The 144,179-nt window shown below is 38.9% G+C and overlaps 1 protein-coding gene across 1 annotated transcript; it reads right to left on the bottom strand.

Annotated features, from left to right (window-relative positions):
- Positions 1–35,350: 35,350 nt before the first annotated feature.
- On the bottom strand, positions 35,351–135,989 carry Pcdh19 (protocadherin 19). Its single transcript, XM_021153647.2, has 6 exons — positions 132,163–135,989; positions 129,173–129,313; positions 128,162–128,489; positions 80,095–80,153; positions 72,480–72,652; positions 35,351–36,345 (listed from the first exon to the last, which is right to left on the bottom strand). Exons 1-6 carry the CDS (start codon positions 134,307–134,309, stop codon positions 35,756–35,758), a joined length of 3,438 nt encoding a protein of 1,145 aa, XP_021009306.1. The 5' UTR covers positions 134,310–135,989; the 3' UTR covers positions 35,351–35,755.
- Between the last annotated feature and the right edge of the window lie 8,190 nt (positions 135,990–144,179).

The following is a 144,179-nucleotide window of genomic DNA, read 5'->3' as shown; positions in this document are numbered from 1 at the left end:
GAGGGTATGGCGGACTTTTGGGATAGCATTGGAAATGTAAATGAGGAAAATACCTAATAAAAATATTTTAAAAAAAGTCATGTGGGGCTGAAGATGTAGTTCAGTTGGTAGATTATTTGTCTAAAATTAATGAAACAAACCTTTGGCCTTAATCCTGAGCATTTGATAAACTGGGAATGGTGGTGCATCCTATAATCCCAGGACTGAGTAGTTGGAGGCAGAAGAACCAGAAACTCAAGGTACAGAGTGAGTTTGAGTCTGAGATAACTGAGGTTCTTTCTCAGAAAAAAAAAAAAAAAAGATACCAATCCATATACAGTGTAAAAACTATGTGGAAAGGGCGATCCATATACAGTGTAAAAAGTAGGTGGAAAAGGCCACCAAAAAATGTAGTTAATGCTATCATCTAAATCCAACCAATGAATCCACAGAATCACTCTTCTTTCCTTCAATCATTTTTACTTTTTATGTATATTTCAATTTAATTGTGTTCACCCCATATATAAGACTTGTGCTATTTATTTTCTCCATTTAAAGTTGCAGCATACGTGTTTTCCTATATTATTAAAAGCTCCTTGTAAACACATTTCTAATGACTGCCTTGTAGCAAATAATGTGTATAAACCATAATGTACTTAAATGTTAAATATTTAACCCACACTAATGCATTTTGGTTTTGCTTGATATTTAACTAAAGTAAGTCCCAATGAGTATATATGCTCTGAAAACTTTATGTAGTTAACATGATTCCCTGAGGATATGAAGAAGTTAAATTATTACATCAAAAGTCATGAATACTGCCATTTTTTCAACTTATAGTCCCACCCACAGCATGTGAACTTGCCTGTTTTATCTTGCCTTTGTCAGCTCTCCTTTTTTTTTTTTTTTTTTTTTTTTTTTCGAGACAGGGTTTCTCTGTATAGCCCTGGCTGTCCTAGAACTCACTTTGTAGACCAGGATGGTCTCGAACTCAGAAATTCACCTGCCTCTGCCTCCCGAGTGCTGAGATTAAAGGCATGCGCCACCACTGCCCGGCTAGCTCTCCATATTTTTATTTTCTCTTCTCTATTGCTTTGGTTTGGGTGGACCTAATTTTCAATCCTTTGATTATCAAAGAGGCTAATTTTTTCCCATGTGGTCTTACTGAATCTTTTGACCAGAGACACTGATGTGTTGTAGATCTTGAGGATTCATGCTCCTCTTACTCCCATTCAGAATAAGGAAGCCAAAAGAGTACCCAAGAAATGCTTCAGAGGTCTAAGTAATTTCGCTATGCAAATATTTGGCCAGAGGTTCTTCTTCCCACAGTGTTCCCTGCTTCCAAGTCTGTACTCCATAAACATTTCAGTTACTGATAGTACTACATCTGGGAGAGAAGGGAGTGAGGTACTTTCCCACTGCCTCTGGGTTTCATAAACATAACCTGTAAGGGACTGATTAAAGAACCACCAAGGAATGCCTGCTTTGGAAACCTCAACTTAGAAGACCTTGTTTAATAGGCACTTAAATCAGTCATCGTGGTTGCTTTTAACTTTCCCTACCACTAAGAAGCCTCTTGATTTACAAGGAGTGCAAGACATACTATAAGTCTTTGTGCATCAAGTTGACATTTCCCACACCTGTCTCTCACCTCACCTCCCTCACACCCACAGAGTTGTCAGTGGCATGTCCAGAAGTGTGATTTAGACTGACCTCTCTCACTTACCTCTCTCTGCTGCAATTGTTGTAAGGGAGATGTGTAGTTTTTCCTGAGTGAATTTCTATGCTTTAAAAGCAAGGAAAGAGACCTGGGTAACCACTCTATTCGTTTCCACCTGTAGGGCCTGAACCATACCTGGCCACTCCCTAGAAAGTTTTAAATGCCAACTAGCAAAGTCTGTCACAGTAGCCACAGGTCAGGGCTATCCACACCTTCATGAATGAAAGAGGTAACTTTGCCTCAATTATTGCTGGCTTTGAGGGTGTGTGACTTCTGAAAATTATCCAGGCATAGGGAGGTTGGAAGCTTTTGGCATATGATGTGGAGATTCATTTGTTCAATATAGATTCATCTTGCTTACTTTTCAAAGTATAATTGGATCCAAGAGCCAGCTCGCATCATTTTCGAAAGCAAGGCTACTGTTGTGTTAGCCAGGCAATACAATAGATCAACATGACAGGAAAAACCACGGAAGGTGTTTTAAGATTCTAGCCCATTTGCACTTACCCAGCTTGACATAAAGTCGGCACAAGCTTGCAACCCTTTTGAAAACATGATGAGCATTCTGTTATACAGCTCACTAAAACCAAGAGAATGAGGCTTGTAATGGAGGCATCAACTCACAGCCTTCCTCAGGAATAAACCTCTCTAATAGATGCTTACTCTGAGGCTGAAGGCACAATTATCATACTATCTTAGTCTATCGTGTCTCAACCCACTCCTTCTCTCAGCAGCCCTCTGATCCACTGCTGACATGTCAGACAAGTAACAGGGTGGAAATTATGGTCTTGCCCTCAAGGGAACATGTAAAAGTTTGACACAAAAAGATGTGTTTCACTCAGAAATCTTCTTTTTTGTCCTCATTTGATCATTTTCCTGCCTTTTGTCTTTATTTTTAAGACATGATTTCCTAGCCTGGTATGAACAGAGTGAATAACTCGGAAGCCAGTGCCATGTCATAGAAGTGATTCTGTTCTGTCTTAAAACAAACACTTAGCACCAGAGCTCAGAGCCTAGCATTTGCTTACCTTACAATAACTGGTGGACTAAATTGATCTGAATTGAACTAAGCCACACATAATAGAATGGATTTGAATAGAATTCGGTTCTTTTGGATTTATTAAAATGGGGTCTTTCCTCTTGTATATATGGCATCTTTCTAAGTGTCCTTTTTCAAACTTCCTGAGACAAATTGAGAATATTATCAATACAATACAGCATACATGAAAAACAGTGAGCTGGTAGTTTGTTTTTATAAAGATAATCATGTAAGGAAAAGAAAAGGAAACTTACATCATTGCTACAAAACATCACTAGCAACAACAACAAAAAGAGAGACTAAAGTGAAGTTTGCACTAGAAAACCCTACAAACAAAACAAAGGTTTTTTCCAATAACACTGACGTCTCCATTCTAAGCCATCCCCTGACCCTCTCGAGCTTACAGTACACTGTATCATCATGAGATTTCTTTTATTCCTCTCCTTATCATCATCATCATAATAACCTCTACAATTGATAAACTACACATATTCAAAAATACAAACAATAAAAGTATCTTGAAATTATTAGCCCTCTCAGAAATGCCTACATAGTATAAGGATTTAAGCAATTTACATAAGGTTAGTGATTGGGAGAAACACTAAGGACCATACTGACCTTTTTGTACTCCCTAAATTATGCTATACCAACAAGAAGTACTAGTTCCTTTGGTTTTCACTAGACCCTATTAAAAAGGTAAAAGTATCATTATGAGGGAGATGCAGTTCTACATTTTTTAATTAGGCTAATGGATTAACCCCTGTTGTCTTCAGTTTTCACTTGATGAATTTTAAAATAGGCAACAAAATCTTCTTGGAGATTCTTCTCCACAGGGACCATTCAAACTGGATATTTTTGATTTGTTAAATTGTCTGTGGCTCTAGACTGAGGTGTTTGGGGTATATTCTGAAGAGGTAGGAATTAAACAATCCAAATCCACCTTCCATTTGTCTCCTTCTCTCCCCCAAGGAAAACTTAAGCAGTTTTTTGGTAATTCCCAACATTAAATCATCACCTCTCTCCACTCTCAGAAACTATCCTTTTTATTCATGGGGTATGAAATGAACTGTCAGCCAGAGCCAGACTACCAGTAAGAAAATTTCTGATGAATGTATTCTTGATTGGAACAACAACAACAAAAAAAAAGAGTGAAAAAATGAATTTTTTCTTCAAAAAATATTGAAAGGGAAAAAAAAACGCTCACCCTGCTGTTAAGACTTACCACAACAATAAAGTAATCAAGACAAGGAGGAATTCACAGAAGGATATGAAAATTCTAGAAATAAACCCCTCAAACATGCTCAACTGATTTACCACAAAAAATGCAAAAGTAAGCCAATAGAGGAAAGACTGTCTTCTTAACAAATAATGTAAGAATAATAGGACAGTTAGACAAGCATGTGGAAAGTAACAAAAAACAAAGAAATACTATCTTTTGGACATGATGTAGTTAGGGCATGTAATAATTGCCTGTAGTGGTAGTTGTCTGCACAAGATGAAGCAATTCAAAATTCTAGCATGAAACAAGTAGTGTCTACGGAGGCTATACGGCTAGCAGAGTACATAGAAGTACTTGATGTCTGATGGAAGAGGAAAGGTCAGTTTTCTTTTGGGGCATAGACACTAGTATATTGTCCATGCCCCAGTAGGTAGTTGCAAACACATGAGCATATGGGCAACACTAATTGGACTGAGTAGATTTTTTTAAGCATAAGAGGTTGAGAGGGGATGCTGAAGAGATGTTTCAAAAGTTAAGAGCACTCTCTATTCTTACAGAAAACTTCATTTGATTCCTAGCACTCACAATAATGTCTCTCAACTGTCTTTAAGTCCAGTCCAGCGGAATCCTGCACCCTCTTCTGGCCTTTTCAAGTACTGCATGCATGAATTGCACATACATGCAGGCAGGCAAGATAGATAGATAGATAGATAGATAGATAGATAGATAGATAGATAGAGAGATAGATAGAGAGATAGAGAGATAGATAAACAGCACTTACCACCATTTGTGCAGCAATTTTATATGAACCTTATTTATAATGGGCAAAAACTGAAACAATAAAGATACCCTTCAAAATGGTTAAATATGCTGTGGTAAATCCATGTTGTGTAATATAATGAGCAATAAAAAGGAAGAAATTATTGATACATGAAGTATCTTAGATGAATCTCAAGTAAACTGTGCAAATAAAAATGGTTTATGTACTCTTTAGTCCATTTATATAATGTTAGAGAAACAGTGCTATGTAAGCAGTGATTAATAGAGATCATAGCGCCAGGTGAGGGCAATCAACAAAAGGCAGCATGTGGTTAGTCTATGGTAAGAAAATAGCTCTCTGTCTTGACTGTGATGATTGTTCATGAAGCTACATGTGTGATAGAGTTTCATAGCACTATACACATGCTTTTAAATAGTATCCCATAGCATGCAAGATGATAATATTGTGGAAGTGGGGGTGAACATTGAATGTACATTTTAAACAACTTCTTGTGAATCTATGACAAATATACAAAAATATAGTTGATGTGAAAGTCCATTTCTCACATGGTGTGCTGATGTGTTTTTACCATGGCATCTAGCTCAAGAGGCTACAGGAAGAAAGGTGCCCATGGCAGGCTTAAGCTTGCAAGTTCCTTTGTAGGGACCTAACCTTAGACTCACCCTAGGAACAGGTACTAACAGGAGTCAGTACGCAGGCCCTTAGACTTCATTCTTGTTTCCACTAATGCTTTAGAACAGGGCCAGATGCAATCAAATATAAGGACTGAAGTCCTTGAAGCAGGAAGCCTGGCAAAGAGTGAGAAATAACAAATCTCTCTGGATACAGTGAGGACTAAGAGAGTGGAATAGAAATGGGTCTTAAGGGCAGACATGAGGGCAACTCACTGAAGTAAACCTTCAAATGACCATTGCCTTCTTACTGAAACCAACCAAAATAAGAAAAGGGACAGAAGCAACCAGTCTTACCAAGTTACTTTCAAACTATAAAATGTTATGCTTGACTGTTCTGCTTGCTGGCTTCTTCTGTGATACGAAGGAATGAGTTTTTGCTTCACTGAAGATTCTACTTCTAAGTTGTGTCCTTAAGGTATTACATGTTAACAAAATGTTGACAGATCAGACAGCATTTTTAAATGCTGCTTCTTTTTTTTTTATTTTGACTGTTTTTTTTTTTTTTCTTAAGCAGAAGTACTGCTAGCAGCACCTTCAGTGTTCATTTCATCAAAGGACTCTCTAAACTTACTGTATATTTATTGCATCTTTGGGAGTGATAATTTTCTTCCCAGCTTTCAAATTACTACATATTTGTTACTGCACCGCTGAGGGAGGAGATCATTTGTTATTAGTTCCTTGTCTGACGTGAAACATTTAATTTGAACTGAAACCACTGCACAAGAAAATAAACAGTGCATTTCATACTCAAAGTGTCTGCTTCCCTCACTGGGAGGCAGTGGGAATCATTTTGACCATATGGTGGGTGTTTATCATCAGACGCCTCATGAGTATCACTGCTGTCTGCTTCCCTTTTCTCCTTAGACCTGTGTGCTGGCTCTTTTTCAAAGAATCCAGGTCAGCCTGCTTTCAGATGGAGCATGTGACCTCCAGAAGCTCATCAGAGTTGTCCCCTGCCCCCACCCTAGACTAGGAGATGAGTTTCTTTCTTTCTTTCTTTCTTTCTTTCTTTCTTTCTTTCTTTCTTTCTTTCTTTCTTTCTTTTTTTTTTTTTTTTTACAATGTCTATGAAGAAGGTCACAATCCTCCAGAGGGGGAACAGTTGAAGCAAGGGGTTACTGTATTGGATCCCCAAGCCAGAAAGACTATTTGGGCTATCCACACAGTTTTGCCACTTAAGACCATAGGTTCATAGGCAAGTTATTTAGTATATTTGGTCCCCAGCTGTTTTAAATGCAGACTACAGGAAATAATATTACCTAAAGCCTCAGAGGTACTGAGAGGAACATATGAGCACACTCCAGTAAATCAATCAAAGCAAAGCTTGGAAGTAGTAAATACATAATATTCTCAACTGTTATTTTTTTCAAATGAACTCATCCATTCGTGACTTCTAGTTTAAAAAAAAAACTATATCAGTGGCATACTGCTACTTATGGGATTGTAATGACACAAAACAGATTAAAAAAACATTAAATATCATGTTTAGGCAACAATGGCTATGGGTTTTCATGGTTGTAGCTTCTCAGACATTTCTAGGAGGAGGCAGTCTCATAGAAAACTTCCTGGTCCTCTGGCTATTACAATCTTTCTACCCCTTCTTCCATAATACTCGCTGAATCTATCTTAGGTGAGGGAGTTATGCTGTAGATATACCAATATGTACAGAACATTTTTTTTTATTTCTGTATTTAGCAAGATAGATAGATAGATGTGTGTGTGTGTGTATGTATGCACTCACACAAACACACAAATGTGTATGTATAGTTACATGTGTAACAATAGTTGAGAAGCAGAGATTACAGACTTGAGAGAGAGCAAAGAGGTACATGGGGTTGGGAAAGAGAAAAGGAAGGAGTAAAATGGTGTGATTAGATTTTAATTTCAAGAAATAAAAATAAATTGTGAAAGAATTAAATCTCAGCATTTCCTTTTGCAAACTATTTTTACCGTATTGAGGCTCCCTTAGCTAATGCTAACTGAATCCCAAACATTTTCTAAGGAAAAAAGTTCTGTAAGGTGGAACAGAAAGCTGGAAAGCCAGTTCCAAAGTAAGCTTTATCAAATAAAGCTGCCTGGATTTTTGGTGTCTTTTTGTTTGTTTGTTTTTTTACTTAAAAACAGAACATCAACCGTGAGTAAAAGCAACCTATTGGAGAATGATTTTTTTTAATTCACATACATGCATATGTACAATGCGAAAATATTACAATATTATAACCATTATCCCTGTTATTTTGATCATCAACATATGACTAAAATATAATGTGCAAAAAATAAACAATCTATCATCCAAATGATTAAAGCACTAATAATATGTGACTATAGCTATGAAACAAATACCACAGAAATTATCATATTTATCCTTATACCCAAATTCACATCTGATGCCCCCAGTTTTTATACTTCTGTGAACACAAACATTGCACTTCAGATTTCTGTTCCTGACCCTGGCTGGACGAGTTAATTCATAAGAGTACTATTATCATGAAACAAGTTTTGTTTTTTATAAAACTTGCACTCTTGCTTGGCTCTTTAGGCTGAAATCTTTTTGCTATGAAGCATCCCTTTTAGTCTTCCTTAGAATTTCAGATTTGCACAAGTTGATGAACTTTGAAGAGTATAATATATAAAAGGTATCAGGAGACTCACACTGTGCAAGGCTCTGACCTATCCCCTCGACCCCTTCTTTTTTTAGGCAATACTTCCAAAACCGATCTCCTTGTTTGTTTTTATAAGGGCACCTACCATAGTTCTTTCCTCATGGTATGTAAATAATGAAGACTTTGTGATTATCAAGTAATATAATGTCTCTGTATCTCCAGAATAGTTCATATATGCCTGTGGTGAGGGATATTTAGTACTGGAGCCTTTGTTGTACGTTTTATTGCTTAAAAAGAAAGTAAACATAAAAACTTCTCATCTGCAGAGACACTAAGGGAACATAAATGAAAAGTCTTTTACTTACAGTAATTTTTGGAACTCTTCTAGTTATTTCTTTTTTTTAACCACTCATTCATCTTTTTTATTGATGCTCTACTACAAATCATAACTGTGTATACTATGGCATCTTCATAACTCTGAATGAAACATTATTTGATAAGTGGGCATGAATCACTAGCCTCTCTTATCTAAATCTATCACACTACATATTTCTAGTGTCCATTAGCCCATCAGCCATACATATTAAGCCAAATGTATTCAATATATCATCTTTTCCAAGTAGAGATAAGAATATCACTTAAGCACAAAGTTTAAGAGGACCCAAATCAAATTTTGATTGTCTTTCAAAACATGAATAAACTGTGTTATATCTAACCCACAAAATAAACTTTTAGCAAAGCACTTCAAGAAACTAGCTTGATTATTTAAATGCTTTATATTTTCTAAAATTATTACCACAACAGTAACTTAATACAATGGAAACTTACCAACACTTAAAGTTATTTCAAGCAAGTCACTATCATATTGTAATAAGACTTTACATTTAAATCCATTAACAATTTAACACAATAGGGATTTCATTAAGTATGGGAGAAGACCTCCCCATCTTGCAATGTTTGTCACTTGCCTATATTGCTTTTCCTCAAGTGAGCTATGCACGCTCTGCATCACCTGTTTCCCCTTCTTTGTCCAAGCTGGAATGTCTTTGTTCAGCTCATGTTTGGGAAGATATATTAGTAAGATGTATGGACATAGCTTCTTATGTTATTATCAGATTCAATCTCACTGATGCTCTGGCTCTTAAGATCTTTTTGCCTTCTCTTCCATGATGTTCCCTGAGCTTTTGGCATAGGATTATTTTGTAAGAAGGATGAAGGATGTGCTACAGTTAGGAGGATAATGATGTTATGTGAAAGACAAATTTATAAATACCTTTCCTTTAAAAAAATAAATTGGCTTGACTAGAACTAGAATAAATCATCCTGAGTGAAAAGGGGACCCAGACCCAGAGGGAAAAAATATGGTATGTGTTCACTTACAGGTGGATATTATCTTTTAATGATAATTGAGATACAATTTACTACTCCAGAGAGGTTAGGTAAAGAGAGAGGCTCTAGGGGATACATGGATCTTCCTCGAAAGGGGAAATAGAATAGACTTTAGGGTGGACTAGGGGAAGACAGGTGGGGATGAAAGTGGAAGGGATTGGGCATAATGGGAGATGAGATGGAGGGAGAGATTGCAGGGAGAAATATGTGGAATTGGGGCACTTTGGTGATGGTGTAGAAATCTAGTACAGTGGAAACTTCCTAGAATCTATGAATATGATCCTAATGAGGACTCCTAATAATGGGGGATACAGAGTCTCAACTGGCCATCTCTTGTAGCCAGGCAAGGTTTCCTTATAGTGGTTGGTATAGGTTGTATTAAAGTGAGATTTGGCCGATGGAGCCCCATAGAAATCCACAAACAACTCAGGCAGATGCTAAGACATGAACATTTGCAAACTGACAGCAGGACCCCACTCTTACACAATTCAGTGAACATGAAGAAGTCGAACTGGTACTACATGGAGCCTGTACTCTTATAGTCTACTCTATTTGGTGTGAGAAAGTACTTTGCAGGCTATAGAAACAGAAACACGGACACTAAACAAGCCACAATACCTTTGACCTACAATCTGTGCTGACATCGAAATATGCTAGTGCAATGGTAACATAGGATGTGTCGGAGTAGCCAACAAATTTCTGCTGTGACAAAGGCCCATTCCATGAGAAAGAATCCACACCCAACACTGCTTGGGTAACTAGAAATAAGACACTAAATAGACAAAGACATGGGGTAAAACCAAACTCGGCTTTTAATCTTTTTTTTTTTTTTACAGTCCATTCATTATCCACCTCCTGGTCCACCCTCTGACTGTTCCTCATTACATACCTCCTCCCCTGCCCCCAAGAAGATGTCCCTACCCTCCCACCTCCCCCAACAGACTTTCCCACTCCTTGGGGCCTCAAATCTCTTGAGGGTTAGGGTGTCTTTTCTCACTGGGGCAGGGCCAGGCATTCCTCTGCTGTATGTGTGTCAGGAGTCTCATTAGCTAGTGTATATTGTCTGGTTGATGGCTCAGTGTCTGAGAGATCTTATGGTTGCCCTCCTCCTAAGCTTCTTCCAGCTTTTTCCTAATTCAACCATAGGGGTCCTGAGCTTCTGTCCAGTGGTTGGGTATAAGTATCACCTTCTGTTTCAGTCAGCTGCTTGTTAGACCTCTCAGAGGGCAGCCATGCTAGGCTCCTGTCTGTAAGTACATCATAACGTCAGTAATAGTGTCAGGCCTTGGAGCCTCCCCTTGAGCTGGATCCCAATTTGGGCCTGTCACTGGATCTCCTTTGCCTCAGGCTCTTCTCCATTTTTGTCCTTGTAGTTCTTTCAGACAGGAACAATTCTGGGTCAAAGTTTTTGACTGTTGGATGGCAACTCCATCCCTCACTTGATGTCCGGTGTTTCAACTGGAGGTGGGCTCTACAAGTCCCCTCTCCCTACTGTAGGATATTTCATCTAAGGTCCCTCCCTTTGGGTCCTGGGAGTCTCTCACCTCCAAGGTCTCTGGTACATTCTATAGGGTCCCCCTGACTCCACTACCTGAGGTTACATGTTTCCACTATTTCTGCTGGCCCTCATTGCTTTAGTCCTTTTCCTCCCACCCTCAATACCTGATTATGTTCCCCTTTTCCCCTCCCTGTCCCCTCTCCCACCCATGTCCCTCTTTAATATGGAGATGCCTCAGAAAATTGGAAATAGATCTACCTGAAGACTCAGCTATACAACTCTTGGGCATATAGCTAAAAGATGCTACACCATGCCACAGGGGCACGAGTTCCACTATATTCATAGTAGCCCTATTTGTGATAGGCTAGAAGCTTGAAACAACCCATATGTCCCATGACAGAAGAATGGATACAGAAAATGTGGTTCATTTACACAATGGAATACTATTCAGCTATTAAGAACCAGGACAACCTGAGTTTTGCAGTTAAATGGATAGAACTAGAAAATATCATCCTTCGTGAGGTAACTCAGACCCAAAAAAATATCCATGGTATGTACTCACTGATAAGAGGACATTAATCAAAAGCATACAGAATCCCCAGGATGCAATCCACAGAATTCAAGAAGATTATCAAGTAGAAGGGCCCAATTGAGGATGCCTCAATCCCAGTTGTGAGGGAGAAGAAAGTAATTATTTTCATATTTTTAAAAAGGAAGTTGACAAATGCCAGACTGATTGGTAAAAGGTAAATGCTGCAAAGGTTAAGAGAAAGTGGGTTAATAGACCTGATGGGTTCTTTCCTGCGCCTATAGCCCTAACTTTGCCATTCAATTCATACTAATGGATCCAGACAAATTGACTCTGATATCTCCATGCATACAGTACAGGAAAACATGTAGATATCTGAGTCCCAGGTCTTTTGTGAACAGATTAATGTTGAAATTGACACATGGGTGGGTCCTTTTACTCAGATGACGATGTGTATTCACTCTACATTAGCAGGTTTGAAGCTGCCAGACAAGAAATTATCCAGGAAGCAATCTGGTGAGGTGACAAACTTGAGTCGCTAACATTCTGTGAATTTCTAGTCCACACCACTTCCATCTGCTGAAACTAGCAGCCCCAGCTATAGCCCCACACTCTCCATTGGGAGCAGATGTTCTCTCTGGAAATAAGTTTCCCTTTTAAACATGAACCATCAGACTCCATTTTAATCTGCTTTCCTGTCATTTGCTTTGTTACACTTTCTGGGCCAACAGATTGTGAGGCACCAAACATTTTAAGTAAGGCTCTGTAAAATTGCAACATCTAGCAATAAATATTAATGTTCAATTGTCATATGTCAGCTAGAGGTGAATGTAAAGTTGGCTAACATTTGACAATAAATAGCAAATTATTTCCACAATTAACAGTTGATTTAATCCTAACAAATGTGGTCAAAAGTGAACTGTTATTACTGGAGAGATATGAAGCACAGTCTTGTATGGAATTCTATTACATGACACTTTCTGAAGAGAAAATTGGAAGGCATGAATGGCAAGGGTACTTTCTAATATTGTAGGCAATTTGTATGACAATACCAGAAACAGTGAGATTGAGTCTACTTTTTCACATCCACAGAAGCATGTACACATATAAATAGACACAGTCATACATAAATGGACAAATAATCAAAATAATACATAAATAAATGTAGCATATGTAAATAAACACATACAAATGTATTTAATGTATGTATCTAAATGTAAATAAAATACAAACATAATCAAAAGTAAACAGTCCTAATCTTTTTTCAATTCAAAATTTCGTATTAGACCCTCTAGGATGTGTGTGTGTGTGTGTATATGTGTGTGTGTGTATGTGTGTGTGTATGTGCGTGTGTGTGTGTGTGTGTGTGTGCACATGGTTGCTAAGAAATTAAGTTCAATAAAGGCTAAGAAACTATTCCACCAGCACTCAGTTAGGAGGAAGGAGTAAGCTGGATTTGAATTCTGGGCTACATAAGTAAAAGATAAAGCATTTATCCACTAAGCCAGCTTCCTCAAAACATTACAAAAGCAGCCTGTACCATCAGCAGAGTGCTTCTGGAAACAAGTGGCTCATAATATTTCAGAAACTATGCAGCCTGATTAGACTTTCAAAACCTTCCCATCAAAGCACATAGCTCCTATTGTGTGGACATAGTACCACAGATCAAGAAATTATATTAGTGTCTTTAAAGTAAGGGGAAACAATGGCCAGGAATAGGGACATTACAAATTGGTTTTTATCTCAGATTAATTATGCATTTGTGTGGTTGGGTATATATTTCAAATACTTATTTAGTAAGTATAACATTATAATGGTGAAGGGCATGGGACTCAGCTCAGATGTAAAATGGAGACCACAACGTGACCAATCCCTTTGGGTTGATAGGACGAGGAAATGAGTGACTGAAAGCATGTCAAACTCTTTATTTTGTATTACTTTTTATCCACTTATTTTGTGAGCTCGTTGGATGTTCATGTGAAGGTCATGAGATAACTTCAGGAGTTTGGTCTTTCTGCTTCCACTATTGTATGTGTCAAGAGGATCAAAATTAGGCTGTCAGACTTGGCATCGGGCAACTTTACCCATTGTGGCATCTAGTCTGCTCAAGATCAAACTCCTAACACAAGGACTAGAACACATTAGACACTCAGAAAGTGTCAGCTCCTGCTATTTTTATTTTCCATAATGCTTAATTTTCTTGTCTATCCCTTCAAATAGCCTGTGTGTCCCTTAAGCCCAAGGACTTGTACTACCAGTGTGTGTTTGAAGATGAAGCTCAAAGTTGTGTGTGTGTGCTATGCAAATGTTCTACCACAGTTACATCCAGAACCGTCTTATGGTCTTCAAAAGGGCATAAAGTACAATAACTAAAAACACTCTCTGTAACTATATTACAGAGCTAGAAATTTGGCTCTGCTCTTTAGGTTCAGTGAGATATTTATCTCTCTTCTTCATTTCCTGATTTATACAATGGTGCTAATAATGTAATCAAATCCATAAATGTATTCATAAAAATTTGGAGGATACATTCTTGAAGAGATTATTTTCTCTGCTTTGTTCAACAATGCAATCCCAGTGCTCAGAACACAGTAAGTGCTCAATACAAATGTGCTGAATGGCCATACATAAAGGACGAACACCAGGCCCTGGAAATTCAAATTAGCTCATTTGAAAAAAAATGAGCTATTATTATTATTTGTTCCGTCAGAGGATACAGTGCTTAGCAGAGCTTATGTGCTCATGAAATATTTGTACATAGACTGCATAACAATTGTCCCCCTAGTCTAAGCCAGCCCTCCCTCATGATACACTGTTAGTAAAGTTTGATCATGCATGACACCTTCAGTTTTAAAATTATTTATTTATTTATTTGCATCCCAAACACTGCCCCATCCCTATCCCCCCCCTCACACAGTCCCTCCTCCCATCCACCCACCCCTTCTCCTCTGAGAAGACAGGCCCTGCCCCTGGGTATCTCTCCACCCTGGCACATCAAGTCTCTGCAGGATTAGGTGCATCTTCTCCCACTGAGGCCAGACAAGACAGCCATGGAGACTGAGCTTCACATCTGCTACATAGGTGCCGGGGGCCTCAGTCAATCCCATGTATGTTCTTTGGTTGGTGGCTCAGTCTCTGAGATCCCAAAATGACATCCTCACTTATGTCACATAGTATATAAATGTAAAAATCCTCAGCAGACATAAGAAATCTCATAGAATCATAATCAAAGTCCCTTACTTTACTGTAATATTATATATTTAAGTCAACAATTTTTAGTGTCTACCATAGGTTTAACCCTGTGGTAATAATTGAGTCCACAATGATAAAGAAAATAGCTGTGATCCCTGCCCTCATCGAGATATGGGTCATTTCCCTTCTGTTCAGTTCATTTTTCTCATTTGAAAAATTAACGCATTGAATACCTTTAACGTATCTTCTATTTGGAAGATAAAATATAATAGGCTGATTAAAAATCATGCAGTTTGAACTTAGGCTAATGGTATGAGAACCCCATTTGTAATACTTGCCAGATATTGAAACCTAATCAATTCAGTCTCTATACCGGCGTTTCCTCTATAACAAAAGAACAATGACTGTGTAGGGATGTTTGTGTATAAAAATGTATGTATGTGTGTATATATATTATATGTGTGTGTGTATATATGTATATGTATACTTCAAAGGTGCTAAGTACATATTAAATGCTCAACAAATAGTTAATAATATTCTAATACTGTTACTCTGTCCTGCATAATTTATAGAGCCTAACATGAAAGTTTATTCCTTGTAAGTCCAAGTCTTGTTTATGGATTTCAAGCAAAGGTTCTCTGCATATCAACCTTATTTTTTCATATACTTGGATTTTGTCTCCTTTTAGTTATGTCAGATTTTTCAGATGAAATGTGAAATCCCTTGGTCTTCAAAAGGAACAGTTTTTCTTACCTATGGCATAGTTTTAGAAATCCTCAGCACCCCCCAACCACCACTAATAGCACCCCGGGAATGTGTATATGATTTCCACATGGTCTTTAAATTTCTTCTGCTCACCTGGAAAGTTCGATTTTCCAATGTTCACTAACTTCTAGCCAAGGCACAGACTTTTTTTTTTTTTTTCAATCTCATTGCTCCTTAGTCTGTCAAAGCCAGGTAGACATCATTTACAGCATGTGTGAAAGATTTAAAGTATCATCATCAGCTGCTATTAGACACCTCTGGAAGGATTGGTCCAGGTCAAATATTCACATAATAATTTGGAAATAAATAAATAAATAAATAACTACCATATGTTCAATTCAAGGTCAACCCAGGTACAGGTTCTATATCCTTCTACATCCCAAGGACCAAAACTGCAGGACCACTCTTGAGGTAGCCTCACTAGATTTTTTGAGCCAAATCAATTATTTCCAATGCAAAATTATACCAGCATTTATCAGTAGGGCCACTAATTAATAATTACTACCCAAATTTTTAAAAGTTAATATTTGTTCATATTACTTCTTATCTACACTATCTCAAAATATTCTAAACAGGGTCTAAACACAGACACAAACCATATAAACAAATGTGTTTGAATACCTCTTTGATTCCAACACAATTAATATCCAGGGTTAAGAATAATGAATATGGCACAAAGTTAACTGTGACATTTATTTTATGAGAAAATACCATAGACAATTTCAAAAACCTTACATCATTTGAAAATAATAGAACTTGAACTTTGAAAAGTCAATGAATTGAAAAATAGAGAGTAAAAGTAACTACTGGCAAAGTAGATGACTTTCCCCGTGGATTCTAATGATGAAGTATGATAACTAGTGTTGTTTTATCAGGTAGAAAGAATAAAATCTCCTGAGTAGAATGAGTAAACTAAACTAAAATATTTAAAGGAAAAGTAATTAACTATATTGTGCCAACCCCATAATCTTAGGATGAAAGAGTACCAGGAGCCAAGTACTTTGTAGTTTAGTGGGTGAAATATTTTTTTAATTCTAAAATTTATCATTCTCCTTTTCTTTATTCTCAAGTGTTATTGATTAACACACAGAAAAGGGGGAAAAGGACTCTTTGTGAAAGATGGCCTTCTGGGTTTCTGACGTTTTGATCACCCTGTATCCAAACTTGGATTTGTTTTCTATTTCTACCCTGGGTCTTCTGACTAGAGTGTCCTCAGTTTTCTCTCTCTCTCTCGCTGTGAGCATGATGGCCAAAAGCAATTTGGGGAAGAAAGAGGTTATGTCACCTTACATCTTACAGTCCATCATGAAGGGAATCCAGGACAGGAACTGAAGACAGGGACCTGGAGACAAGAACTGAATCAAAGTCCATGGAAGAACAGTGCTTAGTGGATTGCCTGCCCTTCATGACTCACTTTCTCAACTTGCATTTAAAAAAAAAAAACACATATACACAACCCTAGAATGTCTCTCCAGGGGTAGCAACACCCACAGTAAACTTGACTCTACCACATCAATCATTAATCATAAAAAACTTACAAGCTTTTCCTACAGACCAATCTTGTGGGACAGTGGACCATACAAATCTGATGGAGGTATTTTCTCAAGTGAGGTTTCCTTCACCCAGATGGATCTATCCTGAGTCACACTGATAAATTAGTAACCAGAACAGTTGGAGTGGGTGGGTTGGGGAGTCGGGCAAAGGGGGTGGGTATGGGGGACTTTCAGGATAGCATTTGAAATGTAAATGAAGAAAATATCGAATAAAATATGTCATAAACACAAAAGGCCATATTACCCAAAGAGTCCTCTTCCCCCCATTCCTCTGTGACAGTCAAGATTCCTAAGTACCATGAAAATTAGTAAATCTATGTGTGGATGCATCATATGCATTGTACAATTCTTTAAAAATATTTTATTCTTTGCACAGATGTTTTCAAAATAAACTCTAAAAGCTTAAGGCCCAGTTTTCAGAAACTACTTGACTGTTGCTAGCCTTCTAATAAAGGAAAGACATTCTAGTCTGCCATCTACCAGTAGATACTTTAGCATCACAGGTGGGTATTACACCCTTGGTAATCAGAAAACAGACCAGAAATGAGACTTGCCCATGTTCCACTCATGTGAATAGTGCTATTCCAAATGTGGACAGGACTGTGCTAACCAATTAATAATTTTCCTAGAACCAATTAGAATTTCCTTTTGCCTCATTAAGCTTTGAGAAGAACAAGCATCATTCTACTCCATAATTATAAAAGAGAACAAGTTCATTTTTCAAAATACTGCAAATCAAGTTATCTTACATGACTTCAGGTAAAGAGAAAGGCACAGTGATGGTCTGATCTATGTTATTGGAAAGACTTGACACTGAAAAATAGATTTAAAACACTCTGCAATTCACAGCTTTTATCTACATATAGGCCTCTTACCATTCCTTACAGTATCTTTCTTCACCTCCTAATTACCTACTTTTGCTTTACACACTAGGACAGTGAGCCTCCATACCAGTTTACTACTATGCCTCTCTGTCTCTCCCTTCCTTTCTCCCTCTCTTCTTGTCTCTCTAGAGCTGCCTATCACCCTACCTACCCTCAAACTCCTCGCTTCAAGAGATTCTCCTGCTACAGGGCCTGGTAAGTTATACAATAAGGGCAAGTCATAATAAAACATCCTATCTGGATATCTACAGATAGCAGATACCAATATCAGTATCTGTGATTACAAAGAGATTGTGAAAATATAGCTACCTTGGACCCCTTCCTATCCCCCCACAAGTACCACCTTGGTTCAGCTTCCCATCATATCTGCCTAGATAATTGTAATGCTCCCTGATTTGTCTTCCCACTTGTACTTTGTGTTAGAGAGACACAGGCAAAAATCTGCATCATGCCACTGCCAGGCTGAAAACAGGAAGGTTCCTCCTTTTTCTTGACCTCATACTCACCTTAGGTTCTTACACAGAAATTATATTGTCAAGATATAGCATCTGGTTTAGTGATGATAATGACATTTATGGGAATAAGCAATAGCTTTCTGATGGGGTTTGAAGTTTACTCCTCAAGAGAGAATAAATGCCTGATACTGTAATCTGAGTTAAGAGCCCATGGTTGGAGAGGTCATGGGCCCATGAGGAAACACGCTATCATTTTGCTAAGTGAGCTTGTTGTCAAACTGACTTTTAAATATCTATGTTTATATCCAAAGCTCTCATCTGAGAAGCTTCATATTGCAGGGCACAAAAGTCAATGCAGACATTCAAAACTAGTAAAATAGCCAAATGTAAGTGAGAGTGGATGACTTGGCCCCAAGTGAGGCATTAGTCTCATGGCCTCCAAGGCATAGGGAATAACATGAAAGAAGGGGCAAAAAGAATGTAAGAGCCAAAGAAAACAGCAAAGATGTCTCTTCTGGATATAACAGCCTTTTAACTCATGAATTTGCTACAGCCGTGGTTATTTGTACAAGTCTTGTTTGTATAAAATGGGCCCATCAACATTTTCTCTTGAATGGAGGAGAGGCAAATGGAAACTCTACCCCTTTCTGAGGGATCTTAGCAACTGATTGCTTCTGGAGGGGGGGTGTCATTTTGATCAGTGGTGTAGCCATTGCTCAGGTGTTAATGCTTCAATAAACAACCCATTCTTAGACAAAACTCTAATGTCACTGTCTCATGTGTCAAAAGAAGACATGAAAGTAGACAAGGAATTTATGGGTGAAAGGGTTCATGGAGGAACAGAGGGGTATGAGAGAGAGAGAGAGTAATGGGGCATGGAAAGGGATTACAATTCATTATTAATGTGTGAACTTGCTACAAAAAATTAATTAAATTAAGAAAAGAAATTATCTTGTCAGTCAGGCCTTCTTTGGAACCCTAGCTAAAGTTTCAGCAACCCTTCAGACATTTAATATTCCTATTTTCTGCTTGTTTATTCTCCTTTTCTTAACATATATCACAACATAACGTAATGTATTCTATTCACTTATTTATTCTCTGCTTTTTCCACCACTAAAGTATACACACTATGAGGACAAAGAATGGTGTCTCTTATTATATTTCTAGTGCTTCTCACAGTTACTATCTACTAGCAAGGAACTAAATATTTGCTCAATATTTGTTGAATGAATGAATGAATGAATGAATGAATTAGAAACTACAATAAGTATGAATATTGGGTATGTTTTCAGGAGTTTACCTTTGTGTGTGTGTGTGTGTGTATGCTCACACCCGTACGTGAGCGCATGTGCACACAAGCACGTGTGTTGGTATAGTAAAACTGTAAGTAGAGAAGGTTGCTGGAAATTGAACTCAGGACCTATAGAAGAGCAGTCAGTGCTCTTTACCACTGAGGCATTTCTCCAGCCCCTGGGAAGGAAACTAGATTATATCATTAATTCTAACCATGAATTCCCCTACTCAAAAACCCTTTTCTCATACTTTTCCAACCTATCTTCAAATCAAGTAACAAAATCTGTGAGTTTAAGTTTTTTTATATTTATAAATGGTTTACCTGCACTCATGTATATGCATGGCATGTGTGTATGATGCTGGAACAGGCCAGAAATGGTGTCAGATCCCCTGTGTGAGACATCATGTGGGTGCTGGGAACAGAACCCAGGTCCTCTGCAAGAGCAGCAAGTGCTCTTATCCACTGACCATACTCTCCAGTTTGGGTTTGGATTTTTTAATATCAGTATTACTGTCCTACTTCAAGACCTCACTTTTTATACATGGGATAGATAGATAGATAGATAGATACCCTCATGTACACCCTATATCCATTCTTCACTAAACCTGTCATGGAGAAATACCACTTTCCTCCACATCCTCAATGTTTGCAATACTTGCAATAAGTTCATGACTAAGGAGGTCAAATTAGGGCATATAAGATCAGAGAAGAATGAGGCTGGGCACAGCTATATTGCTTGTGAAGGACAAAGAGAGACTCGCACTTACAGATCGAAGAAATGTCAAGTGAAGAGGAAAATAATTGGCTTGACATCCCAGATGTAATGCTAAATATCAGTGTGAAAAGATTCATGAAAGAAAATGGTTTTTTTTAAAGAGAGAGAGAGAAAGATTCAAACTACAACATTTTCTTCCAAGAAGTATAAGGTAAGGATAATATGATCTAAAAATGTCACGCTAATGTGCTATGAAATATGAGTATTTTCTCCTTCTGGGTTGTGTTATTAGAAAAGGTTAGTCTTGTGATAGAGATTGCATTTTGTGTTAAATTGTTCTCTAACTGATATACATATTTATATGGATTCATGTAAATGTTATCTATATTAAGAAAGAAAAAGAGAGACACACAATTTGTTTGGTGACTCATTGATTTTCTTCCATTTTTAGTGACTGGAAACATTCTTTCATAGCTCATGGCTCTCTAATTCATGTAAAATGCTTCATTTGTATTTCAAGGCCAAACCATTAAAATAAGAGTGTATCAATATAAAATGGATGTTGATGTGAAAGTGCCCACTATCTGGACCTTAGAATAAAGCACTGACTGCCCTGACATGTCTCTGAAGCATTCACTACCCAGGGTGGCAGATAGGGTGCTCTCTGCTGTGAGAGACAGTGTTTCTTGGAGAGGCAATGCTTCTTTGGAGGGTTTGCAAAGTCCTTGGAATTATAAGCAACAATATGATGAAGCATACTCTCAGCAACAGAGATTAGATACCCTGAAAGTCTAATAGATTTACTATCTGGCCCTTTACAGGAAAAGCTGACCCTTGGTGTTCAGAGTTGAAGAGAAAATCTGAGAGTGCATTTCAGGTAAAGGAGATATGTATTGTTTGTGAAAAGTTCATTTTAGTTACAAATATATGGTGCAAAATGAATTTCTTTCTATAGGATACAGACAAAATAATTGAGACTCACTCTTGTAATTCATGTTAAGGAAATTAGATTTCATCTTAGCGAAACCATTGACAGATCTTCGGCACTGGGGTGATTTAACGGGTGCCATATTTTGGCAAAATCCCTCTTGCTGCAGTGTGAACAAGTGACAGAGAGAGAGAGAGAAGGAGAATAAGAAGAGACAAGTTAGGAAATTATTTCTGTTACCCAGATGAGGAACACTGATGCCTGGACCAAAGTAATGGTTACAGTGGGAATGAAGAAAGTTGATCAGATACTTTGGAGGAAGGTTCCTGGGTGTGGATTTGGAGGCATAACTTACCTGCATCTTAGTTTCTGACATTATCCACATTTTTCTGCTATATATAAAAAAGGAAGAGGAAAGAAAGAAAGAAAGAAAGAAAGAAAGAAAGAAAGAAAGAAAGAAAGGAAGGAAGGAAGGAAGGAAGGAAGGAAGGAAGGAAGGAAGGAAGGAAGGAAGGAAGGAAGGGAATACCATGTACAAAGCATCTCAGTGCTTAGTGTTTTGTGTCACTCAGCTGGGAAAGGCCACATTCTTAGGGCTATATTCAATACTGAGGAAGTGATGGAGCGCCTAGGCATGCTGGATATGGGCACATCAATAACAGGAACTATTAAATGAGTTTGTTTTTTACTCTTTCCATGGAAGCTCCTTTAAGGAAGCTGCTCTAGTCATTCCCAAAAGCTTGTAAAGTTCTCTTTCCTTCCCACTTACTTTTCTCTGAGTTCATTTCCTAGTTTAGATCCATATCAGGACCATGGCTGACTTGCAAGAACCAGACAAAAGAACCTTGGAGTCCAGGAGAGGTATTGCTGGATCCTCCGGTAGTACTATGTCCAATTTCCTGAGGAACCGCCAGACTGATTTCCAGAGTGGTTGTACAAGCTTGCAATCCCACCAACAATGGAGGAGTGTTCCTCTTTCTCCACATCCTCGCCAGCATCTGCTGTCACCTGAATTTTTGATCTTAGCCATTCTGACTGGTGTGAGGTGGAATCTCAGGGTTGTTTTGATTTGCATTTCCCTGATGATTAAGGATGTTGAACATTTTTTCAGGTGCTTCTCTGCCATTCTTCTAAACGCTGACACCATTGCATACACTAGCAAGATTTTGCTGAAAGGACCCAAATATAGCTGTCTCTTGTGAGACGATGCCGGGGCCTAGCAAACACAGGAGTGGATGTTCACAGTCAGCTATTGGATGTATCACAGGGCTCCCAATGAAGAAGCTAGAGAAAGTACCCAAGGAGCTAAAGGGATCTGCAACCCTATTGTCGGAACAACATGATGTACTAACCAGAACCCCGGAGCTCTTGTCTCTAGCTGCATATGTATCGAAAGATGGCCTAGTCGGCCATCACTGGAAAGAGAGGCCCATTGGACTTGCAAACTCTATATGCCCCAATATAGGGGAATGCCAGGGCCAAAAGAATGGGAATGGGTGGGTAGGGAAGTGGGGGGCGCTATGGGGGACTTTTGGGATAGCATTGGAAATGTAACTGAGGAAAATATGTAATAAAAATGTTAAAAATTAAAAAAAAATTGAAAAAAAAATAAAAATAAATAAAAAAAGAAAAAGAAAAAGAAAGAAAGAAAGAAAAAGGCATGTTACTTTTACCCTTCCCTTTCTCTGGCAGCAAAATAGAAAACAATTTTGGAAGTGTCATTGGTCAGAAATTAAGTTTATCTGATCTCCTCAGAAAGACTTCTGCTCTCCTGATCTGGCAGATGGAGGTAAAAAGTACTTAAGTGCAGAGTGGGATGGGATGAAAGGGAAGTGAAGTTAGTAGATCAGTTACTGTGGTTAGAGGCAGAGAACAAGAAGAAAGGGCTAGGTGAAGGGTGATTTGGTCATGTGGTATATTTAGATAATGGTTAGAATTTTGTTCAAATAAAAGTGATCAAATATTTATATAATTAATTATGAAAAGTATTCATAGAAAGAAAAATATCTACAGTGAAATAAAAATATTAATATCCAAGTTACCACAAAAAAAAAAAAAAAGAACCTTGGAGTCGCGTAAATAGCTCTTCCATTCCACATGAACTGCAAAGCATGTATGGAAACGAACTCATGTTTCTGATGACCCAGTGCTCACAACTGAATTATCCAGCTTTTCCAATTAATTTTTTTCTATTTTATTATGCCATTCCCTTATAATAGCCGTTGGTTTCAATTCCTTATTCAAGTATGCCTTCTGTCTCAATTACTGTTAGTACCCTGCTTTAGCATTTAACTTCTCTCATCTTCTGCCAACTTTCTGCATCTAAAAAACTAATCCAGGCATGTTGTGAACATATATTGGGATTGACTCCAGCTGTGCTGACCTGTAACACACATGAATACATCTTTGACAGATTGCTTGAAATCCAGAGGGACAGAAGAATATAGGGTTACCAGACCTTCATTTCAAGGGCTGTTGACTAGCTAGAGTGCACAGACTCTAAAAAGAGCCACAGTCCTGTCATGCATGACTAATGTAACTTGAAAGGGAGGAACTGAGTAGCAAAGAAGTAGGGAGATGCCTGGGAGGCTGATCAAAAGCACCCTGGCCTGAAATTCCCACTGTGACAATCACTTCTTAAAGCCATGACATCGGCTTCCCAAAGATTTGTTAAAATTTTCTTTATTTTTTTATCTAGGCTGAATAAATAAATGCCTTAAGACATCAGCACCCACTATTAAAAACTCTAACCAGGAAGAACTTAACAGGATGCTTGTTGGGTCTCGAAAAAGTAGTTAAAGAGAATAATACGTTCATAGTAGACAGACATGGCTTTGAATCTTAGCACTGCTATTTAGTATTCATGTCACCTTCAACAACCTCCCATAAGTACTCTGAGCCACAATTTGGTTGTATATAGAATAGAGATATCATCATCTCCCCTACAAGGTTGCATTGAGGACAAGATGTTCTACTGAGGATGGGAAAATGGCTCAGTAGATAAAGGTGTTTTTACCACCAAGTATGAGGACCTAAGCTCAAGCCCCAAGACACACACAATGGAAGGAAAAAAATGAATCCCACAATTTTCCTCTGAACTTTACATGTCAGATGCAGAATGTGCTCCTGCACCTACATACACACACACACACACACAAATATATATATATACATCCTTTCAACCAAAATAAACAAGCAAACAAATGCTGTGAAGATGATGCTTGTAAAGTGTCTGGCACACAGTAGTTCTGTGCTAGTCCTTGGAGCACACCCAGACACAGCTAAACTTTAGAAAGTAGAAGTGGAGACAATGGAAACACACATAAGAAAGGGAAAGCCCTGGTTTGGAACAAAAATCCATACTAGAGAACATGGAAAAGGCAAGGCTTTGTGTATCTGGAGGAAGTTAAGATTCTAAAAGGCAAGATAATCCAGTACATCAAGAACTGTGTTTACTGAGAGAATCATATCTCACCACTACCCATACATCTTTCTTCTCCACATTAAAAGTAGTCCAGTCACTATGGAAACCAGCATTGAGTTTACTCAGAAAAAAATATTTTAAAGAACAGTCACAACTCTCTCTCTCTCTCTCTCTCTCTCTCTCTCTCTCTCTCTCTCTCTCTCTCTCTCTCTGTGTGTGTGTGTGTGTGTGTGTGTGTGTGTGCATTCATACATGAATGAACATTTGGATACCATAAGGAATCAAACAAAGTCAACATAAGAAGAAATACCTGCTAATGATGACTAATCATCAACTTGGTGGGATTTAGAATGAACATAGAAACAAAGCTCTGGGCATAGCTATGTTTCTTTAAATCAGGATAATTAACATAGCAAAACTTAGCCTAAATGTGCATCAACATCCTACGGTCTAGAGTCTTAGAATGAATTAAAAAAGGGAAAGTGTGCAGAGACCAAGTGTTCATCACTCTCTGTTCCCTGACAGAAAGTGAAATGGGACCAGGAGACATCTGCTTCTGCTGCCATGCCATGGTTTCCTTGCCATGGAGAATTGTATCCCCTTTGCATTATAAGCCAAAACACACCTGTTTTTCCTTAATTTTCTTCTTGTTGGGTATTTTGTCACATCAATGATCAAAGGATGGGCATCTGTATTCCCATATTTATCATGGCTCTATTTACAATAGAAAAGTATGGCTCGGCAAGCAATGAATGGATAAACAAAATGTATACATAGTAATATACATAGTAAGAGTTTTACTCATCCATAAAGAAGAAAACAATCTATAATCATTAAGGGAAATAAGTGTACCCAGATATATTGAATGAAATAAACCACTCCCATGAAAACAAGTATTGCATGTTTGCAGTCACATGTAGAAGGTGTGAAGAGAGAAACCAAAGAACTGAAACTAAAAAGGGATCCAGAAGGGATGTGGAAGGGAAAGGGGGCAAAGTTGAGAGAAGAAAGAATATTATATTAACTGAGTATGATCAAAGTAACTTTTATACATATATAGAAAAGTTATAATAAAGTGTGTTGTTTTGCATAATTAATATGTAGATAAAATACAAAGAAAAAATAGGGAATTAAAGTGTTAGGCAGGTTTAAGAGCCATTGCCAATATACAGGAAGATATACAAAAAAACCTCAAGTTAGACTCCAGAGAATCTATTAAAAAATAGGATACAGAGCTAAACAAATTCTCAACTGAGGAATCTCAAATGGCCAAGAGGCACCTAAAGAAATGTCCATGTGGTCTATGGATTGTATCTTAGGTATTCTGAGCTTTTAGGATAATATCCACTTATCAGTGAGTGCATACCATGTGTGTTCTTTGGGGACTGGTTTACCTCACTCAGGATGATATCTTCTAGTTCCATCCATTTGCCTAAGAATTTCATGAAGTCATTGTTTTTTATACCTGAGTAGTACTCCATTGTGTAAATGAACCACATTTTCTGTATCCCTTCCTCTGTTGAAGGCCATCTGGGTTCTTTCCAGCTTCTGGCTGTTATAAATAAGGCTGCTATGAACGTTGTAGAGCATGTCTCTTTGTTATATGTTGGAGCATCTTTTGGGTATATACCCAGGAGTAGTATAGCTGGGTTGTCAGGTAGTACTATGCCCAATTTTCTGAGGGACTACCAGACTGATTTCCAGAGTGGCTGTACCAGCTTGCAATCCCACCAACAATGGAGGAGTATTTCTCTTTCTCCACATCCTCGCCAACATCTGCTGTCACCTGAACTTTTGATCTTAGCCATTCTGACTGGAGTGAGGTGGAATCTCAGGGTTGTTTTGATTTGCATTTCCTTGATGAGTAAGGATGTTGAATATTTCTTTAGGTGCTTCTCAGCCATTTGCAATTCCTCAGTTGAGAACTCTTTGTTTAATTCTGTACCCCATTTTTAATAAGGTTATTTGGTTCTCTGGAGTCTAACTTCTTGAAATTCTTTGTATATATTGGATATTAACCCTCTATCAGATGTAGGGTTGGTAAAGATCTTTTCCCAATAAATTGGTTGTCATTTTGTCCTATTGACAGTATCCTCTGCCTTACTAAAGGATTGCAATTTTATGAGGTCCCATTTGTCAATTCTTGATACTTCAGTCCTTCTTAGAAAGGGGAACAAAATACCCATGGGAGGAGTTACAAAGACAAAGCATGGAGCAGAGACTGAAGGAAAGGCCATCCAGAGACTGCTCCACCTGGGGTTCCATCCCATATACAGTCAACAAACCCAGAAACCATTGTGGTTGCCAAGAAGTGCTTGTTGTCAGGAGCCAGATATAGCTGTCCCCTGAGAGGCTCTGCCAGAGCCTGACAAATACAGAGGCAAATGCTCACAGCCAACCATTGGACTGAGCATGGGATCCCCAATGGAGAAGTTAGAGAAGAAAGGTCTGAAGGAGATGAAGGGATTTGCAGCCCCATAGGAGGAAAAATATCAACCAACCAGTACCCCCTGAGTTCACAGGCACTAAACACCAACCAAAGTGTATACATGGAGGGACCCATGGCTCCAGTCACATATGTAGCAGTTTGCCTTGTCAGACATCAGTGAGAGTAGAGGTCCTTGGTCCTTTGAAGGCTTGATGCTCCAGTTTAGGGGAATGCCAGGCCAGGGAAGTGAGAGTGGTTAGGTGGGTGGGGGAACGCCTTCATAGAAGCAGGGGAAGGGGGTTGGGAAAGAAGATGGGAAACCAGGAAAGAGGACAACAAATGAAATGTAAATTAAAAAGCAAAAAGCCAAAACACAAGAAATGTAAATAAAGAAAATATCTAATTAAAAAATAAGAACTTTAAGCCAGGCGTGGTGGAACACGCCTTTAATCCCAGCACTAGGGAGGCAGAGGCAGGCGGATTTCTGAGTTCGAGGCCAGCCTGGTCTACAAAGTGAGTTCCAGGACAGCCAGGGCTACACAGAGAAACCCTGTTTCGAAAAACAAACAAAAACAACAACAACAAAAAAAAAACAAACAAACAAAAAAGAACCTTAAAAAGATAATAAGGTAAGTGGGAAAAAAAGAAAGAAATGTTCAACATCCTTAGAAGTCAGGGATATGCAAGTCAAAACAACCCTGAGATTCCACCTCACACCAGTCAAAATGGCTAAGATCAAAAACTCATATGGAGAAAGAGGAACACTCCTCCATTGTTGGTGGGACTGCAAGCTTGTACAACCACTCCAGAAATCAGTCTGGCTGTTCCTCAGAAAACTGGCCATAGTACTATCTGAGGACCCAGATATACCACTCCTGAGCATATACCCAAAAGATGCTCCAACATATAACAAGGACACATGCTCCACTATGTTCATAGCAGCCTTATTTATAATAGCCAGACGCTAGAAACAAACCAGGTGTCCTTCAACAGAGGAAAGGATACAGAAAATATGGTACATTTACACAACAGAATACTACCCTGCTATTAAAAACAATGACTTTGTGAAATTCTTAGACAATGGACAGAACTAGAAAATATCATCCTGAGAGAGATAACCCAGTCAGAAAAGAACACACATGGTATTTACTCACTGATAAGTGGATACTAGGCAAAAGAAGCTTGGCATACCCACAATACAACTCACAGACCATATGAAACCCAAGAAGAAGGAAAACCAAAGTGTGAATTCTTCAGTCCTACTCAGAAGGTGGAAGAAAATAAAATAGGGTGGGAGGGACTTGGGAGGAAGAGAAGAGTGGAAGGGGAAAGAAGGGGGGGAAGGATCAGGGATAGGAGAAGACACAGAAGGGGTATGATATACAGAAAGTCAGGAAACTAAATGGAGGTGTGTATCCATGGGGGATGGGGAACTGGGGGTAGCCACTAGAAAGGCCCAGATGCCAGGAGTCCAAGAGATTTCCAGGACCCAACAGGAGGACATTAGCTGAAATACCCAACAAAGGGGAGAGAGAACTTATAGATACCATACCCAGTGGATAGGCATGGTCCTCTATTGAGGGATAGGGCCACCCACCCATCTCAAAAATATTAATCCAGAATTGCTCCTGTCAAAAGGAATTGCAGGGACAAAGAGTGGAGCAGAGACTGAAGGAAAGGCCATCCAGAGACTGCCCCACCTGGGGATCCATCCCATATACAAACACCAAACCAAGACACTATTGAGGATGCCAACAAGTGCTTGCTGACAGGAGCCTGGTATAGCTGTCTCCTGAGAGGCTCTGCCAGTGCCTGACAAATACAGAAGTGGATGCTCTCAGTCAACCATTGGACTGAGCACAGGGTCCCCATTGGAGGAGTTAAGAGAAAGGACTGAAGAAACTGAAGAGGTTTGTAACCCCATAGGAAGTACAATACCAACCAACCAGAACCCCAAGAGCTCCCAAGGACTAAACCACCAACCAAAGAGTACACATGGAGGGACCCATGGCTCCAGCTACATATGTAGCAGAGGATGGCCTTATTGACATCAATGGGAGGGGATCCCCTTGGTCCTGTGGAGGCTCAATGACCTAGTGTAGGGGAATTCCAGGGCACTGAGGCAGGAAGGGGGATGGAGGAGCACCCTTATAGAAGCAATAGTTTGTTTTGTTTTGGTTTACAAACTTGAATGTATTTGAGTTTATGCTTGTATAATACTGCCAGTTTCCCATAGATAGGCGATGGATATGGTTATGACCTTGGGTGTGCGTTTCTTATACATGTGAAGGCTCTTCATATGAGAATTTTCTCTTCTTTGTTCCTAAAATGGGGTTGGCTTTTTTGCTCTGTCCCTCTTCCCTGACTCTATATCTATCTATCTATCTATCTATCTATCTATCTATCTATCTATCTATCTATCTATCTTGATGGAAAATACTCCAAGAAACATATTCTCTTTGTGCTTTTGGTGAAGGCTAACCCAGAAGCATCCCCTTGACCCCCTGTGTCTTAATAGTTTCCAGGCCAGTGACAGAGCAGCCTCTTTTCAATATGTCTGTCCATCTGTGAGGACATGTGAACATCTGTACATATACCAGTGTACGGAATCCCAGTGCCCCAGCATGTCTGTTTGCATTCTGATAAAACACCTATTAAAATGCAGTACCAAATCTCTTGCTATTGCTTTGACTCAAGGGCTAATTCTGGGGAATAAGATACAATCTCAATTTAATACAGGTGAGCAGAGATAATAGGAAGATGGAGATCCAGGAAGACAGTGGATTTCCTTGAGATCACTTTTAATTGTCTGGAAAGAATAGGTCATGCTGAAGCAATTTAGCCTTTAACCACTAAAGGCACTATTTGTAATAGTCTGATGTGCACCCCCTTCCTATCTCTACCCCCTCCAGCTGCAGCCAGAATGAATACTCTCAGCCCAAGTGTTAAATTCCACAGAATAATTGTTTGAATAAAGAGTGCTTGTCGGGGCTTTCTCTGCAGTCTTGTTATGTACAAAGTCAAAACCTCTCTTGATGCTTCATTTTTAAACCTGAAGGCATCGAGGGGCAGCCAGGTCATCTTTGTTTTACACTCTCTTTTTCCCTACTGACAGCCTCAGTTATAGCTTGCCCTTTAAAAAAAATTAATTCTACAGAGAAGTCCCACTGTGCAGTTGCTCCTGAAATGATTTATTTTAAAGAATAATTTTAGTGTGCTTGTTTAAAGTGGCACATGGGAAAATCTTCTGCATCGCCGATGTAAACTGGGTCTCCTTCCTTCTGTAATGGTATTGATGGGGCTGGTAGTAGGAGGGGTTGCAATGTAATTAACTGGATTTACTGGATCGGGAAGAAGCCCCTCTGTTAGGAAGTTGAATGTTGTATGAAATAGGAAAGGCAAATGAGAATCTTTGCCCCAACATCAGTAACTCCATCATGAACTGGTTAATTCCAAGTTCTGAGAAGCTTCCACTCCCAGTCAATGAAAACAAAAAACAAAACAAAACAAAACAAAACAAAAAAAAACCACTCCAAGACACATTTCACCAAAACTTCATTACTTTTTCCATAATAGCCTTTAATACTAAAATGCATTAAACTTTTGAAGCAGAGAAAACACATTTAAGAGGAAAACAGGGAACCACCAGATAAAAGGAAACAATGTGGCAGGTAACACCATTTAAAACAGAACTGTAATAATTTAATAAAGCTGCTTTATCATCTTCATAAAATAGACAGAGTGGTGATTCTTTTTTGTCTTTTTTTGTTTATACAATGATTCAATCACTGTGAAAATGTACATAACATACAGATCAGCATATACAACCATTTCATCTTCATATAATCAGCAACAGAGACTGCTTAATGAGACATACTGTACTTGCATCCTTCTAAATCGCCACCCTGGTTTGACAGGTAAACAGTAATAGTGTCATCAGGCTCATTCCCCTCACTAGAGGAGCGAAGGCGTAAGCCTTTTGCAACTAATACCTTAGCATTCAAATAGCACAAGGAGGTATTTGTTGCTGAATTTCTAGCTAGACCTAGTCTGGCTCTTGGTCCTTAGTCTGTATCTTAGCCTTCCTCAGCTGAATACCAACCAGTGCCAGTAAACATCTACTTAACTGGTGCTGTAAAGGCGTTAGCTGGTTTGTTTGCTAAAGTTGACAGCAACATTCAGTTAGTAGCAAGGTCATCTTTAATTGCCAACACAGCTGGAACACCAGTCAGCATCATCAGATTTCCCTAATGACCTACAATGCTTTCCAATCAAGGTCAGGTGTTTCTGGGTTGTTCCTTACCAAGAGAGCCTTACAACTTCTACTTCAGACAAGGTGGTTGATTTTCTTTGTTTTACAAAAGCAATGTGATTCCTATTTGAAATTAATTCACTTTTGCACAACAAGTGGCCCACAGGCCAATTCCAGCTTCACAAGAAAACAAAGAGAGCTGTAACAACTTCATTAGGACAATGTGTTTTGCTCTGGAATATTTCAATATCAATATAAAGCCACCCAGTCCCAGTCCCACCCCCATAACATCCCCTTTGAATATTACTTTGATACATACTTAAACTAAAGAACAACATCTCAATACACTTTAGTGTCAGCAGATACAATTTGACTCATGAAATGACATCCTTAAAATGTAATTTTACCAAGAAGGCAAACACTAGGACTGTATACAATGGACTTCTTCAGCTCATTTATGCCAGTTTGTCAAAGTCAGAAGGGTTTTATTACCCTGTGAAAAGAGCCAAGTGGACCAGACTTGCTGAGAGTGTCTTGGGGGAACATTTGACATCAAAATGATCCCCATAAAATGGATTATGTACAGTAATAATCCTTTCTCCACCTTGAATGCCCAAAAAAGCTATTCCTTCCATCCCTGCCTCTCCCCAACCTGCTCCTTGTCTTTGCCACTTCAAGTGGACCATTTGTGTTTCCTTTTGAGTGAAATGGGAGATGTAGAGGAAAAGTCATCTGAATTCCCCTCTACCCGCCATATGCTGAGATGACAGGATCTGGAAGGCACTCTGAGTACTTGCCAGTTTCAGAGTTCAGAATTACATCGTTCATTCGTGATCAGCTTGTCACCACATCAATAAATCTGTATAAATGGCCACTTTAGATGCAGTTAGTCCTATGAGGCAAGTTTCCTCTGGAGCATTGTCTCCTCAGTATCTCCTAGGCATCTATAGATAGGAAAAGAGTTCCTACCTCAAAACAACTGAATAATAAACTCTAAGGATTAGGCTCTACAAACCTGTGCTTTGACAAGCCCTCAAACTTGAATGGGCCTTTGATTCATATGGGTTTCTGGGCCAGCTCCTCAGTATTTCTTATACAATCATTCTAGGCAGGGATAGAGAATTATCATTTCTAACAAGTTCCTAAGTGATGTTGCTCTGAGACAGTATTTTGAGAACCACTGTTCTGCAGGAAGTACTGAATTCCAAAGCCCACTATCTATTCAGTACCAAGATAAACCTTCACTTTTTCTCCTGGCTTCAGAGGATCAATGGAACACTAAGTTTCATTCTGAACAGTTTCATTTACTAGTCTGCGTAGGGAAAAGAAAACTTTCCACAGGGCATTGTGGATCACTTCTCCCTATCTCTTACTGAATAGCATGTTCCTATGTTTGTGAGAAAGCAATCAATCAATGCAAACTAGATTCCCTATACTGAATAAAGACGTTTACCTGGCCAGAAAAATTTTAAGCATGTTACACTTCATGACCAAGGGACATCAGAATAAGTAGAGTAGAATTCCCTAGGACTTGAGAACTAAAATCGTTCCCACTTGCGTGTAACATGTTTGCAGAAAAAAAAAATAAAGAGGAAAAGATAATTGCCCCATTGGCCTAGGTAGCCTTTCATCACATGTATTAAAAGGAGAGGGGAAGAATCCCAATTTGATGGGAAATTTAAGACCCTTGTGCAAAAGTCCTATTTTGCAAGCACAGCCTGCCCTTAGAACCTGCCCTCCTAGGATGCACTTGCACTTCCATCAGACAATTGGAGGATTGGAGGGGGCAGGGGGAATTTCCTTAATGAGAAAAATTCTCTGAACATAATAGTTTAGAAACAGAAAAAAAATCTGACTGCCCACTGAGAACAATGTTTTAGATAGGGTAAAAGGATGAATCTAAAGCTTGAAAGTAAATTCTGGGGGTAAAATTTAAGAAATTTAGTTGCTTTTAAAAATAAGGTAAAAAGCAAAAAAATCAATGCCACCGCTACTGTTTTTAAGTGGCTGGTAAGACTATTGCAGGCAGTGGCTGCTCTACATTCCAACCTTCCATTTCCATCTCCCACAATCTTTCAAACTCTCTAGTAAGAAATACACCTGTAGAAAACTGTACAGTCTCACTACAAAGTGACCTTGAGGCGCTAGCTAACAAGATACTATCCGATGGATCATGGTGAAGAGCAGTGGAAATTCTATAGGCAGTCTTCCTAACTCAAAGGACACTTGTAAAAAGCTGAATGTGTTCATTAAATAGTCATCTGGAAGAACAAAAATAAATACCTAATTCATAATCTACTACACTAAAATAAAGTAAATCAGAATAGGACAAAATATATGAAAGAAAATCAACTAAGGCATGAAGAAGATGGCAGGACAACTGATCTCTGTCAGGGTCAGGGGGAAATTTGCAGCCACGCCAATATTTTGCATGAGGTAGTATTCAGTACAGAATAGGAAATGAGGATGAATTTGTAGCTTCATTATAGGTGTCTTTTTTTCCAGAAATCTTCTCCCCTACCTAACCCCATCCCCAGTGCCTTACCCACCCACCCCCTCCCTTAACACCCTCCCACCTCCCACAAAAGAAAGTATTCCTAGTAATGTATAAAGCTAGGAACTCAGATAAAAATAATGAAAACATTTCAAAGAGCTGACTGCATCTACTAAACTTAAGAAAATAAATTCTCTTTTGAATTCTAGTGTCTAACTTCTAGCCTTTCTTTTTAAGTATTCTTGAATTACAAAAGAGAGAAGAACCCAAAAAAAAAAAAAAAACTTGTTTCTTTAGAAACAATTCTTTTAAGACAAAGGCAGAGGAAAAGTGACATGTTTGTTTAGTTTATTTTAAATAATGAACTCTTAGGCTGCAAGAATACTATGTTGGCTAGTGAATATTAATAGACATGATAAAATAGGGGCATTTGTGCAGTGTTAAAACAATAACAACAAAAAGAATGTCCGGTTTGTTAGTGTTAAAAGGCATATTCCTAGCCTACAGAAAATAAAAAGAGTTAGCTAAATCTTAAAGAAGTTTTGTCTTAATAATTTCTTGTTCACATTTTTAATCAAAAAAGTATTAGTCATAAAAAGATGAGTTCAAGTGTCTGAGTGTCTCCATTTAGAAGGCACAGTAATTAGATTAGTGATGTTATCACCTGTCTTTACGTATGTGTACACTTCATACTGCTTACTCTATCATTATTTATAAGTAAGATAAAGAGCAATATGGAGCCCTTGATTCCAGCCCATGATGCACTTTACCATCTAAGTCCAATCATGATTGGGAAAACACTGAATCAGGAAGTGTGTATCTAAAAAGATGGTAATTTAGATCTCAAAAATAGACTCAGTCATGTTGCATGAGTTTTAGATGATTGGAGACAGGGAATTTCTCAGCCTGAAAACTGATAACTTTGGGAGTAACTTTCCTGTGCAGGGCCTGAAAATTAGAAAAAAAATGTATCTCATAAAATTTTCAACACAGTATTTCTGACAACTGCAAATTAGATAGCAGCAAATCCAAAAATGACTTTCTACAATGATCTAGCGACAGACCGAGGCAGAAGACTGAAAGGCAGGAGAAATCCTCCTTGAGGTGGTGAGCAATCCTTCCATGGAGTAAACCATGTGTGCAGCCACCAAGTCCTCGACCTCTAGGCATGGTGTCGCTAAACTCATTTGCTGCCTCCATTGTTCGCATTTTGTTTGTTTGATATTTTTTTTATCTGTATTTTTATTAGTTTTTTTTAAGAAAAGAAAACATCAACCTTTAAAAGCCTTTTGCCATCACCACACACATAGCAATTTGCAATATCAAATACAACAACAGCACAGCTAGCAAAAGGGTTCTTAAAGCAGGGGCATCCACAGCAAAGTAGCGGCATTGGAAAGTACTCGAGCTTCAGAAACAACCTTTTGGGGGCTCGATTTCACATCACTGAAACAATGAATTGTACACAATAAATGACCAGTAACTTGTCTACACTACAAAAAAACAGTGGCGAGCTTCTTAAAGGTGTCCAGAGCTTTGTTTTTTTTTTTTTCTTTTTTTCTTTTTGCTTTTTTTAAATGTAATTCTTCACAAACAATGGTAATTTATATTATCATTTTGACATATAAAAATATATAAATTCAAACACTTAATACATAATACTTTTTCACAACTGAATTTGCCTCTGTTTCCCCAACATCAAGGCCTCATGTACAACTCAAGCCAAAGCTAATTTGCTCCAACTGAACACCCCTACTGCCTGTTGAAACGAGAGGGATTGTCACAGAATGATAGTCACTTATACACAATACATTTAGGGAAAGCTCTGCAATGCAGCCACTCAAGAACCAACCATTGGTGAGCAATTAAAATGAGCAGCTGCTACATCTTCACTAGCCAGTGTGGTTTCTGTTCTCTCTCTTCCTCGAACCCAGATGGGTTTAGAGAACGATATCCTTCAGACGCTTCACGCCAGGAGATTCCTTGTCACGACCATCCTTGCGAATAGGGTTGACCTCATGCATCACTTTCTCGTTGTCGGCTCCACGGGGCTCAGCCTCAGAAGGACGAGAGGCGCCACTGTTGGCATGGTGCTCCAGATCATGAGCTGGAGGAGCCAGGGCGACGGTGTAAGACACGGAAGGCTTGGTGGGCAGAGGGCTCTTCAGGTGAAGTGGGGAGGTGACAGGGCTAATAGCTTCACACCCATTGCCTGCCTCCCGGATAGCGCTGTTGACTTTGGGGCTGCAGATGGTCACATCGACAGTCCGCTTGCCTTTCAGGATGGGACGCTCCTCAGCCCGGTGGCTACTGACATCTTTTCCAAAGGTCGCGAAAGTCCGTTTGGTGGGGCCGCAGTCGTCATAAGCCTCAACATCAGCAGCAGTAGCTTCAATGGACAGAGCGATGATGTTCCTCACGTGCTCAGGTGACTTGGAGCGGGTGGGCATGGGATTCCGAGGCATCCAGCATCTATCAGAGTGGCCAAGAATCCGGCATTCTTCCCTGCAATGAAATCCTTCATTCTGGTCTGTAAGAAGAAAAGGAAGATGTCAATTTCATCAGCTTTTCCCAGGAATCACAGAAAAACCCAGTTCTGGTTTCTCAAAATCCATAGGTCCTTTTGGGAAACAGCACTTTCGATAGTCTTACATTATCTTTGGGGACAATTGTGGGAAAAAAATAGATTTTTAGATAACTATAGGTCCTCCTTTTTTTTTTTCCTTTCTTGCTGTTCTTACTGGTGACAAAACAAAAATCCTAAAGAGAAACAAGTTATGAAGAAAAAATATTTTTAAATGTCCTAAGTGCTAAGGTGTGGAGAGTCAGCAATTTTATTAACACCTACTGCTAAAACTGACCCATGTTTGAAAGTGCATTCAGCACAAGACTGGAAGCAGTGGAGGAAGCCCAGTGCTCGATTAATCAAAGAAACTTGCCCATTGTTCCTAATAACACTATCAACCACTTTCCACCTTATCAAGTGATACACGGCCTATCCATTTAGATTACTATGCATTCTCTTTGAAAACCTAATACATAATTTCTCTCTCACCAGCAGTTATCTCAGTCACTTCATTATGACATCTCTATGACTAGATTTCCCAACAGAAGCACTATGACTCCTTCATTTCCAGAGAACTCACGAGCCTCAATTACAAGCACACACACACACACACACACATGACTTATATGTTGGGGATCATTTAATTAGCCACAAATAAGCTATTTCTCCCTATTTGCTTTAATCTTCACTTTTCTTAAGGACCTACTTCCTAATGAAATATATATATATATATATATATATATATAGTAGGAATGCAAATTATAACAGCTATTAGAGAGAACAAAATAGAATGTTCCTAAGAAATAAATTAAAAACAGAAAAAAAGAAAAAAGAAAACCTCTGTCCTCTCACTTCTGGACATATATTCAGAGAAAATAAAATAATAAGGTTCCCTGCAAAACCAAGTGTATTTTTTTAGTGTGACATTAGCCAAGTTACAGAATCACCTTAGTTACCATCAACAGATGAATGGATAAAGAAAGCGTGATATGTCTGCTTACTGGAATACTGGAATTACATAGTCATTAACAAAAATGAAATTCTATCATTTGAGACAAAGTAAATGAAATTGAAGTGCTACACTGAGCAAAAGAGCTACATGGAGATGAAACTGGAAAACCAAGTGCCACATGCTGTCCTTCAGATATGGAAACTACAAAAGGAGAAAAGTAGCCATTAGAAACCAGGAAAGGCAAGGATAAGGAGTGAGAGGAGTAGGCAAAGAAGCATGACAAGTGGAACTACAATGTGCAACAACATATTGGATATTTGAGAGGATCTAGAAGAGACAGAGGAATTGAAGACTCTAAGGAATGAGTAGGTCAAAGTGCTTATTATATTGATTTAAATAATACATGTTACATACAGATATTAAAATGTCACAGTTCACACTCAAAAATATGTATAGTCCATCTCATGCTACCAAAAATAAAGATTTTGTTGACTGCTTTAATCCTACCATAGAAGATCTCAATAGTTCGAATTCACAATTATTACAATAACATATTTTTATCTTTTCAGCTCAGGTATATTGAGGGCTAAGTCTTTTATTTGGCTCTCAGAGGAGTTTTCTATAAAGACTGCTTTGGCAAAGCATGGGGTTAACATCTGCCTGACCACTGAACAACCATGTACTATTTAAAATCTGACTAAAGAAAAACACCTGTATAAAAACATTACCAACATCTTTAATATGGGTATTTTATGAATCATTTCAGTGCTTAAGAATGAAGCACTCAGAATTTTGCATATTTGAAAGCCAATAACAAAAGAGCACCATCACCAACAAGAAAAGTGCCTGCCCCAGAGAAAGGACAAGTCTTCAAATGCAAGCCCAATTTTCTATCCCAACTGCATGAATAGCCATGCATGTGAAAACCTGAAGACTTTGTCAAACCCTTTTCTCTGCCTCTTCCTTGTAAATTCCAAAGGATGACATCTAATACCCTATCACAATGCAACATGCATATGTTCATGGGGAGGCATAAAATATAAAAAGTAATGAAAATAGGCTTGTACATGCAAAGAAGGAACTTTATGTAAACCTCAAATACAGGAATGAAAGAATGGCTCTACCTCATGTCAGTTTCATTTAAATCCTGTGCTTTCTATTGGAGTCCCCAGGATTGTAATAGTACTTACTACCAGATTTATAGATTCGAAGTTTTCCTAATAATAAAACTTTATCTCATAACTCTTCAGGTAATACCTATAAAAATGACTGTCAGAGTTTGGGGTAAAGAAGTGAAAACACAGTTTTGTTAATAATTGACTTTGATTTGTATAAATCAAACCAAGACTCTCCAGAAGCCATCAGGACAAGAATTCCAGAATGCAATGGAAATTGTATTATTTTTGTTCCTAAATCAATATTATTAAATGTGTCAATATTACTAAAATAAAGTCTAACATAGCTTAAAATATTTATATCTATTTTCTATATAAGATCATGATCTATACTGACAGGTTAAATGTACTATAAATCATACTTTAAGTTTAGCAAAGAAATTCACTGTAATATCAAACATGAGAACAACACAACAGAAAGGCCTCTCATTGATATCAACAAAGAGAGATTGCATAAGAAAAAGAAGAAAACAAATAAAAGAAAAGAAAAAAGGCTAATATTGGAAAAGTTATAACAACTGGGTGTTAGACAGAGGTATGAAACTAGAGAGGAGCCATTTTGCATCACCCATCCACAAATAGGCAGAACACTGACTCTTGTTTAAACACCCTAATGACTTAACAATTCCCTCTTAGGGTTGCCCTAAAAAGCATATATGTGACTTGGTATTTTCTTTCTTTTTCTGAAAGTATTGGCCTAAAAGTAGGCAAAAGTGTAAAATTCTAAAATCTACACCTATTTGTGATCCTTCAAACACATTGCCATGTACAAATTAGTGAAAGTAGGTGGTGGTTTTTAAAAGATGTATTTCTGTTTATGTGCTTGAATATTTTGCTTCTCTGTATGTAAGTGAATTGGTGCATGCTTGAAACCTGAGGAGGCCAAAAGAGGGATGGCTATCCTGTGCAACTTGCATTACAGATAACTTGAAGGTACCATGTGGGTGCTTCAAGTTAAACATGGAGCAACTGCTCTTAACCACTGAGCTCTCTCTCTAGCCCTAAGGCAAGTGGTTTTAATTCAGACATACACATGACTACAGTTGACTGTTGAGTTTTTCAGCTAGTCTCCCCTACTCCTGAAGTTATCCCTGGGCCTTACGAATCACACACACACACACACACACACACACACACACACACACACACACACAGAATCAAAGTGGATGAATAAATTTGGAAGAGGGACACAAATCATGATGTTAGAGACGTCTTCACTTGAAAACATAGTTGTTTTAAGCAAAGGAGGAGGGAGAGGAAAGTAGGAGATAAAGCTCCTGATATTTAGATATTAATCAATAATTGTTCTATTATTTTTGTCAGGACTTTGATGAGAGAATTTCCAAGCAGCTGGCAACAAATAAATAAACAATAAATAAATCTCCAAACATCAGTCTTGCAAAGCTGCAGGAGGCATAACAGACAACAGTAATTATATTGTGATGTGTAAGTAAGTAATTCAAATAGAAAAAGACCAGAATATGTTGTTTTATGCAAACAGTAAAAGTTTGTACAGCAATAGCTATTGTCTTTGAGAAATAAAACAGCTGTCCTTTTAGATAAAGGCAAACAATGTGCTTCAAAAATAGAGTCTATGCATGGTCTCATCCAAAGTAATAAAAGCCAACTCAGGCTTTGCTAAACGTTTCAGAATCCTGGAAGACTAGAGGAGCTGAGAGGCTCTGTTGGATTTCTCTATGTGTCTAGTCACAATGAATGTGGTCAAGAACACCATTAGTTCTTTATTATGATTCAAAGTTTGAGTGCATTATCTCAAATATATTAATGATCAAAGACTCCAACACTAAAGTAGTTTAAGGCTATAGTTGCAAGAGCATTGTGTTACCTCTTTAGAAGTGATTTTCAAATAGGAAAACATAAGTGAGTTCCACCTACTGCAAGGTCTAAGTAGCAACATTAATTCAACATACTAGCAAGTGATCTATTAATCAGAAAAGCTTCCTGGATTATAACATTACACACCTACATAACTTACTCTTCATCAGCCCATGAGCAAGATAATTTATAAGTAAAACAGGGTCAGTTTCTAGAAAAGATAATGGAAGAAGGGAAATGTCATTCAAATTAGTCACATTTGCCTAATTGAGAATGCACAATTTGGAGTGAGCTGAAGAGATGAACCACTGATAAAAAGTATTCACTGATCTTCCAGAGGACTGGAGTTTGGCTCCTAGCACCCATGTCAGGTGTTTAGAAGTGACTGTAACTTCAGCACATGGTAATCTGATGCCCTCTTCTGTCTCTAAAAGACCCTGGCACATGTGACATATATTCCTTCACAGACACCCAAATAAAAAGTAGCTTTAAATAAAACACAATTTTTGATTACTATCCCCACTTAAGTAACTTCTACTCATCTGGTGCAGAGATTTTAAAAAGCTGCTTACAAATAACTTTACTGATTTTTTTATCATTAGAAACAGAGCCCCACTTACATTAGGAATAAGGTACTTCATTAAAAAATGATTGCACTTCCTTCTAGACAGGCATGATCATATACCTAAGATCAAACCAACCTTATAAAGGCAGAATGTTATGAAAACTTAAAAGAGAACTTGGTTTATCTGTGAGACTATGTGTCCTTATTTTTTCCTTCTTTGTCCTATCTGGAACAGAATCATAGTGACTACAGCTCTAATATCTATCTTAGTAACAATGCAGTAACTCTAAGGATGAAAATAATGAGCCTATGGGTTGCAAAACAGAAAGATATAAGGACCTTAGTATATAGCTAAAAGTATATAGCCACCGTATCAGAGCTGAACTCTCCTTATGTAAGAGGCAAAATAAACTCCCGTTTAGTTAGGTCATCTATTTTCTTCGGTGGAGTCCCTATTTCCAATAGATGAACACAACTCATGGTGGATAACATTATTCCTGAAGTCCCAACTAGAACTTTACTTTCTTAAGGAATCACTCAATGATCCAGTAGACTAAGATAGGGGCCATAGAAACTCTCTGTCATAGCATTCATCCTACTTGTAATTATGTAATTCATGTGTGTTCTGCTTGCTTTTTAAAGCTCTGAATAAGCAAAAGCTATGGTAGTCTGGTTTTTCTGCTACCTACTAAAACTAGCAAAAAACACCACAACAGAGCAATTGTAGATAACAGTTTAACTTAATGGAATGATTAAAACATACAGAAAGAACAAAGAAATCTAGATTGATCCTCAAGACAGCAGGCCACTGACACAACTCCTGAAATTGGAAATACATGTCCTAGCTAATAGAAACATTGGAGAAACCTATGAAGGATTCTGTGTCACTTTATCAAAGGCAATAAAAAATGGAACTTGAGAAGCATTAGTCAAGTTACAAGTGCTTTGGGGTAGTTTTAAAGCGATCTAATATGCATTTGACATCCAATTGAAAATATAATTGCTTCAACATGGAAGCTTCCTATCCTGAAAATAGTTAGCAGGGACCAGACCTGTGATAAATTAAAATTTTTAACTTAGTTTAAAAGTGCTATCTCTAAACTGAATGTGTTGTTTAAATATCAAACACTGTTTCCTCACTCACAGTCAACCATTGAACTGAGCCTGGGAACCCCAATGGAAGAGATAGATATGGACTGAAGGAGCTGAAGAGGATTGTAACCCCATAGGAAAAACCAACAAATATCATCCAACCAGAACCCGCAGAGCTGCCAGGGACTAAACCACCAACCAAAGAGTACACATGGAGGAACCCATGGCTCCAGCTGCATATGTAGCCTTGTCTGGCATCAATGGGAGGAAAGGCCCTTGGTCCTGTGGAGGCTTGATGACCCAGAGAAGGGGGATGCTAAATGGATGAGGCAGGAGTGGGTGGGTGGGTGGAGGAGCACCCTCTTAGAGGCAAAGGATAGGGGAATGGGGTGGGGAGTTCATGGAGGAGAGATGGGGAAGGAAGATAACATTTGAATTGTAAACAAATAAAATGATTAATTAAAAGGCAAAAGAGAAAATGTCATTGATTCCCATAAAATAGAGACAAATATGACCTAAGATAAGCCTTTCATATCTATAGGAGAAACTGATTCACTCTGGCAAAACTAATTTAGATGTTACTGAAAAAATATTACAAGATTTCATAACAAAGTTATTTTACCAATCTATTCTGTGGGGGAACTATCAAAAGGAAGATTTATTCAAAAAAGAATTCCTAAAGCACTTTCAAGGCCTTCAGAATCCAAAGAAAGGACATCTATTCTGTGTCTATAACTTGACAAAGCACTCAGAGTACTAATGAGCTCCATGGAAAAAGAAGCCAGGACAGGGATGGTGAAAAGGGGATAAGAGCAGGAACTACTGTGTGGGGCTCAAATACTCGGTGCTTGATATTTTGAGAACTGGCTTTCCTTGGATATCAAGATACAAGGAGAAAAGTACCTTTCTAATTATCTAGAAAAAAAAAATTCAGTGAAGACTTAAGGACAACTCAAAGCCATAGGGGAGTGGAATTACAAACACTTCATAAAGTGGAAAATTAGTCACACGAAACGGTATTCCTTCTGAACAACATGCGTGGGATATGTATGAAGGCTAAGACAGTTTTCCAGACTTAGGAGCCAGTAGTACTAAGCCATCCTGCAGCCAGTCTAATTCTGATGATGCTAACAGCTATTTGTATCTTACTCCCTTCTGCCTTTATTCCTTCCTTAAATCATTCATTTTTGTTGTCCTCTTCCCTAGCCTCCTACTTCCAATCACTCCTTACTATACTCAGATACACATCAGACAGAATCACTAGGGTGGCAGAACTCTGACATTTGAAAATGCTGGTGTGTTGTTATTTAATAGATATCAAAATGTGCTCCCCACAAACCAGTTCTTATGACATTGAGACCATTCCCTACTATTTTTCATTTATCTAAGGATATACATTAAGAAATGCCAGGGTGATAAGAGGCTCTTCTGTCAAGCCGAGACAAATCTTTTCCTTTTGTAATTTAGCAGAGCATGCAGTAAAGGGGACCCAAATTTTATGGAGTAAGGAAGAATAGACACAGCTTCTGGTGGAGAAGGGTCAGGGTAGGAATAGGGTATTAAAACAAAATTATTGAGCATGGCAAAGTGATACTGCCCCAAATGAACAAAATGAGAAAAAAGCCAGTCCTAACTATCCTAGCTTTTTCAGGATGGTTAATAAACACTGGGCATTCTATAAAGATTAGTTTTGGCTTGACACAGGGAAGGCAGCTGAAAAGAGGAATGAATCCCAACCTTGCCCCAGACAATTTGACAGATCAGCATTAGTTATCAAGTACCACCCAACAGACAACTTCTGGTGCCAAATGGTACATAAACTCTCTCTCCTCATTCATGGTCTGTTCACCTGGAATTCACGTCCCACCAATAGAACATGGAAATGGATTTAAAAGATGAACCTTTTAAAATGCAAAGCAATTGAATCATCTTCAATGGAATCTTTAGTACTGAGCTGGTTGAAGAGACAGAGTTAAAACATATTGAAGGATAAGTGCTTGAGAATTTAATATTTATGATAGATGACAGTGTGGCATGCACAGTTCATACAAACTAAGTTGCAATTTTGGCAGTCACAATAGTTCCTGGCATTTTCATTTTTGTACTGGTGCTCAATTCAATTCCGTCCATAAAGAACAGATATTGAGATGTGTATAAGTATAAATCATTTGTGCTGATTCATGGGGAGCAAGAAACTGGAGTAAAAGGCTACCCAGAAAACAGAGCCAGAGAAATAAGAAGTGGTGACAGTGACTGAGATAAGCAGAGACGAAGTAGACTGGGATCTTTGTGTTTGTCTTCTGCGATGGAAAAAAAATTATGTGACAAAGTGCTGGCCATCATCTAAGTGCCTAGACACCATTTTAAAAGGCATCTTTGCAGATAAAATATGAGATGACACAGAAGGTCGCTGAATGATCCCCTACAATGTGAAGCACTGAGATGCTGCAACTCTGAATGACATGAGGCCGTTTTCAAGGGTTTTGCTGTAAGATTCTCACAGAATTAAGCCCCTTAGCCCTTGCCAGTGAGAATCTTACACCTAGTCAGGTCTCTGAAGAATTCAATCCATTTGTTTGATTTTGTGTAGATTAAACACAGCCAGATCATTTCACACATTCAGAAAGTGGTTATGCTCTTGGCAAAGTGGAATCTTTACATCATGCTCACCAGGAGCTCTGAACCTAAACTTGGCTGTAATTTGGTTTTATTCATTTCCAAAAAGTAGAAAAAACATAGAAAAACTACTAGCATATTATGAAGTTGGGCAAAAGCTGCATTGTGATAGATCTGAGGCTTTAGATGCTTGAGACAAAAAGCACATAGTAATAATAGCATAAGTAGTGTTGGCAGCTAAAGCAAGAAAAAAAAAAAAAACAGGGTTGTTAACCAGGAGGAAAAAAAATCCTCATTGCACAGTTTGGGATAAAGCTTAATGATGAGAGTGCTTGCCTGGCATAGGGAAGATGTTGAGTTTTACTTCCAGCGCTTAAAAAAACAAAAACAAAAACAAAAAAAAACCTTCCATTTTTAAATGAAAATGTAATGTTGGACGTTGGGGGGAATATCCAACAACAGTGTTCCCCTTAACAGGAACTGACACTTCCTTCAGTTAAGTCCCAGGACACCAAGTTTTGTGGAAAGTACAATACTGGCCATGAGTCAATAAACATTGCAATTTTAACTTCAGATTCCTTAGAGTTTTTTGTAATACCAAACAGTTCTCGGGACTGGTGGGGGAAGTAAAAAGACTGCATTAGTAATTTTCCAATCACTCCTTCGAGTTTGAAAATAAAATGTTCAGTAAGCCAATCAATGTTTCTTGCAATGATTAAAAGGACTAGTGTGCCACGTCACTGGAAATAGTCAGTGAAAGGAAGCAGAAATGGTGGGATATTGGTGTCTGTTAGCTACCAAGGGTGGACTATCTGTTACCAACAGAAGTCTTATAGAAAATGTTCGCATTATCTTGATGGTTTAATGTGACTTTAGCTACCATCTGGAATGCTATAGTATGATGACACTGCTTCTGGGTACAGAAAACAGCAAAATCATTTAAAAATTCATTTCAGATATCTTCCTGCAAGCTAATAAATTTTATAGCAGTTTCAATCCTTCTTTCTTGCAACAAAGAAAAGCTTAGTTCCAGACAAATTAAAAGTAAATTGATTGCCTTAGGGAAATATATTCAAATATCACTTTTCTGTGTTGGAAATCATTTTGGGGGGGATCTTGGGTAGAATAGTGAAATAGATGGTAGAGATGATAATGTAAAAGGTACAGAAGCAGGTATGTGGAAATGATAAGCAACAAAGAAAGAGCACCCAACTCATGAAATCCTTGTTTGCACAACTATGTAGAAGTCAACTTTAAATAAAATGCAAATGTGTCACTGGGGTGCAGACCTAACATTTGTGCTGGAATTTATGAATAATAACTATGAATAATGAATAGTAAAATTGAAGGGATCAAACGTCACCTTCTGTTTACTTGCCATTACCCATCTCTTATGGGCAATGCTCAATTTTGTTCTTTTGCACTTTTCTTTAAAACTACATAGAATTATTCTTTTGAGGTTGTTCACTTAATCACTCAAGTTAGAGGAAAGCAGACTGTATGTTATTAGGTGCTGTCTCGAAAGCAATTATACAAATTCAGAAGACATTTGAAAATGTGAGGGTGTCTTAAATCTGTCCTATGATCTTATCTGGAAGGAAATGGTCCTTATACCTTTAACATATACATGCTTCACTGTGACCTCATCACCTTTGCCAACTCCTCACTGATGCAGAAAATGGAGGTTCCATAGAGCATTAGAGAAGCCTTGCTATCTATTTGAGCCACCGTTAATGGGAGTCTTTCTGGAGTTAACTCACACCTGTACCCACACTAACACAGTACTAGAAAGATGTAGGTAGTAACTGATGCATAGTAAGCCTAGATTATAGAAACAAAATCTACCCCTCTGTTTCTCTTCCCTGGCACTCGCTCCACATCATCACCTGTATCCCTACTAGTCCTTAACAATTACTTGTATACACAAATTAAAACAATAGAACAAATCAAAAGATTACTGGGGAAAAAAATAAAACAGAACCATAAATTTAAATCCTGTGCCCAATTGCAGATACCCTTGGAATAATCTCATTTTTCTGACACACTGCAACTCCTAAACTCCAATCTTACTGTATTTCCCGCTTGTTTGTTAAATCTGTATCTTTCATGACTGGATCTGTGAGACACAGGGCTAATGAGGAAATACCATGCAGTGGTAAGAGAAGCCCTAAGCAATCTGTGCAGAAAACAAGATAGCAATGGGAGTAGAGAATTGGAAGATTCACTGAAACCCGTGTGAATTCCATTCTCTGATATTCCAATTTGGCAGCTGGAAGATGGGAGGCACAGAAGTATTTAACATGAAATGTTGAACTTTAGCATATAAATACTCTAAGAGTAAATTGAAATTATTAATTACAGAAAAAGCTTCTTTGGCCCTAGAGCTTCCTTATCCCTTAATTCGACTTTGAATTTTTTTTATTTATTTCTGTCAATTGACAGAACATACTCTGCCTTATTATTAAAAATGCAGATGAAATAATCAGCTTTGAAAAATGCAAATGGTAGTGAGTTAAAGGGCTAAAGACCATCACTTGCTCATATATATTAAGGCATGTCCCAAGTCTTCTATCTATCTCTCTATCTACCCACCAACCCATCATCCATCCACCCATGTATTAATCCATCTATCTATCTATCTATCTATCTCTATCCTAATGGCCATGAATTAATCCATTGGGCTGGAGAACTGAGAAACAAAGAGAATAGGGCAGGAAAACTGATACTCAGAAGGCTTCAAGAGGCATTAAAAATACTTTGAATATGTGTGCATGTGCACGCACACGCACACACACACACACACACACACACATTATAGGTAGGTTATACACAGTGTTGTAATGCTGGCATAACTTTATGTATAAGATGCTTATAGAACACTAACAAAGTAACAGTTGCTAACAAGTAATTTTCTTCTCTTGGGAATCTTTGTACTCTTCAGAGCATAAAGTTTTGAACAGAGTTTATACAAACTGAAAAGTTTGCATTTTTAACATGCTATTGTCCATTCTGATCTAGGAGATCTATGGTAGTTGAACAAATGAGTAATCATTTTACCAAGACAAAAATGGACAAACAAATGAACCTCATTCCTTATGTAATGGCTGTTTAAAAAGACACCCGTGAACCCAGTGCTTGTGAAGTATTTTTGTGCTGTTGTTCAACAGACTGAAATGAAGATTGTTTTCTGGTCTGCATGACAATTAAAAACAACCTCTCCTTCTGGGCATGTCTGTTTACAAGAGGAATGAAGACAGAGCTGGCCTTCCTTCTGTACCAACCAACTAGACAAAGGAGATCCAGAAAAAAAAAAAAAACGTTAACACTGACTAATATTTAAAATTAAAAATAATCACAGCATCTAAATGCTTCAGTGGTTTCCCAGGAGCTTTGATGAAGCCATAAAAATTTAAAGAGAGCTATCAAGCAGACTGCACAGAAAGTAGATGGGACTTGTTGTGCTGGTATACATCTATCATCCAGGATTTGAGAGGTATCGGCAGGAGGGTCAGGATTTCAAGGCCAGCCTCTATTCCAGAGAAACTAAATGTGACTGGCTGTGATAGTGCATACCTATAATGAATGATATCACCGGAGTAAGAGGATGCTGGAGGCTGACAAGTTTAAAGCTATCTAGGTTACACAGTGAGACTCTTATCAAGACAAAACAAAAACTAACAGTAGACGTTAAAAAGGATGCTCACATCTCCCCTTTGTTTAAGAAAGCTCTAGAACTTGCATGAGAGGAAATCACCCATCTGTACTGTTTACTTTCTTTTGACCACATTCCACAGATTATTCAGGGCTGTGGAATAGTAGACTGATTATGCAGTAGACAGAACAACCCTGTGAACCATACACTGCCAGCTCCTCTAGTGTATTTAAGACTGAACTGCCTTTACAAAACTTTATCATATTCATAGACATTGCATGAAAGGAGATTCTGGTGCTCAATGACCCTCTTCATCCAACCTCTAAATATTAAGTACTTTCATGGATTAATTCCCATTGCTTGTCCTCATCTACTTAGCTCTATTCAGCTCCTTTCTGCTGTGACCAAAATATCCACTCATTTTCCAGGCTCTCTTCAGATTGTACTTCTTTTCCTTCAGCTTTGTGGCTTTTCTTCATCATAGCAAGACTTTCTTCTAAAAACCTCATACCCTGGTTAGCTACAGGGATGCAATGATAGACAATAGCAATGGGTGAGTGTCTGCCAGGAAAGCCACAGATAATGGAAACAGTCCATTTTCTGAACACATTTCCTCTTTCCACTGAAGCCCCCTCAGAGTATGCCTGACATTTCTATGGGGCCCCTCCTATTATTAGAAACAGCTGTGTCTGGAATGCCTTTAGTAGGATATGTTAGCAGCAACATGTACAAGATAAAACTTTAAGGACAGGAATATTAACTATTAAATTACATAGTCTACACACCTTTTGACAAAGTTCACATTTCCCTATAAGGAAAATGAATGGTTAGTATTTGCTATACAACAAAAAATTTAAATCTAAGAAGAGTCTTCAATTTCTAAAAAGGCGCCATAAATTTTATATTTTTCCAAAAGGGGGAAAAAACAGACTATTCAGTAAACGACTCAACTATTTGCTCATTGGAGACTTGCAACTTAATGTAACACTGGCTCTCTCTTGCCCTTCACGTTAAGATCATTGGGCCATCAGCCAAAGCCTAGAGAAGTAAGTTTCATCTCAGTGAATTGGAATCTTTAGTGTCAGACACAGTCAGCCTGACTAATGGGAGCCACAGCTTGCCAAAACCCACAGCCTCCCTGTCTGTTCCACCCATCAAATATGTTTAGAGGTCCATGGCACAAACCCAGCATGCTACAGATCCCAATCAACTATCAATAGCTTAAGTGTAAGTGATTGTGGATGAAGTACAAGCCAAATGTGTTTCCCTTTGAGTTGCAGGAATTCCAATGCTGTTACGGCACCCATAATGCTCACAGTTAATGATTCAGACAGGCATCCACCAGCTAAATGTTATGGGATGCTCTGCAGATGCTACAATTACAACATGCAGCACACTGTTAATAGGTGTCCCAGTTTGAAGTTTCAGAGGCAACACATGGCTAATATTGACAAGACTTCCCCCATGCCAGTTGAATATGATGGAAGATGGAGGCATCCATACATTTCCTGCTGGATACTCTGCAGGCATGTTCCCATCTCTTTGGGATCCCACAGCTATTGAACAAAAGTGTGTGCGTGTGTACCTGTGTGTGTGTGTGTGTGTGTGTGTTGATTCTCTGATTTCCCCAAAATTCCAATATTTATCTTCAACAGTAATTTACCAAACTTTCTTCACTTTTCTACTTTTTAATACTTGTAGAATGACTCAAACTTGGTGCTCTATCAACTCAGTATTTTTTTCCTCAATTCACAGCTTCCAATCCTGTAAATATTTTGAGAGATAGTAATTTAAAGTGAATGGCTCAGGAAAATTATCACGCTTTTATCTAAATAGAAGACAAGCACATATGTGTATACAATGAATTGTGGTCACATCCATCCACATTACTGTCTTATTCCCCCTTCCCACATCTGCTGACTCTTGTCTTCCCAACCAGCTTCTTCTTGCTTTCATACATTTTGGTATGTGAAGGTCTTGTGCATGTAGTCACAGTTATTGCCTGTTCATAACTGTAATAGCCTGGTCATGTCACAAGAGAGCATGCTCCTCACCCTATGCCATTTATAATCTCTTCTCTCCCTTTTTGTTGATATTCCCTGGGGTTTGGAGGGGTGGTACAGATATCCTGTTTAGGGATGGATGTTCCACGTGACTTATTCTCAGGATTTTGACCAGTAATAAGTCTCTGTCTTAGTTATCACCCACTACAAAAAGAAGCTTCTCTGACTAAGACTGAGAGGATCAGTAATCTATGGGTATAAATAGAAAGACCTCAATGAGAATTTGTCCATTTAGCAAAGCATCAGTAGTATGTAGCACTACCAACCCTGGGCCTGTGATCTCCTCCTTCATAGGCTCTTGACCAAGTTTGTAACACCAGCCATTCGTTTCTTCTCATGGAGCAGGCTCAGATCAAATCATAAGGAAATCCTTCTAAAACCAGTTGTATCAAGAATGAAGATCACCAACTGGCTCATGCTACATGAATGTACTAAAAAAGTGATGTTTTCCTTCTTCCCGGATCACAAATGTGTCTTAAAATCCACACCCATTAGGAAGCCAGCTATCATTGCTTTACCTGGCGATTGCCTTCCCCGAAGAACAAGATGGAAAATTGAAGTCATTAAAGCTACCACATCCTCAGAAAGTTCAGGAATACGTATGCCTATGTGCCCCTCCAGTTACTAGAACTTAGACTACTGAAGTGAGCAGAGCCAACTTCCTATGCAATTGTGGAGAGAGGCCTGGATTAAGGATTGCATGCCCTATAACATCTGCATTTATTTTGAAGAAATCACATTTATTTCACAACAATAATGCCCAGATATTAGATGTCTGTAAGATTATATATTGAATCATAATTTAAACAACATAGCTGATTCCAGATACTGGGTACAACAGTATATTTCTCCTATCAACTAAATATTATCCAGCCTTCATTCCAGTCACCACAGAGAACAAATGGAGTGTAAATTCAGCTGCCATTTCAACAGGCATTTTTAGATTTTCTTGTGGTATTTAATATTTTACATTTTCTTAATTTGTCCAATGTCTGCCATTTCTTTGTTTCCTACTGTTGTAAGTGCAGCATCATAAGGATATGATTTTAAATTTTTCTAACCCTTGCCTAGTCCTCATCCCCTACTGATATAAAGCTATAAAACAGTATAATTAACTCCAGCTGCTCCATCTTCACTTCTGACTCTAGGAGCTGAGCAAGCCGACCCCGCAGGGTGTGGACTAAAGTGGGTGGAAGAATGTCTGGCTCCATCCCAGCCATGGTGTGCCTCACCCAAATTGCAGTCCTCCCCCACTAGACAATACCTAAGTTCTGCAACCATGTTTACACAGCTGGAACTGCACAGCCCTCAAAAATCATGCAAAGAAGGATAAGACTGCTCCCTGCTCCATTCGAGATTTAATCCTATTTCTTGAAAGAAGAATAAATGAATGTATTAAATTCCCAGTGTCATGATAAGGGCTACTGGGAAAGAGCCTGAATGCTCCCCTTCTGAACAGAATGTTCATGATCATGATTGCAGCAGCCCAAAGGTGTGAAGCTTTCTATCTGCTACTAAATAAACAGCAGTCAATGATAACTTCCTCCAGATGGAACAGCAGTAGTACCAGAAAACACGACCACCCACTAATGATAAAGTTCATTTTATCATTATCTTTAAAATGACAGAGTAAATGGCTTTACCAAAGCAGGGTTTCTTGCCAGCCTGACACATGAGAGTATAGATGAGCCTGTTCTCCCCTTCATAGAACCCCTACCTGAAATCTGTCATATTCTCTTCACCAATGTCAAGGAGCACCCTTCCCCAGCCCCATCCATCCCTAAGGTAAAGAAAAGAGAAGGGCTAAGTTTGATCATATCTTGACAGTATGTCTACTGAGAGCCTGAAGCCACAGAAAGTACTGAAGATTACAAACTGCTTAGGTTAAAAAAAAAAAAAAAAAAAAAAGCAAACATTTCTGCTCCAACCCTTTGTCCAAAGGCAAGTTTCTCTCAAGAAAGCAAGAACCATGAACCATATTTACTGGAGCCGCTCATGACTTAACCTGCTTCACACCTAAAGGAAGTTTACACCTCCATAGAACATCAGAAGGAAGCTTTTCTCAGTCAAAGTGACTTGAACAAAGGGAAAGATGTTTCCTCCTAAGGGCAGTCTAGCAAAGGGTCTAAGAATGTGTGCTTGGGAGCAAGCCTCTCAATCCAAGCTCTGAAACTTCATGGTACTCTCCTGAAAGTCACTTAAAATAACTATGGGTTCTTGGAATTATTTTTTCCAATCTGGAATAAAAGACTAATAAGACTGAGCTTTTGGGATGGACAGAATAATTAAAAGAAAAAACAAAAGAAGAAGAGTAACTATATAGAGAAAGCTCGACCTCTTTGGCAGCAATGGAGCCCACGCTGGCCCCATCCTTTACTATGTACACAAGTACTGGCGGAATACAAAGAAAAGTGTGCTAAGAAAGACCACGTCTAAAAACATCATCACATTAGGCTACACTGATGACCCAAATGCCTCCCAGGTTATTTGTTTGGGTTGTATTCACATTACGATGCAAGTGTTACTTGGAAAGGCAAGAGCAGTTTGTTTAACAAGTCCCTGGAAACAGAACATTAAACAATAAGTTTTTATGTGGCTAATAGGAAAGAAGCAAGTAAAGGAGATGAACACAGGGTGGGCTCTGAGTAGAAGGGCTAGTGGTAGGAGGAACTGTGAAAACTTAAACAGCACAAACAGTATTTGATGCTTGAGTTGCCAAATGAAGTCATAATGCAGGCGGACAGATACAGTTACACTGTGCACACAACTGTTTCAAATGCTGGGCCTTGCATCCCCCAGAGACCACAAGCGATGCTCTTTCGCTTGTGCTTTCTTTTCTTCCTGAGCACAGAGCTAATATCTTTGTTACAGATCTCATCATTTAAGGGAGGGAAACACATACACGAAGAATGTGCTCAAATTCAAAAACTACACTTCAGACAGGAAATATGGACAAAATGCCTAATATACTAAGTATGCAGAATTAAATTGAATGAGGCACTTGGGACAGGCAAACAAAAGAGGCTGCAGCACAAGCGCTTGGAAAGGCAGTACTAAGTTGGAAATACAGAAAGATTTCCTGTTGATTAGCCCAGAACATACTGTGAGAAGGGAGGAGGGAAGGAACGGGAAAGTTGGCGCTATATTCTGAATGCAAGAGAAAGGCATGATAAGCGGAAATCCCAATAATGAAAGTGAAATCATAAATTAAAGACCAGTAAGATAGCTAAAGTCAAAACACCTATCGAAAAAGAGCAATCACTATCCTTTTTTGTTTTTTGTTTTTTGTTTGTTTGTTTGTTTGTTTTATGTTTTTGGTTTTCGAGACAGGGTTTCTCTGTGTAGCCCTGGCTGTCCTGGAACTCACTTTGTAGACCAGGCTGGCCTCAAACTCAGAAATCCGCCTGCCGCTGCCTCCCAAGTGCTAGGATTAAAGGCATGTGCCACCAATGAAATCACTTACTTAAATAGTGATACATATAACTAAAACAAAAAGATGGATAGGCAAGAGTGCCCTTTAAAATCAAAGTAGAGAGCCTATGACAAATGAGGTCATCTTAATTCAAGGACAAAATATATTTATGATGTTTTACCCTCTATTTCTCCACTAGGATAAGTTATCCACATAGATCATTTTCTCAAAAGGCTAAACAATATAATCACTAGGAATAGTAACATAAACGCAGTTCTGAAAGATTGATAAAGCCCAGATACCATACGTATTAAGTACCCAGAAGAGTGCAAGACCCCCAAAGTAAATTGGAGCAACTCTGGCCATGGAATTTTGATAGGTCTAACATCCAGGAAATGGGCTAGGAGTCCTGAACCAATGGCCAGTTAAGAAATCAAAGGCAAAAGCTAATCATTCCATTTTGAAAAAGGCAAAGGCAGCTGCCAAAGCATCAGAGGGGAAACAGCTGCGCTCTTCACTTAGGGGAAAGACCTAATTAAGTTGAAAATTGCGAACTATTCAGAAATGGTGAAGGAAGATGAGAACATGAATTGGAATGTATAGAAGAAAGAGGACCACTTTTACAAAAATACACACATTTGACAGCTAAACACATGCAAACAAAAGCCAAAGAGGAGCAAGAATCTCACAATGTTTAACACAACTTAAACTGACCAATTTTTACGCCATGTCCCTCACAATATAATGGAAGGATTTTTATATACTAAAGCCTCAGAACTAAGAGTCAGACTTCCTGACACGTTGTCTTCTTTAGAAACAGACAAAAGCTCAGCCTTAGAGTCCTCCAATAATGTTTTAGTGCTAAATAAACTATTATATGCTAAATAGAACATTAGCAACAGTGAGCCCCTTTAAATCACTGCAGTCTGGACCCTGTAATATACATAAAGAATGGGGGCGCTCAAAGAGAGAAAGGTAGGTGCTGGAGATCATATAGGGACTTAGTGCAGATCCTGCATTACAAAATATGTGCTTGAACTGGACTTTACCACCATCTCCACAACTACAATAGCAGCAAAAAAGCAAAACAAAACAAAAAATAAAAAACAAGCAATCAAAAATCAAAAAAAAAAAAAAACCACAAATAGAAGGAGGAAGAATGCAACAATGACAATTTACAAATTCAAGATGACTGTTGTATATATTAACAATGTGAAAAAGTAATTTTACACTATCATTGAGAAATAGTCATTTTGTAGTTAACAATATATACACTATCACACACAAATAAGGCCCAGCATGGCAGCCCATGCCAGTATTCATTGCTTAAAGTAGGCTGATACAAAATCATCCTGAGCTATAGAACAAGAACCTTTATCAACAAAAGCAAATCTAGAATGACTGTTCCTCAGGAAACATGTACTCTAATAAGCCAAAAAGAAAGAGAGAGAGAGGGAGAGAAGGAGGGAAGGAAGGAAAGAAAGAAAGAAAGAAAGAAAGAAAGAAAGAAAGAAAGAAAGAAAGAAAGAAAGAAAGAAAGAAAGAAAACCCAACCAAAAAAAAAAAAAAAGAGTCCAAATCAGAGGAAACAAGGAGAAACAGGAACTAAAGACTGATTTTATCAGACATTTGGCAGGAGTCAGGGTCGGTATATAGCAAAGGGAGCAAGAAACCAGCAAAGCTAGAGTAGGAAAGCAAGAAGATACAAGCTGTGATTCAACTGGCATACTGTGGAAAATCAGATTGCCAGAGACACAGATAACACAGCAGGCCAAATCAACATAAAATATAAGAAAGTGAAAGGCCAGGAACTATACAAATGCTAAAGCTGTAGATATGCCTTGTCCTATCAATCATGCCCCTTGGGATACTTAAAGCACACCCATTCTTTCCTTCATTTCATGGCAACAGTTCTTCTGCCCTGATCTTTCTGGCATCAGTAAAGTTCTGCTGTATTTTCCTGAAGCAAAATGTCTTCCAAACTGGAGGAGGCAGTCCTTTGTACCAAAGATGAAAACTTCCTGCCAATCCAGTAGCCTTTGAGAAGCCTTTGTGACCCTGGAGTCACATATGTAGGAAGCCTTTGTGACCCTGGAGTCACATATGTAGGAAGCAGAAACTTTCTTTTAATCTGTGTTCTTTCTTCCAGTAAATCATTTCACAACTAGCATATGTAGAATAAGGGTATGAATGAGAACTTCCCTGGGGAATGAACCTTGATAGATGACTTATGTTGTTGAGTAGTGCTTAGAGAATGGATTGATGAATACTTGCTCATTTGGGAACACCTTTGACCTATGTGGGAAACTGGAAGCAGTAGTAAAGAAGCGAACTCTATCATCTGAAGAAAGCCACAAAAATGTTCAATAAAGGATAAAGTATAACTAAATCAGAAAAAAAATGAGCATAAAATTTCAATCTCATTGACTGTATCTCTGTTTCCTATCAAAGTAAAGTATATGGAGTTGTTCTTCAAAGGAAAGAACATAGAACAAAGCTAATCTATGGATAGGATGCTTGGAGGAATATCTAAACAAGAAATGTCAAGGTAAAAGTGCAAAGGAGAGGGGAGGGAAAGACTTCAGTTAAAACAGCAGTGGCCCCATAGAAGAAAAGGCTTGGAGTATTAGTGTCAGAAGAACAGATGAACTGTAAGAGGTGAGACCTGCTAGGCAAGCAGGAGTTGTCTTAATCTTTAAGGAAAACAGAAGCAGTTAACAACTAGGAAGGAGGGAATGAACTGACAATTAAGTCCATTGTACCCTTAAGACTTATTTGCTCCCTAATACCAGGGTTAAAAGCCTCCACTTTGGTAGACCTTCGGTAGTTTTTAGTTTAACTGTATTTTTTTGATAGACAAGTAGCCTGCTACTTCAGTTTGATTTTTACCCCAAGCTTTATGACATTGCCATTGAGCTGCTTCCAACAAATGAATGCCAAAGGGAGGAAATTAAGATGAAAGAACAATTACCCCTCAAAGCAAGCACACCATACCATCTGTTAACTTGAATATGGCACTCATTACAGACCCACTGGCAAATGGCTATGTGCTCAGGAATCTGAAAAGGTTGTGCCCTGAACCCAAAATCAGATAAAAGAAAGCTCAGCAGTGGAAGAGCTTTAACAATTATCAACCCCCTCTCTTTTCATGCATTAGAAAAACACAGGCAAGCCATGAATTAGCGTGGAAAAAAACTCATGCACATAGGTACTGAAAGAAAGGATCAGGTAAAGAAAAATCAGCACAGTCTGCTAGTCAAACAAAGCTACTCATAGCACTTCTATTTTGCCCATATTATAAAGTGGGAAGTAGACATGGATAAGAGGAATGACTCATTAGGATTATTTTGGCAATTCTGTTTTGGGTATCTATTAAAGAATAGGTATTGTGTTAAATGTTCACCATACACTACCATCTCATCCAATTTTCACCACCTAGCTCCCTGGCAAATTCTACCAATACCCTACATTATACAGATGTGAAATCCATGCAGACAAATAATATGTTTATAGTTACACAGCTATTAATCTGTGGGAATGTAATGAGAACCTGAACCCCTGACTCTTAGGTCGACCAGTGCCCTCCTTGGTAAATGAGATCACACTGAGATGAAAGTACTCAGGCCCACAGGACATGAAAGGGAAGGGCACAAGGGGGTGAGGGGAGACAACCTAGCAATCTGATTCACAATTATAGTGGACCAACAAGAGGTGAGATACATATAAAGGTCACCATGGTTACTGATCCTACCCATCCTGCTCATCGCCCCACCTTACCAACATATAAGCTGAAAGTTTGAGAGGCCATTTAAGGCAGCATGGTAAACAAATGCTATAGTGTTTTCAAGTCCTTGCTCCCACTGAGTCACATGCTATAAAATTATTTCAAGGACTATTTTTTAATATTGTCCATATAGCATATAGATTTAGATTTTTAAGTCTAGAGAAGTTATGGACTTTCAGCTACATTTGTTAGGGGATGTCAAATTATGAAAGGAACTTGATTTTCACAATGAATCAGCCTTTTTAAAAACCATGGTGCTGACCCCTGCATTTTAATTTTCTTTGTGCATATCCTTAATTGTACACAGTTCTCTTTTGTCCCTCCTTCCATTTGCATATTGAGAAATGAAAATACATCATAAGGTCCTTCACAGGCCAAAATACTTCATGCTGCAAAACTGCAGCCTGCTAGCTAGATTCAGTAGCTTGGAACCAGTAAGTTTGAGCCAGCTAACTGAAAGTAATACATGACAAGCAACTCTAAGAAAAGCAAAGGTAGAATTATTTTTTCATTTATCGTTTCATTGATATGAGTGGCTCTCCCCTAAGATTTTAAGAGCCTGTGGTTGAAGGTTTTCTTTTTTCAATCATTAACAAATTCACTTTTTTTTTTTTGCACTACATAAAGGGGCAAAAAAATCCAGAGAAACATAAATCCCTATCATTTCTCAGATGACAGTATCCCCATAGACCTGCTGTGAGCTCATTCATATGGCAAGAAGATATGACCTTTCAGGTAGGAGCTGGGCATTTTCAGTGCATTCGCAGAATAGAAAAAGAACAGAAGGGATTCTTTATATTCTTTATTTGTAGGGTGACTTTTTAGAGAAAAACTAGAAATGAAAAATGTATTTTCTTTTTATTTCGTTTTTTTTGTGTGTGAAAATCTGACCATGATATACGAACAGCAATAATAGCAGAATCACAGCGATATCTGCCACTTATCAGCCTTTTCTTAAAAGCAATGTGGCAAGAGTAATACAGATGATCCTAGGGATTGAGCTGTGCATTGTTTGACCTAGGGAAGGCTAAGTAGAATCACCACTACCAAAAAAATCAAAACAAAACAAAACAGAGATTTGCTTACCTCACAAGGGTTCCAGAATCTATGTATTTTTATTTTAATTTTTATTTACATTAGCCCAAACTTCACTTCATATCATTCATGGATATCTTATAATCTCTTTATATCACAAGAGGGATGACTCACAAAAATGATAGGGGATGGAGCTTTCAAACATCTACACATTTCATAGTAAGTAAATCAAATAACAACTATCAAGTGTTCTTTAGGACACTGATAGCTCTAAGCAAACTTATGAGGTTGCTTGGGCTCCCTTTTCTATGCATTTCCCATCCTCTAAGACTGTATTCAGTATCTAGAAAGTCATCCTCCCTGCATCTCTCCGTAATCTCGTTTGGAACAATATCTAATAAAATTCATTTACAACTTAATACGAATTTTAAGACATATATTCACTGTTCTCCAGTGGGGTGCCTGAAATTTGAACTATCATCATGAAATGCAATGCCTTGGCCTCCTTTCAAAGGATCACAGATAAGGAGTTTTGGATAATAGGGATGCTGAGATCAAACAGAAAGGAAAGGCTAGGTCACTGACTCAATCTCCTGTTTATGCTTTGGGTACTTACTATTTGGCAGAAAATAGACAGTGAATCATCTCATAACTACCTTGACAAGTAATTTCTGTCATTCATTTTGCAAATGAGAAAAAAATGAGTGACTAAACTGAGGTCCTCAGTCATCAATTATCAAAGGTTAACATGGGACTTAGACTTGTCCTGTTCCAAAGTCTGTGTTCTTTTTCCCTATGCTGTGTGGCAAGACTGGCAATGTTGATCTTGAGTATTACGGAGTAGTATTAAAGTATTTGTATTTCATTAGAGCCAGCTCATAATGGCTACACCCTATATTTATAAGGTACTGTGTACCTAGAAGACTCCAATGAGAAGCAGAATTCCCAGGCTTACCTATAAGGGTTACTTACATCAGGCATATGAAAGGATGTCTTGATTATATCTCATTATATCCCTGCCTATCTTAGTTTCAACCACAGATATGTGGAGCTTATGTCATTGCTCTCTCATCACCTCATTCTAATTTTCTGTACAATTCTCAGTCCACTGAGAGTCTGGCTTTATTCCTCAGTTCAAATGGCTTTCATTCTTTGGAATTTTGTTTTTAATTCTATGGATTTTTGTTTTTAATTCTATGCTTGTTTACCACTTAGAATTGCTGTAAAGGATAAATAATATAGTGTCCATTGCATATCACAAGGATTCCAAGATTCCAATGTTTCGATCCTTCTATATTAATGACAATGGAAATTTAGGATGCCAGAACAACTCAATAATGCTGCAGGTTCAGCATCTGGTTCCATAGCTGAATTTCTGGTATGAGAATTTTAAGCTCTAAAGGATCCTAGATGTTGATTAATATTGTTCCCTTCAAAAATGTTCTGCTTTTCCAAATTATGTAAGATACTCTCTAACTTTGTAAATCTCATTTAATAGACAGCTAATTTCTTACCTAGAGATTCAGTCCCACAGGAACTGTAAATCATTTATTTTAGATAATTCTTAGAATACAAAAGAAAAAAACACTACAAGTTGCTAGAGGATAAGCAAAAGGACAGGGTACAACGCACTTCAAGTGCTCACAATGATATTTCTTTAATGAGAAAGTTATTCCCAAGTGTTTGGCTTAACAAACAGAGAGTGGAATGGGGAACTAACAGGGATAAAGAATACTGTTCCTCAACAGGGTGTGGTGGCACACGTCTTTAATCCTAGCACTTGGGAGGCAGAGGCAGGCAGATTTCTGAGTTCGAGGCCATCCTGGTCTACATAGTGAGTTCCAAGACAGCCAGGGCTACACAGAGAAACCCTGTTTCGAAAAACCAAAAAAAAAAAAAAAATAATAATAATAATAATAATAATACTGTTCCCCAATCTACTTTATGGAAATGCAGCATTTTCAATAGTGGGCTGGACCACCTGACAACCTATCATTTTAAGTTAAGGAGCACTTGTTTGAAGATGTTTCCTCCTTCCAAAACTACAACACTGATCTTTGACTCATTATCACACAGGAAGCAAAACAGAATTTTAACTTTACTCAAAATTCAGTCCAAAACACTCGGTAGACAGACTCTAGCAAGCTTGCTGCAGCTACAGCATGGTGATAGGACTTGCAGACCATCAACAGATACATGTGTGGATATAAGATGCAGACATGGTGCAAACAATCGTGGTCCACTTCCATACTATCATAATCTGGAAAACATTGTAAATTATATGACTACAGAACTTTTCTGGCATTTCACTTGCCAGAAAAATACATATCAATCACTCAAATGTTACTCAACTGGCCAGTCATTATCCTTCATAATGGGAAACAGTATACTAACACAATCCTTAGAGGAAACTGTGTTTCTTTTTAAAAGTCTGGACAGACAATTTTAAGAGTTACTACTTGGCATCACAAAGGACACACCAAAAGATAAATAGGAGATGATGATTTTGAAGTGTTGGTTTCTTGGTGCCTGCTCTGGTAGTTCAGGCTGTTTCCAGACTCATTAGCTGAATAGAGTGATAAGCAGCTGAGTTCAGAAAGTGCTTACTTGCTGTGTTAGCAGACTAGTATGATTTGATGCAACTACCCTGGAGTTAACTAGGGCCCACTGGTAATGTTTTCTACAATTAAAAAAAAAATCAAGTGGAAGGTTTTCTTTCCATTAAACTTTAGGTTACGTAAATCATAAATTTGAAAGTGTTTGTTGAAACTCAAGACAGGTATGATGAAACTGTCTACACTGACAGTCCTCACAAAGGCCTGGATATAGGTCTCTGAAATCTACTTGGTGCTTAGGCATTGTATTTCTGAGTTCTCATTTTGCCACTAAGCAAAACCACACAGTATACAAAAACTCATAGATAATCACACAACTGTTTTGAAATGTACCAAGAGTTTGATGAGCATTGAGTCCAGAGAAATAATTTGTACTTTGTGCTGCACTCTGGACTTTGTCATCAATTTGTATTCTGACATTAATACAGCTGTTCAACTGTTTTGTACATCAGTTTTTCTCCCAGAAAGAAAAAATGGAACAGATATTTATATGCAGCATGTCTGTGGGATGCAATCAATGCTCGAATTAAAAGAACTAAATTTTCTGGCTAGTCATGGCAATAACAAAAGTTGCCTGAGTTTAAAATAATTTACTTTTGCATATCAGTAATAGTTCTCTTTCTATCACTAGTTCACCTTGGTTTATCACCAGGGTATGACCTGACTCTTAGAAGCTGGAGGCATTTTTTTTTGTTTCAATAAGCTCATTTTTAAATTAAATTAAAATCAAAACCATTCTTTTGGTTCATCTCCCAGATTAAAGCTAACTGACAGCCTCATTAATGATTAAAAACAGCAGGTGGTGATGGCTTGGAACAGTTTGACCAGTCTAAATATCTTGGAACCTACATCTCTCCCCTTCTCCCTCTTTCCCATGTATTAAAATGGAAAGATTCTGTTGTTCACACAGGTTGGTAATTTTACAGACTGAAGAGCAGAGAAAGCTAGTCATCCAACATCTATTGAAGGGAAGAGAAATATAGAGATTGAGAGAATGGCCACAGAGAAGTTGGAAAGTAGATTTCTGGCACAGAATTAGAATTTGCAAACTAATGCCTGGGAAGCTGCCTTGCTATAATCAATTAGGGCTACCAAGTTTTCCCAGGTAATTAGAGCAACGTATGCTTACAGATTTTCACTTAAAAGAAACAGCATTATAAATTATCTTTTCAGTCAAACCAGATTTCAATTATACTCCCGCAAGACTTGGAGACTAGATTCTAGGCCACAGTTCAGAAGGCCACTAGGGCTTATCCAGTTGGACTAAGAGCCCATAAACTATCTATGGGGCTCTAACTTCAACCAGGTGGAAATTTCTCCAGTTAAGTTGAGACAGGAATCCAAGTAGTCTCATTTGCTTTGAAGTGGGTATTACTTAGATTAAAAACAACAAAACTTACAATTAAATCATGTCTATTATATTTTTTTTTATTTAGCAGCCTGCCTATTACCAAACCTTGTGAAGGGTAACAAAATAGAAGTATTGTTTCTGATTATAGGAACCCTTAAGAGACAGTCTCTCTTAAAGCCTTTTCAATGTGGCAGTGTGAATTCAGAGTTCGATTTCTGATAAACTCCTTTAGCACCTCGTGGATCCAGTGCCTTTCAAGTCACCTCTGCTACAGGCCAGCTTGAACACACCTCTAAGCACACAGTAGATTTCTTACCTGCCTATTTCTATATGATGTCCAGAGTTCATCACAAAACCTTAAATCTCCCACAATGTCCTTTTGAATTTGTCACCTACACATAAGTGGCTATCCTCAAAAGATATGCTTGATAACTCTAGAGACCATTTCATTAGCAATCTTCTTTTTTATTTATTTAATTTCTCTCTCTTGGGGGTGTATTGCACACATGTGTGAGAACGGATGTGTGTGTACATGTGCATAAAAGCACAGAGACAAGAGAAGGATTTCAGGTGTTCTGTGCCTTGTTCCCTTGAGACGGGTCTCCAGGTAAATCTTGAGTTTGGCTGGTAGCCAGTAAGCTTCAACCATTTTCTGAGTTTCTGCAACCTTCCACCACTGACAGTGCTACAGGTTTGGGAAGTCATACTCAAATTGTTAAATAGGTTCTGATGATTTAAACTTAGGCCACCATGCTTGAACCCAGTGTTCTTGCCTGCTGAGTCATCTTCCCGGCCCCTCACTGTGAAGAACAATTTTATATTCTATTCACTTAGCAGAATAATTGTTTTTTGAGATACTATTCTTCCAAGTTACAAAAAAAAGTGTCATTTCCACCCACCTTGAGTTTTAGAAGGTCATGTATGACCAACTTCTCGACTATTTAGGACCTCTGAAAACATCTCTGTAAGAGCCTGTTGATAGTACCTTAACAAGCAACATTTCTCATTGCCCCAGAGGCCAACTTAAACATTATCTGACCTGGTATTTGGTGCTTACTTTTTTTTTCTAAGCTGGAGATTTATTGTGAAGTCTTACATGAAGAAAAAGTGAAAATATTTCCTTGTAGAAAATGTACCTTTTCAGTGTGGCTATATCAAGTAGGCTTTCCCTGGCTCGATGTGTACTAGACACATGGTGAAGACAGTGATTGAAAACACCAGGGGAAAAACTAATTCTTGATGACTGAAAAACAGGTATGGCAAAAGAAAAGCCAACTTGCAAGTGCCCACATACTAAAAGATGCTGTATAATTCTGATATTCTTTAAATTGCATCTTAAACTGTTAGCATACTTAATTCCCCATATTTATTTCATAGTAAATGTATTAAAGGAGAAAGAATCAAAAAATACAAATATTTAAACACTGTGTTTAGACTCACGCTTCTCTGTCCTGATGAGTGATAATGGTTCATAGTTTTATGACTGTAGACAGAAATAAGTTTAAATAAAAGGAGAGTTTTCAAAAGGATAATGATCATCCTATTTTAGAGCATCTTTGAAGTATGTGAAGCAGTCAATAATACAGCCTCTTAGGCTATGGGTCACAATCCCATATAGAATCATATAACTGAATGTGGTGACTGTAGAAAAAATGACACCAGTTAAATACCTCTGGACATACAGCAACCACAAATTAAGTTGAATCAGAGGCATGCCAATCTGAGGTGTTTAGGGCAATGCTAGTTCATGTTGAATCCTGCAATAGTATTGCAGCTCTGATTCTTACAACACAAGATGTGTACTTTGCATTGTGCATACCATGGCACCACACACCACCAACTAACACTACCTGAAGCCTTGGTCAGAATACTGAATGGTAGAAAATTCCATGTTTATTGTGCTGTTGTTATAGAAAACAACAGGACTTTATCACACAAAACAAATGCTTTTATTATTTTTCTCCCATAATTCCTCTGTGAATATTAAATTAGTATATTTTTAATTATATTGTCTTGGAATACCTTATTTTTAAAATGTTATGTTTGAGATTCTGAGTTAAGTTTCATTTAAAAAAATATAAAAGAATTCTGGCTTGGGATTAGAACATGATACTGAAGAATTCTGATACTTTTGCCATTTTGTGCTGTGCTTTTATACAAAGCAGTGTTCTCTTCATTGATGGTTATAAAAATCATAGTATTTGTAAACTAAATTTTTAAAAATTAAGTTTCTATGTCCAGCAGTATAAAATATCTACCCAGTATTTAACACTTTATGTAAAAATAAATAAGTAAACTCACATTATTCATATGCAAATATTCTTCAACATTTAATAAATGGTAAAAGTATGTATATACAAAGATATATTTTTAAAATAAATTTCGCTATGATTTCTTATTAGGAAATGATTTACTTATATACGTATTTGGTACACATATTTACTTCAAGTCCTTTAAACATTTTTACAGGAGAAATAAGTCAAGAGTAGAAAAAATTAAGAAGCCATCATTTTGACTTAGCTTTTACCTGCTACCCTAATGGCAGTATATCTATTAATCCTAGCCTACAGAACTTACTTTTTGCATGCAACATCTGGAAAAGATTCACCTAGCAAATCACCCAAAAAGAGCATAATTTTATCTAGCATACAATCTTGGGCTTCCTGCTATTTTTCCAATGGGATCCCATTTCACCAAAGTATCTTTTAAAATGCATTTTGCTTTCCAGTTCAAATAATCTTAATTGATTTATTCACTGATCATATGGCCATCTATTCCATACTGGACCATTTATGCTACTGGTTCATAAACTCCTACAGACTCAAACTCTAAATTGTTCATTGTGCTCCCTCCTCTCTCTTCCAGTGCTTATAAACATTGAAATTCATAGGATAATCTAATCAAGATAGTGCATGGCATTCTCTGGATGAATAAGGAATCTTTTATCTTAAGTGGTATTAATAGTAAATTTGCAAATGCAAATGACCTTGAGTATGAAACAACTAAAACTTCCAAATGGATTACAAAAACACTGTGTGTAACACACACACACACACACACACAGACACACATGGGGGGGTGTACTTCCCTTTGTGAAAAAAGATAATCAGCTGGTTTTACTCCAAATGTCTTACATGAAGAAAAACTGATGAATAACTGCAAAAAAGTGAATAACTGCTAATGTCAATGATATTTCACTAGTTACAGCAACTTTCTATGGAAATCAATAACTGTCTTAATAAAATATAAATAATGCTTCATAGAAATCTTATTATCTAATACAACAGTGTAGTTGACAAAAAGATAACCTCCAACTTTCACCTCTCTCCCTAGCTTCAAAGTTAAAAATAACTTTTTAACACAGAGAAAAATAAATATTTCTGGGCATCAGAAAAAAAGTTGAAGTAGGCATTGAATAGCCATAAACCAGCAAGGTAAGGAACCTATCATCCTATGGTGAAATATAAGATGAATAGGAAATTCAACCTCAGAACAAGTATTTTTTAAAATGTTTCTGATATTGTTGTGCAGATTACATCATGAGATATTTTTATAAAGTAATATCTTTCTTAGTATTTGTATTGGCATAATATTAATAATTTTATTATTGAGTCATCTCAGTAGACCGTAAATAAGGCAAAGTAAAATCATGATATTTTAGCAGGTCAGTAACGTCAGAGTTAACACATTCATTTTCCAGAGCCATACACATGAGCCCTCAAAAATATTGTTGAATGAGGAGTGGCAGATGGGTCAGTTAGTACAGGCTTTTACAGTTCAACCTCCAGGACCCACATGGTGGAAAAAGAGAACCAATTTTCCCCAAGTTGTCCTCTGACATAAACATGTTTGTCACTGCTTTAACTCACTCTTTCTCTCTCTCTCTCTCTCTCTCTCTCTCTCTCTCTCTCTCTCTCTCTCTCTCTCCCCCCCCTCTCACACACACATACACACACACACACACACACACAGAGAGAGAGAGAGAGAGAGAGAGGCAGATAGACACACACCCACACACGTATACACAAATTAATAAATGTATTATTTTTTAATTTTTTGAATGAAGAATTAGTGTGTTTTGTGTATGTCTTATGCCTACTTAATATCAAAATACTATACCACCTGGGACAACGTTGTAAACCTGATTCTTTGTTCAAGTAATTAAACATTTTAGTGTGTATATTTGTGATAAGATGAAGATATTTTTAAAAGTTTCTATATGAGCAAAACTAGGAAAGAAATAACCACATGAATTGCAAAACAGTATATCAAGCCTCAAAGATGCTAATTCAGGTCCAGGGGGATCTAATCAACCTCTTTGTTGAAGTAAAGATAAAACTTTTTGACAGCAAGTGCTATTCTGATAAAATGGAATTTTCAATTACTCTATGAACATCTGGTCAGAGATACAATTTCTGGAGCCCAGCAGCATACTGCTTTGCAATGTCACAAAATATCCTCCACTGGGAACTCCCTGTTTTGCCAAGAGATTAATTGAAATGAGTGTTTGGAAATTTAGTGAGGTGAAAGGTAAGTCAGGGGGATAGATAAGGAGAAAAAGAAAGATGTCCAGTCACTGAATCCTAATTTCATTAAAAGAATAGAGAAAATGAAATTCCACACTGTTGGTAGAGTGTTGAGTATAAACATCTTAATATACTTGTGGTTGACACTAGTCTATGTATAGCAGGAAGACTATGGGACATTTTCATGGCGATGGTGTAGCAGCAGTCACATTAGGTGCACACCAAGTTATTCTGATCCATATCTTACACAGAAAATACGTTAAATAATATTTAGGTGATGAGCTTTGAAAATAAGTTAAACAAAATGCAGAACTTAACACTTTGCTGTTAAAACTTCTTCCCTACAGGAATTGGGAGTGGGTGGGTTGGTAAGCAGAGGGAGGGGTAGGGGAGGGGAGTTTTCGGAGGGGAAATCAGGAAAGGGGATAACATTTGAAATGTAAATAAAGAAAATATCTAATAATAATAATACAAACCTTCTTCCCTAAATGAAGCAATGATTATCTGGTATTGGATGTTCTTAGATGAGAAAGGCAGATCAACATCACTGATAACCATCACTGTAAGTTTCTGTGTATTGTTTCTATTTGATACCAATTAGTATGGGAAGGAAACCAACTCAGTGTTGGAGTGAACTCCAAATTAGGTGCATATTAGAGCAATTACAGTCAGCTTTTCAGTAGATGAATTTATAATCAATAATTAAAATCATAAGTAAATTGAGTGTGATTTGAAACAAATTACTTGGAACTAGTGTGCAGTTCTAAGATATGATCCCCATAAACTTTAATTTCATATCTAGATTATACATTTAAGCATAATGCAATATCCACATCACCATAAATGGCTTTGCAGAAGTAAAAATAAAAAAAGTAAGAGGGAAGAAAGAGATCTACTAAGGCCAGCACTACTCGTCTCAGAGAAAAATTGGCTAAGGAGAGATTCAATCTGCTAATATCCTCAATTATGCAACAAAATCAGGAACCTCAGCCATTGCTTGCTACCCTATTGCCAATTTTAGGCATTAAAGGAGTCACTATTCTTCTCAGGAAAATGGTAAACTTACTGAATAAAATCAGATAAGGAGTGCATTGGTTAAGAGGTGTGATTGTGATGTCCAAGCTCAGCATTATATCACTCTAGGAGCCAAGTCAGAAAAGAGGCTTGCTAAATGTTGGTAACATTTGTTCTCAAGGTGCTTTGAGACCAATTGAGAGATAATATTCTAAACTGTATATAGTGTGTCAAGAGGATGCTTATGTTAAAGAACATCTTCTTTTCCAGGAAGTCACAAGATCCACAGCACTGGGGACAAGTCTAGAGAAACCATATTAATTTATGGGCATGATGGATGGCAAATAAAGCTGGAGTTCTGTGGCAACCAGGGAATTAAGCTCAACAAGTTTACCCACCTACTGACCTGGTTTCAAACTTGTTAAGAGAGATGCCATGGTTTAGAGTGATGTAGAAAGCAGAGACTGTCTTCATCCCTGGCATTCTGACCCACATCACACATATGTTTTTCTGAAGTAAGCAAAATACAATCCAAACTCTCCAGTGACTAAATATCAGGGTCTTCTCCTTTGAATTTGAAAGTCTTTTAAATAGTCTCCTTCTCTCACTGGACATAGGAATTCTAGAGTTTCTCTGCCTAGGAGGACTCTCACAGAAAAGCTACTGAAAACTAAGACATTGGGCCTTTAACTCAAGACAGAAAATCCCCTTGTCATTCACAGTGAGCATTCACATGCTACAGCAAAGTTATCAAAACAAATACTGAAGGTATCTGAGGCAATTCAGTGAAGCCTAGGGCTCCAGTGTCTCTTAAAAGGAGTGGACCAAATATAATCGCACCATCTTAAATACTGACAATACAATGAGATTATATAAGAAGCCACTTCGGCCAGCTCAAGGGAAAAAATAATGGGTACATCAATATCCTTTTCATTTTGACGTTCCTGGGATTTCCTATCAAATGCATGTTCCCACATGTACAGAGAAAGGGATAGTGCTAATGTGGAAAGTAGAAATGTCATAAATACCCACAGTTATGATATCTAAGATGAGCCAAACTCCTCCAATAGAGTGGTATAAGACTATATCCTTTGTTGGTTGTATTTGGTATGTTGTTACAATGGTTCTCACAAACAAAAAGAAGTATCAGATTCAGAGTTTTGTCTGAAGAGTTCAAGATCAGGATTATGTGGTAAATTCTCCTAGTGAGTGAGTTTCAACTAGTGAGCCTTAGCATAAAATAATATACACTTATGTGAATGGAGTTTTGAGACAATAAATACTATAAAATGTAAATGGTTGGAATCACTGATTGTTTTCTTGTTGTTGTTTTTCTTTCATTGTTTGGTTTGGGGTTTGGTTTAGGCTTTTTTTTTTCTCTCGTTATTTTGAGTACTAATAATCAATCCAAGTTAGCAGTTGACACAGTTCTTACAGAAAGCCTGAGATTGGCTTAGAATACACAGTTATGTATTATTATAAAATCATAAGTAGTTGTTGGTATCACAAGGTAAAGACTGAGATTTAAACCAGAGTACACTTTCTTTTGTCACTCAAACTCAAAAGGACCAGCTCAAGTTTGGGTTCAGAGTTTAACCATTGCTGGAACAATTAAAAAGAACTCACATGATATGTACTCACTGATAAGTGGATATTAGCCCAGAAACTTAGAATACCCAACATACAAGATACAATTTGCAAAACACATGAAACTGAAGAAGAACGAAGACCAAAGTGTGGACACTTTGCTCCTTCTTAGAATTGGGAACAAAACACCCATGGAAGGAGTTACAGAGACAAAGTTTGGAGCTGAGACGAAAGGATGGACCATCTAGAGACTAACCCACCCGGGGATCCACCCCATAATCAGCCTCCAAACGCTGACACCATTGCATACACTAGCAAGATTTTGCTGAAAGGACCCTGATATAGCTGTCTCTTGTGAGGCTATGCTGGGGCCTAGCAAACACATAAGTGGATGCTCACAGTCAGCTATTGGATGGATCACAGGGCCCCCAATGGAGGAGCTAGAGAAAGTACCCAAGGAGCTAAAGGGGTCTGCAACCCTATAGGTGGAACAACAATATGAACTAACCAGTACCCCCGGGAGCTCCTGTCTCTAGCTGCATATGTATCAGAAGATGACCTAGTCGGCCATCAGTGGAAAGAGAGGCCCATTGGTCTTACAAACTTTATATGCCTCAGTACAGGGGAATGCCAGGGCCAAGAGTGGGAGTGAGGAGAGGGCAGGGGAGTGGGGGCGAGGTTTTGGGGGACTTATGGGGTAGCATTGGAAATGTAAATGAAGAAAATACCTAATCAATAAAAAAGAGAAAAAAATGAAATTATGCCCCTAATGAAGGAGCTAGAGAAAGTACCCAAGGAGCTAAAGGGGTCTGCAACCCTATAGGAGGAACAATAATATGAACTAACCAGTAACCCCCAGAGCTGTGTCTTCTGCTGCATAGGTAGCAGAGGATGGCCTAGTTGGCTATCATTGGGAGGAGAGGCCCTTGTTCTTGCAAAGATCATATGCCCCAGTACATGGGAATGCCAGGGCCAGGAAGCAGGAGTGTGTGGGTTGGGGAGCAGGGTGGGGGAAAGTGTATAGGGGGCTTTTGGGATAGTGTTTGAAATGTAAATGAAGAAAATATCTAATAAAAATGCCTAAAAATGAAACTATCCGCTTGTAAACCAAATATACAAAAAATAAAGATGTTGCCAAAATGCTATAACAAAGGAAAATGTGACTACATGCATGGGTGTGTGTGACATCATCAATTTTGATGTAAGAGAGTCTTTGGATGCTGTCACATTCATTTTCTCATATCCTTGCCATTATTCAATCTACATTTGTAAGAAACACTCAGAACATCTAGCTGCAACCCACTGATACTGTTTTCCTAGAGAAATGTGACAAAAAATTAAAACAGATGTTGGTCTAGCCAGGCATAAAGTGAGAATCAATTACGGCGATTTTCTTTCCTGAAGTAATTTCATTTTAGAGAGCATCTAAGAGAAAACCTTTCAGATCTAAATGAAGAAAGCCTTTCTTTGAGATACACATGAGTAGAAAATGATACATATCTCTCTGCATCCTCTGAGAATTAAATTGCCTCTGTTTCAGCTATATAAATGTTTAATTTTTTTTCATCCTCAGTCATATAGTAAGGTTTCCCGGAAAGTATATTATCTCTGCAGATGTCACCACTCGCCAATTAAGGAAAGAAGCAGGGTACAATTGGAAGTGACCTCTCTATATTACAGACTTTGACACGTGAATCTCCTGAGGAGGAATGGATTAGACAATTTAATAGAATTTACATTGGCTAATTTTTCTCCATGAAAAACATTTTGTTTTGTGAATCGGGCATTTTTTGGATTCATTTAGGAAACCAAAACAAAAGAGTTTAATGATGTTTACAGTCAAATGAGACAGCTGAAAAGCAGCACGGAATCACCAGATTTTGTTTTCTCATCTTTAAGACTTTTAGCAGTAGGGCTTCCAGCTGAGCATGAGACTAGCTTTTCTCAAGACATAGCCAAGCATTCTGAAGCTTCACTCAGCCTAAACACCAAATTGAATTCATATGTCTTAATTGGAAAAGACAGGCTGGTTGCATACCATGTTTACATCAGTTAAAATATTGAAAATGACATTTTGTGCCCAAGTCGATATGAACAATCTGCCTCAGCTATACTCTGCTAGTGTTTTAATACCCTGGTTTCTGCCTAGCACAGTTTTAAAGAGCATGTCTTCCTAAAAGTACTTGTATATGGGTTCATAAAAACAGACTCTCTTCGTACATGAGGATGAGGCTCCTTACATGTGCTTTGAGACTCGTTTCACAATAATGGAAGGGTTTGCATTGAGTCAGTCACATTATCTTAGCCTCCCCTGTAAGCAGTGACATAGACTTCTGCAGTAGCTCTGTGGCTTTGGAATAGCAACCCTGTGGGCAAAATGTAAAGTCTAGCGCTTTGTTTCCTCAGAAAAGACTACATGATCTGTAAGCAGAGAACAGTCTCTGGGGTAAGTTAACCAGACTAGTAGAGAAAGAAACCCCACCTCTCTGGTCTCATTGGAGCTATGTCCTATGCAATTTAATTGATCAGCTGAATCCATGCACTATAGCATAAACAGTCATTTATTCCTGGTGAGAAAGCATCTGCTTACTTCCTATGTGTACAGTGCAGATATTATTAAAGAGAATGAGGATGCAGTCAACTTATAAAATGCCCCAACGTTATACAAGGAGGTAGATGTTGTACATCTCAAAACTCTCTAGATGCTGCTAACAGGTGAACAAACTAAAAACATATGCTAGGCAGTAAAGTAGAACAACGAATCTAGAAAGACTTGGGTTCCTTGGAACACATAGTTTCAACTTAAAATGGTCCAGCCCTTACCATGGTCAGGCATCTGAGATCCCATGGAAGTCACACTGGTGTTCAGGACATCATTCACAGCAGTATCGCAGTACAGGCTCCTCTGGACATCATGCTCACTGTCAGTCTGGTCACTCTCCTCATGCCCACTATCCTTCAGGCTGTTGCCCTCTAGGTCCTTGAAGGTGGAGCTGCTGGGTTGAAGAAAGTATGTTAATTTACAACTGTGATAGATCTGGCTTTTAAAATCTTTCCTAGACAGGATGATGTCAGCTCTGTAAGAAGGCCAGCAGTGGCTAGACTGTCCAAAAGGGTAGAAACATGAAGAAGAGACATTTCTGTTAGAAGATAATAGAATTTAACAATAAAAAGAAGTTCTCAATATTGGATGCTGATACAGCTAATATGTTCATTTGCTTATTTTTAGTGCTTCACCGCAGGCAAGGTGGCTGGAGATTGAAATCTAAAAACATTTCTAAAGAATATCACAATTTTGGCTTTTTCCCCATTCTTATACAGTTAAAGTCAAATATAAATAGTTAATGTTTTCTGAGAAATTACTGTTCATGAGTTACTGTTTTATGAAATCAACATTAACTTTCTAAGTCATATTGGCTGTATAAAGAAAAGATGCTAATAATATTCTTATTTATACATGAGACAACAGTTTTTTTTAGACGTTAAATAACTTGCACAAGGTCACACTGATGACAAAACAAAACAAAACAAAACAATTGCAGCACATCTAAGACCAAACTGGGTTTGTGAAGTGTCAGTGGTTAAAATTGTTTCTCTAGAGATATCTACTAATCATCAACTATAAAAAGCAAAAAATGGCAGAAACTGAGGTAGTGTGATTAAAATTAAAAGGATGATCAGGGTTGAAGAAAACCAGGTCAGTCTCCTGCTTCTTTGATTGCTTAGAGTCTCATTCTGTACCACAGGTTGACCAGGACCTTGATATGGAGTCAACATTGGCCTTTGAAGTTGTGGTAAGTCCCTTCTTCAGGCTTCTCCTGCATCTTGGTATTACAAGCCTAAAATATCACATCTGGCTCCCCTGTCAGTTTTGAGTAAAAATGGCGGAGGGACCAATTCAAAGAAAAGGATGACTGGCTGTAGCTGAGGAAATCATTGGTGCACAAATGGGTTTGGTCTAATTTTATGTGTCTATTTGACTGGGCAAAGGGCGATCCAGGTAGCTAGTTACCCCTTATTTCAGAATGTGTCTTTGAATGTGTTAGCTGAAGAGATTAGCATTTAGATTGAAGAACTGAGTAAAGCATGTATCTTTCCCCAATGTTGGTAGGATTCATCCAATCCATTGAAGACGTCCTGAAAAGAACAATAAGCAAAAGGTTGAATATCCTTACTCCTTGAACTGGGACATCAATATTCTCCCATATTCAGAACTCCTCATTTTCAGGCTTCCAGGCTTAGACTGGAATCTCTACAACTGGGTTTCTAATTCTCAGGCTTTCAAATTATACCATCCCCTGCTCTAGCCTTCTAGTTTATTGGTGACCAAGAACAAAATTTCTGAAAACTCCACAACTACATGAATCAATGTTTTGAACTTTGAACATTCACAGGACTGCCTCTCAGAGACATTAAAAAGTTCACTGCATATGGTGAGAGCTATGCCATGGATCAATGATACTCTGTCACTCTGCACATTTGTCCTAGAGGAAGCCTATAAAATTAGCACATGACCAACCTAAATGTTGGATGCTTGGTGACATAAACATAAAAACTGAAAGATCAAGGGAGAAGTAACTGGAAAGCCATTGTTTTAAGAAAATGAGGAATCTGGTGATGTAATGCATTGCCTTGTTACATAATTATTCCAGAAAATATATCTGAGCATCCAAGTCATTAAAATCCAAATCACTCAACAGGCCAGTTTACTCAGCTCCTCCAAATTAAGTCACAGAGATAGCTCGGTCCAATCAACCTACCAGGATGTAAGTATTTAAGAAAATCCTATAATTTTTTCATGGTCAAAAAGACCAATTGGAAATTCATAATTTAAAGATTTTTTTTAACCATTCCTAGCTTCATGGCACAGATTCTATGGTTTGCTATATATGCTAATCCAAAATTTAAATAGATTCAAAGTTTATAATTTAGAAATAAAAATTGACCCTGCCTACAGGCACTCATAATCCTGCAAGAGAGAACCAATGACCGGCCTGCATGTTATTACAGACTGTTCCATTTTTATGATAAATATTAGCTTTCAACCTATATTATCTGGTTGTGAAACATAATGAAAAGTTCTTTAAATCTTTAGCACAAAAGCTGCCATATTAAGCCAAAGAACTCAAGGCTAAATTGAATGAGTTTCAGTAGTTGCCAAAATTTGCTTGAGTTATACGATCGTGAATGAAATCGTCTAAAGGCAAATGTAATTGGCCATCCCTTAGAGTAGTGCTTCTTAATCTTGGTACTATTGAATTTTTAGGTCACATAATTCTTTGTTGTGTACATCCTGTGCATTATGAGATGTTTAATGGGTCTTTTGGCCTTTGCCCATTAGTTGTCAGTGATGACCACCACAAAGTTCAACAATTAAAAATCTCTCCAGGGAGACACTGCAAATCACCCTCAGTTGGGAACAACTGTTCTACATTCTTTCACCAGTATTCATGTAACATGGCGGACAGAAAAAAAGCCCCAAAGATGAAGTCATGAGGGCAAGTGATAACCTGTAATCTGTCACTTTGTGACACATCTAATCCTTGATTTCCTTGCCTTGATAAATGCACTTGATAAAAATCTCCCTCACAAGACTATCCTGAAGACTCAGTCAGATACTTTGCATGAAAAGCCAGACAGAAATAGATGTCCAAAGAAATTAATATTATTTAATATGACCACTATTATGTATTATAATGTTTCATTCACATTACAGTTAAATAATATAGTCATGGTATTCTATGGGATTGTTATAAGAATTATATATTTATTTAATGAATATTCCTATCTTCTGTAAACACTTGTTAGCCACTGTCCATTATGCCACTTCTCCTAAAATTGAGAAACAGAAAAATATATCTCCTGTCAAATATATATCTTTGCTTTATTGAATGATAAAAACTATATGACCTGATGCACTTCATTTTGGCTTGGCTTCTCAAAAGCTTCAAGGTAAGCATAATGTTTAATTGCACTGAGTTATCGCCCTGGAAGCTGGTGATCTCTATCTCACGTCTCCTAATTGGTTTTAAATCTGCCTTTTTAAAATTTTGTCATCCATTTTATATGCATCAGAATGCTGCAATCTACCTCCGGGCTTCTCGGGAGGGGGGCTTCCAGGTAAAAATAGAAAATATTAAGACTGGGAAAGATTAGCTACTATTATCTAAGGATCTGCTGATGTGAGCAACAGAAGAAAAATCACAAAGGTATAGCCACTACCCCTTCAAACCTCAGGATAGTTAACTCATTTAAAGATCAGTTTGCCCATCTGACAAACTAAGTACCGCTTACTGTGATCTTGTAGGGACATTTAGTGGCTTAATGAATGGATTTGTGTAAGGCAGTTTAAGAACCAGTGAGCAAGAAGCTGCAAACAGTAAAACAGCCTGGTAAATGGCTACTCACCCAAAACAAATAACAATTTATGCCCCGGCATAAAAATGCTGATTTCACTTGCTTTATTACCTGTGTACCTCTTGGGAGATGAGACACTTGTAAAACAACTTTTGTGGGACAATAAATTAGAGGCATCTGTTTTCAATGGTATTGTAAATGCAAATGTTTCTATTACTGCTCTGGTGGCCAGCAGAGGGACGAGCTCATCTTAAAACCCCTAGAGCAGAGTTCTACACACGTGGTTGATGAAAGCACATTATACTAATACTATCCTGTATGTGTCCTTTAAAATATTACTTTTGCAAAAGACAGAGGAATCTGAAAGGATACAGGTCAAGTCTCCAATAGGTGATCCCACATACCTAGAGAATGTCATGTATGACTAAGAAGAGTCAAAGAGTATTGTAACTGGCTTTAATGAAGTATGATTCAGAGAGTTTTCCAGACGACTAATGACTAATTTAACAGGTGTCACTAATCACCTGTTAAATATATGTTAATATTTGGAACTTCTCTAAAGATGGAGCAACAGACTGCCTTTACTCATACTATTGCTCAGAAATTGCTGCTTTAAAAGAAAAAATTTAATGGAAAAAAATAATGTTTCCTTCTGTTCCTTTCTCCTATTTATCTGAAAAACATGTACCAAGTACTGACCACATACATGCTGCCACGCCAGATGCTACAGAACTCCGGTTCTATTTTGGTAGTATAGAAAACCACCATGCATAGCTTAGAAGCCAGGGTTCATTTTCTTTTCTAAACTGCTTCTGATGTGTTGCTCAATTACCGTTGTGTTTTCTTTGAGCTACAGCCTCATGCTTGACTTGATATGGCTCCAAAAGCACGCCAGGAGTTGATATTAGCCAGCAGTGCGGAGAACAGGCTTGAGGAAAGAACGGTGCAGCTGTGGAGAAAAGTAGCACAGCTGGCCTGTCTTACTTTGAGGAGAAAGCAGGGATCCAAACATAGTGGTACTAAAATCCAGCCAGAAAACAAACAAACAAACAAAAAAAAAAAAACAAGCAAAAAAAAAAAACAACTCCTTTAGTTTGCTAATCTAGGTTTCCCTCAGAAACCAACTTGGGTATATCCTCAGATTACAGATAATGTTACAGAAAAACATTAAACTTCCGAGATAACATTGTAAATGCAAATGTTTCTATTACTGTTCTGGTAGCCGGCAGAGGGACAAGCTCATCTTAAAACCCCTAGAACGGGGTTTTGGAGATAAAATGTTAGAAAATTATGGGGAGTGCTCACTTCAGCAGCAGAGTCAGAAAATTATGGGGAATATGCCATAGACCTTCTTTGTCCCTTCTAACCCACTCTTCATGGCTTTTCAATGTTAAGTCATGTCCATGAAACATTTTCCTCTTTGGATTTCCATTGGGATTGCCCTCATGGATGCTAAAACAGAAATTTGGCAATGGGAGAAGATTGCTGTTAAGGTTCTAACTGTCCTATGAAATCACCCTATTTACAAAAACCCTCAACTGACCAGAAGGTATTATTACTCCTCCCATGTTTCTCCTAATGAGTCTTTTCTGTAGTATTTTCAACTCCTTTGTCCTTATACCAGAAGAATGAAATGCATCTTGCCCCATCTATTTTGTTATTTAATATAGGAACCATGACTTCTAAAAAAAAAAAAAAAAGGACCAGAGAAAGCCAGTTCTCAGCTAGCAAATGTAGACAGGAGCAAAAGAATAAAAAGGATCTATGTATAAAGAGTCTGGCCAGGAAAGCCCAAGACAACATTCCAAGAAATGTCTTTGGATAGCTAGAAAGAAAATGTAAGATGAGAAAGATGTATAGAAAAACAAATTCTAAGAACTAGGCTAAACTTGGCTTGGCATTTTAGAAATTCTGAGATTTCCTAATAAAATTAAGACTGAGGACAGGATTTGGAATTTCCTGTCCAGGAATTTTTTTCCAAACAAACATGGGACTTAAACATCTTGGTGGACAGTTAGTGACTTTTCCCATGGCTTGATTCCCTTGGGATCAGTGTTAATATTAGTCACCACTGTGGTTTCCTACCAATTTTACACTTGTAGCAGTTATTCTGCAGAAAAGGCTAGCAAGCCAACATCCTGCTTCTTTCTGGGTATTGGAATTTGTTTAAATGCAACTGACCCCATAAAAACCTTCATGGTTTCCCAAAACAATCACAGTTCTATTAAAAAGAAACTGACAAAAGTGTGTGTGTGTGTGTGTGTGTGTGTGTGTGTGTGTTTCCTAGTAATCAGGTGGTCACTGGTAAAGAAACTACTGTTTATTAGGGCTCCATCTAGAAATATTTCCTCCAGGAGCCCATTCAGCTCCAGGATGCAGTCTTAGTGCACATGTGTGTATAAAATACATGTAAAGTAATTAATCAAAATCAGAGGTTTCCAATGAGACTCAAAGCTGCTGTGGAAATCCATGTATCTCCAAAGCTAAGTGCTTTAACATAAGTCTTTATCTCATAAGTTTGCCTTGTAAGTTGGATATTTGAAGCTGATCTAAGATTTGCAGGTCCCCAGGAGTCTTAGCTTTCTAGTAGGCTATGAAAATGAGGCTTGTATTATCAGTTTAACCTGGTCAGAGAATTTCCAGGTACCCAGAATGAACTAGCTCCAGAGACCTGTAAGGATCAACCAAGCCACTGTTTTTACCAGTTCAAAAAAGAAGCTTTAAAAATAACAGTCCTGAAGCAGAAAACAAAGCAGTCTTCCTACAGAGCCCCTCTAACAAGTACATATAAAGAGGTTTTTTCGTTCTTCCTAAAAGAAACTACTTAGACAATTTTCCATGCCTTACCTTTTGTTCAGGGGATTCTTCCCAACAATGCCAAAATTTTCCAAATTATACTATGACAGGTAATACAAGTGTAACCATTTCTAAGATGCCTAATGATCATCACTGAAGGTCACAAGCTATCCCAAGCCAATACAGATAAATCTACCATAGTTTTAGGGGTTAGTGCTACATCATAAATTAAATTAGATTTGAGTTTGATTTTCTTGTACAACGAGAAAGGATTTTGTTTTCCATTTGAATCCCATTCTTACAATGATAGAAATTTATGGGATTACAGCCAGCAAAATAATAGAATTTTCCAATCTTCTCCACTGCAGCTCTAATATACTGTTTGCTTGTCTGCTTTATTGCTATTATTTTAACAAACAAACTCAGGGCTCAATTTTAGCTGCAGAATATCCACTGGACCATTCAAAGGGCTATTTACATGAAACAGCAATAAAGGCATCATCTGAATGGTCAAGTGATGTGCTACTTTTAGACATGGAATTCTCTCCTTTGCTTAGTTCTGCCTCTTTAGAGGGTTTCCTGATCTCTTTTTTTTCTCCCCATTGCAAGAATTTAGGGCACATTATATCAATGGAGTCTTCTCAGTATTCAACTCTACTCTGTACTCACAATATAGCTAAGTTGTAAGCAACCAATCATACAAATTTCAGATTTCATCTAAAACACTTCAAAGTATCTTGACAAGTATTAAATTAGAAAATTTTCTTTTCCTCTCTCATCTAAAAAGCATTATAAAAGATATTTCATCTGTCATTTAAGTATCTTTTAAATTTTCACAACTGTCAAAATAATAACAATTGCAGAGAATACTACAAACTCCACAGGAGAACAAAAGTTGAGGCCACCAATTATTTAAACTCATAGCAACAAAATTTAAATATCAGTTTGATTTTGAAAGTTTTCTAATCTTTCTTATATTAATTCCAAAATTACAAGTAAAATATCTCACATCATCCCGATTTCATTTTTAATTTTGCATATAGTTTGATGGAAATAAATATGATGCAAGGCCATCTCTTTGTGTGATGTAACTGACAGTGATCCTTGCTTTCTATCTTGTCTCTAAATTTCCCACACTTCCTAGCAAAGTACATAGGCATTTGTCACAACATCTAAAAGGACATAGGTCTTAAGAATTAATGTTTTGGGGTATATATATATATATATATATATATATATATATAATCAAGGTCTGAAGTAGGAATGTGAAAGCAAACCAACCTACCTTTTGATTAAATGGGCACGGCTATTCACGTAGTTAGAGTCAAAAGAATAGTTTTCAGTCTGCAATGAGAAAGAAAAGGGTTAAAAATGACTCATAATAAGAAGCCAAGTGTTCTTCTTAAAAGGATTGTTTTTGGTTTTTGGTTTTTGGTTTTTGTTTTTATTGTGCTAAAAACAATGAATGAACCCAAAACAAAGTCGTAGTTGGGCAGCAGTTTGATGAATGCCTTCTTTGGGGGTCCCCAAATTCCCTCCAAAAGAAGCAACCTATTCTTGGAGGCTGGGGTGGAATTGATATAAACATACTCTAGAATATGGCTGGCTACTGACCATGTAACCACTTAGAGAGAAGAGAAAGTATGACTCACAATCATTACAGAAACTAATTGCTTCCCATTCCCCAGTGGAGACCATTTTATGCCCATCAAATTGACTATAAGTTCAAAGGTATTTTTATTAGAAGTAGATAATTAACATGTTAAAATATTTATTCCAAAGATATGGAAATGCGGCAAGGTAATCCCCTACTGTGGATTTAAACTCTGAACTTCCCTTTGTTTTAAGACATTTGCTCAGCATCCCTTACACAGGATGGCTTCCCTTTTATCACAGGTATAAAGGCAAACAAGTATTATGCCCAAAACAGGGTGAAAGGCAGTCCACAGGGGGTACCAAAGCTTTTCATGTGGAACATGAAGTTTGTAAGCAAACCTCTGTCTTGGCTCCTATCATTAAAACACTACTGCCTAATCCAGTTACAGTAGCTGGCTTTATAAAAGCAAATGCAGGGCACCTGCTAGATGAAAGAGATGGGAAAACAGCTTTTGAGCACCAGGAATCCTGGTCTCCAAAAGGGGGACAGTCTGAGAATGGGTAGAAGTTAAGGAAGCATCTAAACTGAATTCAGTATCCTCGAAAACATGATCTTACACCCAATGTTAGAAACTCAGCACTTGTTGAACCTTTGTATGAACTCCAAATGCTCAAACACATTTCTTCCCTCATCCTGCCGTCTAGCCATCCCCACCATTCTTCAGAGGCCTTCTGCAATCGCTTCAAATGAAAGTGCCTGGAAATGGAAATATAATAGCTGTCTAGAGAACAAAATAGCAGATTCTTTTCAGATGACTACCTGTCAGACATTGCCTGCACTAGGCTGTTAGATGCAGTCCTTGCATTCAAAGACTCACAGTTTGATAGAGGAGAAAACGAGGCAAGTAACAGCAGAGCCAGCTACCACATGGACACTACACAGCCAAAAGTCAGGGCAAGGGCCTTAGATATCTAGAGTAGGTAGATAGTTGATACTGAATAGTTGGGAGGGGAAAAAGGGAGAGAGAATTGGAAAGGAAACAAAAACCCACCAGTGTCCTGTAGTTACTCTATGTTCCCTATACAGCTCTCACTTGAAGACAGACTGACTGTACAACATCTACTTACACCATTTTCATCTAAATATTTAGATATCCTTTAGCATGAACACAAGTTTTGATGATATTGGAAGAAATGGTTTTCAAGAATAAAAATAAAAATTGTCAGCGCATTTCTACTTTATTGATTGGTAAGTGAATGCTGAGACTGTGACAAAAGTCATTGGTAGAGGACAAGGCAAGCTTGAAACTGTGTTGGGAATATGACCTTAGTGTTTGCTACAATAAGTCATTCATCAGTCACTTAATCAAGAAACATTTGAGCAAATTCATTTTACCAACACAATGGGCAAAATGGTGTTGCTTAAGTATGTTTTATTTTGTTTTATGATAGTGAAATATACAATTTAACAAGAAGTTCTCAGCTCCTCAAAATCATGCTATCCTGTGAAAATAAGGGACTGACTGAGCTCTGTGGTTTACTTCTCTGTTTCACTGTACAACCTTGGTTAAACGACTTCATTTCTCTGTGCCTTAGTTTTCTACTATGAGAAATACACACCATGAGAGCATGAATTCCAAAGAGCAATTCAACAGCAATTATCAAAACTCATGGTGAGATTCTACAACAATCCGGGCAGTGGTGGCACATGCCTTTAATGCCAGCACTTGGGAGGCAGAGGCAGGCGGATTTCTGAGTTCAAGACCAGCCTGGTCTACAGAGTGAGTTCCAGGACAACCAGGGCTACACAGAGAAACCCTGTCTCGAGAAACAAAAAAGAAAAAAAAGATCGAAAAGAGATTTCACAACAACACTGCTTTCAATGGAGCTTGACACTGTAAGTAGAACTGGAAATTTTACTTCATTCCAGTAAAATAAATAAATAAATAAATTCTGTCCAAATTTATACAGGTAAATAGGAAATAAGTGGAAGGTGTTGATTGGCCTTGCTGAAAAATCAAGAGCAATATCCCAAACTATTATCATGTTAAGAAAAATATATTTTCCAGAAGAAATTTTTGAAAGATGAAGGCATCAAGTCTGTTTGCATTGTGATGGCCTGCATCATGCAAGAACTACATGTTTGAGAAGAGAAGAATAATTTTGTAAATGTTACTAGTACTAGTTTTAACTCCTAAGGGAATAATCTATACCACCATGAGGTATCCCTCTTGTGGTCAATGAGTTAGTAGTAGAGAAAATTCTAGAAGTCCTGGTTGTAATGACTTTGACAATTCTCACTTCTCACCAAGGCTCACAGATTGGCTAACCATTAACAGATGTAACAGATATGATATGCCACTCAAGATAGAGAAATGTCATTGAACTTTATCATCTTTCTCTGTCTTCCTTCTTCTTTACACTTAATGAGTAAACATCCCAGTCTTGTGAATCCTGAGCTCCAAATGTAAATGTTCCATTATCCAAACCAGCAGATAGACTGTGCTACATCCTAATAAAACAAATTCTAGAACCAACTTTCTCAGAATGAATGGGGCTATTCCAATTCATCCATTGTCTTTAACCTTTACAATCAGTCTCAATCCCTAAAGTAGCTGGGTTGCAATTGCAAGAACACAGCAGAATCATTCACATGAGAACAGAATCCATGATTCTGGTTTCAGAACAACTGAGTTAACAAGGCAGGAAGCCTTATTTTATTATTGGTCTATATTTATGCACCAAGAATTATAGTTCAGGATGAGGAGATGCCTTAGCAGGTAAAGCATTTACTGTACAAGCATGAAGACTGGAGTCTATATGTCCTGAGCCCACCCAAAAGCCAAGTGGGCCAAGCAGCTTATCTGTAATCCTTTGGGGGTTGGATACAGAGAATACCCAGATCATGGTAACTAGCCAGACTAGCTGAAACTATGATCTTTATGTTCAGTGAGGAGCATGCCTCTATGTGGAAGAGAATAACTGAGGAAGACAACTGACATCGAAGTCAGGTCTACACACACATGCAAACATACTATATATATATATATATATATATATATATATATACACAAAGAAATAAGTACTGGGTCCAGGTATATACTCAAATCTAATTCTTGTACACCCAGTCAAATTTTCCTCATTTGGTGGAGTATAGAGTGATACATAGAGTACCCTGAGAAAGAACCATCTTGTGGTAATGAACTGAAACACCTTGCACATCTGAAAGAGTGTTTCTCAGCTCCCAGTGCACATCAGCATTGCCTCAGGAACTTTTTTTTAAAAGTACCAACTACCAAAGATGCTGAGATAATTGGTCTGGAATTCATACTACTTTTAAAGTTTCTCCAGTAAATTGAATGCACCTCCATGGTGAAGTCCAAAGGTCATGAACAAGGAACTAGCTATAGGCTCTGGCCAAATGTCCCATGTTTTCTAATACAAGCTCAGCTGGTCATATGATAGCACTTCTGTAAGTTTATCAGTCAAAGTGATCTCAATGTAGAATAAAGAAGCCCAGAAGAAACAGATTTCAAGAAATAATAATAGAGATTTCCTTTTTGTATGAATATATTAGCTCCTGGTTAGCCTTATTTAATCAAAATTTGTTTGACATTATTCCAGCCCCATCTCTAAGTATTCTAAATGGCAAATAACATGAAACATTGGAGAGAGAAATTTTTTCTCTAAATGTCACATTAATTTAACTAGAAAATGTCCCCATCTCTAATGAGACAGCCAGGTTAACACGGAAACGTAGCAAAGAGACAAGAACAGCATTTGTTTCTGAAAATGTAATTTTGACATTAAAAATGGGTCAAGAGCAAACTTTTATCTCTGGTCTTGATGGGAAATATGTCACTTTTAAAGTCACCCAATACATTCACAAATTCTTTCTCTAACCAGAAGCCTTTTTTTCCCTTAGGAATGTATCAAAAGCAGACATCTTAGTTGGTCTTGATTTAGTAAAACCTTGGTTTTTCTACAGTATGTAAAGAATGAATATCTCTGGACAGCTAAGATGTCCAGAGGTTAGGGTTTTCCCTTTTATAACAGAAACAAGCATACTGCTTTCTTACTTATTTCTGAAATGTATCACCAAACTGCCCTCTTTGGAGTAGAAAATCATAATAATTTAACCTTTCCTTTGTTGTTTGTGGGTACCCTTCTATACATAAAACGCTGAGACATGTGAATTTAACCTGTAACTTCAGTGACCACAAAGCACTCTTTGGGGGTGGCTCACAGCTTGAACTTGAGAAGAACCCTACATGTTCCTGTCTCTCAAGACCCTTCTGCCATTTTACATCGGATGCTTTTACTTCACTGTATTCTTGGAAACTATAAAATTATATGTATGAGCATAGTCTAGAAAATGAGCTAATACATTGTGAGTAGAGAGCGTGAAGATGTGGTTCTAAAATAGAAAATATACTTTCTTCAATATATGGAGTTTGTGCAGTGTTTTGGGTTTTGTAGGTTTTTATTTTTAATTTTTTTGAATGTCGGCTGCTTAGGCACCTTCTTTGTTTGCTACTTTCTATCCTCAGCATCCTTCTGGATATATGAAATTTGGAGTGAGACTTTAGGGTGGGTGATATGTTATGTTTCTATGTTAATAAGTCTGGCACATCCGAAGTCAAATACTTCCACTTTGTCAGGCCCTCAAGGTAGCAGAGGATGCCCTACTTTAATTGTCATTTTGTATTACTTTTACAGTTCACTGAGTTGTGCCCTAGTCTCTGCAAGACTGACTGCAGCTCTCTCAGCACCGCATTTATCACTAGAAGAGACTTAAACCCTAAGGAGAAAGAAGCCCAATAAATGCAAATATCCAGGAGTAGACTCTTTGCCCAGTGGCACAAATCCCTAGGCCACTACACAAGCTATAAAAAGGTTTCAGACCTGGGATTAAAACAGAGATTTTTCAAACCTAAAGGTTTGTATTTGAAAAATGAACAATCTTTTAAATTGCACTTTAAAAATCCCACCAAACTGAAGAGCATTCCAACTGCAATTCACTCTTTTTAAATGGTTAACTCTTAACTCATCTTTGCAATACAAACTGTGAGACTGAAACCCCAAATCAGATACACAACAAAGTGATTTTAATTGCTGCTTATTTTCTTAACAGCTAACATCCAATAATAATAATAATTGAGTCCACCGATCAATGATGAAAAAATAAAACCAGAACCTTTTTCCAAAACTGAATACTGTTTTTGATATTCAAAAGGCCATCATTTCACAGGATTTTTTTTAATGAATTGACAAATGACTTTTTCCTGCTCCCTATGCCTAACACATAAAAATGAAAATGTAAGTTCTGCATAGCAGTAAAGCAAAACTGCCTCCAGCTAGAATGTATATTCAAAGACTCATCCATCCACACAGCAACAGATAAAATAGGAATTACTGGCAACGGAATAAAAGGTACCATCCCAGAGTTCCTACCAGTAGGAAAGGTAACCACCGAGCACACACTATAAATCGGATGCTTCCTGTACACTGGCACTCCAGATCTGACACACAAATGCACATGTCTTCAAGCAGGCAGGCACACATGCACACAAATACCTCAATTTTCTCCCCATGGCCGTCACTCTTTCCCAGAACACCTTGCATGATCATTTTCTTCCTAAAGAATTTTAAGTCATCCATCTTCAAAGTGAGATTAACCAAAATGATCTTAGTGCTTCCTTCCTAGCTAAAAATGTCCTTTTTCATCAAAGGTCTCCGTAACAAACCTCATAGTTTTCTACAGGAATTCTGTACATTTTTAATGCAAATTAAACTGAAAGCACAGGTTAAATATGGTACCACTTGGACCTGTCACTAAGTCTTTGATGGGACATAATATTCTCTGATACAGAATGTTCTCTGGAACCATTTAATGCCTGTTGTTTGTAAAAATACAAAATCAATAAGGCCACAGTAAAAGTGAATGCAGGTTAAGAGTAAACAAAATGAAGTCATGGAAGGCAAACTACCTCATTCCCCATAAACCAAACTCAACGCAAGGATTAAATAGCTATCAAACACACGACGTGAGCAAATCCCTGAGTCGAAGCTCCATTCCAAATATGAAGCCACAACACATTAAGGCTATTTTGCAAGCAAGGACTAGCACAACGTGCTTTCATCTCCAAATATCAAAGAACTTTACAAGCAGGTGCCAACTGTTACCCCTCATCCTCTCTGGAGCCAAGAAAACAAACACAGGAGTTAAATACTACAGCCAGGTTAAATACTAACTCAGCTGGAACAGGTCTTAACAACAAGGACCACATGAAAACCACCAGGAACACTGTTCCTGGCATTACCTACTACTGAAATGGAAAACAAATATAAGACTCATAACATCAACAGTGAAGTAATTAGACTCTTTCATGCTTGTTTTTACTCAGAGTGACATTTCTTGGCTGCTTATAATGAAGGAGTGAGTAGAGTGTAGTCTAGCAGTTAGACAAAGGAAAAAGGAAAACTTGGCACACCAACTAAAGATAGTTCCCCAGAACTAGCTGGAAGACCCAGTCCTGTGAGCTAAGGGGTCAAGGAATGAGTGACTTCCTTCCCTGGAAAGTTGGTGAGCATTTCAACTGTCATTTAGAGGCAATGGCCACCATCTTTAGTACATGAAGTAAGATAACTTGTGATAACTTAGGTTTCCATTTCAGAAGCTATGTTGTGATGAAACTGATATAACATATGAGAAATCAATTTGATCCTCAATAAAACACAAAGAAAACAAAATCCGTATGAGGCCTGACATCATCACTGACAGACAGTGACCTGCAGTATGAGTTACCTTGGCTCCATCTGATCTTCAAGCTCCTCTGGCTCAGAGAAGGCCCAGTACTCTCAGAACCTGTGGTGGTGCATTCTTTTCCATAAGTTATACTTTACCAGTTCCTCAATTCCCTGCTATTTAGCAGCTATAGAGCCCTGGCTGCCTGCAGAGTACAATTTCTATTGAGCCAGCCTTGTCAGCTGAAAAGACTTTCAAAATATTTGGAGGGTAAGTGGCAGGTGGCCCTGTGCTTGTGGGCCAAAACAACACCCCTAAATTCTGTTCCAACCCCAATCCCATTATTTAGATTATACATCACTTAAAACCCAATTCCCTCCACAAGCTTATTTAAGAGTAAAAAAAAAAAAAAAAAAAAAAAGAATAATAAGTCTTTGACATAGCACTCTAAATCCATTTCCCTTGTACCAGCTTGTTGCTCAAGCCTGCACTATGTGAACATGCTGGCAAAAGACAAAGGAGCACTCTCCTATCTTAGAAATAGAGAGTGCATTAGCTTCTAATATTGATATTTTCTAATTAGATACAATACAATAGATCATTTCCATGTCTGAGGTCAATAAGACCTCCATGGTCCTCTTTCACTGCAGATATTCTGACTTCTGTTATGGCAAATAGAGTAGGCTCTCAGTATCCTGAGATGAATGGAGAGAAGCATGTGCACGCATAGCATTCACATGTATTTTCTGTCACAAGCATATACATAGATTTTTTTTTTTTTTACCTTTTAAGGACTAGTTTCAGGTCTAATGAGGCACAATAAACATTGCTCAAAATTGGGGCTGCAGTTGCTCAACATTGGCAGCCTCCTAATTATGACTGTAGTTGAAATAAAGAGTACGTCCCTCTATATGAATTATTAGGTACTGAATGAAACCCACAGTAGTGTATCCTCCAGTTTCTAGTGACAAAAGAAAGCATTGCAGGAAATTAGTATTAGGGGGAGAAATGTTATGAGCCATACGTGAGACAAAATAAGAGCATTCAAAAGTTGTGATGAAAATCTTAATTCATTCTGTATGGTAGAGGGATGAAGAGGAGGGCATATAGAATTTGACACATATAGAAGACAGCAATTCAAAGCAAAAGGCTACTGTCTGCCGTAGAATACTGGCAGCCATGAATGAGAAGGCCATTATTGCACCTCACAAAATAGCTAATGTTATCAGCAGCTTGAAATTGTCAAAGCATTAGCAATCTGTAATGCAGTTATGGAAAGAACCAACAGTGCAACAATTACTAAAGTACCTTGTATTTATATGGAACCTTTTATCACGAGATTTCCAGAAGGTTTAATGGGCTCTTATAGAAAGGGATCATTTCCCCCCACAGCTGAGACACAATAGTCATTCTGCAACCAGTAACAGTAAATATAAAGGGTTGCTGGAGAGAGGGGAATTACTAAACCTTGCAGAAACCATGGAGGAGAGGAATTATTTTTAGACAGGCAAAAAACACATACCCAAGTTGGAAACTACGGCTGACAGTAGCTACATTTTCTACAGAGCTCGTGGCACAGAACTGAAGAATTTTGCTTATCAGTCAGCCAGCAAGACTTCTGTGAGGTGCTTAATGACAGTAATAGAGCAGGTGCCTCCTATTAATAAGAATTAGCATTTGAAAATGAACACACTGCACAAAAAGTTGCCATTCTTTTCTAGAAAGCCTTTTAGCTAACATGAACTAGCTAATCCTCCTGTTACCATTATGAACAGAATAAATATTATTAGCTCTAGTAATGGCATGACAGAGGAGGTGAAGGGATTTATCCTCTACTAGAAAGTGGCGTCAAGCATCTGCAACTAGAATTTGAGACTGTTCACACCAGGTCCCATGCTCACACCACCAAAGCCACACCTCATTAGGATCCTGGAAAACGCAATGAAATGGAAGTAATTAGGACTGGCTGACTGAGTATACTACTTGGGAGAGGAAAAAAAAAGTCCCCAGCCTGCTTAAACATGACAAGTCCAAGGGCAGTGAGCACAACGACAGCAATTTCCTCCTGAAGGAAGATTAAGAAATAATGAGGGGGAACTCCTCACACTCCTTCTACCATCAGATTCCCAGTCCAGCAGGACCCAGGACACATTCCAAACTCAACTGTCAAAAAATAAAATAAAATAAAATAAATAAAAAAATAAAACAAACCCTACTGTCAGAAACATAACACTATGCTGTGTCAGAAAGCACAGCCCTTCAACCTGGGTCAGTTGTATCTCCCTTCCTTCCCCCAATTCTACTAGCATTCCACAGCTCTTCCCTGACCTGTGTTTTAAGTAGAGTTCAATCCATTTCATGCATTCATAACTAGTACACCCACTCCTCATTCTGAACAGCTCATTATTTGTGCCTACTTGATTCTATTTTGTTTTGTTGGTTGGTTGGTTGGCTTTGTTTCTTTGTTTGTTTGAGACATGGTCTCATGTAATCAAGGCTTACCTTGGACTCATTTTCCTCCTGCCTTCCAAGTGCCTGGATAGCAAATACGCTATATTGTACCCAGGTCTTGTGTCCACTTAAAAACAGACATTTGGTCTGGGCTTAAATCAGTAAAAATAGATGTGGCGGTTATTTCTTAATTCACACACACACACACACACACACACACACACACACATTTTTCATGAAGGAAATAATAGTATATGTTTTGTTTAGATGTTTAAATTTCTTATTCTTGGTATAAACAGCTATACCTAAGGTAAAAGGTACCCTGGAGACACTTTACACAGATGGTTCTAAGCTTGCAAAAAAATCATAAAACATTTTTAACTCCAAGAAAGCTTTTAAAATAAAGGCAGACAAGGTTCTTACTAGATGTTAGGCTTGTTAGCATCATGAAACCTTCCCAGGTCTCAATTTCCTGATTTACAAATCTATAAGCTGAAAAAAAAAATGCCTTACCTCACCACCTCGAAGTTGTTACTAGGGTCAAATGGAATAATGTCTGTAGCGACGCTTTCTAAACCTGACTCCACAGACATGTGCCATGTCTTACCATCAGCTTGTAAACTTGCTTTCCCTTGCATATTTATTTCTACTTCTAACTAAATTCTCACTAAGCATCGTGAATACATTTTATTCCTACATTTTCCTGCTGATATATATATATATATATATAAGCAGGAATATATATATATATGTATTATATATATATATATATATATATATATATATAATTCTGGTACTATTTGTTTTATCAACAAAAAATAGGGTAAACGATCTTTCTTCTGTCATAGAGGATTATATGTGTATGTACTTATATGTATATACACATATACATGGAGAGAGAGAGAGAGGAAGAGAAAGAGAGAGAGAACTCTCTTAGAGAGTAAAAATGGCCTCACACTGTCAAAAATCAAGGCAAGATTTGAGATGTTTTAAAAGCCTTTATAAACTAGTTTTCTTTCGCCCCATTTCCTTCCTTTGTTATGATTGAACTGTCACAGAATATCTTTTCTTTAAAAAAAATCATCTCAGGGGTAAGTAAAGCACATTAGCATGCATAATTCAGAGCTGTCAGCTGGAAATGAGCTATCATTGCAAGGCTAGTTTAGTCTGTGAGTAGGAAAACAGGATGAAAGAACTGGACAGTGTCACCAGAGCCCACTCAGAACCAATTCTGGGCCCACTTCTTCAGAGACACATTATTCAATAGCATAGACATATGTAGCAATTTGCATTTAAATTATCAAAATCACAATTAAATTTACATTGTTTCTTCCTTTGGTCATAGTAACCAGGTTTCAAAAGCTCAATGGTCACATGCAGCCAGTGGCTACAGTTCTGTTTCTAGACCATTTATATCACCACAGAAAGTTCTAGTGGCAGCAATAATGTGGAGGAAAGCTATTGGCTCGTGACTCAGAATTCTCCAGTGTTGAAATGTGACACATTTAGTGACATATACAAACACAATGAATATACTCACTTCTCTCATATCATATGATACCTTGTATTGCTTATTTATGGACTACACATTGGGCCAGACCCTTTTCAAGGCTAGATAGAACTGTATCTTTCTGGCTTATCACTGTTACTTATACAGAGCAGGTATTCAAAGACTGGTGTCAGATGATTGAACACTATCTTGGATAGGACTCTCTCTCTCTGACCTGTCTCTTCGTAATATTGAATCAGGAATGCCAAGTGTTATATGCTCTTTCTAGACTGATTGTTTTGTTTCTGAGACTGATGTGTGTGTGTGTGTGTGTGTGTGTGTGTGTGAACATTACTCAAGAATTTTAAAACAGTAGAGAAGAATGGCTTACATCAAAGCATAAATTTTATATATCCTTATTCCTACTTTTCCATCCTTTTCATTTGTTCAAAATACCATTTATAAACCTAAAAAAAGAAAGAAAAATAGTGTTCTCCATTTATTTCTATCAACATGCCAGTACGCAAAACAAATGATTTTAAATACAAACTATTTCCTCACAGAGGGCACTTTACAACTTTACAGAATTTAAAACATCATTTGGACTATGGATCTCATTGACTGGATTAAAACTATTTTCTCAATAAACACCCTGTAATGATATGGCAATTGTTCTTACAGAATATTGCATCAAAGAGTAAGTCCTCAGTGAAGGACAAAAAGTACTGTTCTCCATTTTAAATTGCTGGGGAAAGTGGGACTCACAGAGCTTCTGAATACCTGATGATTAAGTAGCCAAGAGTCATCAAGTGAAAGAGTCTTAGGCAAGAGCCTATGCCCCCCTGCTTCCCAAATAAGGGGTGTGTATTGTAAATTTGTAAAGGATAGAGAAGAGAAGCCCATTTGGTGGATTTACTGCTCTTGTTTCCGTTCTACAGTCCCTTTTGAAACCTATCCTTCATAAATTAAAGAAATATATTCCTTAATGCAATATTAATTATTTCTTCATCTCACAATGGAGCCTTCAGTTGCTTGATTGCCAAATGTGGTCATTTGAAAAGGTTTTAAAATCATCACTGCATCCTTACAATGATATGCTGTACAGTGTGGTCTTTGAAGAATTCCCTTTTGGTCTCAGAACCACCACAAAAATCATATGTTCAAAGAGCACTAAAATTCAGTATGACTTTAGCAATTATCTTATCCCCTCCTTCCCTCTCTTTTCTCCCTCTCCATACTCCTCACTTTATCTCCCATGCTCAGCATTCTAAACACATAATAATAATAATAATAATAATAATAATAATAATAATAATGCCTATGAGGATCTTCCAACCATACCAATGCAGCACACCTAGTTATTAGAAACCTAGGCATGAGTTCAGAACTCATCTCTTCCAACACAGAAGTCATAGCTCATCTCTTTCCACTTGCCACACTATTTCTCTCATGTTAGTTCTCCAAAAGAGCCTCAGAAGAATAAAACCCAATCCTCAAAAATACTCTCAGCTAAATTTCTCGTGGGGAAAAGTAAAATGTAGTGCAAATGATATTTATAAATCACATTTTGTCAATTTTCTGTCATTTAAGAAAACTAATTGTGCCTTGGGAAACTGAAGAAAGAGAATATATGATCCACCCAAGGAAACAAACTGTCTTTAGCTTAGTGATTGGGAGATGTAGAATGATAAAGTCCTCTGAAATACAGCCTCATTCTAGCAAATGACTTGCTTGGTTGCCACTTAAATTGCTCATCTATAATTGCTAGAGATAAACTGCAATCAAAATATAGTATCTTCTATTAGTTTTGCCCACTGGGGGTTGTTTGATCAGAGGGAAATTATCCAAAAAGTAAATTTTCTCATTTTTACTGCCTCAGTGGAAATTCTCTGGCATTAGATGGCTGAAGGGTCTGGACTGGTGGTAAGGATTGCATCCAAGAAGCCCTTTTTCTTTTCAAAATAGAACTGATGGCTATCATCTATGGATGACTAACAACTACCTAGGATAGGAGTCTTTTTTGTCCACTTCCTAACAGCTTATTTGACTCACCATATTAGAGTCCCACCTTTGTGGCTGGGTCCTCACTCATTCATATTTGATGATCCTTCAGATAGAAACAGGCTGCCTTATACAATTTTTAGAAGGTTTGCTGGATAAATTGTGGTATAAACAAGATTACATGGGAAGTGTTTAAACTACTTAAGAGAATAAATTAAAGTACTTTAGAAGCAATTTACAAATAATAAATATGTTAATTGCACATCACTCTTATTTATTCATTAAAACAGGTCCAAGGACTTCTACTTGGCAAAACGTCCTGGCAAGGACTTTGCTAGTCTACTTCTTATTACTCTGAACTTGAGAGAAATAAAATTGCATTTGTTTTCTATCTATACTTCCTACTGGCCTTCCCCCAAGTTAGTCTCGATTAATCAGATTTGACTGTGCTATAGAAAACAAAGTACAATGACAAAGCCACCGGCCCAAGTCAAAAGCTATAAAAGTCATAGATGGTCCTTCACCGTGTTTAAGATCTTCATTTGTACAAACTAAAGGCATCCACTGGTACAAAAGGGGTAGATAGAAGCAATCAGAGATGGAAGGTAAACAAAAGGAGATCAATCATTCCGAGATCTCACAGCTGAAAAGCTTTGCTTCATGCTCTCTGGCTGCCCTTGACTATTGCAGAACAAATGGTAGCTAGGACAGATTGCTGGAAAATTCTATACAACTTAATAGATCCTGGTGATCTGCACCTGTAGGTGCAGGCTCCACAGTCAGTGCTAAGGAGCATCCTTTCCCACTCCTGCCCTCAGCGAGCATACTTGATGGCATATGGCTGAGAGGAAATGAAGAAGCAATGGCAGTGCAATGCTGTGGGTGCTTCTGTGGGTGGCGTCTGAGCCTGTTCGTCCTGCTATAACAAAAGGCCGAAGATCAAATAATCCACAAAGAGCAGGAATTTGTTTTCCACAGGTTTTGAGTCCAGAAAATCCAAAAGCAAAGTGCCAGAAAAGCACATCTGGTGAGAGCTAGTCTCTACTTTCCCTAATGGCACCTTGTTGTTGCATCCTCCAAAGAAGATAGCTACTGTGTCTTCCTGCCATGGAAAGCAGAAAGGCAGGAAGGAATAGCTAATCTTTTAAGTCTTCTTATAAGTGCACTAATTCCATTCATAAAAGCCATGAATCTCTCATGACTTTACCTCCTAAAAGGGCCACTTGTCAATACTATTGTATAAGGTCTTAAGTACATACATGTGGGTAGGGAGCAGAGCCACACAAATGTTTCCTCCACAGTTTACAGCATATGCAGAGAAGCAAGCACCAGAGAAGAAGCCCTTGCCCCTAGGAAGCATGTGTCATGGGAACTGTCTTCAAATATGTGCAACCTATGGGAGGACTGAACTGGGAATGACCTTTGGTTTGAAAGAAGCGTGTGCGTTGCTCTAGCTCTAATCCTTGTTTTTGCCAGTTTCATATCAGTATGGAGGAGAGAGAAAGACCATAAGCCATGCTTAACAAAATCAAGCAACCTCTCTACAGCCACAAATCCAGCTGGATTTTGGTTGGCTCTTCTCTAAAGTTTGGAGAACAAGTCAAATTTTATACTGGTGGTGGAAAAAAAAAATCAATGTCCAAAGGGATAGCTAATTAAACCACGGAGATTTATTTTTGAGCCAGTAAAGGTTTTCTCTAGTGATCAAAATCTTCATGACTTTTAAATTCTTTTTTCAGCCTTTGCATAAGGATGATTCCTGAGACAAGTAGACCCTAGCTTGAATAAGCTCTTTGAAAGCTGTCTCTAGCCTATAAATCATAGATAGAGAGGCACAGAGTCCTTTCTGTCAGTAGGTGGAGACCTTCAGCTTCCTCAGCAGGTCAGACTGGATCTTAGGTCCTACTAGTTAAGACAGCTGTGACTTTGACTCCTTTGCTGCGAAAAAGAGGCAGCAGTTTCTTTTCTCCTTATATATGGTTTAGGAATGTGAATGCTATGCTTGATTTTTTTTTTCCTATTCTTCTCTTGATTGGCTAGCTCTGTGTCTTTCCTCCCAAGGAAAGCCCAGTGTTATTGAGTCACCCTGATGCATTCCATGCAATTATGGAGCCTTAATCCTGCCCAATGAAGTGTGTATCACATCTACAAACCTCATTCTAAAGCAAAAGAAAGGCACAAGAAGCAAGAGAAATTGTGGCTCACTGACAAACAGCAATCTCTACTCAGATGGGTATCTTGTGTCTTTTCTGTATGAATGGTCTGGAAGATTCCAAAGAGACTCTTTATGACCATTACAAGCCTTAGGCCAACAATATACATACTATGTTGCTATGCAAATATGGGTTACTTTTGTTTCTTCTTTCCCCCAAGTTTTTATCCTGTGCTTACAAAGACATGAGAAGACTGAGAAGGAATAAATAAAAATATGTGTGACTGTGCATTGTTCTATGATTTCTAAAAAGAATAAGGACTCTGTGGCAATTAACTAGCTCATAAAATTTGCCATTTAAAATTTTAATTTCATAGATTAAGATGTCCTCTGTCATTCAGATTTATTAACATTACTACTACAAGTGCCTTTGGAAAGGAACTTACAACACTAAGAAATATCAAATTTCCCCCATGGAGCTACTAGGGAGGTGGTAAAAGAATGGGAAAGAGGTAGAGAAAATAAGAAATAGTATTAAAATAATCTGAACAGGATCAAATACTATCATATTCATGCATAAAATGAAAACTGCTATGTTATACAGTTAATATAACCTAATAAAAACTGGCTCCATATGTTTATGCTCTTTTTATCTCTAGAAGGAAAACAAACCAACATCTAAAGTTGTCCTAAGTCATTACATCATTCGTAGCTCCCAAAGGATACCATTCTGCCAAGGGTGCTATCTTACTTTGTTTTATATACCTGAATACCTGAGAATAGGAAATTGTATAAAGAACAAGAATTTATTTCTTTGCAACTCTGACAGCAGAAACATCTAAGAACAGAAGGACAGTATCTGCTTATGGTTTCTTGCCGTATCATAATATTATGGAAGGTATCACATGAGAACAGACAGCAAGAGGGGGCACGTTCTGTAAGGCAAATCCTTCTGTAAGAAAATAATTCTTGTGGCAACAAACCCACTTTCACAAAAAAGGCATGGATCTACTTACAAGAGCTTCACCCTTCCCTTGTGATTTAAAAACTTCTCAAATGCCCCACCTCATAGGACTACAATGAGTATCATGTTTCCAGCACATTAATTTTGAGGAATACATTCAACCAATAGCAGGTGTCAAGAAGATGGAAGATGGTATAACAACCATCAGTCCTATTCCACTGGAACTCTTCTATTCTCAGTGGAGAACGTTTGTTTTTTAATAAAGAAAGTATGACATAGAGCACTTCACAAGAGAAGAATAAATCCCCCCAATTACCCAAGGGACAGGTAACAAGATTTCCTGACCCTTTACCCATTTCTTGACCTTATTTAAAGTTCTTTCTAGTCCACCAGTGATCTACTCAAGAGGAAGCATCCAGAAATGAACATCATCCTCTAGATGCATTCTGATGGAGAAAGACTTCAAAGGGGCTGATGTCTTCCATAAACACAAGTATATATTTCATTAGTGAGACTTAAGGCTGCATTTGTCTTAGCTGCCCCTTCCCTTACGGCATATATACATTTCTAAAAAGCATTATCATCTCCACTCTAAATTGGTATCAGAGGCTAATTCCAAAGATCACCAGACAGGCAAGTGGAGACAGTGAAGTAACCAATCTCTCAAGGAAAAGAAATGCTACAAAAGGGGAAAGTGAACAGGCCAGGAAACATGTCATCAGTATGCCCAGATATAGTAGACTATTGGAGACTTCCGGATTTTCACTTATACACAATTAATTACTCCTGCTCACAAAAGTGACTCCATATCACAATACAAATAAAAATCAGCAAAACTAGTTTATTGTCTACTTTAAAATAAATTGAAAGAAAACAAAGGGCAGATGAACTATATTCCATACCCACCCATGCCGTTGGCCTTTATTGAAAGTCAAAATTCCCCATATGCATGTCCTTTGGCCATGCCTTTTGTTCTTTTATCTCGCCCACTCACCTCTCTGCACTATTAAGAATTCAGTAAATATAGTCAATTATTCTAAAGGTGCCAAAACTCTCATTTCAACTGGTTTCCCAGTTAATGTACCATAGCAGAGAATGAATTGCTATTACAAGGAACTAAAAATAAAAATGTTTCAGAGTCCATAATTGGCTTGTCTTGTTGGACTTTTTAGGGAGCCAAAGTACCAGTTCCAGACTATTAGCCCTTGGTTTGTAGGAGAATAATATATTTCCTCATTAAAATATTTTGCTCTCCACAGTTTACATTTTTTTTAAAAAAAGTTGCAATTTTGTCCTGTAATTCTTCAGTTTTAGGGGGGTTTGAAGCTTTGGAGGCACAGTGAAAGAACAAGAAAAAAACAAATAGTCACTCTTCTGTGAAAATCAGCCATTACCTTCATTAATGCTTGCCCTCCTCCCAAGTCTGTTTTCTAGCAACTCCAGCATTCACCACATCCAAAGGTCTTTTATTTGCTCAGACACAGGCTATGTGTTTGTATAGAGATGCATATGTTTAAAATTAAATGTCAATGATTAGCTAGGTTAGAGGGCTAAGGTAACTATGTGCAATTATGGGAACCAGACAACTGAAATAACAAAGTCCTAGCTCTTCCCTCACAGCCTTATCTGGCTGGGGCTTGCTGCTTTGCACTCACACCATTTGACAGTCCTCCCACTGGAGCCAGTGAACTCAAATGTCTGGTGGTCTACCTGTGGCCTTCTGCTGGCCTCCATGAATAAATGCTATATGATAGCACTGTGTGTGGCTTTGTAATCACACTTAGCATGATTGCAAGCAATTATCATCTGTGTGATCATTTTTAACGTTTCCTGACTAGGGCTCTGGATCTCTTTTGTCATTAAACAGGCTTACTGAGGTACAAGAGTATGTAGACACTAACAAGTGAGGAAACCATCAGCCTAACTGAAGGAAAGAGTCTGTGTAAAGTGATAAGTAACAAAATTAAGACTTAATAAAGACTAACCTAACCTGTCCATTTAAATTGACAAAATTTCTTCACTCCTCACTATCACTTTCTTATTTGCTGTATTTTTCTCCATAGCACTCATCTTCCAAAATGTTTCTCTTATTGATTATACTATCCTTGTGTTGCTACTACAATGCTTCTACTATGAGGATAGAAATCATTGTTGATTTATTTCTTGCACTTAGAGCCCTGAAAAGGGATCCTCACACAAATGAAGCATTCGGTAAATATTTGTCAAATGAATGAATAATCTTTATGCACTAGGCAAATTGTTGTGTTTGATTTTTAAATGTTAAATGCACGATACAGCCACCCACTTTTAATTGGATGACAATACATCATAGAAATAGGCCTAGAAATCCCTCCCCATTTTTTCTTGTTTTCAGCTTTCTAAGATCTAAGATGGACCTAATGTCAGACTTACTAGGACAGGGAAACTCAGACAGAATCTAACCACCTCCACATTCTTTATATCCTGTATAGTCTTTGAGCCCCATCAAGACACTCTTTGCAACACTTTATCTTGCCTTTTCCAACAGGGAACCTATATCTAAAATAGAAAGGAGGACTGACTTTTCCTGTTCATGAGACTTGAACATGACACCGGGAGAAAGTGCACTGGCTCATTTCTAAGGCATTAACCAGGAGTACTTGATAAAAAGCTGTTTAGTAGAATTTCCCTTAAACTTGATTTTTATGGGTCAGCCAGAACACCATTTTCTGACTTAGAAGTCCCAACTGCCAAAGTGGGGTAGGGAAAAAATGGGGAGAGGAGGCAGAAGGAGTAGAAGAGGATAAGTGAGGAGTGAGTGGGAGGGAGAGATGGAGGGATGGATGGAGGGAGAGAGAGAGAGAGAGAGAGAGAGAGAGAGAGAGAGAGAGAGAGAGAGAGAGAGAGAGAGAGAGAGTCCATTCAATGGAAGTTCTTTTCACAAGCAAGTCATCTGGAGTTTGCAAAATCTTAAAAGCTTTGGGTGAGTTGTGTTCAAGCTCGTATAGACAAAGAACTCTAGATCAAAGACTTGCACTCAAGTTCTGTTCATGGGAGGCCTCAGAAAAATTATACAATATACATATACTTTACTTTCTTTAAATATAAAACTGGGATACTAGTAGTTTCTGCGCCCTTCGGGTCGTTGTAAGGATTAATTTTGATAATACATGAGAAAAAACTTCAAACATCCACTAAGTGACACAGGCTAGGTACTAAAATAAATGTCTTAAGCTCTCTTTGCTTGTCATAGCCCTTATTATTTTAGGCAAGAAATAGGAAATAAATTTGCTATTTAAAACCATTACCAGAAGTCTCTAATTCCTTTTATGAACAATAGTATCCTCTGAAAGGATGACCTCATTAAGGGAAACTGATTTCCTTTTTAATCTTTCCCTTCCTCTAGTCTTTGCACTAACAGAAGGAAAACATCATACGGAGATCCACAGAGAAGAAACAGACTTTATAGTCTACTTGGTGTGGAGGAAACAGAAGAAGAAAGAGCTTCACAGCTACATCCTGTTTGTTTCTTAGGAGGAAAAAAAATTCACAAAACCACCATCAAGCAACAGTGGATTATCCATCCCCCAAGGCATAAGATATAAAAGGCCTCCAACAAAATTAAAACTTAAGAAAGCTTCAGAGGGGCAGAAGCCCAGGGGAGAAAAACTCACAACTTCCTTGTGAGAAAAAAAAAAAAGGAGAGAGAGAGAGAGAGAGGGAGGGAGGGAGGGAGAGAGAGAGAGAGAGAGAGAGAGAGAGAGAGAGAGAGAGAGAGAGAGAGAGAGAGAGAGAGAGAATTGATACAAAGGCGAGGCTGCAGAGCAAAGCAAGACAGTTCTAGATGAGCCCAGAACAAAATAGGGCTATGATAAAAGTGGAAGCCAGAGGGATGGTCCCTTGAGAGCCCTCACAGGTGATTGAAAGGAAAGCAGCAGCCTGGGAAACTGACAGTTGAGCTCCTCTTCTTAACTCCATCCCTTTTCAGTGTGGCTTGTGCTTGCTGACTCTGAAACATCGCAAAGTAGAAAGAGATCCAACAAAATAAGGCTTTCTCTAGGGGAGCCACTTCTGAAGGGTGAGCAGATTTCATTCATTTCAAAAGTACCTTCCATTGAACGATTCAAACTTTTGTTCAAACTTTATGTCCCCCCTTTTGATAACATTTAGGCAATACCTTGGGAAAAGGGGGCCAAATAACAGATATTAATTACCCTAATTAACCCAATTCAAAAGACATATTTGTATGGCTGTCATGACAACTGCTTTGACTAACTTGCCAAGAATAGCTTAGCTGTCCATTCAAATAAATCCCCGATAATTACCAGTCTAGTTTACTGGGCTTCTGTGATAATAATAATTAGTGCTACTGTGCAAAAGGTCGCACTAAACAATTTATGAATGATGCATTTTGCATGGTGATTATGTTAGTCACAGGCAATGTACAGAATGTTCACCATTATGCTATTAATGTGAAAGGGGTGGTTGGATTTGAAGCAGTGACTGACTCTATGGTCTTTACAGCTAAAAATGAGCAGGAGAAGAAAAGTGGTGAATTCTTCTGTTAAAGAAGGCACGTCCAAGAAACAGTGGAGGTACCTTGCAACTAAATAATTCTTTCAATCTATAGTCCATGTGTTAGGATCACAAGTCTTGGATTTAAAAGAGAATTAAATATGAAACATTTTGAGTTATGAGAGTACATGTCTTGACAGGAGTATTTGAGAGGTTAGGACGATTCAGCATTGTACAAAAGGAGCTCATGGAGATTCAGGGAAAGTATAAAGTCTATGTTGAGATGTTCATATGAAGCCTACACAATAAAGCAAGTATCAAAAAAGAAAAGCTCCCTATCTTGCTGGTGATAAATATGGTTAAATAAAAGGACATTTCATTTGAAGATAAACATGTTATTCTAATGAAACAGTGATATGGTCCAAATGCTCCAAATAGTAGCAGACCTTTGGAAAATGAGTTCTGAATATTGCTGTCATGTTTCATCCTAGCAAAGTCTCTTTACGCTAAACAAATTAGATTAGAAAATGAATCTTATACTCTGTGTTTTGGACATGGGACTCAATCAGAGTAGATATAAAAGCTGCCTATACTGAAAAGGCGATTGCTTTCTATTTTGTAGTATTTTCTGGTGCCTTTCTTTCCAAGGATTTTTTAAGATGGCACAGGAGCCTGGGGAGGAGTGCTATGGGGTACTATCTTCTGAACTTCTATAGCGATCATACTTGTGAATACACAGCAATGAACAATGAACAGACCAGCCAGAATTCTTGCATAGATGAGGGAGGTACTCCCCATGCCATGTCCATTAATGAGGAGCTATTGGCAATTTTAAAATGTTGGAAGATAGAAAGAATCGTTCTCCTTTGAGCATGTGGCCACTGGTAGGTTGCCTATATTAGAATGGATGGCTCCACACAAATACGCATATGGGCAGCACTCAGTGGACTCAGTGGGTTATCAAAAAAGAATAGGAGATGAACTTGGGAAGAGTCCTGTTGGGGATAATACAGAAGAATCATAGGAGAAAAGCAGGGAGTAGCTATGATCCTATTACATTGTATATATGTATAAAGTTCTCAAGAATAAAGAAAAACATTTTAAATCTTTCAGAAAAAAAAAACCTGGGTGGTCATGAGTGCCTTAAATCTCAACACTCAAGAGACAGAGGCAGGGAAATATCTGAGCTTGAGGCTAGTCTGGTCAACATAAGAGTTCCAGACCAATATACATATGTGTGTGTGTGTATGTGTGTGTATGTGTTTGTGTGTGTGTGTGTGTGTGTGTGTGTGTGTGTGTATATGTATGTATGTATATGCTGGAGAGGTAGCTCAGATGTTAAGAGCACTGACTGCTCTTCCAGTGGAACTAAGTTCAATTGCTACCATCCACATGGCAGCTCACAATTGTCTGTAAATCCAGATCCAGGAAATCTGACACCCTCACTCAGACATGCATGCAGGCAAAACATCAATGCACATAAAATAAAAATAAATAAATCATTATTAATAAATAAATGCAGCAAATACTCAACCAGAATCTGTGTTTTCATTTAATGCCTATGTCAAATAATTTTAATTATTGCTATGTTGCTTTATAAATGACTATTTGTTATTTCAAGCTCCAGACTAGGCTATGAGTACAGTTCACATGAAATTAGAAATTTGGCATTCAGGAAGCACTCCAGTTGAGTTGGCAGAAAGAGACACAAAACACGTCCCTTTGTTGCCAGTAAACTTGGGTGTTTTTTAGACTACGGCAAATGCAGAAAAAAGGAAGTTTCATTTATGGTAATTACCGGAATGCTACCCTAAACCACCTGGAACAAGATCTGACCCAGAGGTCAAGGAATGTGAGGCAACATGAGGAAGGAATTAGACAATCGTCACACTACTCGGAAAGGTGAGATTGTGAATTTACCCCAAAGTTGAGACTCTTGAGTGCTAAAATTACAACTGCTAATGTTTCTTCCACTTCGGGGTGCCTGTGTGAAACCATGACTCACTCTGCTTTGTATTAGTTTTGGATCCTTAACTTCCAGAGATGAATAAAACTGCACAGTATTTTATGTCAAACCATGTAGAGGCATGTTAGAGACGAGCGCATACATGAATTATTTCTCTCTGCCAGATAACTCTCTTTTAGAGTCCTTAAGGGGTATAAAGTCCTTGAGAAAGTAAGACTGTTAGGAGAGTATTTTAAAAGACCCAAGAGGTTTATCCCAACTCTGTCAGTAACTTCAGTGGACTCTCCTATAATGGTTTTTTTTTTTCACTTAACTTTTTTTTCATTACAAGACAAAGTGTTGTCATTATAATAAACAAGCTGCCTTTTCAAGGGCTTTATGCCAAATACCAAATGGGTTCTAGCAAAGGAATAAGGCCAACGCTTACCCTTCATGTAGGAGTCCTTCATCTTATGCACTGTTCTGCTCTGGACTCACTCCAGGAGACTGCACTCCTCGAGGAGTTTAGTCTGCATTCCTTTGTAAATGCTGCAGTGCTCAGCATGGACCCTGGTGCACAGATGCATGATTCATGCACAAATGCATGACTCCACACAGCTGAAGTAAACAGAATCTGGGAGCAGACAGAACTGCCCGAGGCACTGAAGTGTGAGGTCAGAGCTTGTGGAGAGCTGAACACCAGAGAATGTGCAAGAGAAGTGACTGTGCAAGTGTGTAATTAGCAACCCGGCGACTGTTGATGAGATAAAGAAGCCGATACTATGCGGCACCAAACACGACTTAACAAGCTGTAAGCCATGTAAGGGAACCTAATACTCTACACATTATGGAGAGAAAAATCCTGCTAGGCAGTGAGGTGTAAGGGAATCTAATCTACTATGAATGGAAGACAGCCTAATAGGGCTTGATGTGATTGGAAATGCAATGTACTGGAGTAGAAGCAAACCCAATACAGACTAGTAGTGAAGAAGGAAAAAGCTTTGCTGATTAACCAGACTGGCCAGTGGAAGTTTCCTTTGTTCCAAAAGCAGAAAACCAAGCCAGATAAGTATTCAGCACAGGACTGCAGACTTTTGAGAAAGGCCAAAATGACCCTGACTATACAAACACTTTCTGAAGTTGTTCATTTAGACCAAGGAGCAGACTGGGCCCAACTCCCAATGCTGCTCCCATCGTGGAGAAGCCATCCAGAAGTGAGCAAGCCAGCAGCACCACTTACTCCATCACAAACAGCTATTTGGTAAATGCCCGTTGTGTTTACAGCATTAGCGTTTTGCTGGCACACACGGTGATAGTGTTTCTGCTGGGTGCAGAATTTAACATGTGGTCTGCCCAAGTAGATCTCTGAGAAAAAGGAACAGATACCTTAAAGTCCCAAAGGGAAGAGTCCAAGCTTGGTCGCAGTAAGAAAATTTACATGAAAAAAAATGGCTTTAGATGACATGACCATTATTTAGGAGAAGCCATAACTATCCTTGATACACACACACATGCACGCGCACACACACATACACACCCCCACACACTTACCTCTTCATCATATATAACTATCATTATGAAACAGCTAGTTATTAAGCACCCTGCATTTGTATTAATGTGCTAGACAGTATAGCAACCAGGTAGCTAGGCAATTCTTTGTGGCACCAGAACCATTTGAGCAAACTTGAACAAAAGTCAGGTTAAGACATCAGAAGGAGATTGGCACTTGGGGCAGACAGATTTGAAGTGTGGGGGCTTTTGTCAGAACAGTGCACTGAGCTACATTCCTCCCTGCTCTCTGAAGCTGGGCCTGGGTGTCTTCTCTGATTATGTCATTGACACAAGTCTCCGCTTTCATCAGTACTGCTATGCCAAGACATCCTTGTACAGGCTTAAACTAGCTTTCCTCTGCTTCTCACATATCATCCATAGACTTAGCAAAGATGTATGCAGATTGTACTAGTGGCCAGGGATGTTGGGTACAGACAGACCACAGCTGGATACTCTGACCTTGGGCAGCGTGAAGAGGGCACACTGTTAAGAGGAGACAATCCTCTGTGGACTACAGCAAGGGGCAGATTCAATGAAGAAGTCATACTGGGAAGAAACTGAATCTCCCCCTGGCCACATCATCCTCATTATTAGGATATGTCAGGAAGCAGGGCAGCTGCTAGCAGGACAACAGCCGGGGGAAAGCAAAGAGGAACCCAGACTGTCTGCTTTGCTACTGGCAAAAAAAAAAAGTCCTTTCCAAACCAGTCACGTATGGTACTAGCAACTCCCAAGATATTGCTTGCTCTCTCTCTCTCTCTCTCTCTCTCTCTCTCTCTCTCTCTCTCTCTCTCTCTCTCTCTCTCTCTCTCTCTCTCTCTCCCTCCCTCCTCTCTCTCTCTCTCCCCGCCCCTCCCTGTGTGTGTGGGGGGGGGGAGCACATACACAGAGTTCATCACAGATCTCAGGAAGAGATATTTTTTTCTGATTATCTCTACAGTAACCTTTACCCACCCTTACAAAACAAGTGGAAACTACTTTTCCTTGATGAAAATATTACAAAGAGAAAGCGAGGATGGGCAGTGGATATGCATTCCTATCTCTGCGGAATGTAACGATGAGATAAAGATGATAAAATCACTGTGGCCAGCAGACTAGAGGCTGGGTTTTTGTGCATCTGTGCGCCCTCTGCTGACTTTCAGGCAGAATTTCACAGGGGGGAAAAAAAGGGAGGAAAAAAACTGAGCCTGGAAACAAGAACTAGGGAAGGAAAGACACGGTTCTTCTCCAGTCTGCTGTTGATGTTGGTGTATCTGGATGGTAGGGGATGGGTTGAAAACTAGTTTGTTGAAGTCTAGCCAAGGAAAATAAAGAATCATAAACACTTCCTTACCCCTTTCTGATTCCACATCACAAATGTGCCTTGCTAAGCCTTGCATGCATTACAAATGCCTTTCCATGGAGGTCCATACACACAGCACCCACAAACATGTTTGGGTGAGGTGAAGTGTCCAAAGCAAAGACAACTGAGCAGAGAGTGGAAGGCTTGTAGCTACAGATCAGCCATCTGAAGCTGTCTGCAGGCTGCTTCCTTGTCTTGAAATAAATTTCTTTGCATGGCTGCTTTTCAGGAATAAATTTGCTTTTTGCAGAATTCGTGGTAGACTCTGGCATTAGCACCACAACCTTCCTGCCTCAGCTCCTTTCCACTTTCATAGCCAATGTGTTAGATTCAAGATATCAGCACTCAGATTGAGATCATCTTACAGGAGGAGAGAATAGCTTCCTAAGATTGAGTTAAAGATTTCATTCCAAATCCACACCTCAGCAGCCACAACACTATTCCACCACAGCTTTCTAAGGGCGAGATTAGATATTACTTCCTTAATTCCCTAGACTTTTTCCCATTCATAAGAATTTATACTTTTCTCTCAGGATTCTGAGATGGTTTTATTGGTGATGTTTCAGTGGCCTATTCCAGGAAGTCAGAGCCATATCAGTTTTGCTTACCACTGTTTAACCAGTATCTAGATTCTAAGAGAATAGAAGTAACAATGAAACAGAGAAGCATAGGATTAGAATATGAGTATACCCATGCAAAGCAAAAATAACCCAATCAACATAAAAGATCCACTAGGGTTGATTCAACCTTTAAGAAAGCTTTGTGAAACATTTCCCCCAAAGTTTCTGCTTTCTGTGTGTTCTTCCTCTCAAAGACCCATATATACTTAGCCATTTTAAGACATGCTAGCAGAAATCTTATGCCACAGCCTGCTTTCTGCTTCAATCACCTCTAATTTTGTTTCCAAATTCCAAATCAAAACACTTTTCTCTGCAACAACTTATCACTGCAAGTGTTTATGCTATGTTTATTTAATTTCACAAACCAAGAAATTGATAAAAACATTATATTGATAACAATTCCACTGTAACCTGCAAACTGGCTATCAGCTGATAGTGAGCCAATTAATATTGAGCTCTGGGTACTCTCATTTTGTCTAATGAGCACATACAGTATTTATAAAGACTATTTTGCAGCAATAAGAAGGTTCAGAATTATATAATCTATCTATGTCTGATCTTTAGGTTTTAAGCAATCTTCTCCTCTTTGCCTGATTTGAATTCTTATCGCTAAGACAACTGCCCACACTGGGCTCTGTGTGCAATTTCTAAAGCTCAAGGCCAAAGATAAATATTACTATTTTAAAATGCATCTTCTAGGCGAGTAAACATGTGACATTACTCAGCCTGCAAATGCTTAACGACCATAAGACAGAACTAAAAGGTCTAAGCTTCATATGCCTGACTTTCTTTAAAATGGGCTACCACACTGCAGCAATGAATACATTTAAAAATCTTTTGTACAGCATGCACCTACCATCATAAAAGACAACAAAGATGGACAAACTCTGAAACATCAGGAAGACTAAAGTTCTTCTAGTCCCTAAAAATAGATTTTTTTCCCTCCAGTATTTGAGACAGCAATATTAAACTTCATTTGGGTTTGTGTTAACTTGATTTACTCTAAAAGGAGTTTTTCTCCCCCTTGGCTCTTTGCTTTCACTAAGAGAAAACATAGTCTATGGAACATTTTAGGTAGACTGTCAGTGTTACAGCCCACAATGTATACGATCCACTTCTCTCTTGGTACATCATTATCAATCACTAAATTACCTTTGTCCTGAACAAGAAAACAAGAATCAAGTGGAGTGATCTGTTTATTGTAAGGAACTGATTATAAAAGGACTTGCCAAAGGAGCTATCCACCTGGTGTGAATCATTAGATAAGCTTTGCATTGTGTACATTTCACAATAGTTAGGATGATGTAATATGGGCAATTACACACAAGCAACGAGAAAGTTGTCGTCGAAAATAGCTACAGCACAGCTGAGGTTTACTCTGGGCCTGTGGTTTAGAGCAAAGCAACAAGGTACCTAGTGAACAAAGCCAGTACAAATGCAAAAGAAACCAGGAGCTGCATTTAGATGGCTTTTTAATCATACGTGCATGGATTACAACTCTGTAAGCTAGACAAGAGGGGAAAGGGTGCCTGTACTTAAATGAACAGAAAGTAGTTGGTGGTACTCGGCAGCTGGATCTGAGCAGGAAAATATCTAGCCATCTAAAAGATGAAATTGGTGTATTAGGACTAGGAAGAACCTGATTTAAAAATGGTTGCACCAAGCTATCTAACTTTTAAGGTAGTTTAGAAACAATTTTGACTGTTTATATTTCCTTTAAAAATATACTAAAGCAAGCTAACCTAAAACTCAATTTGCCCACTACCCATGTTAGATAATTGATGTTTTATGAATCATTTTCAAATCTATAGCCTCTTTGATTCTCTTTTGGGCTAGAATATTTTAAAACAAACCAAAATATATATTTTACCTTAAAATACTTTAGTATCTCTGATACATTAAAAACCTTCCTTTTTGCCCTTCAAACACATTTAGATTTATCAAAAAATTAAGATAATACAGAGTCTCTTTGTATGTAGTGCCTAGTGTTACTAACACCTTCCATCAGTATTGTTCATGTGTTATAACTAGTGAACAATACTGACAAATTATTATTCAGCTACCTGTTATTTCATTGGCAATGATCCACTTACAGTAAGAATGTTTTTCCTTCAGGATTCACACATGTATCTAATGTAGACATTGTAGGAAACAGTCAAGATTTTCCTCGTCTCCCTTCACCAAGCCTCCTGGCCTTTCCCTAAAGTATAAATTGGTCCCCAAATGGCCTTACTAGAATTTGAGTCCGTGTTCTTGGCCACTGTCATATTTTATCCTGAAACTAAGAACATGATATAAAATACATTTCTAGTAGGAGCTCATTCCTAGGGTGAAGAAAGATGTGTCTGGGAACAGAAGCTAAAAAGTTTTTTGTTGTTGTTGTTGTTTTTCTTTGTTTATTTTTCCATGAACTAGCTATTTAAATTTCATTTGTAAGTCACTTGCATGAAAGCAAGAAGAAAAACCACTGGCCCTGAAACAGAACCTAGGTCTGCAGAAGCAGCAGGTCACAGGAGAAGAAAGGTTTAGAGGCAGTATTTATTAAAGTGCAGGTCACAACCCCAAGCCAGTGGTCCATGAAATTGCCATCTACAGAGCTTCCTAGCTAATGGAGATGCCCAACACCGAGTCACATAGGAGAAAGGTTGAAAAATGCCATATTAAGGCCTAAATTGATATCCACTGACTCTGGAAAGAAAATACAAGGGGGATAACATCAAAGAAGGGCCTTTGGTTCTCTCAGCAGCCCATCTAGCTAACTCTAATTCATGTAGAACCTTCTCCAACTGAGTTATCAAAAAGCATCACAGTAAAGAACAATGAGAAACCATCAAGGAGTCAGTGTGAGCGCCATAAATACTGTTATTTCAAAAGAAATTAATCTACCTAATACATGAAGGTATACTGGGATGGGATAAATCTACAGTATTAAAAAGGGGAAAAATGGAAGTATTTCACAAGCAGATGGTGTCACCCCACTACTCTATATTGCTAGGGGATATATGAACACATTACTTCATTTCAGACTTAGAATTACAAACCCTCTTAAGGAAAAAAGAGATGTTATAAGACCGGGTACTTATTGAAGACTTACAGAAAGTATATTGCTTCAGCACTTACACTGAATGCTCACACACACACACACAAATCTTTGAATCTGCAAGGTAGCGACTATTGTTCTTATTTTGTAAATGAGGAAGCTGAGGCAGAGAGAACATAGTTCCTGTGTTGTCACTCAGCTACTGATTTTAACTTCTAAAAACAGACATGCAATAAACTACAATAACTATTACATGAACACCTAAGGTGGCGAGCCATGTCTAAAAACAAGAACTGCTTAAGACAAAAACGTAGGTGCGTAACTCAAGACTCCTCCTATAGGCTCTACCACTTCCATCTGATGAAAACATGAAAGGGGAAAGGGGCTGCTCAACAGACAAAAGAAAACAAAAATCCTAACAAAAACACAAATAGAACCATATAAATATACCAATGCCAATAGATCTGGACATGATTAAAAAACGATCTTATGTCCCCAATTATTCATTTGTCAGACATTATTTAGTCATTAATACAATAATTTGTAAAATTTAACATTACATCAAATTCTACCTGAAATAATTAAACAGAAAAACTAAAATATATTTTAAAAGACAATGAGAATGTTTCCATATGACTTATTAAAATTCTTTATGAGGCATTAATAATTAAACAATATGGTGGCAGTACAGGGCTACATAATGGATCCATACAAAGCATATGGATAGCTTTAGAATGCCTATAGCATATATAATAGCTTAAATTGTAATGGTTTTAAGAAGCACCAGAAAACAGAGGGTAAAGTATGATAAATCAAAGTGAATCAACCCAGTGATAAGTCACAAACAGCTGTAACCTGTTAACTCTATATCTGTGAACAATAAAGTTCATAAAAGTACTCAAAGAAACACATTATTGGGAGTGAGTTTGTGGCATAAAAGCAACAGAAGAAACCACAGATTAAAAGATAAAATGTTCTCTATATATTCATTCTAAAATGGTTTAGCTCTCAGAGTGGTAGCTCCCAACTTTAATTCCAGCACTCACTGAGGTAGGGGGCAGAGGTAGGTGGATCTCTGTGAATTTGAGGCCAGCCTGGTCTACAAAGAGAGTTTCAGGACAGCTAGGGCTACATAGAAAAATCCTGTCTCAGAAAAAAACAATTTAAAATGTGTAACTATGTTGTTAATATGGTCTGTACTCTGGGTTCAACTCATAATAAAAAGTCACATAAAAGTTTTTGTATTAAACAAGACAATGGATTTACCCTAAATATATTTATATGTGTATATATGAGTTATTCCCCATTGGTGTGTTATTAGAAACAGCAAACAACAAAGCAAAAATTTTAAACAAAAAAAAAAATCCAACTTAAAACTAAAATGAGATTCATTGTTTGTTTTTACTTCTCTTATTGAAATTAGATTATTTTTTCATACACTATACCCTTGTTATAGTTTCTCCTCCCTCCATTCCTCCTAATTTCTCCCTGCCTCCTCTCCCCTCTGGATCCCTTCTGTCTCTCATCAGAAAAGAACAAGATTCTAATAGATAACAACCAAACATGACAAAACAGTATGATAAGATGAAGCAATAATTGTCATATCCAAGTTGGACACGGCAAACTAACAGGAGGAAAAAGAGTCTCAAGATCCAGAGACCCACTCATTCTCACAGTCAGGAGTCCCATAAAAATACTGAGGTAATAGCTATAATATGTACACAGAGGATCTGATGTAGACTCATGTATGCCCTGTGCTTGCTGCTTCAGTCTCTGTGAGCCTGTATGAGGTTTGCTTAGTTAATTCAGAGGGCTCTGTTCTCCTGGTGTCCTCCACTCTTACAATCTTCCTGCCTCCTCTTCCCCAGATTCCCTGAGCTTTAAAGGGAGCAATTTGATGTAGACTTCTAATTTAGACTCTCTCTCTCTCTCTCTCTCTCTCTCTCTCTCTCTCTCCCTCCCTCCCTCCCTCTCCCTCTCCCTCTCCCTCTCCCTCTCTCCCTCTCTCCCTCTCTCCCTCTCTCCCTCTCTCCCTCTCTCCCTCTCTCCCTCTCTCCCTCTCTCCCTCTCTCCCTCTCTCCCTCTCTCCCTCTCTCCCTCCCTCCCTCTCTCTCTCTCTCTCTCTCTCTCTCTCTCTCTCTCTCTCTCTCTCTCTCTCTGTCTCTCTCTCTGTATCACATGTGCACACATAATTTTTAGCTATGGGTCTCTGCCTCTGTTCTCATTCTCAGCAGGAAGGAGGAAGTCTCTCTGATGTTATTTATAGATTTTCATCTATGAATTTAATCTTTCTCCCTCCTACTCTATCTCCTATTCGCTCCATTGTTATTCTTCCAACAGGTACCTACTCTAATTAATTGCCCATTTACGATTACATATATTTTCATAGATATGCAAACAAGTAAAATATACATCTATTCCTTCCCCTCATTTTTACATAAATTTAACTACACTGTATACTTCTTAATCTTTTAGTCTTTATATTTAGAAAGCTTTGTATATCAGTATGTGATACACTGGTTTTCTTCTACTTCCAGACACAGTTTCTGTTCTTTTTATTTCAAATATATATAGTTTATATATATACATATATTATATATTATGTACATATTATGCTACACATAGTTAAGCATGTTTGTTTAAATATTTCTCTAAACATAAAGTATATAGGTTAAAGGGTATGTGTGTTTGCAATTTTGAGTGAAATTGACAAATTTCTTTCCACTGGAACTCATAGCAATTTAACTCCCACCAAGAATGTGTGAAGCTGCCTGTTTCCCATCTTCCCATACTGGCAGTATTACTTAAAATATAATGATGTGACTAGGGGAGTGTGTAGATGTGTGCTAGAATGTTTGTTTTGCATGTCCTATGCTCTGGGCTTGATCCCCCACAATGAAAAATAAAAATGGTAGTAATGCTTTATGACTATAATAAAATCAGATCATAGATATTTCTTGGGGAATAACCATAACCGTTTAAACCTTCAGACCCAAACAACTTGTCTTCTAGGGGATTTAGTCTAAGGAAACAACTACAGTGTGAAGCATGATTTAGGTATAAGGATTTTTATCATGGATTTATTTGTGGAATACAAATTTTTTAAAAGCTAAATCTCCTCAAGTTTAAATATATAAAATTTATTGACAGAGATTTTCTAATTAAATACAAAAGTGTATACAATGTACACTACAGAATTTACATTTCTGGTTTGTCCTTTGGAAAGGATGAGCAAGAATTCTTGGTTTCCATATCTTAGCAAAGTAACTTTCCCCTACTCTCATAATTTGCATTTTTAAAAACCATATGCATATTTAAAAGAATTTACAATTCTGTATAAAATGATTTTTCAAGAAATAAAACAGATGTTTAATGATTTTATGTAAAAATTCAGTAAATTAATATAATCTACTCTCCAAAAAGAGTTTATGTTCTAAGGCAATGATAAAAGGAAACAATGTCAACATTAAAACCATTGAAGTTTTCTTACTAATTAAACAAACATTTGCTGAACATTTGTTTTGTCTCTGGAAATGAACAGAATGTAAGTGTGGCTACTCTGGAATAGCAGAAGTGTAGATGACTTAACAAGGTCACCAAATATTACTGAATTTTTCTTTTTATTTCACAGTTGACATGAATTGATTTCACATTGAAGAACCAATAAAAACAATCATAAAAGACACTAGGATCTAACCCACTTTCCCCCAAGAGAACAACACATTCCTTAATAATTGTTAAGTAAAAACTAGAAACTATAATGTATTCCCTCCCTCATGATATTAACAGATGTGTCTTCAAAGATGTCAACACATTAAAAAACATCATTTGTTGAAAGAGGCTCTTGTGGATTCATAATTTCTTGCATGCTTCCATCTCCCTTATGTTAGCACTAGTGAACAAAAATCTCTCAGATAGAACATGCAATCACATCTGTTCTTGGGCAACAGTAGCCATGGAAGGTGGCAGATAGATGATGGTATGGCAAAGGTTTTGGACCTATCCAGGAGCCATAAACAAGTTTAGAAGTGAGCCTTCATCAACACTATATAGTCATTAACATGTAAGTAACATGTGTAAATAGAATCTAAATCAATAAAATCCTCTTATTTTTGTCATCACTGTCTAGAGCTTCATATTGACTTTAGTGGTAATACTAATTTACATAATATTACAGGTTTTAGCTGCTGCTTTGCTATATTAAACTCTTCCAAATACAGGCTTAAAAGCAATTAAATGTTTTAATTTCCTGGAAATTCTCTTCTTCTAATCCAAAATCTTTCATCACCTCATCACAAAGAAAAAATGTTAATCTTTTCTTTAAAAGAATCTTTAAGAATCAACTTTAAACATTCTCAATATTTCTTCCAATGAAGAATAATTTTACATTAAGAAACTTCCAAACAGGGAAGGGTTGGCCTTCAATTTATAGTTCCTTCTGTGCTATCATATATGAACCTGCAATAATAGATCACTGTTTTATAATGCATGTTGTCATAACAAGAACAAACTTAAAATTCAAATCTAGAGTCATTTACTTAAATGGATGCACATAAAAGAAATACAGCCCTAATGAAGGCTCTAGTCCCCACTTATGTAATGGGCAGTCTACAGCTTTAGGCTGCAGGTGTTTTCCAGTTTAAATTAAAAACAAAAAGGAAATACTTCATTCATAATCAGAGTGATCCCTTGCAGGCTTCTCTTCTAGCTATGATGTAATGGGTGCAGGATCTGTATGTGGTTTCTTTGTTCCAAGACAACTTTTTCACAATATCTCCACATTTTGATGTTCATCTATACAGATCCACTGAAATAAATAGTTTACATTTACATGCAGTGCTTGCCATGTGAGAAAACAAAACAAGTGTTCAAAAGAAAGCCGTGCTTTGAATTTCTGGTGTTCCAAACTGCACTGTTAGTGAGGGAAGCACTCAAATGATTTTACTTTTCTTAAAAGGGTTGAATCCATTTTACCTTACTAAAAAATAGTTGAACTCTTAATTTTCACCATCTTGAATGACAACTAATTTAATAGCCCCCTCCTTCTTATAAGAAAATGTTCAGCTACCAAGATATACCAAAGTAACGTGTTAGTCTCAGATTTAAGGAGCAGGGGCATGAAATCAAACAATACAGAATACAAAATTTGTTTTAAAATCCACAAACTGTCCACTCAGTACTAAAAGGATCGCCGACAAACTCTTTGCCTAAAGTGCAAACTCTATGGTATTAAAACCATGTACAGGTTGCAGTTAGCAGTTACTATTTTAAAGCTCCTCCTCCTGAAAATAAAACTCGAAGCTTTTAAAGCAGATATCTCACGCTGATGAGAGCAAGCTCCTTTTACAAGAATGTACAGACGAAGAACGATATTTTTCCTAACACGATTTCTCACCTTTTTAAAGGTGAACGTTAAAGGAAAGTATTAGTTTTAAATGTAATACTTGATGCTTGTTATGAATTGGAAGAAAACTCCAAGACAAAAAATATAAGAGGAAAACTGCCAAAATTTGATTGAAAAGGAAAATAAAAAATGTATTTGTTCTAGGCCTCCTCAAAATAACTTATGCAATCTGTCTATGTCATCTCTGTGGGCCTTTATACTCACTGTACAGTCTAGCAGTTATGTTTTTTAAGTAATTGGTTTTCCCCCAAAAATTGCATATTCAAATAAATGTAGAAAATCTAGAAAGTCAGAAGAGAGAGAGAGAGAGAGAGAGAGAGAGAGAGAGTGCTTGTGTGTATAAAACATGATTTTGGGTATCCTACAATATACACCTGTATATTCAGATAAATTATAGTATGTGGTAACACCCTTTGGTTTTCTCTCTCAATGTCTCTCAGCTTCAAAACAAATGGAACCAATGTGCATGTCCTGACATCTTTTTTTCTAGTTAATATACATCATGAACATTTTCCTCTATCACTAATATTCTTCAGAAAACTATTTTATATCTTCACACTATTCTAACATATGTGTATACATTTAATCATTCATGTAAGATGATACTTGGATATTTCCAATGTCTCAGTTCTATTAAGTTATACTGAGATTAACACTGTAACACCACAAATTCTAATGCAAATCTAAAATTCTCTCCTTATGATAAATTTCAAAAGTAGGAATAGACACTATAGGGCTATTAATGTGCATTGCCAAACTACCTTCAAGAAAGCCATGCATTTCACTGATTATACTCTATGTAACAGTATATCCTATCATACCCTTAGTACCCTTGCGTATTGTTTTTATACATTTTGTTAATGTAACGATTAAAATCCGAAATCTTGCTTATCAAATTACTGTCTGCAACTGTTTAAAGTGATAAGTTTGTGGAGATACAGTTGTGAAGACTTTAGCTTATATTTTATACACTTCTGTATTGTTTGACCTCTTAAGTAAGAAGCGTGCATCATTTTTGCAATTAAAAATTAAAGTGTCATTCCATTTCTATTACCTGATTAACTTAACTGAAATATTTTCATATGCCATGGCTATTATCTGATTGCTAAAATTGAAATATTTTCACATCTATTGACATCTTACAGATTCTCTATGAATTCCCTATTTGTGTCCATCTTACATTTATATCTTGATTTTGCCTTTCTATTCATTTGTAACAGTTATTTTTCTATATGGGTATTTTGCAATGTCCCTTTATCTGAGATATCTTCTCTTACCTTCCTAAAATAGTCCTGCTTCTTGGACATATGACTTATACTTTCTTATTTTTAAGCATGACCATCAAAATTTTTATTATTTGTTTGTTTGTTTGCTTGCTTCCACTCATAAAAATGCAAATTCAGTGGGAGCTGTAAGTGTCTTTTGCTCACGTTTATAGCTCCAGTGCTTTGAGTAGTGACTAGCGTGTAGTATGCATTCCACAAATATTTGAAGGGTTAATGGATTAATAAAATAGAGCATTTTAATTCATAGAAGCAAAACAGAACGGTAGTTGCTTGAGGTTGGGATTGGCAAACATAGGGAGAAATTAACCAAGAAGTACCAAGCTTTGACTATAAAAATGTTCTTGAAGTGTCTGCTATATAGAACAGTCACTATAGCTGACAATGCTGTATTGTACTCTTAACAAAATTGCCAGGAACTTGAGTGTTCTCACTATTTTTAAAGTGACAAATATATGAAATGGTGGAAATATTAATTAGATTGATTATGGAAATCATTTCACAGCATATATAGAGACCACAATACCAACTTCTGGCCCTTACATGTGTAAGATTTCCATTTACCAAATAACTCCAATAAAGCTCTAAAACAAAGTTAATAAATATATTTTATTTAATTGCTATATAAATATAAAATCTTTTCTCAACATGTGTATTTTTAAAAATATTTTTCTAATTGTCAACCAACTACATAGCACCATCTAGTAATGTCTGATCATCTAAGCTATGGGAGTAAGCACTTCCTATCCTTTCTCTCTATTTCTCCAAGATGAGTAGAAGAGTGGTAAGAAAAAACGTTTGCAAATATTTAGTGCCTGGTGAATGGATACATGCTTTCAAGACAAATTGAAAAAAATCTTAACTACTAAACAGTACTTCCACTCACTAAACTATACAAGCAAATCATCATAGCAGACCACGTTTTATCTAAAACAAGTGAATATCCTGTAAAAGTAGGGATCTTTAACCACTAAAGAGCTAAACTCATCTGGAGCAAAAGATAGTCAATAAACAGCTGACATTGTACAAAAGGAATGATATACAACTGACCTGTCTTTCAAAAGACTACTGAAAATGATTCTTTAGAGGTTTTCAGTAGAACACCACTTCCCACATTGCTATCCACTGACTTCCCTAACCCCTGAAGTAGTCACTGACTCTCTGAAATAGGTTGTCTTACTGCAAACAATGGCCCAAGTCCTGCTGAATGCAATCTACCAGCCTCCTACATGTATTGGTTTTAATAATTCTGGAATAATATCCAGTTTGAAAGAAAATCTACCTCATATTTTGGCTCTCAAGTAAACCCCAAGTGCCCCATATTGATTCTGCAAGGCTAAGTTAGCCTCCTCCTAGGGACTGAAATTAAAAATAACACCACAAAAATACATTTTTATTGAATTCTGACTCTTTGCTGATAATCTATAGCAAACAACAAAATGAGCAAAGCCAAGCTGAACTACTGATCATGTCAACAAATCCCAGGAAGAATGACAATCAGGGAGACATATTGTTAAATGCACACCACGTAGCTAAAATATTTATCTCAGCTGCAAGGTATTAAAATGAGAAAACTTCCCAAGTGGAAGCTTCAAACAATTGTATTAGAAGTTGTATAATTTAGTTAAGTTGGCTTTAGAATAGAATAAAAGCTGCTTATTTCCATACTGTTGGTTTTTGTTGGTATAAAAGGTTAGATATTTTATCAATATACAAAAAATAATGTTTTCTCAGGAATAGCTAGCTCTAAAAGAAAAGCTCGCTGGCTTTCAGCTTATGAATTTTTAGGTAGAGTGATAATCATCAACAGAATTTATAGATACAGGAATCTGCCCTTTCTGCAAAGTCCTATTTGAGCAGGCAAGAGGAGTCCATCTCTGATTCATCCTAGAACAAACAAGTACATGCTAAGTAAAAGGAGATGGGGGCACTCATTTCTGCCTTTAAGGAAAAATGGGAACTGGACTGAAAGACATACTTAAATGATGCACTCATCAATGATGATATAGAATATGCTACCTTCATTTAAATGCTACAGAGCCATGCCTACACTGTCACTGGCCATAGCTAAGCCCCTTGCCCTCAATACAACCAACAAAAGTAACATTACCATCTATAGACTCCAACCTTGGTGCAATCAGCTTTATATAGGTCTTCAAACCATTGCTGCAGAACTCCATACAATTTCCCTGAGACGAGTTAAGGGAAGAGACTGGGGATTCACCAGTCCAGTCCCTTTTCATATTAGTTCAGGTTTGGTGTAAGTTGGTATTTGTTTGGATTCTTCAAAATTCTTTTGTATCTTAGGTTCTTTTTGTTTTGGGGTTTTTTTTTTGTTTTTTGTTTTTGTTTTGTTTTTTGTTTTGGTTTTTGGTTTTTTGGTTTTTTGGGTTTTTTGAGACAGGGTTTCTGTGTAGCCCTGGCTGTCCTGGAACTCACTCTATAGACCAGGCTGGCCGTCAACTGAGAGATCCGCCTGCCTCTGCCTCCCGAGTGCTGGGATTAAAGGCGTGCGCCACCACACCCGGCTCTGTATCTTAGATTCTTAATTCCTTACTAATAACAAGTTTCCAAAAAGTAAGTTCTTTTGGTGAGGATTTGAATTTTGTTTTTACCTGTTTTACTAGAGAAACTAGTCCCTATTACAGGACTATAGATTGCTACATCATCACTGGGGATACAGTGGCTCAGGGTCAGCCACATTCTAGAAAGAACTATACTGATGGAGTTTTCCAGGCTCACAGAGTTAGGAGGGCAAAGTATTGTCAGTTTCCAATACATTTTTATCAGGTGCCTCCAACTATGAGAGTGTATAGTCACAAACCTTTGCAGTTCCAGATTTTTCTCCACTTACCACCATCTGGTCTTGAGGGTACCTGATGATCAGATCTAGATGCCAAGCAATAATTACCAACATCACATCCTTGATAGCGTGCCAGCTTCTAACAACTTTTCTCTAGCATGTCACCACACGATGCATAGTTTGTGAAAAAGCAATTTCATTTTCTTTCCACTTCGAGCATCCCCATATTGCACTGTTATTGCAATGAAGCACACCCCCCTTTTCCATTTCTGAAGAATTACCAGTAGAGGTGAAATTCAAAAGAGTGATCTAGGGGTATAAGAACACACATCCCAATAGCAAGCAAGAAAATTGATGTTTCTTCTGTAAAATTTGATATTTGTTTCAAAAAACACAGTAGCTACTTTAAATTGTTTTGGAACTTAAAAAAAAAAACAGGTAAAATCCCACTATGAAAAGGAAATATCATTATTTAATACTGATGTCAACATGTTCTCATTCCTAAGCTCTTAGGAACAAATGTGACCATCAACATACTCGGTCACTTGAAAAATCTATCCTTGAGAAAATGAAAAAGCTCTGATTGAAGACGTGATCAGTACCACAAAATTACAGTCAATGCCAGTCTTATAAGCACAGAGTGCACATGCCTTCACCTCCGTCTCTGTGGTTGGCAACACCAAGAAGGAGTCTTCCAATAAGTCATTAAGCGGTACCTGTAGCCAAATGCATCCACACTCTCCCAGGTGTCACATTTCAAATATTAATGTTATAGCACAGAGATTTTTACTTATTAAAAAAATTGCTCAAGGGTTAAACCAATCCCTCTGACTGCAGGCAGTCTCCCTATACTCACGCATCCTCATCAGAAATGGTTTTATAACAAATTACCTATGAATATTGGCAGGCTAAACCAGTCAGACTTCTTCAAATCAAACCATGGGAATTAATGAGAGAGAGGAAGGCTTTAAACAAAGATAAACTCAAAAAACGACAAAATGAACAACAGTCCTCGGGAAATAATTTCCAAAGAATTAAACACAGTCACTCTAGGATATACTTTAGCTGAGCTTCACATCTGCATGCAACAGTGATTATTTGACAGTTTCTCATTCAAAATTCTGAATTAAAAGTTATCCCAGAAAGGTCTTCCCTTGGCCTCACATTATGGCAATAGCATTGAGTTTCTCACATAGGCAACTAGCAGAGTGTAAGAGAATTATGGAGAGAGAGCTCTGATGACCTAAAAATCATATATGTGTCTCTTAGCACAGGCACACAAGCAAGCACATGCACGCACACACGTGCACACGCGTGTGCACACACACACACACAGGGTAAAGAAGGATCTAACATTTCTATTAAAATTTTCTCCCTCCCAGCTTACACAGGGATTCCATTTTGTCCAGAAGAACACAGTACAATCCGCAAAAAGGTGCCCTTCATGCTCTGGAAATCAGATTTAGGAGCAAACAATCTTAAAATGTGAGGCCGCCAAGGCCAGTTACTGGTAGTGCTGAAGGAGAGCAGCTTGCCACAGAACAACAGCCAGATGGGGCCCAGTGGGAGAAGCTGAAAACTGGCCACCCTGGCACTCAGAGGCTTAATGGAGCATCAGAAGACTATGCACATGAAGACATTGCTTAAGCATCTGACATCAAGAACCTCTGGTCTAGTCCACTAATGCCAGGCTCACGAAGCACACAGGTCTGACACCGAACTTCTTGTCTGTTTAAGTCTCAAATATGCACGAGTCTCATGGGGCTGCTCCTAACACTTGTCTGTCAGCCCGCCAGTCTCCTTTCATCTGAAAATCCATTCTTTCCCTTCCCAAATACTCAGTTTAAACAAAAATTATGAAGGAATTCTTTCATATTTCAAAGTAATTTCTAGGCTGTACTGAATGCAGGAAATCCCCATTGACCCAAGAAGCTTTTACATCCCACATCAAAAAAGGGGGGGGGGACTAACTCTAGAAGAGATACTGTCTCTTCTAGAACTAAACATTCCTGGCAGTTTTGTGCCATAGGCTTAGAAAGAGTGTAGTGGGAGGGAAAAGACAGGTCTGTATTTGGGGAAGCAGTCCATTTTTATTTCAGTGGGTTAATCCGTAGCAAATAAATATTAATATTTGTTAAATCTAAATGACATGAATATATCTGGTCTGGAATCTATATATTTTAACTTTTACACAATTGGATTTTTAATTAAGCGAAAATCAACCAGAAATTAGCCAGTGAGAATTCTAGGGTCAGTTACCTTCCAAGGGAATAAGGGATATTTACCCCAGCTTTCAATACTTATATAAACCTTACCAGGGTAATGAGCCCCACTTTGAACAAACAAAATATGTAAAATTCCAGACTTCCAAAGGAAATCATTTAAGAGTTGATGTTCATATTCTGTTAGGATCCTTTCCTTTAGAAGGAATCTACCACAGGTTTCTTTAAACACAGAGGCCACCAGGGTTAGCTAACAAAGGATCTAATTTGCAAAACAAACATTCACCTTCTATCAGCTTTTCAGGAATGCCCCTACCAACAAAGGTTTATCGGTAGGTCCTCCCAGAGAGGACTGATGGATGTTTTTCTATTCTAAAGGAGAATGCACTTGAATGCTGAAGAGCTACCTGGGGTCTACTTTGGCCACAAATATATGAATATGGGCAAATTGCTTTGGGGTGGGAGGTACTGTGCATTGAAGAGATGATCTCACGTATGCCCGTGGACTACAAACTCAGTAAAACATACTTGGTTTTACTTTTTATTTTGAGATAAGAATTCAGTTCAGTTGCTTAGGATGGTATTTAATTCACACTCTGGGCCAGAATGGCCTTAAATCTGGGACTCTTCTTCATCAGGCTCCCTGGAGCCATGATGACACAGCTGCCCACCAAGTCTAGGACATTTGCTTTGCTGTAACCACATTTTCACCACCATAGAGTCCCTTCTAAGAACTATGTCAAAAATTCTATGGTGCTTTGTGGTCACAGCCAATGTTTTAAGCAAAACACTAAATGAAAGCCAAAACAGCTTCTTTGCGGGAAGCCGGTGACCAGCCTGTTGCTCATCACTCCACTGGGAGACACAAGCAGGCATTAGTAAACTGAAAGCTGGTGACCCCACTAAGCAGCCCACACAAAAATCACTCCTCATACTCAACAGGAAATGAAACTTGAAGAGCATTTCCCTCTGCAAAAAACTGACCCTCTGGGACTTTCACTTCAAACCTCTCAATTGTTTGAAGTAAATGAAGCACACATTAAAGGCCAGCCAGTCACACATCAAGATATCCAGTCTCCTCTCAGTGGGGAGAAATGGCTGCTCCAGCACCAGCCCCCCACCTCTCAGATACAGCACTCTTAGACCAATGCCTTGATTTATCTACATCTGAGACACTCTCCAGCCAAGCTCAGTCTCCCTAAGCCACGGAAAGTAAGACTCATAAGCAGAGGTGTCAACATCTGAAAGTCCAAGCAGGTACCTGCAGGGACATAAATGAAAGACTCTAATCTCTCTCTCTCTCTCTCTCTCTCTCTCTCTCTCTCTCTCTCTCTCTCTCTCTCTCTCTCTCTCTCTCTCTCTCTCTCTCTTTCTCCCTCCCTCCCTCCTTTCTCCCTCTCCCTCTCCCTCTCTCTTCCTCTCTCTGTCCTTTTTTTTCCCCAGGAGGAAACTCCATCTTTTTTTTTTCATCTCTTTAACTCCTGGTAAGCTGTCTGCTACGTGTCAAGTTTCAACAGTTGGGCCCAGTATGTGGATTCAACAGTAGAGCAGGGCAAGTTGAGGAAAGGGGACTGCCCTTTCACTTGGTAAGTCTGACTAACAAAAGAAAAGCAGATTTGACCACAATGGTCCTGTGATAAGAGGCATTCCAAAGCCCCAGAGCTTTCTCTGGAAAATGTCCTGCCTCCAGATCCCTGAGGAGAAAAAACTCAGGATCATTAGCAAGCACTGTGGCTAAGCTCAACTTTAGTGAAGGTGTACAGGGAGAGAGATGATCTCTCAGGTAACCAGTTAATTGCCAATAAGGAATGATAATAATAAATTAGCAAATACTAATGTAAACTAACTCAGTTCTGCAGCAGTTGCGTGGAGACAACAGAGGAATAGTTTATTCTGGAACACATCTTGCTAGCTGATGCCCCCTGGGAGACGCACTACCTCAGCTAGATGTGAAACAAACGGGCAAACGGGCCCAGTAAACATACAGCAGGCAATGGGTGGCCCAAGAATACCCACTAGTAGAAGTAGAGCCCTTGAGTTTTGAAGAAAGCCAAAGGTGGTACGGGAATACATTCTTTTCTAGTACTTCATCCTGCAGCCTCAGGATTTCTTTTGACCTTTATAGATATGACTTCAATGAGTCCAAGATCCCATAATAGCAAGGAAACGTCTTTTTTTTTTAAACTAAGTTCACTGAAGGAAATGTTTATTGGTTTTAGCATTAGTGATGTAAATTTAGAATTTAGTGATCTAAAACTGCAAGTTGGCACTGGGTGGTATCCATACTGGCCAAGCAAGCAACCTTCATCATAGTTACCAGGTTTCTATCACTTTCTGGATCTGTTGTCTGTCTGATTGGCTTGTGGTTATCCATATCCAAATTTTTTCTCAAGTCATTGCAAATTCCTAACTTCTTTGCTTTAAGGAACAAAGAATGCTGAGATATTTCGTTCATTTTTTAACTTTTCTTCAAGACCTAATTGATGGTGGCTTTCTTTCTTTCTTTCTTTCTTTCTTTCTTTCTTTCTTTCTTTCTTTCTTTCCTTTATCTGCCATAACATGGCCATGAATTCAGACATTTCCTGCCACAAATACCCCTGTTCTGCAGCTTCTTCCTCTGCTACCTTACAACTTAAAAATCTGTTTCACAAACAACTGGAGTAAAACAAGCAACACACACACACACACACACACGTTTCACATCAAAGATGCTATAGTTTTCCACCAAATGGTTTCAAGTGAAAAAAGAAAAGAAAAAAGAAAACGAAAATTCAAGATTGAGGGTAAGCCAAATCAGAAAGCCCTTGCATCTCTATAGACATTATGGACATTTCCCTCATGCAGAATTGTCAGCCTCAAACCATTCAGCATCTAAAACTAAAATTTGAAAATGTCTCACAAAACATTAAATGTATTTGGACCATTCAACCATGCTGAATGTGAAAAGAGACAGACTACCCAAATCTCAATTCTTTATAGGAAAAACATGAGCTCTATTTGCTCCTTCTAATGACCAGAGCCCCTACTGAGCAATAGGGCAATACAAGAATACTAATGTACAAATGAGTAATATACTTTAGCACCCATAAGCACCCACTATTCCTGCTTCCATTTACATAATATCAGACGGAATAAAAAAATACCTGGCACATTAAGGGATTCTCAGAAAAAAATCAGAAAAATATTACCAAACTAAGAAAACCTAATATATTTCTTCTTTTCAATTTCCTTTCTTTTTTTCTTCTGTTCTCTCTGTCTCTGTGTGTATCTCTCTGTCTCTGTCTCACACACACACACACACACACACACACACACAGCTACACACACAATCTCATTTACAAATAAACTCTCTAAGCTATATAAACGAGGATGCCAAAGAATGTGAACCTCACCTTTGAAGTTAAAATATTTAAAAGGTACAAGGCATCACTAATTCTACAAAAGCCTTCTGCAAACAGTAAAGACACCTTCCACTCTACCTCCTCACATTTGTATACAAAATCTTAAAATTGCTGTGGCTGACATCCCAAGCAACAGCAGAAGACAGAAAAATATTCATTTTTCATTCTATAGGAGGCTATCTCTGCAGTACAAGAAATTCCAATTTTCTAGACCAGTGCTCCAATCCCTTTACCTAACCCCACCTAAGCACATTCAACACCACGCTTCCAGGTCCTTATACCTGACACCATTCAAAGGTAACTAGGTTTACAGACTTAAAAAAAGAAGTCACCCCCAAGAATAAGGGTAATTAGTGGTAGAGCACTTGACTAGCAAGCACATAGCTCTTGGTTTGAGCCACACCACCTAAACAAAAGCCACCTTTATTCAATTCAGCTCCAAGCCTAGATAGCTCAGCAGCAAATTTACATAAAAATGATATCAGGGTTGCCTTGGAAGGAGAAATACTAAGTAGCATGCAAAGGAACAGGTGATTAAGGCTATCTTTGTGTTGCCTCCTTAACAGTTGAATCCTTTGAATGATCTTGGCTCCCCAGCTACACTGTGAACACTCTGAAAGCAGAAGTTTCTGTCCTCTTACACGTATTTGGAATCTCCAAGCTATCTGCTACACAGCTGCGGACATTGAACATTATAAAAGTACTTAATAATTTGATTTAATACAGTGGTGATCCATTTCAAAGTGAAGTGGAGTTGGAAGGAGCAAGGGGCAAGCACAGTGGTTCTGAGTTGTACTTGTCTAATTACTATTTCAAATAAGCTTTATCACTGTTCAAATAATAAAGAGTGTGTGTCATAAAAGGTAACACAGCAGAAGAATCTAATGGTCCCAATCTGAAGAGAAAGAATGTCACACATCATATGCTTAGGAAAGGGACACCATTCAGAATTAGAATTGCATTGTCTTTTTCTTTTAAGCTTTCTGATGTCAAGGATCAAGTGTTTTATCTTTGCATCACTAACAAACAGCAGATGCAATATTTGGCATGTTCTATACATGCAATAAATGCTAGTGGGTTGAGTTAAATAACAAATAGAAATGGTTTCATGAAATAATATAAAGGATAATTTTAATGCCATAATATGACTTAAGAAAAATTTCCATAGAATCATCTACTTTCTACATCAGAGCATGTATCATTCTGTACTATAATTGCTTCATAAGTGAATTGTTTCTTGGATGGATTAGTTAATAAATGGGAAAATTATAAAGGTAGGAAATACATCAGAGCATTATTATTCTAGGAATTCCATGGCACGGAAGAGTAACATTTAACATCCCACAATGAAGACTACCTGTTTACATGTTGACCTCTTTAGACTCTGCATTCATTGTGGATTTTATTTATTTATTTTTTATTTTTATTTGTTTCTGGAGCTACAGAACATAGAGAAGTATCTTATAAGGAACACACACTCAACAAATGTCAGTTGAATAAAAGCTCAGGGGTTTCTAATAGGAAAGAAAAAGAGAAGTACTGTTTTCCCCATTTAGAACTTAATGATGGATACAGGTTAAATATCTTGGCGGATGCGTGACTATGAACTTTCTAGGATGATGGTCTGGGTAATACACATAAAACCTCAGCCTAACCTTATACACCAGATCAATGCACTTTTGTTGGACAAAGAGGATATCTGGCTTTGAATGTCAGGGAAAGCATCAAAACTAAGACCAGCTTCCTGAAATTCCGTGTTTTCCTGCCCTTAGAGAAACTCAGAAATGACACACCAAGGTATTAGGTGAACCAAGAAATCATAGTTACTGTCTCCCTTTTCTATCACATACTCAATAGATAGCATGGCTCTCTTTTCTCGGGAATTTGAATTGATTGTAAAATGATCATGAAATCTTTAGAATTCGATCCGTTTGTCCACCTCCCTGAACAATAACAAACCAGCAACGGAATACACAATGTTAGCATTTTTCAACTTCATTGTTCAAGGATTACTATAAATCAATAGTCTGGTTACAGCATTGTGTAGTTATTATCTACATAGAACCAGCCTAAATTTCTCTTTGGTCATAGAGACTGGAGAGACATACTCAAGTGAATAGTCCATTGCCAATGGTAATTCTTTAATTTTCAATTAAAACAAAATTCTACCTTTTTAGGGACAGTTGTAAATCACACACTCTTTACAATTCATAATGTTTTATTTTTCCTTGAAAAGTTCCCATAATAATTTACCCATTGTTTTAGATGAAAAAAACAGAGGATCCAACAGGTTTCCATGGTAAAAGGTGACACCTTAATTCAAAATCATGATCTATTTGAATCCACTACAAACCCTTACCTCTCCATATCCATTGCTGAACTATTAGAGGTCCACAGTATCTCTCTAAGTAGTTTATGAGGCCCTAGCAGTGATAAGGGTCATTAATAGTTAGAACTGAATTTACTTGACATAACACTAGACTTTCAATAACTCTTTGTTTATAGAGTTATGTACTCAAAATGCTGGTGCTTTGGCTGAGATGCTCAGTTAAAAAAAGAAAAGGAAAAGAAAAAAAAAACTTCATTTTCCATGCTTTTAATTCTAGTAGGAATTATTTTCAAGGAACTAAGAGATGCAATGAAACAATGTAAATGGCCCTAAGCACCTTTTGCCCTACAAAACTGATACAAACAATATGAGTTCATTTTATGTTCCCATGATTGCCTAGCTATATCAGTCTGAATCATTTCTAAAGGCAGGAAGTACTACTCAAACACTTAAGAAGTACAGAGCAAGAGGCTCTACTCCTCCCTTTCTGTGTGATCTGCTTTCTGGATCTGAGCAAGTTCCTCAGCATCTCTAAATCTTTGTTTTATCTCTCACCAGAGAGGAATCTATCAAGATAAACAATTGTCAGTTTCTAATGAGATGATACCTATACAAATACCCTGAAAAACTGTTGAAGTCCACTTGAAATCTACAGAAATAGCTTTCATAGTGACTAGAAAAAGAGCATGTCTCCCAGTTTTAACAAATTTCCAACCAAAGAGGGACTTAAGCATTTCACAGAAAATGAAACCAACTTAAGGACTTGTTTATAGCCTTCTACAAAGCCTCCTCTTCCCCCAACCTCATCACCATCACTGGCATATCACCCTATCCTCCCAGATTATTTCAATAACCAACAAACATTTGGCCATATTGTGTTTGAAAAAAAAAAAAAAAACCTCCAGGAAAACACCCAAACTGAAGGGAAACAGTTAATTCAAATGCATGGCTGCTTCATACAATATTCATGTTAGTAACAGTTTCAACCCCCTCAACTGTCAAACATTACCAGAATGGCTAAAAACCAGCAATGTGACTTTTAAAACTTTATTGCTTGTATCCTACTGACCATAGTCTCAGCAGGATAGATGGTAGAGAACAAAAGAGCCAAGTGTGAAGTGCCTTTAGGATTCAGAACCACAGAAGGAAAATGAAATGAAAAAGGGATTCATTCATTTTCAATACTGCTTGGCAAACCTAAACTGCTTTAGTCTCCAAGCTGGCAGTAGTGGCTTTTGAGCATGCGTATCTGCAACAGGTGAAGTAATCTTTTACTATGTTGGGACATTATGAAGGCACAGCAAGGCTCAAATCATTTGAGTTCAGATTCCCAACATCACTCCTTACACAAAAGCCCTCTGTGTTGAGTCACTATTCGTCCCAAAAAGGGCTACTAGCAAATGCTGAGTGTGAAAATGGACTTAGACAAGGGATGTGCCTCCAGAGTGTCCCATGGGATAGTAAGCAGCTCTAGAAGATCTGGGAAGACCCCCACCGAACCACTTAGCTGCACTCACCTCAGGCAGGGGCACACCATTGATGATCAGGTCTGGCTGCTGTGGGCCCTGGCTGTTGAAGGAGTGATGGTAGATGTGGCTGGCAGTGGTGTTGCGGGTATTCTGGTTCTCCACATTCAGGAAAGTGCTCTCAGAGCGACGACAGCCCAGGGGCAGTGTCTGCTGGTGGTAGTCGAAATAGTTGAGGGAGGAAGTAAGGGAGGAGCAACTGACAACATTCATCTTGTCTGTCTCCTCCACGTCCCGAGGTACAAGGCGGATGTCATTCTTACTAATTTTTTTCTTCTTACTTGATTTCTTTTGATGCCCATAGGAGTACTCAGCGATTCTATGTGACAGAAAAGGCAGCACGAATAGATAACACCTTCCCAGACCATGTACTGACGAATAAACATTAAGTACCCCAGAGGGTTGCACCCCATCTCTGCTCCAGCTCCTTATTCTGGCGCATTACATCATCGTGTTTCTCCCTGTGTCTTTTGCATGCGAAAACAAGCTGAGGGCCATGAAGTTTGCATATTAAACATACTAACCTCCCGCCTCCCACCAACCCTTCCCAAAGAAAATTTCATATTTCAATTTGAAATTTTTCCTTATGAGTGGCCAGTAAGCAGGGGTGAGGGTGGGGAAAGTTGAGCCTATGGGGGAGAGCATGAAAATGCTCAAATCTGATGCTACCCTGGAACCTAAAGGGAGTACTGGGTAAGGTACAAAGTAAGTGCCAATTTAACAGAAAAGGAGATGGAGGGGATTAAGAAAAACCCTTGCCAATGCCTCCAGGAATTTGCAACGTGGCAAACACCATGAATCAGCTTCCTCTGTCATTAAACTGATCACTTTTAGACTAGAGTATAGGTTCAGACCCTGTCCTCCAAGAGCACCTAACTCTGCTCACCCACACCCTCCTCCCTGCCCTAGCCCAGCTCCCTTCTACTTTCCACCCTTCCCCCTTCTCTCCTAGAGAAATCTGATAGCCAAACCCATTTGAATGAGGGGAAAATGCCTTTTTACCTCTTTCCCCTTAGGCTCACTTTCTCCTCTGCCTTTTTGTCTTGCTCCTCACTATTGGGAGAAACCGAGATGCAATGCAGACACTTGCTGTTTTGTCCTTTTATAAAACAGCCGAGGAGACAAGTGATGGTTAAACAATTACTGCAAAGGAATTTAAAGGTTAGTGCATTCAGCATCCTTCTCCATTCAGGTGTACCTACAAGCAGCTGTGCTGCAACTGGAACATAAAAAGCTCAATTTAATTAACACTGACACAGACCCAGGAACGTGCACCAAAGACACCAAGCATTAAGAGACTTGTCAAAAGAAACACATTAAAAGGTAGTCAGATTTTCAATGTCATGTATTACTTTGCACATAATGATTTCAGCTTATTGTCTGAAAATTCAATCTCTGAGTAATAATCAGCAAAACAATAAGGATAATAAATAATACAGGTTGGACTTTACAAGTGAAAGAATGTGTCTGTATTCTCTCACTTGACAAAGCTAATTTTCAAAACACAAAAAGAGGAGCCCAATACAAGCAGCAATTGCAGATTATCTCACAAGTCTCATAAATGAATGCATTTCAGAACTAGAAAACCCTGCCTAATCACATAGATGCATAGGCTTCTCCTGAACTTTGTGATTCTAAGAAGGCTGAGCAGATGGGGAGTTTGCCTATCTACCCATATCTACCAAGGCAAATTATTGCTCTGTCCCCAGGATCTACCTAGAGATAAGCAATTTATTTTGCCTCACCCTTTTACTTTCTGTCCAGTCTGCCTTGAAATGATGGCAAATTGGTGATACAGAGGCCAAGGGACAGATAAAATCCCCCAAACTTCAGGACTAGGATTACATTTCTTTTCTAATCTGTTTACTGAATCAATGGGAAGTTCTAATCATTTTGTTTACCCATGATGGGTAAGTTTGGCAATGCCCCATCCAATTATTCGGCAGAGGCATTCAATGCATGGCCCATTCTGTATTGACCAATTATTTAATTAAACTGTACTTCACTAATCGCAAGCCATCACAAGGAAGAGTGCTTTATAAAATACACATTTGGGTGAAGTTGGAGAGCACTGAGATTTGCACTTTTTTTTCTCAATTCAAATGCTCTTCCTTGTTTAATGATCTCCCTGGCAAGCTCTCAGAAAGAGTTCTTACTTTTAGTCATATATCACCAAGAAGTGGCAAAGCCTTCAATATCTTTACTTCAAGCTGATTTCTTTTTCATCCTGGTAAGGGTCTTATGCATTTACTTTATGCTGAGAAAATGGCTTAAAAAGAGTCCCCTCTGTCATTATCTCCATATAAATAAAAATTTTATTGAGCCTGCATTTTTCTCCTATAAAAATCGCCAGTGGCTGTCACAGGTTTCAAAGGTAAGAGCAATATTAATTTCCATTTCTCCCATCTGAAGTGACTTGGTACTGAAGGAAAGAAAAGTCATGGCCATTTCACTAGTAACAGGATTAAAGCATTTATGAGGCATTGCAGCTGCTCTTTTATGGCACCTGATTGATATTCATGTGTGGTTAGCATTTGTCTACTAACTTGTGTAATGCAGAGAATAGTAAAAGGGAAACAATAATTGCATGGCTGTTACATATTCAGGGAGCTCTGATTCACAGACGTGTGTATTTCAGATGGTGTCAGATACAAATCGGACCTACAGGAACATATTTTGACTGATTAACATGCAAGCACAGATGGTACGAGATACAGTATGTGTAGGTGTGTTGAAAGTACACACAAGCACACACACACCTTGGCTGGAAATAGCAGCATCATTCATTTTCAGCAAAGTAAAAAAATAAATAAAAATAACTTTTTTCAACTGTTTCGATGAGACACTGCTGGAAAAAAAATATGTGCATTATCCTAAATAGGATTCTAGAAATTCTTAGACTTATTTCTTCAATCAAATTGCAAGGAAGTCTTCAGCAAGAACCTCTAATGTGTTAATCAAGACTTTAAAAATGCTACATTACATGCTATTCAAGTTTCGACTTCTCTTCTTTTTCCTCTCCTCTTGTTTCCCCACCCCCACACACATCCTACACACACTTCAGAGAAACTGTAACACAATAGCCCATAGTGACATCCACTGGTAGGGACCAGATCTTAATGCCACAGCACAGTTCCACATTAAAGGAAAGCATAGCCAACTCCAGAAGATTGCTATTTTTACTGAAACATCTGGATGAAAAGTCTTGTTTCTCATTGGGATGTTTGGTCTTCACACACCAACCAAGCAGATATTTGAAAACATACAGATGCCTGATAGAATTTTACTTTGTATAGCCATATGTCTGGGGACTAGATACAAAACAAGCCAAGAATACACTCAAAACCACTAATGACCTGCTTCCCCTGCACACTGCTCTCTCTCTCTCTTCCTCCTCCTCTCTGTTTCCCATCATAAACTCTCAGAGCTCTCTCTCTCTGAACTATAACCCTACAGCAGGACAAGACAGCTGCCAGTACACCATCCCCTTTCAGCTCTCCTCTGCAAAACACTGGGTTCCAGGAAAGCAAGCCCTCCCAACCATGACCCCATAGAACTTTTGCTACAAATATGAAAATCTGTCTCTCTTGAGCTCTCCTTCCTCTCTCCTTCCTTCCCTCCCTCCCTCCTGCCCTCCCTCCTCTCTCACTCCTTGATTCTCCCTCCTTCCCCCTCATTTTTTTCTACCTTAACTTCACTGGAGACAGCTGTGCAAATTTTCAATGATAATTGCTTTTCTGCTCATCATCATTATGTGACAAAATCCATTCAAACAGTAAATGATTGTCTTCCAGCAAATTGTCAGATCAAAAGAATTGATCAACTTGGACTGTCACAAACTTCTCACCCTCCACAAAGAAGCATTGTGGGTATGCTGCATGCATTTAAATAGGAAACAAAAGCACTGGGGGTTTTAGACCGACCGACTGACACAAATACACATATCTTACTCACTCAAAACACAGAAGAAAAGAAAGAAAACTTGGCTCTACCTGCAATTGTAGGTCCGGATCTCTTTGTTGTCACGCTTGCATTTGATTGCCACGAAGATCATAGTGACAAAGAGAATGCCCGCAATGGAGCCCAGAGCAATAATGAAAATCAGGGATAAGTTCACAGAGCCCATTGACTCTTGGGCATCAAGAGCTGGGGACAGGTATATTAGGACAAGGGCAGAAGCAGAGAGCGATGTCTTGCCATGGTCATGGGCCACCACTATAAGCTCATAGGAAGGCTTGGAGTTCTCATTAAAGGTACGAGTGGTTCTGACTTCTCCATTGACCTGGTCTATTTCGAAGAAACCTCGGTCACCTTCTGTCATGTCATAGGTGACTCGGCCATTTTCGCCCTCATCATAATCGTCTGCCTTAACTACAGTCACCAAATAGCCTATGCCGGAGTTTCGAGGAATGTAGACCTCAGCAGTGCCATTGATCAGAGGTGGGGCAGTGATGACCGGGGTATTGTCGTTGACGTCCAGGATAATGACTCTCACCGTGGCATTGCTTTGCAGGGAGGGCAAGCCGCCATCCTTGGCCAGGACCTTGAATTCAAACGCCTTGGTCTGCTCATGGTTAAAGGAACGGAGCGCATAGATGTCACCAGAGTTGGGATTGATTGAGACATAGGTGAAGACTGGCATGTCTCGCACCTGTGATGGCACAATTTGGTAGGAGACACTGCCATTAAGACCCATGTCAGGGTCGCGGGCAGACACTGAGAGCAGATAGGCGCCAGGAGTGTTGTTCTCCTGTACAATGACTTGGTAGTAAGGCTTAGAGAAGTGTGGGTGGTTGTCATTCTCATCTGTGATTCGCACAGTGAACGACTTGGCACTCTGCAGCATAGGCACACCGCTGTCTCGAGCCTGAATAGTGAGATTGTACTGGTCATGCTGCTCTCGGTCCAGCCTCCCATCCACAAGAATAGTGGAGAAGCTCTCATACTCCTGCAGTCGAAAGGGGACATTGCCCAGCAAGCGGCACTGCACACGTCCATTGAGCCCGGAGTCGCGATCAGACACCCGAACCAGGGCAATCACATAGCCCGGGGGGGCGCTCTCGCTCACCTCCACGAGCTCGCTATTGACCGACAGGAGGTTGATAATTGGCGGGTTGTCATTAGTGTCGAGTACGCTGACTGTGACTTTGCAGTGTGCAGGGATAGAGTTGGGCCCCAGGTCTTTGGCTTGCACATCCAGTTCGTACACATGGCCCTCTTCATAGTCTAGCGCACCGGTGACGGTGACCAGGCCGCTGTGCGGGTCAATTTGGAAGAGTTCACGGGTACGGTCATTGACATAACCATAGAAGGAGTAGACCACTTGGCCGTTGGTGCCCTCATCTGGATCGCTGGCATTGAGGCGGATGACGGGTGTATTGGGAGGTGAATTTTCAGGCACGCTCACTGAGTAGGTGGACTCGCCAAACACTGGGTTGTTGTCATTCGAATCGGTCACCTTGATGCTGAGGCCAACTGTGCCCATGTGTGGTGGGTCGCCTCCGTCGAGAGCGGTAATGCGAAAGCTGTAATGTGACTGTGTCTCACGGTCCAGGCTCTTCTCCACTACCAGTTCAGCAAAGCGCGAACCGTCACCCCGCGTCTTTATTTCCAGGCCAAACAGCTCGTTGGGCGTGAGCTCGTAGGTCTGCACACCAAAGCTGCCAGAGTCCGGGTCATATGCACTGTCCAGTGGGATGCGGGTGCCGGGGCTGGCTGCCTCGGAGATCTCCAGCTCTATCTGTGCGGCCGGAAAACTGGGAGCATTGTCGTTCAGGTCTTTGATCTCCACCTTAATCACACAGATCTCCATTGAGCTGGACATGACCTCGAGCGAGATGATACACTTGGGGCTCTGGCGGCACAGCAGGTCTCGGTCAATCTTCTGCTTGGTGACCAAGAGGCCCGAGCTGGGGTTGATGTCCACCAGGTGCGGAGCCGAGTTGGACACCACGCGGAAAGCAGAAGCCTGTCGGGGGTCCAGCGCGAAGCCGGCCTCCCGCGCGTCCTTGGCCACATTAGCGATCACCGTCCCGGCGCGCTGCTCCTCTTCGACCGAGTATTTAAGGTTAATCAGGGCAGCCGCCTGCGTCCACAGTACAGCCAGCAGCAATAGCACCGGCAGCAGGAGAGACTCCATGGCTGCGCGGGGCTCTGCCTTGCCTCGCCTCTCCACACCCCTCCGAGACCGACGCCGCCGGCGCTCCAGCTTCCCGCCGGCTCGGGCCGCCTGTTGCGCGCGCCCCGTGGCCCCGGAGGCCGCGGGAGGAGTCCCGCCCAGGGCGGCCCGGAGGCGCGCGGGAGGAACCCGCGCAGGCTCCAATGCTGAGGTTGCAGTGGTCTCAGCAGAGACTGTCTGGGGGGCCGGGGGCTCCGGGGTGCCCAGGGAGCGCCGCGCAGCCCCGAGCCCCCTCCCTCCAGCCCGGCTACTCAGTTTTCCCCTTTCAAAGTTAGCCAGGCGGGACTGGCCGCAGCGGCTCAGGGCTGCGGTTCGAGCCGCGCTCGCACGCCCCAGACGGCCACAAGCAGCAGAGTCGGTAGTGGACTCGGGGCGCGGACGTGGAAGGCTGTGGGGGCGCAGCCTCTCAGGCACTGCCCGACCCGCCGCAGCGCACCGGCACTGGGGCAGGCGAGCGCGCAGTCTGTGCACCTGGCATGCGCAAGGACCTCCCCCCAGCGCGCCCAGCTCACTGCGGAGGGAGCTCCCGCCTGGTACGCACCCTCCGGGATCCGGGGGGGCCCCTCTGGCCTCTTCAAGGCCTGTTGGAGGGAAAGGGGGGATCGCAGGCAGAAGTCTGAGTTCCTGGCAAGATCCGTGGGCTCCCAGGGATTTGGCAGAGCTGGAGGGCTGTCCCGGGGCGGGCAGAGGAAGGGGGAGGGGAGAGATGCGAGAGCACTCTCCCGGGCGCTGAGGTTGGTGTCCGAGGGCGTGGGGTGGGGGGTGCGTCTGCCCAGGATCCGAGGTGGGCGCAGGGTTCCTCCCACAGAGCAGTTGCGGGTCTGCGGGCGTTTATATCTCGGAAATCAAAGTTGCCAACGCAGCCCAGGCCTCCGCCTTAAGTTTCTAAAAACGGGAAGATGGCAATTTGTCCAAGAAATCAAAGTCCTGCTCTTTCCAATTGCCCCGGGGAAGGGGGAGGGGACACGGGGAATGGGAAGGTGAAGAAAGGAAGCTACTACAGTACCGGCCAGAAGAGGCGGGGCTGCAGTCGCGGGCACCCGGGGCTTCTTTGCCTTCCTGGGTTTGGGCTGGGATGTAGCTTCAAGGACCGCAGCAGCCGCCGCTGCCGCCGCCGCCGCCGCCGCCGCCGCCGCCAAAGAAAGCCCTCCTTAGTTCAGCCGCATGTCGTTGGGGTCCGCCTGGGCAGCTGCCAGGGTCGAGGGCTTCTGTCGGCTCCAAAGTTTACTTGCGGGAGCTTCTGGATCCCATCCTCCAGGAGAAGCGCTATCAGCCCTGCTTAGGGCTTCCTCCCTCCCCGGCGCTCGCGCGCTGGGGAGGTCTGTTCGTGGATGTTCGAAAGAGAGGAAGAGTGAGTGTGTGGATGGGAAATGCGAATGTGGAGTATGAGAGAGAGAGGGAGAGCAGGAAGGAATGGGTTTGGGGTGGGAGGTTTCGGGTCTCAGATGAATCGGCTCAGCTGGAAAGCCAGGGAGGACACTGCGCCGCAGCCCGCGAGGGGCTAGGGAAGTGAATGCCAGTGCCCTCTGGGCAAGCCGGGCATGGTGAGCGGTAGCTGGTGCTGCCGTCTGCACCCGCTCGCCCGTCTCCCCTCTCAGCCAGCCGCTGCCGCTACTGCTGCTGTTGCTGCTCCTCCTCCCGATGCCGCAAACTACTGGCCACAGAGTCTGGAGAGAGCCGGAGAGAGCCCGAGCTGCCGAGCCCGGCTACGCCAGGCACTAGCCAATCAGCGCGCAGCCAAGAGGCTCCGGTCTTGGGGCGGGACCAAGGCGCGAGGTGGGGGGGGGGGGCGGGGGAGGCGGGGCCAAGAGGAAACTTACACACTGGCCCAACTGAGTAGAGTACCCTGAACTGCAGAGCCCCTGCGGGAGTGGGAGTAAGGGGGGTGGGTACCTGACTGGCCTGGGACAAGCAAAGTAGGAAAGGAGAAGTGGGCCAGATTTGAGGTGTGCTGCCACTGAAGCTCAGTCCACCTCGGAACAGAGCCCTTCTTGCTTCTCTTGTCTGCAGAGATTACAGAAAAAGATGAGGGTTTGATTTTTCTTTTCTTGCTGTTTCTCTCTCTCAGGTATCTTCATATTTTAAATGCAATATTCTCTCTCTCTTTATCTCTCCTTTGTCTTACTCTTCAGCATTTCTGTATCTGTTTTCTCTTATTCTCTGGTAGTGGAAGGAAGAGGAGTAAGCGCCCCTGCTATGGTCATTCATCAAGTTCTTGGCCTGTGTATCTTCACTTTTGCCAAGACCAAGGCCGCCACCCACCCAAACCATTATCCTTATCCTTCCTCATTGGGAAGATGATACACTCCTGGGAACACCCCAGCTCCCGCGCGCGCGCGCGCGCGTGCACACACACATACACAGAGAAAGAGAGAGAGGAAGAGAGAGAGAGAAGGGGAGAGAGAGAGAGAGAGAGAGAGAGAGAGAGAGAGAGAGAGAGAGAGAGAGAGAAGCAGCAGCTGCTGCTGCAGGGCTGCTGGTCCAGTCTGGCTCACTCAGGACTCTAGTTAATCAAAAGGGATCGGTGGCTTAAGGACTTAGCCTCTAAGGATTCTGGCTACATTTTCTCACCCCTCACCCAACCCTATCGGACAATTTAGCTTCCTATAAATAAACTATGTTTGAGAAAAGCCAGCGGAGCAGAGCGGACGCCACCGCGCCGCGCCGCTCCGCGCCGCGTCTAGAGAGCCCAGACCCGAACAGAAGCTTCGGAGTGGGCGCACCGAGGTCCCTAGCCGCTGTGAGCCCACTATGATGTGGTGGGCGCTCTCAGTGTTCCCTGGGGCGGGTTCTGTTTGGGGGGGGGGGCTTCCACTTCTCCTTGGGTGGAGGTGGCAGCTGTAGCCTTTGCCAATGCTGGGAAGCCAGAGGCCGGTGTGGCCAGGGTTGACATCAAGCTTAGTCTGACTTTTGGACCAAAGGCACCCTAGAGACAGAGGTGGACTCTTCCCCGCCCAGATCTAAGGCTCTTGGGCTCTTAATTAAGATCGCGAGCAGAAAGAATCAAATGCGCCCTCAATGAACATTTTTTCCAGTTTTTTTTTTTCTTTTAAATTACAGATTGAGGATGGGGAAGATTGAGGATGGGAAACAGCTTCTGAATTCACAGTTCTTGGATAGAGCAAACCTCCTTTCTGAGATATTAGTGTCTGTTATTTGGGAGTCTTGGTTGAAGAAACTCATAATTAGCCCAGCGGCTTTGACCTGAACCCGTAGTCTCAAAATGAGACTCGATTTTGCCCTTCAAAAATTAAATAAAAAAATGAAAAACGCATTTGAACACATAATGGGTTTTTTTCCCCAAAAACTGGCATCTTCTTGCAAAGAGCGACCCAGATGCTTAAAATAATATATCATCCAAAGGAGCTAGGTTAGCAGCCTTTACCTTGGTGGTTGGGAGTGTCAAGAGAGCCTACACACACACACACACACACACACACACACACACACACACACAAAGGAATTATTTTGCTAGTGAGGTTGAGACTGGACCGTCTGAAAGTGTAGCCAAGGCCAAGGAGAAAGTGCCTGGTCCGCCTGGCTCAAGGGGTTTGTTTCACATTAGAATGCAATTCAGCCCAAAACATCAGGGAGAAAAACCAAGGCATCTGCAGTGAGAATCATTTTATTTTGATCACTTAGAGCTGCGGGTAGACTGCTGAAAGGGTGGCTTCAGAGAGTCGGTCCTGTGGCCCGCCCAGTTTTGTTTTTGTTTTCAGGGTTTTTTTTTTTTTTTTTTTTTTTCCAGACACCGTTAGAGAAATGGGCAAGTAGTGGAAGAGCTGAACACGGCAGGCAGCGCGGGCGCACCTCACGGGGGGGGGGGGTGCTGCTAAAGAAAGGCTGCCATTTGATTTATCATAGTTATTTACCTTTGATGTCAGCGAGTGGGGGGGGTGAAGCGCGGGTTGGTCTAATTAAAAAGGTCTAAAAAGGCATTTGAAATGGCTTTGCTATCTAATCACGGGATGTGAGTTCCGTGTTTGGCAGCTTTCTAAAATATGGCTGGGACTATTTAAACACAACAATTAGCAGCATGCTAAAATGTTTGCATGCTATGCTTAGAAGCTCTTAGCTGTAAACTTTAAGGCGATCTGTTCCCCTTTAAGTTAAAAAAGGATGATGCTGCTTCCTTGTGGCGAAGGCTGTCAGGAACCCGCTGATCAATAAAAGTAAACTGGCGCCTCCATGGCTTGATTGAGCGGGAGCAGAGAGTCTGAGAAGTAGTCTCGGCCATTACCAATCCCCCAGGTAATGAGAAATGGAAGAATTACTCAGGTAAAATGATTAACATTGCCGTGGCATTTGAAAAGATGCACACAACAAGCTAAGAAGACTGCGGACCTCTTACCTTAGGGAGTGCTAATAGAATGTCTATATTCTGCTGTCTTTTTAAAGATAAATAGGAGAATTCAATTCATGTAGAATGGCATTACTTTGTAATTGCAATCGCATTGTAAAGACATGTTCTGCCTTTGCAAAGACAACCCGCTTCCCTAAAGCAATGGCACCATTTCTCAGGCTTCTTGCTCACTGCTCACATTCCAGGCACCCCTCTTATTCCAAGCAGAGCACCAAAGTACTTTCAGTTACCAAACTGCTTTAACAGAAGGCCAAATGCTGAGAGAGGCAGGGGGGCATATGTATCTGCTTCCATTCTTTCCCATCACCTCCCCCACCCTCAAGCTCACAGTGACAGTTACAACCCCCTGCACACACAATAGTTCTTCCATCCCCCAGTCTATGTCTATAGATAATCCTAACACCCTTTCCTTTCTGACTTCTTTTATTCCCTAATATGTGCCAGAGATTATTGCATTCCAACAATACTACTAACTAAAATGAAGGGCCCCAAACCACTTTCATTATCGGGAATTTATTAGCTAGCTGACTAAAAGCGTCTGCATGTAGATAATAAAAAACAAAAAGAAAGTTCTGTTCGTTTTAGCTTCCGTTTACTTCAATCCTAAGGGGAGCCCCGCCTCCTCGGCCTCTTTAGAGACACAAGAGGGCCATCTAGTGACCGTCTTTAGTATTTTTCCACCTAACAGGAAACAGGAGGCTCTGGGTACTAGCTGTACAGCTGCTGCAGCTTTCTAGGCCAAGTCAGTTCCTTAGGCAACAAAAGCCAGAATCAAAATTGTTTTTAAAAATGTGATTTTTTTTTGTCCTTTGATTTTTATGCACGCCACTAAAATAGTCCAGAATGTCAATTGAAAAAAAATGGGGAAATTCTTGCCTTTAAATCAAGCTGATACACAAGTCTAATCTTTGCAGCCCCAAGACTCAGAAGGGAAGGTTTGACTCAGAAAAGTTTAAATTTATGGTAGGGACTAAGATACCAGGGTATGAGGGACTGTAGACTTAGAAACATGTAAGGGAGGGAGGTTTCTGAGATATGTTTACAAAGTTACTTGTTTCACCCCACCCCACCCCCTTCCAAAAGAATAACATTCAAGCCACTCCAGTTTTCCTTGATCTCCACCTCCCTACCTATTTATTCCTTTCATCTCTGACCTTGCTGCAGAAAACCAGATTCTTCTAGCTTGAGTTTTGCTGCATCTCATGAGCATCCCATTCTCCAAATAATTTGACCAGTGGCCTGGCAATATTCTCTTAGAAAGAAAGGCTTGATTTAAAAGCTAGCCAGAGTCAATCTCACTTTCCTTGACTACATATCTCCTCTCCTGGCTTGAGATGCAATGTTTAGAATACACAGAATAAAGGAAGGAAAGGGGAGGGGTTAGCAGACAGAGGCAGGAAAGTGTCCTTATTAAAATCATCATCTCATTTCAGCTTTACAGTAACCATGGAAGGTAAAAAGTCTTTGCAGATGTGGATACACAGTTGCAGAGCAGCTCAATGATTTGCCAAGATGACCTCATTACACAAAACTCAACCACTTTCCTTGTGAAATCAACAAGTGCTGGCTGTGTGCCCAGCAATGTGTTAGGGAGTATGGAGTTTTCTAAAGATGGACCTTGTCCCTGTGAAGATTAAACTTCAGTTCACTAATTGAATAACAGCATGTAGTTTCTATACACTATAAACATTCCTTGAGAAAGAACTAAAGGGGGTTTATTATGTTGACAGTTTCCTGAAATTCGAATCCCTTCTACCCCAAATGATCCCATTTGGAGTGACTTCCCCTCCTCTACTCTCACTGACCCAGGCAGTTGAGGTAAAAGCAACAAGAGGAACAGTCAGGGATGTGGGCCTGTGGAGCAGGAATGAGGTGTGGTTTCCACTATGATGCCTGTTTCTGACTCTTTTGGAACACCAGGAAAACTAAAGATGAGAGGCGGGGGCAAGGAAAGATGTTGAGGTCAGTTGTACTTTTTCCTTTCTCTTCCTGCCAAGCCCCACCCACCCTTGCGTTGTTACAGAGGGAAACAGTGACAGTGGGGGTTGCAGCACATCAACAAAATACAGAAAATATACTCAAGTGCTAAAATTGCTCACTGTGGTCCCAATGCCTGCCTTTTCCAAGAAATACAGAAAAGGTCATGGACAGTGGAGACGAAAAAGGCTATTAATCACTCCAAGTCTTCCAATTTTGACAAGGCCAGCATCCCTGAAGAAGTTCAATCCAACCCTGACCCCAAACCTTACTCCCTCTCTCTTTAGGAATTCTGTTTCCCACATGACCAAACCCCTGCTGCTGCTAGACTCATAACTGTCCCTAAATAAACACACATCACGAGGGCCATTTAATTAGCAAAGGCTAAATCAGCAGATACATTTCAATAAATGACACTGTTCTCTAACACCTTCTGCACTGTCCTGCAGTGATCACCTGTGAAGTTTTGACAGCGCCATTTGGGCTCTCAGCATTACAGCCTCTGTCTTTTCATGTGAATTCTCTCCAAGTGGATCCCAAATGCCAGTTTCCTAGGTGCAACCTCATGCCAAATGTTATTCTCACCACCACCGCCACATTTGAAAACAAACAGCTTTCCCTTCAAAGGCACTATGATCAATTCCTGCCTGGATTTCTCACTGTTGCTGCTCTCATCCCTAAGAAGGAGGATAAGAATGACATTCCACAGCTTTCCAGAAGAAAGGCTTTTGGCACCTTGAAAATGGGGGGGTCCCCAAATTAGAGAGCTTCACAAAAACAATTGAAAAGGGGACAACCATGTTTACAAGGAGAGATTAAAACTAGGATGCTTTCTTTGAAGACAAACACATTTTTATTTTTATTTATCATTTTTCATTATCACAACTACCAAGTCATAACGCCACAACCTAGAGAATCCCAGGGACTTGGTACTTATTTAACTCTCTTAGATTAGAGCTTCTTGTGGGAACGGAGCTTTTGATTCTCAACCTAGAGTTCTCTACCTTTCAGCCAATTCTGCTTCTTCTAAGGTGGTTCAAGTAAAGCAGGAACTGGAGCAGAAATTCTACACAAAGGAATAGTTTTGGGTGCTGAAAGATGCCCGGTCAAAACATCAGCTCTACAAAATGTGCCCTGATGATTAGCTTTTCAAATGTAGATAGATAGATAGATAGATAGATAGATAGATAGATAGATAGAGATATTTGAAAAAACAAATATACATATGTGTTCATTCTTATAGTTCATTTTGAAAAATGCTAACATGACTGGAGAAAGCAAACCTTTTAAAGACGAGATATGGTGCAGGAGCTCAAAGAGTGTGTGGATCATATAGCACATTGTTACATTGCATTCAAATGAGTGAGAAGAGCAAAACAATTTAGAAGGAAAATAAGAAAGTCAAACTGATGAGCCAACATCCTGAGCTTCTTTATATATCTTGGGCAAAAGATGATTTCAGCAAGGCACTAAGGGTATTGTATGCTTTTTGATTCTAGATAGCTGGGTTGCCACTAGATTTTCTCAGGACTATTCCAAAGCTTCTCCTAGACCTCACAAGTGGCTTTATGTAGTTCCTCAGGAGTTCCAGCTGCTCCATTAACTGATTTTTTCCCACTAAACTAGGAAACTTAGTAGTTGACTAATGTCAATGTAAGAAGGAAAGGAAGGGGAAAAAACTCATAAACATGAAGAACTGTCAGTTTGACAGCTGCAGTTACATTACCCAGGCTAGCGCTGTAAGTACCAAAGGCATGTCACGTATGCCACTAACAGAACCATGTGCAGTATCTGTTCAGGTTGACAAGCCCTGGGGCAGTAGTAAGTAAACTGAAAGAGGGAGATCCCAGAAGGAGGCAGAGGGAGCACCATAAAGGGGACAAACAGGACAGAAGTGACAGAAAAATCATTGCAGCAATAGGGAAGTTATGCGCCTTTTTGTCGAGTTCTCAAGAAAACAATACCTTGCCATCTGGGAAAGCATTCCATTTTAGGTCCAAGCGTTTGCATACTGGTGGGCTTTGGGGAAAGGCATATTAATTTGTATCTGTTTCCTGCAGCTGAATCCAGAAACAGGCACAGAGGGGTCAAAGACCTTCCTTCTAAAAGCTGGGAGTTAGGAGGAGAAGGCAGAATGTCTTGTAACACAGAAGACAGCAGCTGTGCTTGGCTGGTCTCTTTCAGCAAAGACCAGGAAATGTAGCAACTTGACTACCAAACAATATCTACTCAGAGATGGCAACCTAGGCAGCGGTGATCATATTAAGTCTTGTGCAAAATGATGGGTTGGTAAGAGAACTAATGATCATAGAGGGAAGTGGGCTCAGCTTGAGGCCTGTGTAACTCTCTGTTCTCTGCCCTGGGAAACTGTGGAATGGAACATCAGAAATCCTTGATGTCTGGGCTGTGCAGTTTCATTTGGGGAACAGGCAATCAGTTCTGGAAGGCTGGCCGAATAGAGTGGACAGAATGATAGCTCAAAATGAGATCCATCAATGACTTCTTTGCAGCCCTAGCCAAACAATCAAAAGCAAATAGTCAGCTTCAAAAATCAATGTTTCGTGAGATGATGAGCCAACCAGTGGAGTTCTAGTGAGGTGGGATGGAAAGGAGAACTGAGAGGGAAAACAGAAACATTTTTTTTCATACTACCCACCAAAGCCAGCAGCTGCAGTTCCTTGAAGCAGCAGATTTGGTTCCTAGCAAAATCAGACCTGCAGCCTCCTAGCAGAACAAAACAAAGGAGCAGGGGGCAAGACATTTTTGAAAACAGGAAGGCATTTTGGCAACAATCACAGGAGGGCTGGTAAGCCATTGTGCTCTTGGGATCTATCTGCTGAGCTCCAGAACACCCTCTTCTCTCTCCACCCCCATCTAGCTCTCAGATTGCAAACACAGGGTCAAGAGCTGGGTCACTTGTGAAGAAACAGTAAAGTGGAAAAGACGGACTCAGCCCGAAGTTGAGGAGAAGAGCCCGGATCCAATTTGTTCCACTCATGAAGAATGTGGTGTAAGAGACAGGAAAGCCCTTCTTATTCTGCCACGGAAAGATAATAAGAGTGAGCTTAAATAAATTAATGGGAAATGCACTTAAAAATTAAAACTGGTGTGCAAATTCTAATCAGCCTAGAATCCACTACTGTGCAGGACCATAGATAAGATGGTGACTGCATCTTTAAGGACCTGAATAATTTCATAGCTATTAATAATTTTGTTAGTCATGCAATAAAAGCAAACACTAGCAAGGTAATCAAATCGCATGCTCCATCATAGAGATCAGGGCAATCTTCTGGAAAAAAATAAAAATAGTTTTCCTTCATTGCAGTATATATGAATAAGAGATCTTCTGTCGACTTTTCGTATTGATATAGACAGAATAGAAATTATTTCTTTAAACATTATATAGATATGTAGACATATATAACTGAGAAGTTGTTTGTTTTAAATGAAAAAGCATACTTAATCTGATAATCTGAACCTATCAGTGTAAG

This window comes from Mus caroli, unplaced genomic scaffold (genome assembly GCF_978045245.1).
Source record: "Mus caroli unplaced genomic scaffold, Mus_caroli_1 scaffold_5, whole genome shotgun sequence".
Taxonomy (NCBI): domain Eukaryota; kingdom Metazoa; phylum Chordata; class Mammalia; order Rodentia; family Muridae; genus Mus; species Mus caroli.
Note: the sequence above shows the minus strand (reverse complement) of the source record. Positions and strands in the feature narration are given on the sequence as shown.

Bases quoted from the DNA above. Each gene is read 5' to 3' on its own strand.
- Pcdh19 (XM_021153647.2), bottom strand. From the start codon at position 134,309: ATGGAGTCTCTCCTGCTGCCGGTGCTATTGCTGCTGGCTGTACTGTGG. The intron at 80,154-128,161 runs GTGAGTGCAGCT...TTCTCATTGCAG, and splicing joins ATGGTGTGCCCCTGCCTGAG to ACTGAAAACTATTCTTTTGA. The intron at 72,653-80,094 runs GTAGGTTGGTTT...TCTTCAACCCAG, and splicing joins CGTGCCCATTTAATCAAAAG to CAGCTCCACCTTCAAGGACC.